Source organism: Misgurnus anguillicaudatus, chromosome 12 (assembly GCF_027580225.2).
Source record: "Misgurnus anguillicaudatus chromosome 12, ASM2758022v2, whole genome shotgun sequence".
NCBI classification, from domain to species: Eukaryota; Metazoa; Chordata; class Actinopteri; order Cypriniformes; family Cobitidae; genus Misgurnus; species Misgurnus anguillicaudatus.
Window position 1 is genome coordinate 18,836,009 of NC_073348.2, and position 138,121 is coordinate 18,974,129.

The 138,121-nt window shown below is 37.0% G+C and overlaps 2 protein-coding genes and 1 long non-coding RNA gene across 9 annotated transcripts; 2 read left to right on the top strand and 1 right to left on the bottom strand.

The window, feature by feature from the left end:
* The first annotated feature begins 1,178 nt into the window (after positions 1 to 1,178).
* Positions 1,179 to 85,032, top strand: ptbp3 (polypyrimidine tract binding protein 3). 7 transcript variants are annotated; one of them, XR_008645433.2, is made up of 15 exons: positions 1,179 to 1,380; positions 36,695 to 36,770; positions 50,851 to 51,020; positions 55,107 to 55,253; positions 60,041 to 60,208; positions 60,278 to 60,388; positions 63,563 to 63,737; positions 69,364 to 69,438; positions 70,456 to 70,595; positions 72,605 to 72,638; positions 73,030 to 73,122; positions 73,483 to 73,699; positions 75,806 to 75,883; positions 76,634 to 77,577; positions 77,658 to 85,032. XR_008645433.2 is itself a non-coding variant. In XM_055208947.2 (15 exons), exons 3-15 carry the CDS (start codon positions 36,746 to 36,748, stop codon positions 76,764 to 76,766), a joined length of 1,566 nt encoding a protein of 521 aa, XP_055064922.2. In that variant the 5' UTR covers positions 1,241 to 1,380; positions 8,410 to 8,620; positions 36,695 to 36,745; the 3' UTR covers positions 76,767 to 85,032. The 7 variants fall into 7 exon arrangements, 6 of the variants coding, with proteins under 6 accessions (XP_055064918.2, XP_055064919.2, XP_055064922.2 ...); XM_055208947.2 differs by adding an exon at positions 8,410 to 8,620 and having other exon boundaries at positions 1,241 to 1,380; positions 76,634 to 85,032; XM_055208948.2 differs by adding an exon at positions 8,410 to 8,620 and having other exon boundaries at positions 1,257 to 1,384; positions 76,634 to 85,032.
* A 6,304-nt stretch (positions 85,033 to 91,336) lies between these two features.
* LOC129446315 (uncharacterized) lies at positions 91,337 to 96,917 on the top strand. Its single transcript, XR_008645156.2, has 3 exons — positions 91,337 to 92,249; positions 95,538 to 95,774; positions 95,956 to 96,917. It is a non-coding gene; the product is annotated as an uncharacterized lncRNA (long non-coding RNA).
* Positions 96,918 to 101,898: 4,981 nt separating this feature from the next.
* ugcg (UDP-glucose ceramide glucosyltransferase) lies at positions 101,899 to 132,402 on the bottom strand. Its single transcript, XM_055208933.2, has 9 exons — positions 132,189 to 132,402; positions 120,574 to 120,715; positions 110,756 to 110,858; positions 108,842 to 108,943; positions 108,225 to 108,337; positions 107,799 to 107,977; positions 107,324 to 107,410; positions 106,975 to 107,161; positions 101,899 to 105,537 (listed from the first exon to the last, which is right to left on the bottom strand). The coding sequence occupies exons 1-9, from the start codon at positions 132,284 to 132,286 to the stop codon at positions 105,367 to 105,369; spliced, it is 1,182 nt and encodes a 393-aa protein (XP_055064908.1). The 5' UTR covers positions 132,287 to 132,402; the 3' UTR covers positions 101,899 to 105,366.
* Between the last annotated feature and the right edge of the window lie 5,719 nt (positions 132,403 to 138,121).

Consider the following 138,121-nt stretch of genomic DNA (forward strand, 5'->3'; position numbering starts at 1 on the left):
TTAAATTTTATTAATATAAAATGTAGTTAGGTAATATTATTGGGGAAACGCATCCGTTTAATATAAAAATTATTTGTTACAAAAAAATTATATGTAACGTATAATACATTCTTCTAACGTAGACCAAATCATGGAATTCATTATCGGGAAACATAACTGTTTTATTTACAGTAATATTTAAAAGGTTCTTATAAGTTTAACGTTTATATTTATTGTTTATTCAAAAAAATAATAATAACATATTTAACAGCAAATGAGGAAGTACAGCGATCTCTTTTTCGCCGTGTGCGCGCGTGTGTGTAACATTTGCTAATTTACTCTACATCGCCATCTAGTGTGTAGGAGGGCCTTGTGCCCAGCTTCTTGTTGCATCAATTAGTTTTAGCATTTTATTATATTGTTTATTTATAATTGTCTGTAGTTGTTGGTTTAATGTTCTTGTTTGTTTTCTATATTGATAAATCAACCTGTTTTTGATCACAAAAATAAATGGTTGCAGTTTTACAATTACGTTACCATGGCGACCAGCTACCTAGATGACCTGCGCGGTTTCTTCAGAGGAAAAAAAATAAAACGTACAGTAAACACACAGCTGCCAAATTCGACGTACCAATCCGATCACGTGTATTAGTGTTTGATTACACAACACTTTGGGTGACATACACATCTCAAACACATTTCATGTAAGCACAAGACTGCAGTGTAGCTGGTCCAACAAGTGTAACAAGTTTTTACACGCCTCAGGCATCATTACATGGATTTAAAAAGAGTCACCGCTGACACAAACGCTCAAAGGCATGAATTGGCGAACATTATTAATAAGACCAATGAATAATTATCATAACTATCATTATCATAAAGTGTATGGTAGTTTAGTTTTCATTTTCAAGCAAGTGTTTGATTTTATTCAAATAAATGAGAAGGATGCCAAAATGAGCATTTATTGGAAACGCGGGCACTTTAAAGCTTTCACCAAGGCCTATTCACTTAATACATATATTCCTGGAACACGATAAATCTCTATATATCATCATCAAGCTCGTGCTTTAAAAAAACGCTGAACTTATTACTGTTGCGCCTGATTTCAACGCTTCAATTTTCGGAGCTTGCAACAAACAACTCGTTTAGAAATCCTCCAAAGGTGTGTCTGCTAAAAAAGGGGAGGCCATTTTGTACAGAGAATCGTCTGTACATGTCTGTGTGTGTATGCGTGTGTTCACGTCAGGAGCAGGAAGTGTGTGCGCGCGCGAGTCTTTGTGCCCGAGAGAGAGCGAAATTGTGTTGGGTCGAGCTGTAGTAAAAGCAGCACCCGTTTCTTCATTTTCCTGTGCTTGCATTGTTATTTCACCTCGCCTCGCCTTTCCTCTGTGCAATGGATGGGTATGTGAGTTTCCAGTGTCTTGTTTTATTTATTACGCGCTTGTTGAGTTGTTTATTGCAGCGTTTGCATTATTGTTTGCCATTATAATAATAAATGTCATAAATAGCACGTCAGAATATGGGAAGGAAAAGTGGGGGAGGGAGGAAACCTCTATAAAGTGCTGGAGATGTGACCGTAGGGAGCTTGTTTTTAATGCAAATGTCGTGGAAATTCCAAGTGTCAGTCTTCACTTCGCCGTCCTCGGCTTGAATTAAACTTATGGTACACATGTCCACCATAATTACATTAGCAGATAATCGGGTGCGATGATGTTAAAATGCGAAATCTGGGCGTATAGCAGTGTGATTATGCCACGATCAAAGTTAAATTCAAGGAAGTGGGCTTGTTTTGAATTACATGGCGTAATGAAATCATTGCTTTTAGCTTTTCCTATGCGATTATACTTCCAATTTGCTCTCGAATCTGGTCATTCTATACGCCCTGAATATAAAAACGCGGTGATATGTGTTTTTAAAGTAGTGAGAAAATAAAAGCTCCTCATGGGCTACTGCCATTTTAAAGCCACGAAGGGGCGTTTCTGAAGCGATACAATCCAGAAAACAGCATTTCCTGACGTTCACGCTTTATACACCGACGCGAACAAGTCCATTTTATACGAGTATTGTAAAATAATAACGTGATGTACGCGTGTGTATCGCGATATACCACACTGCATCGGACATATTACTTTTAACGCCATGCACTGCAAAGCGGCGCGATGCATCAACACAGAACGATCGCGTTTACAAACAGCGATGTCGCGCGTTTTTCAGCACATTAAACTTGATTATAATGGCAACGCTAGGTTTGTCCCATCACGCTTGCGATATTGTGGTTGATATGCTGAAACTGTAGCATTGTTTACACTCGTGTGAGTGGGCAGAGCTGTGGGCGGGAGGCTGCGTGGCGCACATATTATATTTTACCCAGTTATTGTTGCGTCACGTGGGGTTTCTACAAATTCAACTAGTCTGTGTCATTGTGTGGAGTCAGTTTCATTTATACATGTCGAAAATCAAATTGAAAGTATATAACAGTTTATTTTTTATATAACAAAACACGGTCCTGCAAAAAAAAAAAAATATATATCAAAATATTTGGGAAAAAATCATTGAAATGTACTGAAAATGTTGTTCAATAAACAAAACTTTTTAAACACATTGTTTGCAAACTAAAAAATATGCATTACATCCATAAAAAAATTTAAAAAACAAAATATTTTATTATTATTATTATTATATATTTTTAAAGGATGTAATGCATTTTTTTAGTTGGTAAACAACTAAGTTTTGTTTATTGAACAACATTTTCAGTACATTTCAATGATTTTTTTCCACTATATTTTTATATTGATTATTTACCGTTAAAAAAATGCCAGGTGGTATTGCAATCAAACATTGTTTATTTACCAGACAAGTTTTAATGCGCTCACCTTGTAATTCAGATTGATTTATTGTTTGTTTATTTTATACATGCCAGTTAAATTATAATCCTTATAATAGTTTCAAAGTGTAAAACAACTATATCACAAAACTAACATTTGAGAAGTATACATTACATTTTTTTTAGTATAATAACAATTATAGACAACCTTAGTTTGCATTTATTAAAACTAAGATTATTAGCTACATTTTTAGCTTATTAAAATTATTTTTAGTTAGTAGCATTTATCATCACAGTTGCACCCTTTGACTGTCTGGTTGCACCACCTGGTTGCACCAGCATTTTTTTCTAGCTTTACATTGGTTGTACCACCTGACACAGAAATTGTATCAGCCTGCCCATAACATTAAAGTGGCTATTAAAGTACACTTTTCATTCAGGCATTAAGACCATCTGGGCTAAACTGGATGATGTGATATCATGTTTACTTCATTAAAGGCCCATGATTGTGGTTGACTTTCTTGACATTTGAGAACATCCAAATTGTAAGCGATCCAAATAGTTTTTCAATTATGCGAACAGCCCAACAACTACTGATATTTGTGTAATTTGTTATAGGTAAGTTCCCAAACATAAAATAATGTCTTTATTTTGAATTTGTAATAATTTAAACACTATTTTTAAAAGTGTTTGTACAGACAATTTCCCCACCTGCCATTTTACAAGTTTAAAATAGTAAAAAAAAAATATTTATTGTTAAAAAATACAGAAAATATATTTAAATAATATTTCATTAGGTTTTATAGAATAAAATACATGTCTTTTTATAATACATAATGCCTCAGACACAAAAATATACATGTCATGCCATTGAGCCATACGTTGGTTATGGTTTCGTTTGGTAAACATAGAAGTTGGTGACTCGTGCGTGGGCTTATGAAAACTTGTGTCACAGTGTCCACGCAGAACAAAGAACAGCAGCAGTTTCTTATTATAACATGTCACACCTCTCTGCTTTTTTAGCAACCTAGTTATATTGCCCACAATCGTTGTCATCTTCTTAAATGGTTTCATATTGCACTATACCATATTTACTAATGCATATAACCCACGGATGTATCAGTGCTAAAGGGAAAGCATTAGACAATTGCATTTACACACTCCCGGGAGATTTCCGCCATCAAACAACTCCCACAATTCCCTGGTGTGTGCATTACAGTCTCCTTCTAAAAGACTGAATACCAATTTTTCCATTTAAAGACATGCATACATATGCACACACACATATGCATATGCATATAATGTGATCTGTTATGCATTCAGAATTCGTAGCATCTGTGTGAATGTCTCTCATTGGCTTTTAATAACTGAAAGATAGTGGTGACCACCTGGAAGGTGGTAGTACTGTGTGGTTGGGATTATGTTACTCTATAACGTTCGGTGGGGTCGCATAGGCTTCTGGTAATGCTGAGTGATGATATCAACCACTTGTTATGCAATGGAGGTTATTTTGTTATGTAGAGATATTGGTCTTTGACATAAAGTAAGCAAGAGCCATACAGCTTTGACTGTATTTTAAAAAGCCAATCACAAACCTTTTCTTCTTAGACGTAGATAAAGGAGAGAAAACAAGGTAGTTGTTGAACTTTCACTTTCGACACTTGAGCGGTTATAATAGGTTAAGTGCTGTAGTGGAGATTGTGCGTCATACTCTATGTGTGTCATGATGCCAGTAGGTTAACCATGCTTTTGGATATATTGTGATGTTAATTGGTAAAACAAATTGTTTTTTGCTTAAAAAGTAATTGGCAAGAACTTAAATGCATTTCCTCTGTTTCTGAAAATGTCTTGCACTTTGCCCAGAATTCTCATTGTGCCCACATCTCGAAATGGTCACCTTCAAGCGTACCCTTCAACCTTGTGTAACTTTGAAAGACTTTGTACTGTGGGCTGTAAACTGGTTCAACTGGTCCTTCGCAGACCTAATACCCTTTTTAGAAAAATGTGTTTTACTGAAAACTGGGTTTTGAATGTGAATGTTTCATGTTGTACAAAAGTGATTAAAACTGTATGATAATTGCTAATCTTATATTAGTAATCATCATATTTCATCCCACAATATAAAAAAATAATACTGTGGATAAAGTAAATGAATTATGCAATTTTTTCCATCCACCAAATTTTCAGTAATGTAAGCTTAATATTTTATATGCAAAATCCTCCAAATTCTTGTGTGCAAATACCTAAAATAATGCATCTCAAAAAAAGCTTTTCTAAATTCTGTCCCACGTAAATTATAAATGATGGCATTCCCATTGCATTTTAATGTGTTGTAACCCAATGACAACGGCTCCAAAATGGAAACGGTTTAATGAGCACTTTGCTGCCTGACGTGGATTATTAATTTAAAACATTTCACTCTTAGTCTAATGTTGCCTTCATAAGAAAATACTTAATCATGACAACGTATCCTCCTGAGTTAGTCTGAGTGCAGGAATAACTGGCGGTGTGATAGCTAGATGACCCTCAAAACTTTGAGATGTTGAGGAAGTTCCCTTTGCTAGACTATGGTGGATTACATCACAAGCTTTATATACCCACACTTCCTGCATACTAGTCAGAGCAAAAAAAAAACATGCACCCTTTCACCCAAACTTTACTTTTGTTCTCGCTCTCTGTTGTATATCTGCAGTTTTTCCAAAATCTTGTATTTTTGTAAACGTGTCACACCATATGATTTAGTAATCAAAAACGATTTAAGTCACTCGCAGATCCTGTTTACGAAACAAGAGGTTTGTTCATGACGAAAACTTAGTTGAGGATGTCAACCGTGGCACGGAAGGGTACAGAAAAACCACGCTAGGTTTACTTGTGCAAATCGAGCAAGATATGGGTTTTACTGTGTTAAGATCAAAGCCATACAGTTTCATAATCATCATCATTATTATGATGATGCTGAGTGGTTGGTTCCCAAGGTGTTGCTATGCAGTTGCTAAGGTGCATTGTGTGGATTTTAGCACTTTGCTATGCTGTCTTTTTTAGGGTAGGGACACACCAAACCGATACCAATAAAGTAGCGCAGACTGTCAGGTCAGCTCACAATTCCTGCGTGCTGACTGCATCTGGGCTCGGAGTTGCCCTGACACACCAAATAGCTGGTGGCCAATGTTTGTTCTGCACCTACGTGAAATTAGATCACTTTTGGTACAACCAGCATGTGGCTGTGATATATCCGTAATGTCTTGTAAGTCGCATCCTTTTAAAGGGGCACTCCACTTTTTTGGAAAATAGGCTAATTTTCTAGTTCCCCTTTAAACATTTGATTTTCACCGTTTTGGAATCCATTCAGTCGATTTTCGGGTCTGGCAGTACCACTTTTAGCATAGCTTAGCATAATCCATCGAATCCGATTAGACCATTAGCATCGCGTTAAAAAATAACCAAAGAGTTTTGATGACTCCATGGCTGCAGCAGGCGCAATGATATTACGCAGTGCCGGAAAATCATTGCGCCTGCTGCAGCCATGGTAGAGTATAGACGGTTTTAGCAGTAACAACATAAACAAGCAGCTGTCGCGGTCCGCACGTAATTTCCGGTAAACTTAATAAATAACAACAAAGTTCTTTAAACGTAGTTTATTTATATAACAAGCAAAAAAACAACACATGGATTACCTAGGAAACCAAAACATTTGTTATTTTCAATGAGCCATTTGTTCAAGAGATTAGTTTAGCATCTAGTCACACCATTAAAAAAACAAAACCGGAAGTAAAGTTCGGATCCAGACGTGTATCGCGTCAGTGCACGTGTGTCCGATGAAACCGCCTATAGTGCCTAGAAAATCTCAACTTTTAATTTTCTGTCGCTCTTAGTACACATTGAAACTACAGAAGAGTCAAGTTTTAAATAGGAAAAATATCCAAACTCTTTGGCCATTTTTTAGCGCGATGCTAATGGTCTAATCAGATTCAATTGATTATGCTAAGCAATGCTAAAAGTGGTACCGCCAGACCCAGAGATCAGCTAAATGGATTCCAAAATGGTAAAATCAAATGTTTCACTCCAGGGGAGCTGGAAAATGAGCATATTTTCCAAAAAAGTGGAGTGTCCCTTTAAAGTACACTTTTGGTGAATATCAAGTTTATATTGTTGTTTATATGTCTCTGAACGTTCTGAGCATTTTACGTAAATTTTTTCGTCAGTTTTTCTTCTTGTGCACTGGTTTGCCATGTTAAACAGCCAATCAGAATTTTTTACATTTTAGATGAGCGGCATGCTGAATTGGCCAAAAAAGGCGTCAGAGATGTACGCTAGCTGAAAGTGTAGAACCGAAAAACTAAGTCAGACGATGCTCAAAACCTGACTGACTGCTGACTGTCGGCCTGGTGTGTAACAAGCTTAATATTTGCTCCTTCAAGTGTACGTCTACGTGCAACTGCAGTAATAGGAAAATAACAGCTGACCTCTGCTTAATAAGCCACATGATCTGAGGTATTGTTCATTTCAGTATCACAGCAGGTGACTTTGCAACAAGTTTGTTTCTTAAAGGGATAGTTCACCCAAAAATAAAGTGAACAGATTTTTTTAAATGAAAAGTGGGGACTTTTTTTATTCAATTATAAAAATATAATTGCAATCATATTTATTATTATCTATAAATGTAAAAAAAAACATAGACAAAAACTTTTTAAATGTTTTCGTCTTTTTATTGTTGTGGGTTTGTGGAGACCACCAAAACATTTTTTTTTCCGTTTAACACAAAAGAAGATTTTTGGATAAACATGCTAAGCACACAGTTTACGGTACCCATATTTGTTTTTCCTACTATGGAGGTCATTGAGTACAGTCAACTGTGTACTTGCCATTGTTTATCAAAATATCTTCTTTTGTTTTCAACAGAATAAAGCAACTCATACAACATCAGGGTGAGTAAATAATGACCCAAATTCTCATTTTCGGACGAGCTATCCGTTTAATCTTTGTTCAAATCACTAAACCAAAGCAGGAGCCCTAGCAGGCATCACTTATCAGAATTTTTATCCACACATAGACAATAACAACTGAGTCACAGATCGTAGCCCATGTGCATAAAAAGCATGTCAGGAAATAAGGACTTATCAAGGATCAGCTCTGCCTTGTCTGAATAATCAAAGTCTTTTGGATGTGGAAGCCTCAAACTGATCCCAGATGAGTGCTTTTATTGCAGGGAGGATTTATGTATGCTGAATGTTAAGAAATACTGCTGCGGACGCAGGGTCACAAGTATAGAAGGTTAAAGGAGTGAAACGTACAGTCAGATCTGACATAAGAACAAAGAATGCTCTTTTCTTCAGTCTTGTTTTATTAAAGCCTAGGGCAAAAAGAGGAAAACACGGTCATGTGAAGGCTGCCTGAAAGACTGTGAAGATAATTTTTTATGAAACGGCTATTTTTGGTTATGCGAAAATGATGATAAACTTTATTGCACTTTTTTTAATGGCATGGCGTACAAATTCACATCCTGTGTTGTTTGATTGTCTTTTAGTGCTTGCTAAGCAGACATCACTGTTTCTGTTGCTTAAACCTCTAAACATCAGATTATTAAATGATTACTTTTCTATGTCTAGGTTTCTATGATCTAATCTAAGATTATGTGCCTGGTGGAGAGAATATAACAACCAAAACATCCCAAATACTTGCATTGAATGAAGGACCACAGCCATATCTAAGGACCGGAGAATAGAGACTTAGGGTTGGCTATTTTGGCTTAGGTCAATAGGCAGCGTGACTCAAAACACCCTAGAAACTGCATAGCGACTCTATCAAAGCATCATAGTGGTGAGTTTGTACAACTTTGCAGATGTTCACACTTGCTTATCCAAAATGATCACCTCTCTATTTTGGCAGTTTTTTGTGGGATTACCTTCCATCAATGACGTGACAGTAATTATTTTGGGTCCGTATGGATAAATTAAATGTAAAAGGGTTAAAATTTCAAAATAAATTTGCAGATTACTTGGATACATTTTTTTTTTTGAGGACCAAGTGTAAAATTTCTGGTTTTATTTTAGTTTGAAAAAATATTTGGGGGATAATTGCAAAAATGTCAATGTGGTGTAACCGGTCTGTGTCAATTGGTGTAACTAGTATTTTTTAAAATTAAAATATTAATATATTCATAAAAAAGTGGAATAGAATATAATGATCTAGTTTAGTGTAATATGATTTTTTTAACATACATTTTTACATAATTTGTCAATGATTATTTAGAAAACAGAGCTGTTTTCAGCATATGTCAGGACAATATTAAAAAAACACATTAAGCTTACATTTAGAAATAACTAATAAAATGATATTTTTTTTAATTATTATTATTTATGATGATTACCCTTAGATGCCATCAAGTTGGATAAAATATTTAATATTTCTTATTCTTTGGCACAATTGGCGGTTACACCGTTTGACATTTTCAGGTCAATTCAGTATTAACTTTCATAATAATGATGCACATGTAATTTTTTTATTGCATAAAATTAACATAAATACACTGTGCATTAAAGGTGCAGTGTGTAATTTTTAAAAGGATCTCTTGACAGAAATGCAAAATAATATACAAAACTATGTATATTATCAGGGGTGTATAAAGAGCTCTTTATAACGAACCGTTATGTTTTTATCACCTTAGAATGAGACGTTTTTATCTACATACACAGAGGGTCCCCTTATGTTGAAATTGCCATTTTGTGCAGCTATGTTTCTACAGAAGCCCTTAACGGACAAACTTTTTTACTAAGTTGTCTCCGACGATGACATCTTTCTGGTGGCAGTTATCGTAGCTTCTCTATGCGTTTCAAAAGCGATGGGTGAGCAGTGGACTGAGATGTCAACCTCACCACTAGATGCCTCTAAAATTTACACACTGACTGCACATTTAAAATAAACCTGATGCATGCTTTTAAAACAAGTAAAAAAAATCGAATTTCTCATCTTGCCAAACCGTTTTTGTCACAGACCTTTACATAGTATTGCATTTTAAACAAGGTTTTTGCACATTAAGTAGATAAGAGTAATGATTGGTTTAGGTCTAATATATACCTTGCGTAATGTCACAAGATGCTACACTGTCAGAAAAATGCTTCCTATAGGTACCCTTTCCAAAAGTACACATTTGTGTCTAAAGAGCTCGTATATGCATTAGTACATCAAAGTACATCATATTAGTGTATGTACCTAAATGATAAATGTTAGGACCTTTTTAAAGGGTACTGCCCCAGTCACAGCTTGGGAACATTATGCATTAGGCAGTAAATTTATTTTACATTTACACACAAATAAAAAACAAAAGTAAAATATAAAAAGTCTTTTCAGATTCGCAAATGCTGTGCCAGTTTAACTCGGCTGTTTAGGATATCAGATGCGCTCGCATTTTCTGAAGTCCTGCTGAAAAGCGACATATTTCACCCACTCACATGTCTGCCATATGGACACTGTCCTCATGCCCAGACATACTCGGTTCTTTTCCTTTATAAACTCTGCTGTGCGAGTACATGCAAACTGTTCTGTTTCTTGGAATCAGGGATTCCCAAAAAATGCTCTACCACGGAGCTTTTCATTTAAGGACCCACCCAGACCGGAATAGGGTTTATTTACATTCGCATTCACATTTTATGCATTTGGAAGATGCTTTTATCCAAAGCTACTTGCAGTACATTACAAAGTATACATTTTTGTCAATATGTGTGGTTTCTGGGTTTGCACCCATGATCTTCTGTGATGCTAACGCAATCTACCACCGAGTTATGCACCCACCGAAATTTTTTTTTAAGGGAACAATAAGTAGGATTTACCCCCATCTAGTGGCGAAGTTGTATTTTGCATTCAAACGAATAGTGCTCTCTAGCGCCTCGCTTTTCCAAATGCGTGTTGCAACTACGGTAGCCGTTATGTACTCACTGATCTCCTTGTCCGTTTTGGCTGTTTCATGTGTTCTGAACGAAAACGCCTTGTGGTAATGCGTTGGTAGGCTAGTGCTTTTTGTCCCTCTCTGCTATTATAGTTTATCAATATGGCGGAACGACATGGAAGCCTTCTTGGACTTACCCGTTCAATGTAAGTAAAGAGAGTCAGATCACTGGCAGAGGTCATTTGACACCAACGAGGACATATTTATGAATAAAGAAATTGATTTTTGATTAATAAAACACTTAAAACCCTACTTACTGTCCCTTTAATGCAGTGCTTCTCAAATAGTGGGGCGGGACCCCCAGGGGGGGCTTGAAGCGGCACCAGGGGGGGCGCGCAAGACCCCGGAAAAAAATGCTTTTTCAGAAAGTGATTTTTTTTGCACTGTCACTTAAAGACATTACACCCCAATCACGCTGATAAGCCGCTTGAGTTTTTTACTATTATTTATTGATTATATTTAATTTAATTTTTCATTATCAAATGGTCAAAAAATATTATACTTTAAATAAGGATTGATTTTTTTTATTTACTTTCGTGACAGAAAGTAAGAAAGTTGAGAAGCACTGCTTTAATGGAATTTTGAGGGGATATATATATATATATATATATATATATATATATATATATATTTTTTTTTTTTTTTTACTTATTTATTTATTTTATTTATTATTTTTTTCTTAAAGTAGAAAGTAGTTTTAATTTCCTTGTTCTTGTAAGTTTAATTTATGCCAAAATGCCCTTTGATAAGCAATCATTGCTAGTCATTAATTGTACTAAACAGTTTTTGTGTCATTCACCACAACAGCCGAGTGACTTTACGTGACCCACCGGATCAGTATGCAAAGCTGATGTAACACTTCTTAACAGTTTATCTTTTCTAAGATCTTTGTTTGCATTTGATCGAATCCGTCTGAGCTTTTATGCGATTTTTAAAGTTGGAAGGATGTCTTTCATGTTTAGCTTAAGGAGATGTTTAATAAGAGCTTCTGTGATCTTGACGAAGAGCTTTATGAGGTCTGAGTTTCGTTAGGCAGGCACAGGAGTCAGGAAGACACATCACTGTTGTCAAGGTTTCATAATAATTAGCACTATTTGCTAGGGCAAGCATCCATATCCCTATTAGCATCGCTCTGCTAAGCACCCTAGCTAGCATTGTGGCAACAGGTTTCGCATGGATAAGCGCGGCGCCACACACATTTATCTCTGAAAATGTAAAACTCTGGTTTATAATGCTGCTGTTGTTAAGAAGTGTTCACGTAGTCAGGTTGTCCAGTGTCAGAGGAAACCGTTCACTACTTCCTTGTTTTCACACCACACTTCCTGCTGTACCCTACAGGATGAGAAGAGCGAATACGAAATGCATCTAAACAACAAAGTCTTTCTCTGCACTTTCCTGACATTTCTGTCAATGTTAATCGTTCATCCTTAACTTTACATCCGAGTTTGTTTGTTTTCATTTAACATAAGCTTGCTAATGCGTTTAACATGCTCTTGTGTTTACTTGCATGCAGACTGTAAATTGTTTATGCATTAAAGAATGTATTGCTTTCAATCTAGTCGTAAGATCAAAGCAGATGTTCTTAAAGTTCTGTGAAAGTCGGGCTTCCTGTCATTTATCACTTTCCTTCATTACATATTCACTAAGCTCGGCTCTCTCTATGAAGTATACAGATTGTACTCTTGCCTGTTTAAGTTCATTTTATCTTTTAGCCTAGGGAGATTAAACAATTCGGCATCACATGACTACGCATTTAGCATTTGCAGAGTGAGTTGAAAGCCGAAGCACTTTACATTATCCAAACAGCTAATGTATGATGGATGTGTAAGTGTGTTTGCTTTATTAGGCTTAGCAGAGCTGTTTAATATATTATGAATCAAATAAATTGTAGTGGAAAATACCGCCTATTTATTCATTCAGTGTTAAGGATAGGGAGATGTTTTCAGCTAGCCGACACGTTTAAAGGAGTAGCTCATTCATAAATAAATTCATAAACCACTTTTTTTACAGGTATACGTACGCTCAAACAACCTTGCAAAGTGTAGTTTATTTGGCTTATACGTGTACACAAATAGTCAAAACTTGCGCATTGCGACAAACTGCAATTTCATTATGCACTCCTGGCCTACATACTACATAATCCTGTACGCACATGTGCGACCTACGTGCACGATGTATGTGCGGTTATAAAAATAAAAAAATATATAAACCATACTACAGGTTTTACTGTTTGGCGTTCTAAACCAGCATGCTGTTATTTTTCATACATTATGTATATTTAAGCAATATCGCACAAGTAGGAGTGTGATATAGCTCCAAATCATCACGGATGTGATTATGCCAGCAGCAATAGTCATGAAGAATATGAAACTCGTTCATCAACTCGCACACTATAGACGGTTTCATCGTACGCACATGCGGTGATGCGATTACGCGTCTGGTGGGAACTTCCAGTATCTGTTTGTTTAAAGGAGGTCGCACACCGGACACACAGCTCAGCAGCTCAGCGCCGCGTCGACTCGCGTCTTGGACAACTCGGAGGTATCGTAAACCGGAAGTGCACATTAAACAGCGCAAGCTTAGTCAGACGGCGTCTACTTCAAAATGCTAAATATACGTTAGCAGCCAATGTTAATCATTAATGATTTGGGACAAATATGATGTTATTTAATGTTTAACTATGTGTGTGGCGCGACAGGGATTTGAGCAACTTCCTGAGTCAAGGCTGGGCACCGCGGACAGCCACCCACCTATCTGCGCCGGTGTGCATATACTCATAGAAAACAATGTGTTCGTTTTTTTGTTTGTTTTTTTTGAACGGCGCTGTGCGTCCGGTGTGCGACCCCCTTAATGGTCTGACTAGTTGCTGAAACTGCACTCTTGAACAAATACCTCGTTGAAAATAACAAATGTTTTGGTTTTCTAGCTAATCTACGTGTTGTTTATTTAGCTTGTTATCAGAAACAAACTAGATTTTAAAGGACTTTGGTGTTATTTATTCTTGGCAGAGTTTACCGGAAGTTACGTGTTTCCACGAAAGCCGCTTGTTTATGTTGTTACTGCTGAAACCGTCTATATTCATTCAAATGTTAATATCCATTTAAATGTTTAGTTTACTTGAAAATCGTATTTTCCTCAAACACAGAAGAGAGTTTAGTCTTGAAGTTTCATTTTCAATAAAGCTCATGCTAAGAACGCACCAATGAGCAAAACAGTGTAATAGGATTTACTGTATACAAAAATCTGATCTGCTTGTGTTTTATGAGTAAGGGCCCTGTGCAGTACATAGTGTGTGAAAAAGTGTTATGTAAAAACATACTAAAAATAGTATGTGTAACAATGGTCGCATTGCATTGTGGGATACAGTATTCAACAATGTATGCTCTTTTGTATGCTGCACCTTTTAGCAAATATATTTGTTCACATGCATACAGTAAATTTGAATACTGCACACAGTTCACATACTGCAGAAACTGTACATAGCATGACAGTATGGTGATCTGAACACGATCAGCTGCCAAGTTGTCTCTTCTCTCCGAAGGGATGTTTGGGAATAAAGCGGGAGTAAAGAATGTAGCGAACATAACCTCAATGTAAATTACAGGGACTTGATTTAGAGGGGTCAGCCACACCCCTCATCTCCCCCTCCGTGCAAATCCTTACAAGCCTGGCGAAGTCTAGCAAAACAGATGCTGTTTGGTTAACCAGTGTATAACGTACCGTATGAAGAACAGGTACGCCCAAATCGACGAGAGCTTTGACTTACTTTTTATTACTCTTCTCTCTTATTATGTCAATATCTAATTATTCCCAAGCAGCCAATATGAAAAAGTAAGCTTGCGTTGTCGAATCATGACTTGGCCACAAAACAACACATTGCAAAAAAATGATTTTTAATGTTTTTCCAAATATTAAACTCTCTTGAATGATGGTGGGAAAATCCCAAATGCCAATTTTTTTCTTCATTTTTGGCAGCACTGTAGAAGAGTTGCTGCCCTCTTTTCTATCGTGCCAACACTGTGTGCCATTAATGGAGAGAGATGCTGTCCCTGGGAAGTCTTTTAAAGCGCCGCCCAAAAAACACTGTGGGTACATCGCATTTTCTCAGACGCAACTGACACAACAAAGTGGGTGTCATCTTGAGTTAAAGGCGTGTAAGATATCATATCAGTGATCACATAAACCTACATTGAATGAGGGATCCGAGCCTTGTTTAGGGAACAGAATATTGGGAGTGGGAACTGTCAACTTTGGCAATTAAACAAGCACGTAGCAACCCATGACCCTTAGCACGTTAACAACCACTTAGCGACACTGCTAGTAACCACCTAGCAATGTCCTGCAACACTCCTAGTTTTGTGGTGGAGACCCCCAACTAGGGCTGTCACGATTATGAAATTTGTCTGACGGTTAATTGTCTAATAAATTGTGATGATTATGGGAATTAATCACCTTTTTTAGGGCTTTGACAATTATGCCGATTAATTGCCTATTTTATTGCTTTGACATTTAATTCTCATAAAAAAAATTCTTTGTTTATAAAATAATTTTCACATATTGTGGTGATTATTTAAATTAAAGCTTTTGTGAGGTTTACCTGGCAGTAAATATTAATACATAACACACATTTAAAACTAATCTGATATGGTCTCGTTTATACAGGCGCTGCAGCTCCCCCTTGTGTTTTTTAGAGAGATGTGCAATCATTGCGGTTGTTAACATTACACATTGTGCAAATGTACTAAACATACATAAGGTTTCCAAAGTACCATCTACATTAATATTTAGCATTCTACACGCACGGGTAGCACGAGGCTCCGCCATTATATATATATAACGGGCCACTACATGCGACAAAATTATCAAAGTGCATTAACGTAACATTAGCGTAACATTATTGTGATGACAAACATCAGTATTACTTACTGGTAGTTGCACGCACACATTACTAGAACTGGTAAGTACAGCAACACGTTATTATATAATTTATTAACTGCACAGTCTTCAGCATCAGCGCTCTCTTTCGAGCTTTCGAAACTGAAACTTAACCTGTCCGCTTCCGCTGGTCGCAGAGCGCAATGACGCTCCTGATTGGCTGATTCCCACGCAGACAGGTCTCTCTGCCTGAAAGGGGTCGTCCTTCGTCACAGCGGTGATAATGTTGGGCTAATTCTACCAAAATCATATGTTATCATATTAACCTTCTCTTCCATTAGAGCTTTGTTTTTCACAGACCAAACTCTTTCAATCTCCTGAGTTTTCTTTGTGCAGTTCATAGTGCCTTTGATAACTGCGGACTCAGACTTTGACGATTGTATGAAACAATCCTCACTACTTCATTGATCCAGTTGAGTTGAGTAAATTCGCCTGCCTCAGAGACATTTTTGCCATTTCAGCAGAAAGTCAATCTTCCCTTTCAGCAGTTAAAAGGAGTACATAGGCTTTTTGTTGGTCCAGTCGTGGAAGTTGTTTAAAAACAGTTGGATTTTGGACATTTTTCCTGACATTTTGCCACTGCGAAACTTATCGCCACTATAGTGAGAGTCTCGGGTGGTTGCCAGATTGTGAAATGGTTGCTTATGTATTGTGAGTGGTTGCTATGGTGTGCTTAGTGCATGGTTTTATTATAGTAAAAGTGTAGGCATTTTATTTTTTGCAAATTGATCACAATTCATAAAATTTACAACCATGGATTTCCTACAAATAACTGATTTGTAGTTATAATGCTTTAAATATAGCAACCATGTTTTTTATTTGTAGTAAAACCATGGTTCCTTTTTTAAGGGTAGGCTGTTGCTTACTGAACAGAACAGCTCACACCCAATTTTCAAGTTTTTTTACAGGTATTAAAATTGTGGAAATATATGAAAGTTGCATTTTCCATGTCATTGAAATTGCCTAAATAAATATACATTAATCTAGTTATGGTCTGCTGACTAATACTATGCCTGTGTAAAATAAGCGTTGCTTACATACTACATTAATTTGTGACTCATGAACTGTCAACTATTTTTAATAAATTGAACTAGTTCGCAAAATCGTAAAAAAAATCAGATTTTACTTTTAATTGCCCTTATCCCGTAATCACAAATTGCTGACTCAGTAATAGGATATATATATATATATATATATATATATATATATATATATATATATATATATATATATATATATATATATATATATATATATATATATATATATATATATATATATATATATATATATATATATATATATATATATATATATATATATTTATTTGGTAGGATATTTCCCACACATTTTTCGTCCATAGATAATATTGTACAAAGTAATTACGGCTGTCACGGTTATGAAATTTGGCTGACGGTTACTTGCCTAATAAATTGTGATGATTAATTTCCTGTTTTAGGGCTTTGGAGACTATGGCGATAAATTGTCTGTTTTATTGCTTTAGTATCTTAGTATCTTTCAATAGCAGGGGACTATTTTCGGGCACTGTGTAATATCATTGCGCCTGCTGCAGCCATGTTACGGCAGCAAATCCTTGATTACTTCGCCAGAATGAGAGTATAGTTCCTAGCCATATTTACCTATAAAATCCCAACTTTGAAATTTTGTCGGTCTTAGTACACGATGTAACTACAGAAGAGTCGATTTTTAAATAGGAAAAATGTCCAAACTCTTTGATTATTTTTGAGCGCGATGCTAATGGTCTAATCAGATTCAATGGATTGTGCTAATCTATGCTAAAAGTGGTACCGCCAGACCCGGACATCAGCTGAATAGATTTCAAAACGGTAAGAATCAAATGTTTAACTCTAGGGAAGCTGGAAAATTAGCCTATTTTCAAAAAAAGTAGAGTGTCCCTTTAAGGAGTGCCTTCTGATACGGTCTCATTTATACAGGCTTTGCAGCTCCCCCTCGTGTTTTTTAAAGAGATGTGCAATCATCACGGTGACCTGAGATCATCGCGATGAGGTCAAACAATTGTGATAAGATGATTATTTAATCGTTGTGACAGCCCCAAAAGTAATGGTGCATCTTTTCTCAATCCGCACAATTAAACATCAATTATACAAGTGTCTTTATTTTCTTTGCACACTTACAACCTCCACTTTTCCATTATTTCAATTGAACGTGTTTGTCCACCGTGTTGCCTTGTGTTACCGTCGAGCCTTCAGTATTTTGACTGCTCAGCATTGTTAGCCTCACTCTGGCATTCTCGTCTCTGCCGGCGGCCCGTGTTTTGGCTAGCAGGGCTGAGAGTCTTGCTGAGAAGGCTATTGTTCGACTTTACTCCTGTATTTCACCCAAAGTTCTCCCCCTTTCTCCTCACCTCGCTTTTCATCTGTGAGGAATGAAAACTATGCGGTGCCCCGGATGCACCCAACTCCCACATCGATTCGCCCTGTTTCTCTCGACCTGTGAGGGAGTGGAGATTTGTCTCTTACTTTCACTGTGTTGGTCCACTGGAAATGTACTGTGTGACTCGAGTTTTCTAGAATACTTTTTTTTTGTTGTTGACTGATAAGTTTCTTTTATGTTGTTAGCAAGTGAATAGCACCTGTTAGCTTGTAGCAGTTTGCTGGTGTTATAATGTATTACTCAACTAGCAAGGATACTTTGCGTTTGCAGAACTATTAGGGGATTTCTTTTGAGAAATACAGTAAAACAATTGTAAAAAAAACCATAGCTAACTCTGTATACATTTAGTTTCATATTGTGTGTCGGATATATCATTTTATATACATAGCTTTAATCAATATAATTGCTTTGGCAAACACTGTTTAAAAGTATTATGGAAGAATGTAGGCAGGAAGACATTGTTATTTTTAGTGGCACTTCTTGTAAACCTGCCCAGACAGACATAGGCTTTATTCTAAAGATAAAATAAATGACAGCTTTATGTTTGTGTGTTTTTGTTTGCTCAGTAGTTTGCTTAAAGGAAATGCAACTTTCAGTTCAACATTACAGCATTTGACAATCCAGAACGATATTTATCCAAACTAGCCTCTCACGTATAACATGGGTTGGTTATCTAGTTACAGTGAATTCATGTTGACATGTGCTCCGGCATCACGGTCGGTACTGACAGGCAGCACATCTCATCCATCTACGTACCGGTTTCTGCGTTTTACCCCACAGACACTGCAGCTCAGGTGAAAGCCATGCTGGGTTTGATGGGATCATATGGCGGCTCCTATCTGGCCTCACAGTCAGCTGGGCTGGTTTCAGTTCTCTCCTCTTTATTACCTCCTTACAATATTAAAGGGAAATGGACACCGGTCTGGCCCTCCCCACAGTAACATGAGTTTGCAGTTCCTCTTTCTTCTTTGTCTTGCTTGTTGACTGATTTTATCGACTCTGTAGGGGCATCATTGTTTTCATGACAACTTTTTCATCAATCCTCAAATTCTCAATAACATCATGTGGCATTTTGTGTTTCTTCTCGTTAGATTGTCGTTACCGTGATACTTTATAAACCAGCACAAAGTAAAATAGGTCCAAGTACTTCCATGCCTACGGAATCACACCTGTGCCAATAAAACTGAAAGCAAACTTTTAAGAAACAAATGAAAATATTGTATTAAGAAAGAAAATGACAATAACTCAATGGCAATACAGATCACTTTTCCAAATCTGCTCCACTGAAGTGTAGACTTCCTAGTCAGGAAGCTGTCAATCCAAATCTCAGTAGCCAATGAGAGTAAAGCCTACTTGAGATAATTTACGAAAAATGTGAACACAAATTATAACAATTAAGAAAGACTGTGGTTTATTTGAAAATTATTTGCCTTTTTTTTGAGTGTTTTTCTTTTTATTATATATTTTTTATGAAAGTTTGTTCATTTTATTGACAATTTTTAATACATATAAGTGTTTAATAAAACTACTCTTTTATGACTCTTTACATATTTTTTGTAAATGTTTCATACATTTTTTTTTTACGTTTTTCTTATTCGTATACAATGTTTTGACCACTAAAATTGTCTCAATAAACATTAGAAACTAGGGAATAGCTGTAAACAAATGCATGGCTGGCTATTTAAAAAAATAAGATGAACCCTGTGATATGTAAGGGTTAATGTAAAGGCAGCCGGTTGTTATGACAAATATAAGCCCAGACAGTAAGATCAGGACCCAATGCGACGCCAAGGGTCTTGTATCAGACTAAAAGGGCTTATTTCACGATAACAATCGGCCTCCTGTACATCATCCCACTTATTACACAGCAATTTATCTTATAAGTAAGGAACATTAAAGAAGACATATCATAAAAATCTGACTTTTTTCATGTTTAAGTGCTATAATTGGGTCCCCAGTGCTTCTATCAACCTAGAAAATGTGAAAAAGATCAACTCAGTAACTTAGTTTTGGTAAACCATCCTCTGCAAGCAAAAAATAGGTCATTGAAATGTGGCTCCCCTTGTGATGTCAGAAGGGGATAATACCGCCCCTTAATCTGCACTATCCAACCATGGCACTGCCATTTAGTGCAGAGATCAGCTCATTTGCATTTTAAAGGGTACACCCAAAACGGCACGTTTTTGCTCACATCTACAAAGTGGCAATTTTAACATGATATAATAAAATATCTGTTTAATACTTTTAACTTCTCATACGTACTCTGAGGACACCGAACATTTGTTTTACATCTTAAAAAAGTCTTGTGAAATGTCCCCTTTAAATATTGATATGAAAATATTTTAGCTAATTTCTAACAAATGCAGATCTTCCGTGAGGATAACCTGTTTATTTTCTGTTTTAAGATAAGACAAGACGTTCATATGTCACAAACACACTATTTGGTTAATCATTTTTAAATATAATGTTATAAATGGTATTAAAAGACATTTATATTTAATTTATGTCTAATATTAAACTGTACCTGTCAATGATTTGCAGCATCTGGGTATCCATGTGTTATTAGTTTGAACTAAGCAGTTGTTTTCTGGGAATAAGAATAACTGCAAATGCTGCGACTGGCCAATCAGAATCAAGCACTCCAACAAGCCATGTAATAAGACCTAATATACCATCATATGAATAATTGTGCTTATTATCATGCCATTTCACAAGGTGTTTATTTGGCATTCAATAAAAACACAATGCAAAATATCTTAATGGTCCAAAAATATCCCTAATTTCTGTAGGTTGTTTCTTACTACTTTTGTTATTAGCAGCAAAAATAAAAAAATATGTTGAATTTTAAGTAGGAACGGTGTACTCATTAGCTGGTGTTAATTAACTTTCACATCTGAGGTGTGAATGTAGTCTGGATCACTCCCTAATCTATACACACAACCTTTGTCAGTCTGCTTGTGATGTTTGTGCGTGATATTGGGTAAAAATACGGGATCTTGGTCCTTTTGGCACTCTTTCGTTGTCCCCCTGAGGGCAGCAGTGGACAGATTTTGGGGTGTAGAAGCACATAAAACACCAAAACAGGTTTTTCTTATCTGTGTAAGAAATAAAAAGGATGCAATGCTCGTGTCAACCTGATATGTTTTTCTTTTGTTTGTTTTGTTTTTTGAAGTAAGGGGGATTGTGGGTAATGGGAGGGCTAAACACAAAAGCACAATAATTGAATCATGAGTTTTGTGGGTTTTTATGGGAATGTGAAAATTAGCTGTGAGGTTAACGTGAGATCCGTCAGACTCAACGTGTTGTGACACATGCTAACGTTGAGACGTTTGTCTTTAACAAGTGTAAAATTATCATCGCCTTACAAAAATTCACCATGGTTACGATAATTTCCACATAGTTACTAGTTATTTTTAAACGATAATAAATTATGATTCCTAAAATGTAAGGCTTTATGATACCATGGCATTTTGATGTATATATTATATATGTATATTAGTTTCAGCAGCAACAACTTAAACAAACGGCTTTTGTGGACTAAACGTAACTTCTGGTAAACTTCCACATACAATCAATAACAACAAAGAGTCTTTTTACAGTATTTTATTTTTTAAATAAATGACAAATAAATTACATTCGTTCAATTATCATATCTAACTGATATGACAACTTTTACACTATGTTAATGTTACTGTGTAAAAGCAACAAAACATTTTATTTTTTGGCAAATTATTTGTTTTAGAGATCAGTTTAGCCACTAGCCAGACCGATAAATAAATACAGACCAAAAGTTCACTTCGGTTCACGCGTGTAACCGCGACAACGTGTGTGTGTGTGTCCAATGAAACATCTATACCATCTATTGAATAATAAGTGTAAGTTACCATTTTTTATTATTGTTATTTTTTATTTTTTTTGATGACAACAAAGGCTTTAAACAAAAGTTTTACTGTAGTATATGGTTACTGTAGTTGCCATAATAACTTGTTTTATTAGGCTGAGGGTCAGCTGTAAGTTGTCCTGTACTTTAATGCTAAAAAGAGTGACTGATATGCTCACACAAAAATCGCTGCAAAAGATGCTTTCCAACAAGTGTTTTAGCATTCGTTGAACTTGTAAACTTGTGGGCCTATTTTTCCAAACGCCTCACATCCGTACATTCTTCCGTTGAGAGCTTGAATAATAGACACTCCAGGCCAGTTGGTGGCGATAATCCGCCTTTGCCAATTGCAAGAATACAAACAACGTTCCCAGCGCGGAGTAATACCGTACATCACAGCACATCTAATACAAGTCAATGGAGTTGGATAAACTACGATAAAACCTGTTGGAATGCGTCTTTTGCAGCGATTTTGTGTGAGCATATCAGTGAACACCCCTGACCACTCGGTGAGTTTCACGTCTTTGTAAACAAAAGTTTAATGCATTTTAAAAAGGATTGTTCTAGTGCACCTATACAGCCATTGTAGAGGTGGGGGCTGATACAACAAACACCCAAAAATTCTCGGGGCAGCCACATATGTCAAAATTTCAGTCAAAACCGTTCTATTTCATCATAAACAATCTGAAAACAGGGCTTTAAGTGTAAAATACCGAACTTGTCTTTTAATTGCATTTATAGAGAAACACAGTCGTATGTTATAAATATGTTATAAATTATAACACACGTGACGTTATAAAACTTCTCTTTTCAACTATCTTTTCCTTTTTATTATGTGCTGTTTGCATTTACCCAGTCTCCGTGGCTCTTTCAACAGTGCTAGTTAATTGGTATCTTCTGTTTGTCCAGTGGTATCCGGTTACTGATGCAGGGGGCATCTCAATAATAGATATCATAGACAATATGGCACACACACACACTGGCCTTCGTCTAACACGTCAGATTTTTTTCACTTGACAAGTCAATAAAAAGCATTGAACGCGAACAATTCAGCAACATAATAAGAAACGCATGTGGAAATACACGTATCTGTTTATGTGGGAGTGTGGGCCATACCATGTTATAATGATAAAGTATCACTTCCGAATTGCTAAATTTGAAGTGCCAAGAATATACACAGCTTAGGATTGTTTACTTTTTAAACATAGACACATCTATGTTTCTATGTCTTTGTTTTGCACTACGAAATTTACGAATAAACTGTAGAATAACACTGGGTTTTTTATGACATAAAAGATAAATGCAGTTTAAGTAATTCTGAATAACTTTTGCTTGCGGCATGGATTACAATTTTTACAATTTCTTTGCTAGCCCTGCATTTGAATGTGTCTGCTTCCCTACTTATAGTATGAAGAATGTATACTTCACACTTACACGAATCGTATATACTGTATCGACAAACACTGCATTAACACTATACAGGGTTCCCACGGTTCCTTGAAAGTTTGTAAATCTGGGGAAAAAATTCAAGGCCCTGGGAAGTTTTTGAAAATATACATACATAGATACAGGTCATTGAAAGTGCTTGAATCTGGAAGTTTTCTGGAAAAAAATCCATATTAATCCCTGTGTAGTGTAGGATAATATCATTAAAATTGTAGACGTTTAAGTACACATGCAAAACTGTTCGCTTTAAATGCTTATATCTTCTGTATGCGAATGTTGATTCATACCAAAATGTTTTTTACATAGTTGTGTTTGACACATGAAAACGTCTCGGGTTACGTATGTAACTGTTGTTACCTAAAAAGGGAACGAGACGCTGCGTCTCCCTTGCCATACTTCCTGCGTGCCTGTAACGTCATCTTTGACAATATTTCAGATAGCGATATACTTCCTGGCTCCCGCGTCACCCTGTCTTGGTCGTTAAGCCTCACCATTGGTCGAATTTGATATACACATTCAGACGCACTTAACCCTGGAGGCATCCCCAAAGTGTCAACGCAGTGACGCAGTGCGAGTTCCCTCGAAAGGGAATTGTAACAATGTATCTTAAAAGGTAACACGATGTTATCTTGCTCTCACTTGAAATGTGTCCCCACATTTAGTCCTTGAATTTAAGAGGTATTGGACCTGGAAAGTCCTTGAAAGGTCCTTGAATTTGAAGTTAACTAAGGTGTGGGAGCCCTGACTATAGTTTTCTGTTTTTAAAGCATGATAACATTGACAAACATGATTTTTTTAAATTCCTTATGACAATAAATAGTATGATAAGTTATTAAAAAAGATGCACATTTGTAGACATTTAAACATCTCTATAAGAGAAATTGTTTGCAGTGTGTCATGCATTCAGGAAGCGAACTCGAGATGATAGGACAGCTGTTTCCCGTGTGCTACAGTCCACTCCCTCTGTTTCTAGGGAGACTCCTCAACCTGTTGCTCTCCATTGTTCCCTAATTTCTTTCTCTCTTTCCACCCAAGATGCTAGCACCTTCTCATACATAAACTGCATTTATTGATGATCACTTGTTTGTCATCAGTTAATATGTGCATACACGTCACATTTTCCTCTATTCTTACCGTGCCGATCTGTCCACGGCACGCAGACAGCATCCTGTTAACAATAATGTATGTGTGTGCGCATGTCCTGTCTCTCTCTCTCTGTCGATCTCTCACCCATTAAACACCCCCTCCCTTCATGTGGTTCATCTTTCCCTCTGTCCTCTCCTGTCTCCTGAAGCGTCACTATTTTCTGAGCTCCGTCTGTTTCACTTTTCTCTTCATCCTACACGTACTTCTGTCACTCTCCTCCTCCTCCTGTCTCCCTCTCTTTCTGTCACTCTTTTATTTTTCCTCTCTTGCCTTCAGTCGCTTGTAAACACAGAGGATTAATCTGAGATGCTGGAGTTGAGCTTAAGGTACTGTTTTGCATGGGTTGTTTTTAATTCTAATTTGAGAAACTACCATTAATGTCTTCAGATATATGAAAGTGTGAAAGTTGAGGTGTAAAGTTTACCAGCTTTGTGTCTTGGGCATGCGTTGTCAGTTTGCTTTGGAGAAGGATTTTGTATGTTATATTGGCTATGATGTGTATGTGTGTGTGTGTTTGTGTATAAATATTATATATATATGACACTGGACCAGAAAATCAGTCATAAGTCGCACGTATTAATAGCCAACAATACATGTGTATGTGTCAAAATTATTGACAAAATTATTTGAATTATTTACATTTTATGCCAAAAATCATTAGGATATTATTTAAAGATCACGTTTCATAAAGATATTTTGTTTATTTCCTACCATCAATATATTAGAACTTTATTCTTGTGAATAGATGCAGTTGCCAAGGACTTGAATTGGACTACTTTTTGTCAAAGATTTATATATTTTTTGCTTCCTCAGATTCCAGATTTTAAAATAGTTGTATCTAGGCCAAATATTTTCCTATCCTAACAAACTGTACATCAATGGAAAGTTTATTTATTAATTTTCAAATGAAATATCAAATAAATAAATAAATGACCCTTATGACTTGTTTTGTGGTCCATGGTTACATATACAGTATTCACACAAACAATTAACATACAATGGTATTTACATTTGATTAGTTGAGAATAAATATCTTTAGATAATCTTAGGATAGTTTACTCTAGTTAAAGCTATTGTAACGTGCATTTACACATTTTTTATATGCATTTTTTATTCATTTTAATTTTGATTAATGTTGGCTTTTTATAAAAGCATCCAATAAAATTGTATATAATAATAATTATTATAAGGATTATAAAACATGAGTACTTAATTTTGGGGGATTTAAAGTGAATTAGGTATGAGTCAGCTACTCAACTGCACAATTCTCAAGCTTGTAATGAGACTATTATTTATAAAGTCTAAATAAATGAGCAGTTTATTCTGTATTTTTTTCTGCTTTGTTGCACTATGACATCCATCTGTTGTTGAAATCCCTGTTGACACCTGGCTTACTGGTGCATGTGCTTTAAATATTCAGTGTTTACCGTGCAGCAAGATTATAGTATTGATTATAATGTTGTTTATTATTTTCAGTATAACAAACGATTACTTTCAGTGTAATGCATAAATCTTTAACAAACTGGTTACAAAAGTGTTTTAGCTTGATTCTGGTTTAAAAATTATCAGAATATTCACAGTTATTAACTTTTAAATCTATGCGTAATGCACATTAATGCTATTTGGAGGATCTGGTTTAAGAGTCTGAGAGAGAAAGAGTTAAATAAGCTCTTCTCACATGTTCACACACTCGACGTGCACCGCGGGGTCTACTGAAAATAAAAGCAGCCGCAGAGAATTAATTCTTCTTTGCAGTTTGAGGGAGTGAATCGGATGAAATAATTGGATGTGTTAAGATGGCAGAAAGAAGATGATCAAAGTGATTTAACTGACTTAAGTTACTCTTCAAAATAAAAAAATAATCATTTTTAAAATATACACCTAAATATCTTTTTAAAAAAAAGATACATTTCCCTGAAAAAATTTACGAAATTGTGTAATAATTCTTGTTTTGGATGTAATTTTGAATCAGTTTGAATAAAAAATGATGAATTGAGTCAATACAGGTTAATAAAATTATAAACTTTAAAGGAACACATCACCGTTTTTTAATTTTTTATTATGTTCTTACCTCAACTTAGACAAATAAATACATACATATTGTTATTCAATGCATGCACTTAATCTTTGTACAGCGTGCCGTGAATGTATTAGCATCCAGCCCAGCCCCACCCATTCCCCAGGATCCAAACAGGGATAGATTTAGAAGCCACCAAACACTTCCATGTTTTCTCTAGTTAAAGACTGTTACATAAGTAGTTACACAAGTAAGTATGGTGGCACAAAATGATACATGATTTTTTTAAGCAGATAAAAATAAGAACTATATTGAAAAATGAAAATATTGAAAAACGGTGGTGTTTTCCATTAACAAAAATGTTGCTATTGAAAGTTAAATCAGAGTCGTTATTTAACTTTCACTGCTGTACTCGTGAGTCACAGAAGTCTTAAGGGAAACTTAATGGTCAAATATAAAAGTACATTATGAATAATATTCGAGAATATTCAACCTGATCTCTCGGAAAACTTAACTATTTTATGAGATGGCAAATTCTTATGTCGTATGATGTAAATCCTACAAAATATTTTTTACAAAAATCATACAGATAGTCGAAGCCACTTTCGGCGACCCAAGTTCTAGTCCCTATTCAACGTCCTTTTCCAGTCCCATTCCCATCTCTCCACCCTGTTTTCTTGTCCTCTCCTTACAAAACTGTCTGTTAATTAAAGCTGAAAATGCCTTAAAAATAACTTAAAAAAAAAATAAATCTTGCAGGTTAAAAGTAAGAATAAAGTTCCATTCCCTAACCCCACCCTTAAAGGGATAGTTCATCATTTACTCAATCTGATGTTGTTACAAACCCGCATTTTGAACTTTTTTGTTCTGATGAACACAAAGGAAGATATTTTAAGAAATATTTGTAACTAAACCGTTCGTGGACCCCATTCACTTCCATAGTAGCAAAAAAGAATACTGTGTAAGTAAATGGGGTCCACAAACGGTTACAAACATTTCTCAAAATATCTTCCTTTGTGTTCATCAGAACAAAGAAATTTATACAGGTTTATAACAACATGTGAGTGAGTAAAATATTTACAAAATTGTCATTTTTGAGTGAACTATCCCTTTAACTCCAGTGTCAATTGGGCAAAAGCAGATCATACTAAAACGTCTCGTACAATAGTTATAAATTGCCATGAGATTGTATGACAGTATCTTAAAAACAGAGCATGATGATGTTAATAAGAATGCCTTTATGTTTTGCTGAACGTTTTGCTATCGCCTGTCCTGCCAACACTAGTAATTCAGGGATATTATTGCGCAAATTTGTATGCTTGCCCCTGCATGCATGCATGATACGTAAATCCAGTAAACTCAGTAACCACCAGGCTGTCAAAAAACATGAAATGGTGTTGTTTTTCACTCATTGCATAATATCTCCAACAGGAAGTAGATGGTCTGATGTCTGTCTAGCTCTAATATTTACTTCAAAATCGCTCGCTCCGCAGGACAAGATCACCCCTCCTAAGTTTCCCTTTAAACCCAAGCTGAGAGGCAAAGCACTAGGACTTGTTTGTTTTAAATCTGCTGCATGGGGCGCTTGATAAAACTAAATATCATTTCAGCCTGGCGTATATCCAGCAGGCCTATTCCCTCCTCCAGCCGAGAGCTCTCGGCCACAAATTCACTCTTCAGTTCCTCAATTTTGTCTGATGGAAAATGTTATTGTCCACTGATGCCTGTTTGTAACAGGGCAATTTGGCACAGCGACATGTTGTGGTCAAGACAAGGGAAACAGATGGCTTGAGTCTCAGGGATATTGATTTGTTTGCTGTCAATTTTTTTTATATTTGTGCCTTTCCAGGGATGTTGTAGTTTTCCTTTCACCAGCCGAAACAGGCGGGTACCTACTGTTGTTTACAGGATCTGTTGCATGGAAATGCGTGCAAAAATCAACTGTTGAATGGTGGACTCATTGTTTAGTTTTTAGATTTGTGTTGAGAATATTAGCTGTGGGTCACGCCAATTTGGTGTGGCCAGCTTGTCCCAGTATATTCTTTGGTGGCACCATACTGAATATTACATAAGAGGAAATCTCTCTTTGAACTCCCCTCCCCACTGTTTCCATGGTTATTTTGCTTGCTGCTTTCAACATCAAAAACTATGGTCTGAGCATCCCACAGTGCCTATACGATCAAGAGCTCCATCAAGTTTCGTGTTCAACGCACAATGTTTCATGTTGCTGCACGTCCGTACAACTTTATTTCACTTTAAGCAATTTGGTCGCGGCCCGTGCTGCTTTTTTCCACATGATGAAAGTGAATGAGACTTTGAGAGTGAATGAGATGAAAAAACAACACTATTGAAGGAGTCATTACAAGTACATTTCGAGTTTTTCTTCTGCACTATTGGCCTTTGCGTGTCTTGTAACCGAAACACAAGTATGAAGCGAAAGTAAATGACGACACGGTTTACAATTGTGCATGTACTGTACCTTTAAGGAAACGACCTAACTTTCATTTTTAATCACAACCATTCTGTTGCCGCATGTCAAAACAATAACTAGCCTGCACTTTAGAAATAAGAAATCGGTATATAACCTCCAGCGATGCGCTCTCCTGAATAATGATTGGTGAAAATTGCGCTTTTGCATTATTAACATCTGTGTCCCTGACAACCTGATTTCATTTTCTCTGCCCGTTAATTACAGAATCCCAGCCAGCCTATTAAATGATCAAACCATTATTAAACATTTTTAAAGCCTCTTCTCTTCCAATCAGTTTTAAAACGACCAAAGAAAAATTATACGTTTTGCTTTCCATCTTTGCAACTGCAACACGTCTTATAAATAGCATTCAGCAACAAGTAGCAGCAGATTTCTGTTTGCTGTTGCGGAAATAACATCTCCCCTCTCAAGAAAACCTGTCACACCTGTGTAATCGCATTTTTATTTGCAGTGACACACAATAAACCTTTTATTATATATTGTGCTCAGAATGAAATTACATTTAATGTAGATTTTTTTATATACACACATGCACACACGCATAGTGTGTAGCATGTATATGTGTATAATTATATAGTTCAGATGCAAAACCCTTTAAGTGCGTCTGACATGTTTTCTTGTAAATTATTTGTCTTTTTTTATCAGAATTTTTGGTTTAGGTTAAATATCACTTCATTGTCATTTCATTTTACAAAACAAATTTAACAACATTGACTGTCTTTTGTTAGCCTGGGTGCCAGACGATCTTAGCCCCGCCCACAAGAATTTGAAAACGGGAAGATCGGTCTGGCGTTTCTCCATTGAGGAGCTACTATGCTAAGACAAATGCTGGTCGAACCAATCAAATTGTCAGGGCGGGCTTTATACGATAATGGACAGATAATCAACAGTAACGTAATGAACCACGTCACCAAAGAGCGCGTGTGTTGAATGGCTGCCGCTGTAGAGTTCAGATGTGTGGATTCTGACATTGAGTCTGTTCTAAAAGATATCGACAGAGCATTGATTTTAAAAGAGGAACAGAGAAACGCGAGCAGGGCATTTGTTGATGTTTTTGCCATCCTACCTATTCGGCAAAAGTTGGTCGCAACTGAAATGGCTAACGTTATCACGGCGCAACTCAGCGTGCACGACGAGATGGATATAATTAGCGGTCATTGCCAGCTTCTTTTCGGAAGCCCGGAATCGTGGTTGCTGAATAAGTGGAGGGACATGCTAGGCTCCAATATTTTCAAGCCAACGTAATGGGTAAGTTATTGTTGTGGATGAAGTTCACCAAACGTACAAATGGTAAGAGATAGTCTTACTCACTTAGTAAATACTTCATGTTGTGATATAAACAAAATGTTGTAAACATAATAGGTGGTGATGTACATTCGCTAACTCAGTATAATCACAATGTTAGTGTCATTGTAGCGAAATAACTAGCAGTTCGGTCAGGCTGCAAAGACGTAATTTCAACATACGTCACACACTCCGTTGCTCTGATTGGTCGTAGGTCTATCCAATTGAGTGCAGAGGCATTTTTTGGTTGAGACACGCCTCATAATTATAGCTCAATGGAGCGGTATCAGACTCAAATTCTGACTAGAATTGAGTATGACAACGTCAGGCTAGTCTTTTGTTGCAAAACCCTCTAAATACATGCAGAAATCTCCACTTTTAAAATGACTCTAAGAATATATATTTTGTAAACCTCCTTTAACCGGCTAAAACATTTGCACCTTGACTTACGCATGCCATCGTTCATCCAATTCTCTTTCTGTGCACTTACAGGACTTTGCTGAAAAATTATGCTATTTTATTTTGCCCGACCATCGGCTAAACCAGTTTAATTCGCTTACCCGCCTCCTATCCCTACCGTATCTATCTATATATATAAATATATATTAATTCCTCCCAAGGGTTTTTGTCCTTTTAGGAGTTTTTCTCATTGGGTTTTTTCCTAGGGGGTTTTTTCGTCCCAGGGAGAGTCAGCCAACTTTGGCTTAACTTAGCACTTTACTGTATACGTTACATTATTAATATGCTCGCTTGTACGGTTTAACCACTATCTCTACTTATTATATTATCTATTGATTTTCTGTGTTCTCCTCTACATCTTCTCATGTAAAGCTGCTTTGCAACAATTAACACTTGTGAAAAGCGCTTAATTGAATTGAATTAACAGATTCTGCCAACAAAGCCGTATTTTTAAATGGCATGAGGCTTATTTTTGAATGGCATGAGGCAAATTAAGAGGATTTGGTATTTGATAAACAAGTGATGGGTGCCAAGAGTATTCAGTAAATATATTATTATCTCACTTTGGACAGATGTGGCGCTTAGCGGGTTTTTGCATTTGAGCTCCTCAAATATTTTATATGTAATACAGTAGCAGTTTTTTATCTTATCGTATTATATAAAACCAAATTTAATGACATTTTAAGCATGCTCAGAGCCTTAAATACACCTGCATGTAATATAAACTATTTCCATGCCAGCATTTTTAAAAAAGTTGACAGCCAGTGGCTGCATTTTTTATGATTTTCACAAAACTTTAATGCCATCCAGAAAATGTTCTTCTTTAAATATATAAACATAAATATACATAAACAATAACAAAAATCAAATGAAAGAACAGACTCTCTGCTTTCAATCAACAAAAAATTAATCAAATTAATCCTATTTGTTCTCTTTTTATCACCTCTCAAATATGGGTAGGTTTCTTCGAATATACCAAATTTTTATCAATTTTGGATTGCTAGAAAAACTTGTTGGCAGGAAAGCGTTTTCTCTTAATTGACAAGTTAACTCGTCAATGGCGGTGAAAGAGCTAAAGTTTGACAGGTTGCCATGGCAACACTTTTCAAGATATTATCCTCCTCCATCTCTCTAAATTTTCTGACCATGTCTGGATCGACTTGGGTAGATATATGTGGACTTTTAAAATCTGTTTAAGAGACACACTTCCTGTTGCCAGTTGGTGGCGCTATGCCTGTGACTTACACTAACTACATCAATATGATCCGACCCCATAACCAAACATATTTCTCAGATGTGATTGAAATCACTCAATGTGTGCAGCAGAAATGAGACACTTCCTGTTTCCTTGATTTTTTTCCATATATTTGTCACCTCGCCATGTCAACAGCTTTCGAGATATTTTTTAAAATCTGTTCACAATTTAGCATCTCCAATGTCTTGGCATCATGTTCATCACATTTGGTGTCAATCGAATGAATTCCCTAAGAGGAGTATTTAAAAGATCCCTGCATGCACTTATCAAACAATCTAAAATGGCCCACTTCCTGTTGGGTGGGGCTCATAGGGTGTCAGCGTGAAAGTTGTTCGAGTCAATGAGATCTACGTGTATGCACGTACAAAGTTTTGCTAACAGGTTTTGAAAAGACCATCGAACTACTCACTCTCTCTTTGCTCCTCCACTTAATGTATACAGGAACTCATTTTAAACGTATTAAGTAAATATTGTGACTGTTTCTAAAATATCTCTCCTAAATTGTGCGCATAAAATATTTAGAGAATCCAGCCGTTATGATTTTAAGCTGTTTTTTTGATGGTGCTGAAGTTAAAGTAGCTGAGCTATTTCTATAAAGAGAATTGTTTTAATGTAGAGGCTTTAGAGGGAATAGCTGTGAATGAATGGGTTTAATTGCTCTCTCTCTCTCTCTCTCTCTCTCTCTCTCTCTCTCTCTCTCTCACACTCATTCAATCACTCGCTCTCTTCCCTCTACTAATTAAATGCACTCAACAGTAATGGCAGAGCGGGAAAACGGCATGGTTGAGCTGGTGACCAGTCCTGACGTATGCAGTCATGAAATCGTGGCGGCTTGACCTGCCCCGGCCCTTTAAGGGCGTGTCCAGAGATACAGCAATTACGATGCTGCCGTTAAGCATCAGCGTAGCGTTTCATCAGCCTCAGCTCATCTCCGCACTCTAAATGTCACAGGCATTACAGAAAGGCTTAGCTGTAAAGGGTAAAAAGATCCTATCTTTTGTTTTCTTTCCTTTTTTGCATATTCATACTCCACCTGGGCTCATTTGAATTTGGTCTAAAAAAGGAGAAGATAAGCTTTGTGTTCTTTCCTGTTAGGCTGAGGTGACAATAACGCACCAATAGGGAAACAGTGTGACCGTAGCTCCACCTGAAGTGAGCTTTCCCTTCCAACAACACCTGGCTGACATGAATAACACAAAATGCGGAGCGGGTCTCTGCGCTCGATTCAGACCGGCTGTGTCGACCTCTCTGATCTCATTATTAATAAGAGCTACCGACCGCCTGTTCCTGTTTATAAAGACTGCTCTCTTCATTTCATTTTAACCCTGGCAGAGCCAGAATATATGCTTGAGTGCTGGTTATATGCTTTACGACTGGATTACAAAACTGACTAGTCGTTTAACATTAGATGAGTTATTTTGGGAACTGATAGGTTGATCTACAATTTTCTTATATATAGTGTGTCTATATATGCACATACAAACACACATATGTATGTATGTGTATATGTATATATAGGCACACAGCGAGTCAGAGTGAGAGTTTTTAATGGAAGTGCTTTGCGGGTTTGACACAGCTTGCTGTGCTTGAGCGGTTTGCATGATTAAATCTTTCTTGCTCTTAAATTCATCCACTTTAAAGCATTGTTGCTATAGATATATGCACTCACACAAGCATTTCCGACCATCTTGTTTCAAGAGCAATTGGGCGACATCATAAAAAATGGCTCAAGCTGGGTTTGAGCTGTGGTTCACCATATACAAGTACGACTGTGCACGGCGTCACAGCACATGCACTATCCACCACTTCATGATGTTAGTCAAGGAAGATTTATTGTACAAAGAACAGTCATAAATTTGTTACAGTTGTAATGATGTTCCACTCTCCATTGCCACTTTTCAACTGGGGCTGGCACAAGAGCTCACACCTAATTTGGAACCGTGCTGAGCTTTTCCACACAAAAAAGCCCTGGTGCCCTGATCCTGGTTCAGAACGGCCGTCAAATCTTGCTCGTCTCTAATCAGGGAACATGTGATATCAGCGGGTGGAGCATCTACTATTGACCGCAGTTTTAAAAGGCATAAACCACGAAGTAATATAATATGACACGTAACAATATTATATAAAGCGAATATAACATGTAATGTGCAATTTATGGTCTCGTGTACGTTCTACAATGTAGCTACGGTGTAGGCTGTGCTCAGCCTGATGTGCTGGGGCGTCCATTCTACGTGAAATGCAAGCGCTGTCTCAGGTCAAAAAAATCTGCGTCGCATTTCCTCCTATGGATTTCCGCTTACAATGGTAAAATCAAATCTGGGTTGAAGTGATAAACTTGAGTTGCAACAATAGTCGCTTCCATTTGCCTCTATCACAGTGCTGCGTCTGAAACCGCCTACTTCCATACAATATAGTAGGCGAAAAGCAGTAGGCGAGTAGTATGTCCGAATACGTATTATTCCAAAAACAGTATGCGAAAAGTACCCAGATGACCTACTATTTCCGGTTAGATTTCGAAGCGGGCATACGATGGATGGACACTTCTCTATCCCATGATGCCCCAGGAGCAGAGTTATGCAACGAAGAAGAAAGGCGAAAGCAGCCATAGATATATATACACTAGATGTCGCCTTGGGGTTCTAAGCATGCGTCAAAACCGCCGCCATCTTGAAACAGGGGTCTTGTCATAGGAAGTAGCTAGGTAACGCTGCTATCTCCATCTGTACTTTGAATTCATAGACGATGCCAGACTTTTGTGCTGTGTATGGATGTTAGGGCTACTAGCACTATGCATTATAGTTAGAAAAAGTAGATTTTCAAAATATCAAAACTTTTTTTTTCTGGACTAAATGCGAAATACATGTCTAACTATTAATACGAACCAAAAGAAAACAAAAAAAATCACGTTCATGACGATTTATAGTGATTTTATTTCCGTCGCATCATTGCCTACAATGACGCTGATGCGGGGTTCCCCTGTTTCAAGATGGCGGCTCTATTTGACACATTCGGTCCAAGGCGACATCTATTGTATATTTCTATATCGCGCTGGTATGACCAAGGTCTTGGTCTTCTCAAATACATTCACACAAGCTGCTGCTTCTTTTGTGGGTTATTAAGTTTCTTCTTCTTTGGCTGTTGCTCTGCTACTGTGAGTTACACGTGTGGATACTGCCTACTAGCGGCATGCATGTGTAATTGCACGTCGACACAAACTAAGACACAAAGGTATGAATGAAAACCATCGCGTAGCGCCGTAGATCCTACGCACAACCAAAATGAGAGCTTAACTGTATAATAATATTGAGCTCCCTGTTTTATTGAAACGTGAGCCGGTCCTGAGGTCTGGATGAGTGTTCGATCAAGCTTTGGTGCTTTCACGGAGCCAGCCTGGTGGAAAAGGGGGATATCTAGCCTTTAAAATGATCATGTTCTTATCAACAAATAGTTATATGGCTTTTATGTTATGAGCATTGATTTATTTCATTATCTCTCCTTATACTGTATGAAATATTTTTTTCAGTTAAATCAATCCATGGGAATTTATCAATCCAAGTCTACACATTCACATTACTTTAATGTACATTTATGCATTTGGCAAATGCTTTTATCCAAAGTGACTTACAGTACATAGTCCTTAGGGATATAACCTTTGACCTATGAGAACACAATCTTGATTATCTAGCTGTCTAGTCCCCCCCCCAAAAAAAAGCTTCTAAAATCAGAAACCAATGAGAAAGACAATTACAAAGGTATTCCCCAAGCAGTAAGAGTCTCGCTGAGGAAATAAAGCACAAATGGAGTCATTTCCTCTAGAGTCTTACTGTCCAAGGACCGGATCACGTGCCAGCAATCTTGTAGCTGTATTCCTGATACACCCACCTAACAAACAATTTGCTGTTAATGGATGCATTTGTGTGCTTGTTAGACACTGTCCTGAAGGAATTGAGTTGAATTGCTAAAATTGCCCTCCCAGGACGAAAGCAGTCCTTTAATGTGGCACAGGGGCTTTTGATTGCATTGTGCATAGTCGCCCTAGCGGTCCATTACATTTTAATAGCAAACGGAAAATTTCACATCGAATGATGATCAACAAAGGAGTTGTTTAGTGATAATGTTGGGATTCATTTGAATTGGTCTTGGTTTTTATAAGAAAATCATAATTTTCATTTAAATGTATTTAGGTTTGTAGTCGATATCTCGCCATCTTTACACAGCTGATCTGTAATAGATTGAATATAATAGTGGATTTGTGAGAGAGAGGCATAAACATGATATCATGCATGGTTGCCAGGGCGTTGCTTTGCAGTTGCTAAGTTGCTGTGAGTGGTTCTTGGGTTAAATGAGTTTTCTATATTCAATCTCTATATATACACAATACAGAATGATATGCACCAGTAGTTTAATAGTTGTTTAAGGGTAATAGTACTGCTTACTATCATCAACAGATAAACACATTTTCACACTCAACTGGTGTACATTTACATATACAGAGTTCCTCATGGCCTCTGTACAAACAGGAAGTCATCTGGTTTTCAAGGTGAACTCCGAAATGTGCATATTTTAGTTGACACTTTGTAAAAAGTAAGATTCTCATTCATCTCTTATCTTTGTGTTTTAGTGGGCATCTGGAGAGCCTCCTGTTTCCGCCTCCTCGTGTTGCCAAACTACAATGAGCAGTTCTACTCCATCCACAGGTACTCTTTGTTCCTTAAAATTACTTTCATTGTCACACTAGATGCGTAACACTAAACTAAATGTATGCAACATATTTTCAATGCATAAAACTGTTCTTATGTTGCCTGGTGTTTGATCTTTGTCTTTATACACTCACAATCAGTGTTCGTTTATGGACAACACACTAAATACATTGTGCCAGAATACACACATCTATGTGTTAGTATTGGAAAAATAATTACTTTTAACACAATTTGTGTTTTATCAAAATTGACACAAAATGACACATAATGGTTTAAAAGCATAGCACAAAAAATGTGGAAAAAATGAACACATCCTTTCTTAGAGGCTGTTTACACTTGGCATTAACATGCGTTTTCATCGATCGGATCACAAGTGGACGACGTTAATGGCAGGTGTAAACGGTGTTCAAAAAGTTTTGAGCTCGTCCACTTTCGACCACTTTCAACAACATTCAGAGGTAGCCGGAACTTCTTTCGATTCGGATTGCTTTTGTAGTGTAAACGCACATATGGTTGAATGTGTTTGAACAGCCACACACGACCACCTTCTCTCTGCCCATTTATCTAATCTGAGGGACTGAAAACAATGTTTTACGTCTTTTCTGACTTCTGGTGCGAACGGTGTGCACCGCTATTTTTATCCTTTTATTGATAAAACAAAAGCGACTGATCCCCGCAGTTTCATTTTGCAAGCAGGGAAAGTTGCGCAATCCTATTTCATCATTTGCGCTGAAATATCAGAGACTTACTACACAAGCAGTGGACTCCGACATAATATTAGTTTGCGTCCATATAAACTCATCATAACTGAAATTACAGCGGAGAGACTCGCCCACCGTCTCGATAGACTGCCCCCTCACAGTATTCAGGACAGATGTGGCCGAAAGTGGACAAAAGAGACGGATTTAAATACCAGGTGTAAACATGATGTGTCTCTCTCGTCCACTTGTGATCCGATCGATGAAAACACATCTTAATACCAAGTGTAAACAGCCCCTTACAGTGTATGCGCACTGGCCGATTTTTATCACTGCGTATACTTTGTATGCACAGGTCGCGCATGTTCGTACAGGGGTTTGTAGGCCAGAAGAGGTATTGCAATTTGTTGTATACCTGGACCTTTAGCAATGCAGTCTTACCAATAGTTTCCTTGGTAGCTTAATGCTGATGACCATTAAAGCCGCAATTCGTAACTTTCCCATCTATTTTTTTTTACATAAAATTGCAAGTTATTATTTTCCTATCGCTGACTGAAACACAGATAATAGATATTAACAAGATGCCGCAGTTTTGTTACTATGAAGGGGGATATGCAACACTCAAAAATACAGATCCAATCAAAAGAGCCAATTATCTACTGTATCTACTGCCTCTGGGCGTGACCGCATTAGAGATAATGAGCTCAGCCAGGAAAAACTGTACTGTTTTTACTTCAATGTAGAATATAAAAACAGGCAATATTTGTTTTTGATTATAATTAGCTTGTTTAAAAGTAGTCATTTCAGGCTTTCTTTGGATATGTGTATCATGTTTGTGTGACGAGTATTCGCGGAGTTTCAATTGATTTTTGTAACGTGTTTTGAGAGATAGCTGGCGGAGACAGAAATGTCTGAATGCTCACCCTGTTAATTTTCTTTTTTTGACAAAAACACAAAGATTTGTTGTTATTGTGAATGTACACAAATTAAAGAAGACCCTTCACAGTTTTAAATGATGTCAAACACGTAAGTGTATGATTATTAATAATGGAGTATTTTAAGTTGATTCTGCCATGATAAGGAGAAAACACGTCAAAACGCTGCGCTGCGTTTTTGGACCCCAGGGGGTTAAAGAGTGATGTATTTGCGCGGGGCAACTTGGAAAATTTTGTTGGATTTTTTAAATTTAATCTTAAGAAACACTACTGTTTATGTCGGGTTAAATTGTTTGTGGGAAATGTGTTGATTTATGATGACATTAGCTAGAGTTTTTCTCCATTCAATGTGATCGGATTTGATCTTATATGTGTGAAGTCTCAAATGAAGTCAAACTGCGAAAATCATACCCAACAGCTCCAATTATAAGTCATTGTTCTAAGATCGAAGTTGCTGATCTGTGTAGGATTAAAAAAAAATTTTTTTAGGGATGCACCAAAATGAAAATTCTTGGCCGAAACCGAAAACAAAAAAAGAGGAAACCAAGGCCGAAAACCGGAACACCGAAAGAAATTATGCCATTTATCAGTACCATTGCATTTATGGCTATGACTGTGTACTAAGTTTTTTTTAGGGGTGTGACGGATCACAAAACTCACAGTTCGAATCACATTACAGTTTTTGAGGCACGGATTGGATTATTTTTTGGATCAGCAAAAAAAGGGTGGGAAAATCTAATAACAAATAAAGAGATTACAAAAACTTATAAAAAGAACAAAGTTGCACATTAAGTAAGGTCTGAAATTAGCATTAGGTACAGAAATTACCTATTACGAAAATTAAAAGAATCATAACGCTGTCTTTATTATAAATTGAGGGCGAACGGCGCAGCATAAACAGTTATCAGTGCCCAAACCTGCTTTCACGATATACTGAGCTAGGAAACAAATTGAGACAGGGATATAGAAATACATCCGCACCACAGACATGTTGCTTCAGACAAGCATGTGCTGGTCGCGGTTTGTGTTTGCGTCATCACAGTATTTTGGCCGTATTGTTTCTGTGATAAAAGTCTTTCGGCTGAATTTTCGGTGGCTGAATATTCGGTGCATCCCTATTTTTTTTTTACTAATTTGTTTTTATGTACTTACTAAATTATTATTATTTTTTACTTATTTTTAGCCAATAAAAGTTACAGATTGCAACTTTAATGTAATAGGTTACACAATAATAGCTAGAAATTTTATAAAAGCAAGATGCTACTTTCCCAAGTCACAGTGGATAAAATCAACTTTCTCTCTGAAAATGAGCTGCAAATGGCATTTAATATTAACTTATAAGAATAAACCTGTATTTTTGAAAGTAAATAAAGGTAATTTGTAAGAGCAATTTTCAAAGTCTCACGAACAATTGAGTTTTGTTTTTATTTGCACAAAAATCTTTTGGAAAAGCATTCGGATACTAAATGCATCTTACAAAAAAAACTTTCATTGCTTTGTTTATTAACCTTTTTAGTAGCACTTGAAATGCAACGATCAGTAAGGGATGTGTGATAGCGAGATGGTTGGCCAATGTGTTGGCTGTCATTTGAGCGGTTGAATGGGCAGTCTGCTGGAGCTAAAATGAAGGGGTGGAGTGAAATGACCCCATCATCTGCTCACCATCTTCTCTTCCCCCCTTGTCTTTTATTTTATTTTCTCTTATCCTCTCCATTGTATATAATAATCCTTAATATGTTGTTGTGCTTTTGAGGGGGAAACAATGTCTGTCTGTTATTTTCAGAGTTTAAAGTGGAATGACCAGACGGAGCATGCGGGCAGCTTACATACGTTGATGTTTTCTGCTTCTCGTGAAGGCTTCACTCTTGAAATCTTGTGGTGTTTTATCAATCTTGCAAAATGATCGCAAAATGTTCATTTTAATGCAAAAATGCCAGTGTGTTTGTAGTCAAATTATGTGCTGCGTTTGATTGGAGCTGCGCTAGTTTTGCTCAGAAGATCAAGGTTTGCTTGTATCTATGCAAAGTGTTGCTTTTCTTGCCATTTTTTTTATGAATCATTGCAGTCTGACATTTCTGTGCAGTAAGTCAGTATTTGTTTATTTATTTCTGAGATAAAGGTAGAGACTTTATTAGATTTTAGCTAGTAAGATTTTAGCTAGCATTTGAGCTAGCAAGCCAACATTTTTATCCATTTATATAATTTTGGACATGCGACTACATTAGCTCATTTGCTGACTATGTAGGCAGTAGACGGCAAGGTAGCTTACTAGATTTTTGAGCAACTGGTCTGTATGAACATTAATTCTAGCTCTGCCACTGAAATATATTTTACCTTGAATTTGACCTCAGACTTATATTTCTCTGTTATGGAGTCAGATGTATCATTGTTTGGGTTAACTGACGTGAGATGTCCTTCACAGCAGTGGCCTGGGAGTACATGGTTGTCGCTACACAACAAGTTATCTATTTTTTACAACGATAAGGAAGTCATAACAAAGCTGACCCTGAGACTGTGCTGATAACCCAATAAAGCGTTTTTCCATTGCATATCTGTAATTGAACATGCAAACATTGAATGTGAGGCCAGTTATTATTGTTATGCAGTAGTTATTTTAACCTCTAGTGTTTTGGTGCTATGAAACAATTGGTGCTTTTACGCATGCAGTCTTTACACTAAAAGTGTAAACAGGACCTTTTAAAAACTACTGGTAAATCGGTTCTTGGCAAAGAGAAGTTGTAAGATTATCTGTAATCTACTGGTATGATGCTATGTGTAAACAGAGAATTACCTGAGCATGGATGACGTCAGAACATTCATAACATTCTGACACAGATGATGCATTTACCTCTAAATTATTAACGAAAGTTTCTCTTCACATGCTGCTTGAAGAACACACCTAAAGTTATCAGCCACAGCTTTGTTTAAAACAGTTGATCATTTGTTTGCAAAATTGCTCACATCCTTTGCACACACTCGGTGAAGCCTTATATTTAGACAGCACTGCTGTTTTGCGACTCAATTCCCCTACAGTTCGATTTGAAGTCATCTATACAACATTGTTTGGTCAAAGGCAAATGCACAACTGTCAGCGTTTGCCACAGAAGTAAGAACAACAAAAATGTGAGCCACGGATGTGAGTTTGGTAAAAAGAAATTAATGTTAAAGATGCCCATTTTTTTATTGTATTGTATGCTGTGTATAAAATATACATACATAAATTTATATATTTATTCATTTAAATGTATTACAATCTAAATATTGTTCTAGATCTTGGCAGCAAAACAGAAGACGAAATAAGTAGTTGAATTAGTTGCCCACCAATATATATTGTGCGCTTAATCCAAAAGCGTTTATCTATTTTGAGATTATCATTCAATAACTGCCCAAATTCTACCCCAAATGTTTCCAAGTATTTTAGAGTGAGTTTTAAAATATTGTGTGAAGCAAATATTCAGCAATTTTTTTATTTTGTATCATGTAAACGTAATCTGCCGTAAAGTCTTAGTAACACACGTATAATGTACACCATTAAGACTGGCCACTTTAATATCAGTATCAGGTAAAAAAAAAACTCAACCTTATTTTTGTCCACATTCTGTTGTGAAGCGCATGCATGAAACTGATGTCACGTGACTGCAGTGACGCGGATGACGTGTTATTCTCAGACATGTTTGCAACGTTTTTTTTGTTCAAACCTCAGGGTTTCCCGCAGCACTTTGCAGTTCGGGTGGCCCGCCTAAGCTGGGAAACCCTACCACCTTAACTAGGTTGTCCAAAAAAAACAATTTGCTGCACAAAAGGCCGTCAAGTGCCTCAAGGAGAATAGCGCCGGCGCGCTTTACACCACGAGCGGGCATGCGCGCCACAGGGCCAAATGAGAGAAAGACGTGGTCCGTCACTGTCTGGAGGATAACTAGTAGCCAGTTGTTAAAACATCTGGGAGAATAGCACGGACGCGCCACACGGCCGATATGGTCCGTCAACTGTCTGGAGGATAGCCAGTTGATAAAACGCGTGTCCGTGAGAACTGTAAGTGGACTTATGTTTTGTGTTTATTTAAGCCTGTAATTGTATTTGATTGCCACACCCACCCGCCAACCCTACCACCTTAAATAACACATTTTCTGCGGAAAACCCTGAACTTACAGCGTGCATCTCCCTCAGACTGTAAACGAAGCTCGGGCGCACAAAAAAAAGCTGGGGGCGCACCATATAACACGTCAGTCGTGTCGTATGTCAAAACTGAACCGGAAGAGAAGACAATGCCGAATAAAGTCATAATTTTTGTTATTTTTGGACCAAAATGTATTATAGATGCTTTAACACATTCTAACTGACCCACTGATGTCAAATGGACCGTATGCCGTACATAGATTTTCAATCGAGGGTCAGCAAGCTCTATGACTAAATCTAAAACATCTTGAACTGTGTTCCGAAGATGAACGGAGGTCTTCTGAGTTTGGGTGAACTATCCCTTTAACTTAAAATTTAATTCACAAATTACATGTGAATTACATCACAAACACCCATATCCAGAGCACGGGATCTTTTGCAATGCCCAAATGTGCGAAACGGACACTTACAACTCTGAAATATCCTGTGAATTTTAGTCCTGTCTGCATCGGTATATAAAATCACAGACATAATGGGGGACACATTGAAACTTAAACAACGTTTGGAAAACGAATCCCATCTTGAATAGTGCTTATCATTCCCTCTTCTCTGTACACTGTAAAAATTCCAGGTTGCACTTAAACATTTAAGTTTAATCAATTTGAAAATGACAATTAATTTCAACTTTCTTGACTTGTGAGGAGTTTCTATAAATTACGTAAAATAAAGTTAAAATAAAAATTGACTTTATTTTTATCATTTATAGCAACTCTTCACTGGTCAAGGAAGTGCAACAAGGAATTTTTTATAGTGTAGATACCGGCAGTGGTTATTAAAAAAACACTTCTGAAGGCCACATGCATATAATAAGACATTTTTGGTACTTTAAGGCTGAAAAGCTTGAAGGACCCGTTTCTTTTTCCCATGTGAAACAAATCTTGTGTTTCACCACATCAAGCAGATGAGAGCCCAAAGGCTCAGCGTCGTTCCACCTTTGTGAATGCATGCACACTTGATTGCTGTCTACAGAGACCTCTCTGCCAGAAACAATACAAACGCATTTCTGGCCCATCAAACCTGACAAACTCTTCCCCCAAGCAAAGGTGACAGTACACCCCATAACCACGAGTTATAGCTGATCAAACATGTCTCACTCTGCTGTGTGTTAGGCAGCCTTGGTCTGATCAAACCGGAGCCTACTCTGTTTTAACCCTCGTAAAAGACGAATCTTTACTGTTCTGAGGCGTTTCATTGGATTTGGTTGTTTGTGAGAGGACGATTGTAAGGCTAGCAGGTGGAGGTAATAATTGCAGTGAAGGAAGGTATTCCAGGAATCTCAGATATGGAAATCGTTGACAGGAAGTTCCGGCGTTCCGAGAAGTCTGAGGTGTCCTAGCAACAGTTTTACTGTAGCAAGATTTCACGGCGCATCCCTGAATAAACAGAATAAACCAATTCTTCAGTTGTCTCTTGGGTGATGCTTAGACAAATAGCACGGAAAACAGAAGCTTGGATAATGGATAATGCTGCTTCAGTGGTACAGAAATCCTGTGAAGATTTTTGTTGTGGCTGAAACTTATGTTCAGTATTTGCCCACTGTATTAAAGTCCTTGGTATAGTGTTGTGGCAAATCTTTTATTATAATGAAGACAAAATTTATATATACTCAACTAGCTCTAGATTTGGGATTTATGTTTTATAAAATATGCCTATAAAAATGTTATAAGATTAGTTCAGGTCTGTCTTGCAACATTTCTGAATACTGGTCTTCATGGTTTTTGAACTGAACTGTCACTAAGCCTTGTATTTATTTTGGAAATTTTTTGTTAGGTCATAAAATAGTTTAAACATGGTTTATATATGTTTAACGGATCAGCACAGGGATGTTCGCATCTGATTGGAGTTGGACCGGACACATTTAACCGCATGTGCTTCTGTGCATACAGAAAACTGCTCACTTTAGCGCCGTTTTGTGATTCAAATGTTTAAAATCACTTGCGTATTAACATTTGCAAGCCTTTGAATCAAGTGCAAATTATAAAATTTCCCCATTTAAGTTTGCGTATTAGGGGCCGTTCACATGTCGCGCCTAAAACGTGTGGAAAACGCTAGGCGCGTAGGTTCTTGTCACGAGACCTGTGGTGCGCTTGCAGCATTCTGAAAAGTTGGAATGTTTTTAACTCAATGCGGTGTGGACGCGCCTGAAAAACGAGCGTGTCGTACCGTGTGCGCGACGCGACCACATTGCTTCCATTATGAGCGCACATACAGCCTGCCTACATTTTAAATAATGAACTTGAGTGCGCACCCCCTAATCTGCGAATCGCATGTGAGCCGAACCGTAAAGTCGCATTCACATTAGCACTAGCAGTAGCAGAACTATGAGATCTCATTGATTTCAATGGAAGATTGGCGACTTCCGGCGACACGAGCGACAGTGACTGTTGGTGAGTGGATGGGGTGTGTCCAGTCACACAACAAAGTTGAGAAGTATTTAACTTTATGCAAATTATGAGCGCCTTTCGGGAGCAACTACCAATGAGAACGAAGCAGTGAAGTTCACGTCATCCGTCTCTCGTCGGTTACTGGAATGGATGGTACTCATTTGTTTATGACAACCAGATTTAGAAATGCCTCTTTTGCAAGAGACGAGCGACACACAGCGACAAAGTCGCTTATAATGTGAATGTACCTTTAGTCGTGATCCATACAAATCACGGATCAACTGCGATTCGTCACACCCCTAATGCTGTGTTTACACCAACCGCGTTTCAGGCGTCAAAATCGCGTCTACCGCACCTAGTTTGCCGCTTGAACTGTTTGAATGCATTTGAAAAAGCAAGCATTTGACACGCGTCAGAGGCAAAATCCACTTCTTGTGGGAGGGGCAAGTGCTATGCGGTTGTCAGTTTGCAGGATTGCTGATGTTGGTTGTGCATTTATCAAGAGAGTTACCGGTTTGTATTTAGTCACCTTACTATAGGGGGAAATAAACGGCGCGGGTCGATAAACATCACGTGACTCAAAAGCAAAATGTGTATTTACAACTTACCAGGTTGCCCAATGTCCTCACTGAAACTCTCCCAAGCGAGGTCCTTTTTATACCCGTCTCAATAGAAATAAGAACTTGTGTCGTATAGCTCCGGGTGACTGCTCACGGACAATATCAAGCCTTCAAGGCTCCTGATTGGTTAACGTGGCGTGAAAATCCGCAAAAGTTAAAATTTTTCAACTTCGCGTCAAACGCAAAATGCACAAAAAGCACCATTCGCGTGTACCGTGCCATACGCTCAATTCACGTCATTCAAATGAGGTGGAATTGCATCTAACGCTGCCGCGCCAAACGCCTCATCCGCGCCGCGAGACCTCCAGACGCGCGTCAACGTGTCTTCACATTAACTTAACATTGAAATCACTCGCGCTTGACGCCTCTACCGCGGCTGGTGTAAACGCAGCATAAGAAGTAGCGATTGTCTTATTTTCCAAGTGAAACGGTTTCTGAAATGAAAAAAGGTAGGGCTGGACTTGAATTTGTCCATCGATAATTGATTGGATCTTTAGAAGCTGGATCATGTTGCTATATGCTAATCCCTGCAATCTTTTCCTGGGACCCGCCCACCTGCCATACCCCGTGACTGGAAGTAAAGAGAGATTGTTTTAAGTTGCATTTTTAATGAAAGATTATAAGGGCACATGAATAAAAAAAGCTCACAGATAAGTAATTTGTAAAAAACCACAATATTCTTCAAAAAGGTTTTAATTTCAGATTCAGTGTGACTTTAAACAAATGCCCCCTGGGCAATTACTGTATATTTGTTAGATTTTGTGTAAGTATATATAGCTAATTATTAGGGGTGTAACAATACATCGATATGGATCGATACATCGATTTTATTTCTAACGATCCGATGCATTGATGCCACACACAAAAAATCGATTTGAGGTATCTTTATGAGTATTTTTGTTGGTTTGTTGTTGTAAATGCTCCAATTGTGACAGAGATTGTGCCATTTTCAAAGAGTTTATTAACATTTTCATGTTATATATTTTGGTTGCATTTGTAAGTAAAAATGTAACTGCTAAACTAGGCACATAATATAAAAATATTGATAAATTAACCAAATCGGAATGAATCGTAATCGCAATGAAAAAGTGTTTGATGTATCTGCAAAAAAAAATCACATTGCTGGTGGAGAAAATTGATTTTGTATCAAATCGTAATGAACTCTCCTATTTAGACCACTACTAATTCTCAATATATATATTACATTATTTTTGTTATAAATGCCAGTTATTACCTAACCAGGTGTTACCTACGAAACACAAAGCTGTAGCACAGATTGCAAAGAGGAAGTATTTATAAACCCTTCATATGCCCTGTTTTTAGGAAATACATTGTTTTGCAGACACAAGCTCTTTTATAGCTTGGGTTCGGATATGGCCGGTCAGTTTCAAAGGTCTTTTTTACTCATTTCCTCTTGGAAAGCCTGTGGCACATTTGATTCAGGGATGGTTCCTCTAATCGCATTAAACACACAATAAGATTTGTTAACAGCACAATGAGATGAATCGCCGTGGCGGAGCCAGATGCCTTGATAGGTCATGAGTGTGGTCACCATGGTAACACAGGGTCATTGGAATACTGGGCCAATCATCTTCCTGTTCTCCTGTTAGCTGTAACATGGTAAGATTCCTGTCTCCAGGACACGTAAGGGTCTCCTGTATGCGTCATAAAACAAATTCACTGGCTGCTTTCAGCAATATGACAGTTAAAGGTTACACATATGTGGGCCATTTTTAGAATCTGCTAGCTTTTGTGTATACCTGGGCTTATTATAACGTGCACATTTTGAATTCAAAATGAGCCTTTTACCTGTAAGAATTTCATACACGGCTATACAAAAGCAACAGGCATTCATTTTTTTTTTTTTAATCAGCATTTATGTCTTTGATCCATGTGTTTATGCAAACTAGGAGTATAACATGAATCCTTTTTGCATATACTGTAAAGGGATAATCTAGTTTCGCTTCTCAGCTTGTTAGATCTCTGCATGTGGTGGGCTTCTTCCCCAGCCTGCATCGAGTTATTTCACTGGTTTTGTTTTGTTGCCTATTTAATCTGCCTTGTGCTCTGTGCGTCAACCTTAGATGCCTTGCAGATGCAAGCTTGTTTCTCTTTATCCATTGATTTCTATTGAGTCTGGATGCAGGGTCTGGACAAAGCAGACATCATTAGTATTAAATGAGGATTTGGATCTTTAGCAGTCAGACTGAGTCAGAATAAAGAGCATTGTCATATTTTTAGCTTTATTTGTCTGTGCATCAGACAGGTAGCTTTAAGTGTGTGTATATATGGTTAAAACTACAAAACACACATAGTTTCTTGTTTTTTTTTTTTTTTTTTTAAGTGGTACTGCCCTATATGGTGCACTTCATTGATGTCATGGAAGAATCCATGGGGAAGGGCCTTCGTGTCAATTTGCATGCTTAAGACAATTTTCCTGTTTGCTGAAACCAGCTTACATTTGAGCACCACCTACAGCCATCCTACTGCACAGTAACAGAAGGTGGTTGCTCATTATTGTCACCCTCACAGGATGCATTGTTGGTTGTTGCCTGTTGATCGGGTTTGTGTTTTTTAGGTGAACTGCACATGAATTGCTTTTGGCATGGATTCGTTTTGACAGCTAATGCAAAACTACAATCATGAGACTCTCTCTGGTTGTCTGGTCACATTAGTGCTTTCTTTCTTGGTGTTTTCATTGCATTTTACATGGGATCAATGTGAAAGAAAGGATGGGATCAGTGTCCTTAACTGTGAAGGGGGGTCTCTAAAATCGCTGTGATTTGTGGTAAGAGGAAGGGATAGGATCTCTCTACTAGTATGTAAGGGGAAGGATGCATCTATGTGCTGGGCTGTGAGGGAAGATATATAATCTATGTGCTGGCCTATAAGGGAAGGTAGTCTGCACTAGGATGTTAGGAAAGGGCTGTGAGGGGGAGAAATGCATCTCTGTGCTGGGCTGTGAGGGAAGGGATGGTTCTCTGTGCTGGGCTGTGAGGGGAGAGATTGGATCTCTGTGCTGGGCTATAAGGGGAAGTATGGGGGTTTCTGTGCTGGGCTGTGAGGGGAGAGATTGGATCTCTGTGCTGGGCTGTGAGGGAAGAGATAGGATCTATGTGCTGGTCTAAAAGGGAATGTAGTCTGCAATGGGATGTAAGGGGAGGAATGCATCTCGGTGCTGGGCTGTGAGGGAACAGATAGGATCTCTGTTATGGGCTATAAGGGAAGTATTTGGGGTCTCTGTGCTGGGCTGTGGGGGGAGGAATGCATCTCTGTGCTGGGCTGTAAGGGAAGAGATAGGATCTATGTTTTGGGCTATAAGGGGAAGTATTTGGGGTCTCTGTGCTGGGCTGTGAGGGAAGGAGTGGTTCTTTGTGCTGGGCTGTGAGGTATGGTTTCTTGTGCTGGGGTGTGAGGGAAGGATTACATTTATGTGCTGGGCTGTAAGGTAAGAGATATGATGTATGTGCTGGTCTATACGGAAAGGTAGTCTGTATTAAGATGTAAGGGGAGAAATGCACCTCTGTGCTGGTCTCTGAGGGAACAGATATAATCTATATTATGAGCTATAAGGGGAAGTATTTGGGGTCTCTGTGCTGGGCTGTGGGGGAGGAATGCATCTCTGTGCTGGGCTGTGAGTGAAGGGGTGGTTCTTTGTGCTGGGCTGTGAGGGATGGTTTCCTGTGCTGGGCTGTAAGGGAAGAGATAGGTTCTATGTGATGGTCTAAAAGGGAATGTAGTCTGTATTAGGATGTAAGGGGAGTAATGCATCTCTGTGCTGGGCTGTGAGGGAAGAGATAGGATCTATGTTTTGGGCTATATGGGGAAGTATTTGGGGTCTCTGTGCTGGGCTGTGAGGGCAGGAATGCACCTCTGTGCTGGGCTGTAAGGGAAGAGATAGGATCTATGTTTTGGGCTATAAGGGGAAGTATTTGGGGTCTCTGTGCTGGGCTGTGAGGGCAGGAATGCATCTCTGTGCTGGGATGTGACGGAAGGGATAATTCTTTGGGCTGGGCTGGGAAGGGAAGAAATACATATCTGTGCTGAGTTGTGAGGAAAAGTATTGGGGGTCTCTGTGACGTGAATGCAGGCATGCATATATGTGCTGGGCTGTGAGGAAACGGATGGGATCTATGTGCTGGGCTTTAAAGGGATGTGTTTGTGGGTCTCTGTGATGTGAGGGAATAGATGGATCTCTGTTCTGAGCTTTGAGGGCAGGCATGGATCTCTGTGATGAGATTTGAGGGGAGAGATGAGAGGAATGTGCTGGGATGTAAAGGGAGGGTTTGCCCATTTGCTATGGCTGGTCGTTTTGCTTATGGCAGCACTTTTCTTTTGTGGACCCCTGTTTCTTTGCGCCTCCACTCATCGGCTTATCGGCTCATCAACTTAGAGACTGTGTATCAGTGCGAAAGAAAAATAGATTTCATAGTTTCTAGTTCTTGCTTACACACTGCTGTGTTCATAATAGAGAAAGTGGTACCACTTTACCTCACTTTCACACACAAAACAAGAAACATTTGACCCATATTGTAATAATATTCCCTTTATTTTAGTAATACAGCTCGTAAGGTCGTTGCTCATGCATAACCCGTCAGTGATTTAGACGAGTGCAGATACAATTAGATACAATCGGCACAGTAATTTTCACAGCTTAAGTCTCACCCACTCATCGGTTTCACTCTTAAAAATAACTGTGTAAAGTGTGTGATTTGTTCATAGCTAAAATAACTTGAGTTTAATGATAAGAGACATCTGTAAGCTTATAGAAGGTTGACTTCCTGAAGAGTATAAAACTATTTCCGTTTAAAGCAATATGTCGTTAAACGATTTGTTCACCTAATGGCAGTTTGGTGAGTTTGCTACAAGGCTACTTGTTTAACCAGCAGATGGGGTGAGGCGGTAGGTATTAATGGGAATTTTTTTTTGTTTTGTTTTTGCATAACTGCAGATACACATCACACAGTTCACCCTTAAATTAGTGGTTCTCAAACTGGGGAGTGGGTCCCCCTTGGGGGGCGTGAGATGATGCAAGGGGGGTCCCAGTTTTCTGATTTTTTTAAAAAATACAATAATTAAATTATTTTGCTCACGACTGTCTGTCTGCTGTCTGTTTCTTTCGGTGTCTTTATTGAATTGTAGCAAAATATTTCTAACAGTTTCCGTTTTGGTGTCAGATTATGTGCCGTCACATCACTGCCAGTTTTGGCATTTCGGAAACTACAAGAAAGAATAATTGTGTCTTTTTATGTCCTTTTTGGCAGCTAATGGCAACGACAGTAAACCTTATAAAGGAGAACGATCTCAATGTGCCCCCTCCCGCGTGCTCCACGTCCGCAGAGTTCCCATCGAAGTGTCCGAGGCAGAGGTCATCTCACTAGGAGTTCCTTTCGGCAAAGTCACCAATCTATTGATGCTTAAAGGGAAAAATCAAGTAGGTGCCCTGTTAACTACACTTGATTTTTTAGGTTTGTAAGTATTCAGGCATTAGAAAAATCTAAAGCTGTCACTGGACTTTTAAAAAAGTTGGACAGCTCTATTGAAGGCTTACGTACCTTTTTTCTGAGTGTATGGTATTTTTAAGGGAGTGAGAACTATTAAATATTTTAATGTCCTGCTATTTAACATGAAATTAGCATGAAAGTGATCTTGTTTTAAATGCATTACTTCTGTTCATTTTGGAAATATTTATCTAAAATTGGATTCTGTTTTTAGGCCTTATTTTTATTACCCAGAACATGCCACAGAGATCTTCTGAGTTCATGTTGGTTTAGCTCTGGAATTTTGGGATTATATCGCATGAATTAGATTGGAGGATGTGTGTGTATTCCCTAACCTCTTGTGTGATTCATCATGGTGTAACTAACATGATCACTCATGTCAGCATGTGTTCATGGTTACTGTAGAATTAATAAACAGCAGTACAACAACTAGTCACATCTGACCCTCCAATATCACATTCAAAACACATTTCAAATAGAAAGAGTAATTATATTTAGCTTAATGAAAGCGCCTTAAGCTTCATTTATTGAATAAAGCTTTCAGCATTTGTATTTACATATTTTTAATTACTGTATTACTGTAATGAGAATATAATGGAAATCACCTTTGAATAATGAGGAAAGAAAATAAATGGAGAAAATAAATGGTCGAATTTTCATTATTGATGAGGATAATCACAACATTACAACATTTTATTTAAAGCAAAAAAAATGTAATGCTGGACAATTTTTTTAAAGCAGTGCAAACTGTGTTGTTTTGTGTCGTCTGTACTAAGCAAGCCATTTTGCGTTCAAACAATGTTGAATAGCCATCCAAACACAGACATCTAGGCTAAAACAAGGCAACAATTGAAATGTCAGTCAAAATAAATGAAATAAAATAAATAAATAAATGAAGCCAAACACCTTGTCATCACTGTTGACTTTGCTTACATCTTGCAAGATATTTTGGCAAGAAGTTGGTTACTCATAGCCAGACTACACTCGCCTAAAGGATTATTAGGAACACCTGTTAAATTTCTCTTTAATGCAATAATCTAATCAACCAGTTGCTTCAATGCATTTAGGGGTGTGGTCCTGGTCAAGACAATCTCCTGAACTCCAAACTGAATGTCAGAATGGGAAAGAAAGGTGAATTGATTTAAGCAATTTTGAGCGTCGCATGGTTGTTGGTGCCAGACGGGCCGGTCTGAGTATTTCACAATCTGCTCAGTTAATGGGATTTTCACGCGCAACCATTTCTAGGGTTTACAAAGAATGTTGTAAAAAGGGAAAAACATCCAGTATGCTGCAGTCCTGTGGGCGAACATGCCTTGTTGATGCTAGAGGTCAGAGTAGAATGGGCCGACTGATTCAAGCTGATAGAAGAGCAACTCTGACTGAAATAACCACTCGTTACAACCGAGGTATGCAGCAAAGCATTTGTGAAGCCACAACACACACAACCTTGAGGCAGATGGGCTACAACAGCAGAAGACCCCACCTACAAATAGGAAAAAGAGACTACAATTTGCATGAGCTCACCAAAATTGAACAGTTGAAGACTGGAAAAATGTTGCCTGGTCTGATTAGTCTCGATTTCTGTTGAGACATTCAGATGGTAGAGTCAGAATTTGGCATGAACAGAATGAGAACATGGATCCATCATGCCTTGTTACCACTGTGCAGGCTGGTGATGGTGGTGTAATGGTGTGGGGGATGTTTTTTTGGCACACTTTAAACAACATCGTTTAAATGCCACGGCCTACCTGAGCATTATTTCTGACCATGTCCATCCCTTTATCACCACCATGTACACATCCTATGATGGCTACTTCCAGCAGGATAAAGCACCATGTCACAAAGCTCAAATCATTTCAAATTGGTTTCTTGAACATGACAATAAGTTCACTGTACTAAAATGTCCCCCACAGTCACCAGATCTCAACCCAATAGAGCATCTTTGGGATGTGGTGGAACGGGAGCTTCGTGCCCTGGATGTGCATCCCACAAATCTCCATTAACTGCAAGATGTTATCCTATCAATATGGACCAACATTTCTAAAGAATGCTTTCAGCACCTTATTGAACCAATGCCACGTAGAATTAAGGCAGTTCTGAAGGCGAAAGGGGGTCAAACACAGTATTAGTATGGTGCTCCTAATAATCCTTTAGGTGAGTGTATATCGGGTCTATAGTTAACCTAGACAGTGAAATGACAGCTACTGCTTGCTGGGTAATCTGTCCAATGAAAAGTGATGTGACCATCACATTAAAATCAATGACAAAAATACAAAACTACTGATTTAAATTCGATTTTCGGTATCTAATAATATTTTTCTTATATTTAAAGTTAAATAAGTAAAGAGTTAAATAATACATTTTTATATAGGAAATAAAGCTCTCATTTGATATGGCAGTGAAGGAAAGCTACTAACAAAAATAATGTTTTTATAAGAGGTGGTAAAAGACAATCCAAATTTAATTTCACTTCATTAGAAACTGAAGTGTGTTCTTTCAAACACATCAAGGTTTAGCTAATAACGGAGACTGATAAGATGCCCTGCACAAACATAGCAGTCTCTCGCTTTTACTCGAGTGTCTTTTCATATTTAAATAGAAACTGGCATATTTAGACAAGAAAAGACAGGCACATTTCTAAATGGCTGTGTTGCATAATTTGTTGTGTGCTGCTTGGTTTGATTGGGGCATCAAAAGATTTAATTTATTGCCTGTTTCTGAATTTTTAAGTCTCTGCTGATCATTAGGATAATTATTAGAGGTCTCTGTTAGGACGAACGTTATCACTTCTTCACAAATTCAAACCTGTAATCCACAGTATTATACCTCAGCATGTTCCCACGCTGTTTGTGCTATATATGTAAATCAATGTACAGTATATATCCAGTTTGATTCCTTTCAGAACAAAAGTTAACCCTGTAAAACCCTCGGTTGCAATATTACAACATCAGTTTAAAATCGAATAAAGTATACATGTACATGTTTTTTTCCTTTAAAGCCACATTTACACAACTTAAAAAGTCCTAGTGTTTGACCCTGCAATGATTTTGAATGGTAGACTTTGTAAATAGGTTTGCATTGCTGGCCGTGAACTTACAAAACCTGCAAAACTGCCTTGAGGAACAACTTTATTGAGGAATACTTTCATACAGCGTAATAAAATCCACCGAGATGTTTTTTTTTGATACATAAATTCGGTGTTTATTTGCTTTAAATGTGGTGTGATAGAACAAATTAATGTGGCACATTGGTGTAATGAGATAAATGATATGGTTATCAAAGCCGAGCATTTACTATATATAAGGAGCTCAGATGCAAAAGCTGATAAACGCCACCTCTGTAAAAAATGTGATTATGATATTAACCGAATGCTCTTGGCACATATTATACATTCATCAAATACTTTTGCTTGAAATAAGCTTAGTCGCATCCTCTCGTCATTCAGAAATACTGTTTTGTTGGCAGAATCCATGAACTCTTTCCCAGCCAGCGGTTTAAAAAAAAGTTGCCATCCAACGCCAGCATTTTTTATGATTTTCACAAAAGTTTAATGCCTTCCAGAAATTGTTCTTTTTTAAATATGTAAACATAAATAAATCAATTGAAACAAAAACTTTCAAACTAAAAAGGTTTCATCCTACCTTTATTTGTTTTCTTTTATCACCTCTCAAATATGGGTAGGTTTCTTCAAAAGTACAAAAAGATAATTGCGTTTTTGTAAAGGACTTTTGATAGAGATCAGATTTAGAGAGATCCTCAAAACATACACAGAGTTTGAAGTGTTTGCCCTAAGGAGATACTTCCAGGTTTTATAAGTTGGGTAAGAGCTCCACCTTGTGGATAATAGCGGAAATACGGTTTGCCGGATAAACTCGTCATTGGCAGGGAAGCGTTTTCTCTTAATTGGCGGGGAAAGAGTTAAGAGTCTGATAAAAAATGCTTATTTACAAGAAAACATGTCAGATGCATTGAGAGGTTTTTGCATCTGAGCTCTTCATTTGTTCATCTTTCCACTCCAGGCTTTTATAGAAATGGCTTCTGAAGAAGCAGCCATGACCATGGTCAACTACTACACCACAGCCACACCCCACGTCCGTAACCAGCCTGTCTACATCCAATACTCCAACCACCGTGAGCTGAAGACTGACAACCTGCCCAACCAAGGGGTGAGAATTACAGACTGTAACCTTCTGTACATGCTGTCTAACATACCGTAGTAGAGTCAATAACATTAAAATGAAAATATGTTAAAATCCTTTCGAACTACTTAATTATTTGTGACCTTGCTTGTGAAAACCCACTTAAGTTATTTCTGTGATTTACTGTTTTGTACATGAAAAATCCTTCTACATAATGTAAAGAACATTCTGTAAAAATACAACCTTGATATATTTAGTATTGGCTGAGTAAGGACATGTCAAAGATTGAAATCAGTGAGTGAAATCAAATGTCACTTATTGTTAACTACTTTATGAAGACTTTTTCATAAGAATTTCTGCGAACAAAGAGACTAGTTAAACGCTTTTGATCGGATTTTTAATTTAGAAATATGTTATCAAAAACACGTTTTTCATAGAAAAGGCATACCAAAGCTATGAACTGCATTTTTAATGTATTTTTGAATCTTATAGCAACCCTACAATTATTTTTACAATTAGTATTTCTTATACATGTTTTATAAAAAAATGATATGCATATTAACTTAAAGAGAGTAAACATTAGATTTTTCCTGTTTTTGAATCCATTTAGGTGATCTCCGGGTCTGGCGGTATCACTTTTAGCATAGCTTAGCATAATCTATTAAATCTGATTGAACCATCTAGAATAGTGTCAAAAATAACCAAAGAGTTGACTCTTCTGTAGTTACAGTGGCCCTCATTTATCAAAAGTACGTACACCAAATTTTCAGTGTACACCTGGCGTACACCCAAAACCACGGTGACTTTGAGATTTATCAATATGGACGTTGGCGTACGGCACGCTCAAATCCTACGCCAGCTCAGGAGGTGGTGTACGCACGTTGTGAGTTAGGAAATGCACGGAAAAAAAATCCTAACACAACAAAACGCACTGACAAACTAAAATAGTATATGATATATTATGACCCTCTGTAAAAAAAACAACAACTTAAGTGTTTTTTTTTTGGCAACATGAACTTCAATGTTTAATTTGTGTGACTTTACCAAAGCATTTGATTTGTATGCATATGTATTCCTTAAGTTGCGAGCCGTTTCAGGGCAGAGCACGTGAGCGGATCAGAGCGTTGAGCGGTGCGGTAATACCATCAGAGCGCCTTTTTCCGAAAATTCCGCTCACTCAGCACCGCTCGTTGAACCCAGAATGCCCTTTGATAATTTGCTAGTTCGAGAATCTGTAAAAGCGTCTAGCAATAAGTTATGGAATTCAAGCCATAAATGTAAAGTAAAAATCAAAGTTAAGATTTGACCGGAAGAAAACATTGAAAGGGAGTGCGGAGAGACTGTAAAAGTTAGCAAATATTCATCCTGGAATCTGAAGAGGCACATTGCAAGAAAGCACAAGGATGTGCTACGAAAACATGGTAATGCATCTAAAGGTAAGCTAGTTACATACCATTCGATGATAAATAAATAGCTACACATGAATAGGTAAGGTAAGATGCTTGTGTTGAATGGAGCCATAAATCCGACCATGATGACATGCGGACAAAATCATGGCCACAAATTATCTTTTATGCTACATTATGGACACTTCTTTTTCTTATTTAGTCTAAAGTATGGCCATAAATTTAGAATTCGTTCTCAATATTCAACAGTTTGTTCCTTGGAATTAATTATTATAATATTTCGTAATTACTATTACAATTATTATTACTTCAAATTATGAATTGGCTTAGTAAAACAGTTGGATGTCGTGGAAACAAATTGTTAATTTGAATTATATCCGGAGCTCTGTATCAAACTGGATCTTAGCTAACAAACAACTGTATGTAAATACAGAAAAACACACTACAAAAGTTACTTCATCATTTTAAAATATTATTTAAAAAAAAAAATTAACCGAACCATTAAGCAGACATAGAATTTAGATGTAGACAACAGTAAATAATAATAATACTAGATAATTATTCTTCTAAATATCAATAAGCGTCATTAATAATAAAAATAATAATACAAATATTACAATTTGTCATGCAATTATTAATGTGTCTTTAATCCCACTCTTTAAACTCCCAAATAAAATATTTTGTTTCTTTCCACTTCCCCGGTTTCTCTTCTTTGCCGTCTTCCGTGTGTCAATGTAGTAAAATCAGGGCGTGGGGGAGTTGGAGACTTTAATTTATATGGGCGTATTATTCTAATGACGATCGTTTTCAGCCGCGGCATTTATGAAGGGCAGATATTGCTTACACCTGAATTTCAAAGGTACACACATCTTCATAAATCTGGCGGTGAGATGAGTGTAAGCATAATCTTACGCCAACATATACGCCCATTTCTATGCAAGAATGATAAATGAGGGCCATTGTGTGTACTATGAACGATGGAAAATTAAAAGTTGCAATTCCCCCCCCAAAAAATAGTCCTCTGCTATTGAAAGTCACCAAGGGCACTATTTTCGGGTGCTGCGTAATATCATTGCGCCTGCTGCAGCCATGTTACGTCAGCAAATTCCTTTATTATTACGCCGGAATGAGAGTATAGTTCCTAGCCATATTGGCCTAGAAAATCGCAACTTTTTATTTTACGTTGGCCTTAGTACACAATGTAACTACAGAAGAGTAAAGAAAAATTATGGGAACTCATTGGTTTATTTTTGAGCGCGATGCTAAATGATCTAGTGTCTAGTCATATTCAATGGATTATGCTAAGCTATGCTAAAAGTGGTACCACCAGACCCGGAGATCACCTGAATGGATTCCAAAACGGTAAAATCACAAATCACATGTTTAACTCTAGGGGAGCTGGAACAAAAAAGTGGAGTGTCCCTTTAAAGGTGCATTGTGTAACTCTTGAAGCATCTCTTGACAGAAATACAATATAAAACACATAACTATATTATCAATGGTGTATAAAGACCTTACATAATGAACTGTATTGTTTTTATTACTTTCGAATGCACTGTTCTTATCTACATATAGACGGTTTCATCGGACGCACGTGCGCTGACACGATACACGTCTGGATCCGAACTTTACTTCTGGTTTCGTTTTTTTTAATGGCCTGACTATTTGCTAAACTGATCTCTTGAACAAATGTCTCGTCGAAAATAACAAATGTTTTGGTTTCCTAGGTAATCTATGTGTTGTTTTTTTGCTTGTTATATATATATAAACTACTAGGGGTGTAACGATTAATCGTGCAAATGCGCGTTTTCTCAATGAATGAATTTGAATGAATTACGGTGAAATCCAGGCACATCCGAACCCCAGGGGGGCGCTCCCGTGCAGAAACTCCCTTTGTGCCACACAAGAAGTAGCATTACAAACGCTATTCCAGGAAATGTCTACACATGAATATTTATACGCTGTTCTTCAAATTGTTTCAGGTATTTTCATGATAATAAAGAATATTTTGAATGATTTTGTTTAACGAGTGTTGCTTTTTTAAATGCACATTATAAACGACACCGACTCATAAGGATTTTAGATTGATAAGGACTTCCTACTGACCAAATGCCGTAATACAGGCACAAGCTGTGCATAAAACAAAGAATCGCAGCCTTGCGATTCAGAATCGATTTCAGACAGGCATTTTTAATGAGGACCGCGATTGAATCGTGATTGAATCGTTACATCCCTATAAACTACGTTTAAAGAACTTTGTTGTTATTTATTCTTAGCGGAGTTTACCGGAAGTTACGTGCGGACCACGACAGCCGCCTGTTTATGTTGTTACTGCTGAAACCGTCTATACCGTGAGTCCCCTTACATGAAAGTCCCCATTTTGCGCCACCATGTTTCTAAAGTAGCCCTAAACGGACGAACTGTTGTATAGAGCGCGTTTCGTCACTGTTATCTCCGACGATTGCGTTTGTGGCGGCTATCGTAGCTTCTCTATGCGTTTCGAGGGGTGGTGAGCTGTAGACTGAGCCCTTGGTTGCGTTGGATTCACAATCTCACCGCTAGATGCCACTAAAAATCTACACAGTGGACCTTTAATAGCACTATGATTATAATGGTCCGATCACCTAAAGACAATTATTTATTATTTTCACAGTTATCACTAATGTACTTTAGTGGCCAAGATGTCAAACTATTTGCTCTTTATTGAAATATTTTATTGCATTAAAAATTGTGTATGCATGTTGTGTTGGTGTGTTTGGAGTGTAGCTCAGCTTCAAAAAGAATTTTAAGAAAGCTTGGCAAAAAAGTACAAACAACACATGGGAAAAGTTTATAAAGACAACAGGACAATGCCTACTAATCAATAACAGATAGAAGTGTAGTCAAAACCCAGATTCCCTAATATGCTGTGGTTTGCCTTTTTCCAAATAATTGTCCATTGAATAGCTTAAAAGTGTCCATATTATACATCTCATGTTTTGATGATTTAATACAGGGGTGGGCATTGCTGGTCCTGGAGGGCCACTGTTTTGCAAAGTTTAGCTCCAACCTCAAAAGCTGTTTTGCAACAAATTGTGAAGGCACTATAAAAATATAACTTGAATTAAATTCATTAAAACATTAATGTATTCTGTTAGCAAAATACAATGCTGACTATATTTGCATGTAAGTGTGTCAGTGTGAAAAACAATGAAGCTGAATGGATGCAACTCGATGCATATGTAGAGACACCTTTGTGTGTTTGTATAAAACCTGATAATTACAGAGTACTCTGTTGACTAGGGCATTACTCGCAAGTGTAGCGCGATGGGAACCAGGTGTACTTGCTAAACACAAAAGCGTGTCTGTGTGTATTTACAGTTTTTGAAGAGTTCGGTTAAATGATAACCCCGTGTGTCTTGTTTGCAGAGGGCTCAGGCTGCACTGCAAGCTGTAAGTGCAATGCATTCTGGGAACATGAGTCTCTCTGGTTCTGCCACGGGTAGTGACGGTGGCATGATGCCTGGACAAAGTCCTGTACTTCGCATCATTGTGGAGAATCTCTTCTATCCAGTGTCTCTTGAAGTGCTACACGTGGTAGGATTTCACCTACTTGTATTTATAATTGCAACACCAACTCGATATTATTTTGTGGTTTTCTGACAGATCTTCTCCAAATTTGGAACAGTCCTGAAGATCATCACTTTTACCAAGAACAACCAGTTTCAGGCCTTGCTACAATATGCAGATCCAATGAACGCACATCACGCCAAAGTGGTCAGTACCAAAACATAACTCATCTTATGATCCTTTCGTTTTAGTTTTTGATAGCATGACGGATACAATAAAAATGCAGCATCCAGTTAGCTGGCAATTATTCCGGTCCACCCGGATCCTCAGGCTGTTTATGGAGACAAATGATTTAGTTATAGTCATCCCTCAAAAACACTTCCCCGGGATCACTCGCCCATCCCCTATAATCAGAGCTTCACTATCAATCACAAATATATACGCTCCATTTGGCTGGTTTACTAGCCGGGACTTGCCCGACATCCCCATCTTCTCTTGTGTTTTTCGGGTGCACGACCAAAAATGAGTCAAAGCGACAGGAAAACCAGTTCTCAGTAGGCCGCACAAATCAAACGCCCCCTGTAATTAATATGTCACCGTTGAGGTTATCTAATGAATGCCAATGCAGCTCGCTAAGAAAAAAAAGCAAGCAAGTAATTACTCTTCTGGTCTGAGGGTGTTATCTATTGTGCGGCTGCCATGTTGCATTGCCTCGCTGCACAAAGAGAGTATTTGTTAGTGTTACGGAGGGTGGTGAAGACGAGGGTCTTTTTTGGAAGAAGCCCCCCGCTCCTGTATCCTCCATTTTTTAAATTGGTGCAAAATGAAAAGCCATTGTGCAGATGCATCTTATTTTTTCCGGCAAGTGATTATTATTGTAACTCAAAGACATGCAGATGGGACACAACAACTATTTATTAAGTAAATGTTAGTGGTCTTTGTGATGGGTATTATGGGTAGGTGGTGCCAGGGAGTTGTCACGAAGTTGCTAAGGTGTTTGAATGTTTTGCAATGTTACTAGGGATGCTCGATTTTTATGGGGATGGATGATAATTTCTGGCTCAAGTCAATATAGCCACCAATATGTTTAGATGATTTTCTTTTTTATTCACCGATTTCTGCTTTCTCTGACTTGTTTACTTCAAAGACTCAGTCTTGACTTGGTCTCGGACCACAGTGGGTGGAGAAGGACACGTAATTTCAGACAACGCATTTTTTAACAATAATAATAAAATGTAATGTTGACGGGCATTATTTGAAAATGACATCCCATGGTGCAATGCAAAGATACTGCCATCAGAGCCGTTTATTTATCTCTAGAAAAATAGGCAGAAGATTATGCATGTGGTAGGGATAAAAGCTAGGGATGCATCGAAATTAAAATTCTTGGCCAAAAACCGAAAAAGAAGAAACCAAGGCCGAAAAACCAAAACACCAAAATAGTTGTTATGCCAATTATTAGTACAAATGCATTTGTGGCTATCACTGTGTACTAACTTTACTAGGGAAGTGCGACGGATCACAAAACTCACGGTTTGGATCACATTACAGTTTTTGAGGCACGGATCTGATTATTTTTCAGATCAGCAAAAAGGGGGTGTGGAAAATCTAATGACAAATAAAGAAATTGAAAACATTTATAAAAAAGAACAAAGTTGCACATTAATAAGGGCTAACATTAGCATTAAGTACATAAATCGAATTCAATGAGTCATAACACTGTCTTTATTGTATAAATTAAATAAATTATTATTTTTAGAGCTACAGAAGTGATTTTCTCTTTCTCTTGGGTTGTTTGATTAACATTAATGACACACACTTAAGTAGGTTAATTGAGGTTACTGTCCCTTTAAATAAGCAGAGACTGGTTTCTGACTGTAATCTATACATACACTTAAGACATAAACAAATGTTTTTATTAGAAAAAGAATACTTTAGAGATATTTTTGTTTATATGTGCCCTGTCAATAACAGAAAGATTTTACGTTCGCTTGTTTGCGTCTCACTCGTGTGTACACAATTGAGGGCACTTAAACGCGCGCACACAGAGACCGAGGGCGAATCCTAAACAGCGCAGCATAAAAACGTTACGTTGTTTTTCATTGCTTTATTCGGCAAATGTATGTTAATGGACTACAGTATGAGACATATTTGCGCGACTCTCTCTAAAGTTTACACATCAAGAGTTCTGATCTTTGAAGGGCATACTGTGACGATCACGTCTGGACCGCATGTGCCTCTGTGCGACAACTGCTTACTTTAGCGCCTTTTTGCGGTTAAATACATCCACACCGCATACATGTTGCTTCAGACAAGCACGTGCAGGTCGCGGTTTCTGTTTGCGTCATCACAACATTTCGGCCGTATTGTTTCGGTGATAAAAGTCTTTCGGCCGGAAACCGAAAGTGCTCTTTTGGGCCATTTTGGGCCAAAGATTTTCGGTGGCCGAATATTCGGTGCATCCCTAGTAAAAGCATAGTCCATATTAAGATGTTAAGACTGCTCCTGTAGTCTGTAGGCCTAACTGTTGATTATTAACTGGGTTAATATTAAATCATGAATATGAAAACTGACATGTTTGTATGGTCTTGGTCTCGACTCTGTCTCGACTCCTCAAAGACTCGGTCTTGACTCGGACTCGACTGTATTTGAAAACCAATAGACTCGGTCTCGACCCTTCAAAGACTTGGTCTTGACTCGGCATAGGTGGTCTCTTCCTCATCACTAAACCTGGAAGTATCCCCTTAGGGCAAACAGTTCAAACTCCGTGTATATTTTGAAAATCATAAAAATGCTGTCGCTGGCTGGCAATTTTTTTTTAATTGCTGGCAGGGAAAGAGTTAATGTAAATGCTTTCATTTTCATTTCAATTTTGTTTTTTCCCAACACAACCTCATGGCTATTCATATCAATTTTTTTGAGTTTGCTAATGGTGGTATGAATTGTGCAAACTCATTTGCGCATTTTACTATGATCTGCTTATGCACCAGTGATGGTGGGTTTAGTGGTGGGGTTTTTATGATTGTTTTTTTTTATGTTTTAAATAAATAGGTAACATAGTTTTGAATTCCTGTTAGATCAGATTGTTTTTGACCTTACAAATCCCATGACTGCTGCTCCATTTGCATTTGTTTAGTGTTTGGCTCTCATTTGCTTGAGATATTAAGTAACAGAAAGCACAACTGTGATGAGATGCTCAGGCCTCATTAAACCAACATATAATAATGTAAAGCAAGTGCTGGAATAATTCGCTGTTTATTTGCAATGTGTAAATATAGCAGTTTGTATTAATGACCAGCAACAGTACAGAAAGGGCATTAGAAATAGAAAGTTTGTGAGATTTTAATATCGTGATAAACCTTTTGTTGTTCTATTTGTCAGACTTTGGATGGGCAGAACATCTACAATGGCTGCTGCACCTTGCGTGTGGAGTTCTCCAAACTGACCAGTCTGAATGTGAAATATAACAACGACAAGAGCAGGGATTTCACACGTCTGGACCTTCCCTCAGGTGACGGACAGCCCGCGATGGACCCCACCATGCAGACGGCTTTTGGTAAGTATTTGAAAAAGATGTAAAAAGGAATTAAACACACAAACATGTACATGTGACTTCTTGCTTGTGTGGTAATACGGAAATGGAAAGTGGCATTCATACACACACATACATGAACACACGCACACCATCTGCTTGTAGCCTGTTCCTCTAGCTCTAAGGAAGACCTCATCCCAAGATTAACTATGTCAGATTTATTTTTAATGGATAAACATGCATAATAAATGGCATAAAGATTTTTGTTAGCAGTATGCAGTTTGTTCTTCAGCACAAGGTAGCCTTGTACTATTTACTTCACATTATACCATGGGCCTGTTGAAAGCTTGATTCTGATTGGTTAAGAAATGTTCTATGGGTATGCATTATTTTTCGATAAAGGCACACATGACCTGTCAATGTCTTAAAATAACCACCAGAGCAATGTTTGTGGTAACCGTGGTATAAGCAGAATAATTTAAGACGGGCCATTGAATAATTCAAAAATAATGCACACCCGCTGTGAAACGACACTTCCTGTCGCATAACCACCTTGGGTGTGCATTGGCCCGTCGTCAATTATTCCTTACTTGATTTACGTCTGCACAAATTATTCACCATAACATTCTTAAAAATAAAGGTGCTACGAAAGGTTATTCACAGCGATGCCATAGATGGGTTCCCCAAAAAAGCATTCAGTCTAAGGGCATTTTCACATTAGCACTTTTGGTGCGCACCCGGGTTCGTTTGGCGCAGAGTTCGGTACATCTGGATGATGTGAACGCTGTCTTCCGAACTCCGGTGCGAACCCGCGAAACGAACTCGAGTCCGCTTAAAAAGGGTGGTCTGGGGTCAGGTTCATGTGAACTCCAGAACGGTTCGCTGCTGATGTGAGCGCAATCGTACCAAATCGCGGAAGTGAACCGCTGTTAATTACGTATTATGTGGAACGTCCCCACTAAGATAACAGATGTGTGTGTGCGTGCACTTACCTGGACAACAAAATGCATAGAATGCTTGCTTGACTTTTGTTCTTAAAACCTTTGGTTTTGTTTTCAAAGAAATAATACAGAAAGCACTTGCGTCTGTTTGCCGCAAATATACTAAAGTCGTTTCGACGACAACGGGCTGTCCGCCGGCGTAAATTTTTGCGGAGGCATTCAGAAATCATCTCTCTGCTTGCAGTTCGTCAATCACGCTTGTCGTCTTATTGTTTACAGCAGTTGCCAAGCAACATGAGTATGCGCCGGCTGCAGCTTGATGATGCAAGCATACCGCGGTTCGGATGCAAAAATAATATGTGAACACAGTCCATGGGGGGCATGGGGAGGGGGGAGCAATCGAACTCTGGTTCGGACCAGGCAATCGCACCAAATGTGAAACCGCCCTAAGTCATCATAAAACGGAGGTAGCGATTGTCGTCTTTTCTGTATCGTGACGTATATCCAAGTGAAACGGCTTCTAAAACATGCAAAAAATGTAGCTGGATTTCAACCATCGAGAACTGATTGGATCGTTGGACATTTGGCCAAGTTGCTAACCACTGCAATCATTTCCCAAGTATCCGATAGCCATTCCTTGTGACAGGAAGTGAAGAGAGGTTGTTTTGATGGGGAGGCAGTGTTTCCCACAGGATTTTAAGAGACTGTGGCAGTGATGACCTCACGCGCTATTTAACATATATGTGATGTCATCACGTGTTTGCGTTTCATCAAGTGTTGGCACCTGAAATATGTTTCACTTCTACTTTTTGATCTGTCACATTATATTGCATTATATTAACACAACTGAATGCTATTTTTAAATATGATGTTCTGTTGTCAGACATAAAACGAGTAGACTATAAAGTAGTGACTAAACACGACCCAGTTACACCTCGTGTTTAATCCAACCAGTTGTTTCTTTAACTGCTGCTAAAATCCTGATTTATAAACGCGACATCGACTGACAAAATCACCATACATTTACATTGAAGAGAAAAAGCTCTCACATCAAGAAAACGTGTCTGTGTGTGTGGGAAAGACTAATGCTAACCTTTCGTTAAGTCATGATAAACTAGATCATCCGTGACTGATGCCGTTTACGCGAAAAGAAAGTATACAGAAGAATGGACATTAAAGCACCGCCACCTTTTCAATGTCATGTGAGAGCGAGACGCGCGCTGCCGAAGCGCTGCACGCAACATGAATTAAGCCGTTTTAAACAGTAAAATATACATGTAAATGGGAATCATGAAAAATCTATTCGTGGCGGCCAGTGTTGATTCCGTGGCGGTGTGCCAAGAGTGAATCAATGTATGGGAAACACTGGGAGGAGGTTAACATTTTTGATTAAAGATTACGAGGGCACATGAATTTAAAAAAATAATAAAGCACACAGATAAATATTTTATAAAAACTACAGTATTCCATAAAAAAAAATTTAGTTTCATGGTGAACAATTTCTTTCTTACCTTTTAATAGTCTTTAAAGCATATTGTCACTACAATGAACCTTTTGCGAATCAGATGTGAAGGGTTTTTTACATAACCATACAGCCAAACTGTTTTTCTATGGCATCATTTAGCACCTTTATTTTGAAGAGTGTACCATCGAAAATAATTTAACATGGGGACATTTTGTATTTTTTTTAATTTTAGCTGCCCAAATAGTAGCTGCTATTCAAATTCAAACTTATTTACTTTATTGATATACAAACACGATTTATAGATCGTTGCTTCGTGTTTTACAATTTTTCATTACTCCGCTAAATGCATTTTTATATAAATACATTCAAACAGCAGCGTAACAACAGATAAACAGTAAACGATATTTACTTCACGTGCTCTTTCCCCAGACCAATCTGCATGTGTTTTATTATATCGCTATCGGTTTCTTGCAAACACGTTATGAAAGGGCACACCTTATCGCACATGCACACAAAGTTATGTGGGCTGGACAACATTTGGCAGTAGATTTATCTGTCCGGGTTTGTAAGCGTGTATGTGAGTTAGACGTGATTGTTTGGGGCTGGAAGATAACTGCGACTGCTCATCCCCACATCTCGCCGTCTCAGATTCTGTAAATCACTCGCGCTGTCTAAAGCAAGAAGCAATGTGGATACAGATAAGCCGAGTGTGTATTCTTGTGTGTGTGTGTGTGTGTCTGTAAATCAGGACTGATTAATTGGTCTCATGGGCGGTCCCTGTGTCACCAGACGCCCGCTAAAACAATAAAAGCTGTTGAAATGGCAGCTTTTATGAGACCGTTGCCATTTTGTCTTCTTTACCAATGGCTTGCATGAAAATGTTGTACTCGATGTGTGTCGATGTGAGTGTTTTGATATGTACACCACTGTACCAGATCTCCAATTAATTTTAAACACATCACAATTAACTATTTACATTCATGTATTCGACAGATACTTATTCAAAGTATACATTTTATCAGTTTATGTCTTACCTAAGAATCGAACCCATGACTGTTTGCACTGCTAACAAAATGCTTTACCAAATGAGGGACAGGAGCACTCAACCTACTACAAATTTTCAATAACTTACGATATCAGAAAGATATTAAAGACCAAATTATGAAAAAGCCTAAATATTACACAATAGAAATTACACCTTGAATTGTGCTGCATATTAAAGCAAACATTTTGCAGTCCCACAGCATCCACCCATAACATTTAGCTGCCACAGAGCACTATGCTAACATCTTAGCATTGTGTCAATGAGTGTTGCAAGCACCACCCTGCTGAAAAAAACAATAAAACCATTACAGAAAATTCTAATTTCCATTAAAATACCAGTAGGAACCATTAGCTTTTACCATTAAAACCACTACACTGTAGTGTGTTTTGGGCCATATTTCATTAGAACCAATACATACCATTACAGACCAACAAAAACCAATATACTGTAGTGTGTTTTGGGCCATATTCCATTAGAACCAATAAAATTCCCAATAAAACCAATAAAACCATTAGAATTTTCTGTAATGGTTTTATTGTTTTTTTCAGCAGGGCAGTCACTTTTGGACAGTTTCTCTGACAAGTTTTAGATTAATCCCAGGACTAGCGTATCAAAAACTACAATAAGCTAATGTTATTGTGTAAAATGAATGTATACAATGTCAAACCTAACAGCATCTAATAACCTAACAGCTAATGGTATCGTTGACCAGTGATGTGCGGGTCAATGCACAAACAACCCACACCCGACCGACGTTTTCAACCAACCCGCCTGCAACTAGGGCCGCAAAAAAAAATGTACCCGACACGCTTCCTGGCCCGCATTTTTAAAACTAGTAAATGCTTATCGTAGCGTCATTGGGCCATAGACGTAGGACTAGTTGCTATAGTGTGTTCTTTATATTATTGTAAACTATATAAATTACAAAGGTTTATTTGGCATTTTTATTTCAAACGACCCGACCGACCGTGACCCGAATATCATTAAATATATATTTGGATGACTCGAAACCGTAAATCATTTTGGATCAACCCGCACATCACTGTTAACTACGTTTACATGCATCCTCATAATGCGATTATAATGGAATTTTGGCAATTTTTACCTTACTTCATGTAAACAAAATAGTTCAATGAAAATAATGCGATTAAGCGAAACGCGTTTTTAATCACAGTATGCATCCATGTAAACACTTTAATGGGCTTTATGCCCAGCTGCACAACTTCCTGAACTTCAGCCAGCTCCTTGTTTCCTGTCTGCCATTATTGGACAAACTGATTAATCCAGGTGTGCCTGACCTCAGTAGTCACAACAACAATAATCAGACACACCTGGATTAATCAGTTTGTCCAATAATGGCAAACAGGAAACAAGGAGCTGGCTGAAGTTCAGGAAGTAGTGCAGCTGGGCATAAAGCCTATTGCATCTATAACGCACTAACTGAAGTGCGCGTGTTTTTTCACGCATCTTAAGTGAAAATTTCATTTTAAACGTAACATTAGGAAGTTTTCCCTGAACACTGTCAACACGACTCACTGTCAGCAGTCTGCCTTCATCCAGAAACCTAAAATCGTTACAGGCGTCTTTATCACGGCATAGAATAACGTAATACTTTCATAAAACCGTGTTTGTCATTTTAACTTACAGGTCCCGTTCTTTCTGTGTTTTTGAAGCTTTGATTGTTTTTACAGTGCGCAATATAACGTGTTCATGTTTCACGTGTAAAAACTGTATTTTTCACACAATTTACTTATCTGTATAGCGCTGTTTTCACTGTCCTCAAAACAGGCTGATGTCTGTCTTGTTCTATGAAGTCCCTCCTTCAGAAATATGTAACGAGTTCTGATTGTGTAGTTTGTTTAGTGTGTTGTGATTCGATAGCAGTTTAGCTTGCCGTTAGCTTAGCTGGCGACTGACGTATTCCTGAGGGCGGAGTTTAGTCAATTAAAGCAGGAAGTAAAGGGCTGTAGTCCAAACGGGCCGTTCGCTGTAGGCTTTGAAAGGCAAATTCTGTGAAAGAAAATATATCGCTTAATAGCTCCAGTCATGTAAACATCTTACTGCGATTAAGTCCGTACTCTGATTATTGGAAATAATTGCATTATTTGTGTACATGTAAACATAGTCAATGTTGACTGGTTAATAATTGTGGCTGGTTTTACAATCACAGGCCATGACCTTATGTATGTGTGTGTGTAGGGGCTCCTGGGATAATTTCCACTCCATACCCCGGGGCGGCTGGATTCGCACCCGCTATTGGTTTTCATCAGGCAGGTAAGATTTCACCGTCATTCAGCTCAGTAATGGAGTCAATGCTGTGTGGCTCACGGCAGTGTTCAGACTTAATAATTGGAGGTATTACAGTATAATCACACGAGTCACATTGCCATCACATGTCCCTGTCACAGCTTTAGATTGACATCATATATATATATATATATTTATACACACACACACACACACAGTGATATTGACCTTGTTTTAAAATAGATCAATACATAAACGTAAGCTTTGTATTTTCTTTGTATGGCTATAGATTAGTCTGCACACTTTGCTTTGATTTGTATGATCAATAAATTGAGTTGGTTTGATCCTGGTATTGCATTGCATTTCAATGACTTGTTTTGTCATCATAGATTCACATTTAAAGCAATAAGAGTCTATTTGTATGACTATGGTGCATTTTGCCCCAAAGACAACATGAAATTGAAATTTCAGCTATGTATGTAGAAATAGCTAGATATTCGAGAAATTAGTTTGAAGAGAGGCATTATTTTTGCCCCAATTTCATTTTGGGTTGTTATTGCCACAGAAATTGTCCAATGCACATTAAAATATTTTTTTGGTCATATTGAGCCTTACATTTAATAATTTGTGTTGTAGACAATCAATCAAATCTTGTAAACCACCCCCTACATTACATCCTTGCAATATTTAGTTGCCCTATGTCATATTATAGAGCTTTGTGAATTTAATTTCATGTTGTCTTTCATTTCCAAATACCAGTTCCATTTTCACACTCCAACCCCTAACCTGTGCTGAATTCATTTTAACCAACCACCTCGAGCATCCAGTTCAGTATTAATTTGAACTCAAACATCCCAGCATGCCCGGAGCATGTGTTGATTTAATACAGCATTACAACAGTACAAGGCCTTGTGTTGTTTATCTGGTAACAAAAGCAGCAACAGGTGGTGAAAATGGACGAGTGTTTTCGAATGTTCCCCTCCTCTCTCCTAAGTTACCCCTCCACCTTCTCTCCCCCTCTCTCCTGGGCTACAACCTGTAAAGGTCTGTCCATGCAGACGATGCCTGGTGCTTTGGGACCTCTGACCATCCCTTCATCCGCAATGACAGGAAGGATGGCCATCCACGGCATGGCCCCTACCGCCATCCACTCTGTGCTTCTCGTCTCCAACCTCAACCCTGATGTGAGTTTCTGTCCCCATCCCAACACTACCTTCCTGTAAAGGCCAGGCCGTCCATTTCACAACATAATTGACGTATTGATGTCAACATATTTCATTCTAACCCTTCTCTGTGTGCCCTTTTACCAGAAAGATTTGATTTCTATGGCATGGAATTGATTTTAAGCATTTAGAGGACTGACATGTGATGATCTTTCGGGAATAGTTTACAAAATATTTACATATTTATGCTTAAACATTTAGTAAACACACTGCATACAGTGCATCCAAAGTGTACATTTGAATGGTTTCGTGAGTGACCTTTGAACCCCTAACCTAACTGCAAGACCTTAGTGGGTTTTGGTTAGATTTATTTGTGGGGCTTTAAATTGATACTTAAATCAAGTTGTGTAATTATATAGATATTTACTGGCCTTACAGATATATCAGTCTATCACTAGCAAGACGCATAATCAACTAACTTTACTGTATTGCTTTAACTGTTAAATCGGTGATGCCTTTTTTTCTCGTATTATTAATTTTTTCCCATAGTTTTGACTTCATTTTTAAAAATATTATGACTTAGTTTTCATAATTTTATCTTTATTTTTTAAATATTATGACTTTATTCTCTAAATATTACGGCTATATTCTCGTAATTTATACTTAATTTTCAAAATATTTTGACTTATAATTTATTCTCAAAAAATTGTGACTTAATTGACGTTATTTTGACTTTTTAAAAATATTATGACTTAATTTTCATAATTTTAACATTTTATTTTTTAAATATTATGGCTTTATTCTCGAAATATTATGACTTTATTCTTGTAATTTATACTTTACTCTCATAATAATTTGTGACACTTTATTCTCAAACTATTGTGACTTAATTGTCGTAATTTTAACTTTATTTTTAAAATATTATGACTTAATTTTCATAATATTTAAAAAATAAAGTTAAAATTATGACTTCATTCTGGAAATATTACGACTTTATTCAAAAAATATTGTGACTTAATTGCTGTAATTTTTATTTAATTTTTAAAATATTATGACTTAATTTTCATAATTTTTACTTTATTTAAAATATTATGACGTTATTCTCTAAATATTACGACTTTATTCTCGTTATTTATACTTAATTCTCAAAATATTGTGACTTAATTGCCGTTATTTTGACTTTTTAAAAATATTATGACTTAATTTAAATAATTTTAACATTTTATTTTTTAAATATTATGACTTTATTGTCTAAATATTATGACTTTATTCTTGTAATTTATACTTTACTCTCATAATAATTTGTGACACTTTATTCTCAAACTATTGTGACTTAATTGTTGTAATTTTAACTTTATTTTTAAAATATTATGACTTAATTTTCATAACTTTAACTTTATTTTTTAAATATGACTTTATTCTCAAAATATTATGACTTTATTCTTGTAATTTATACTTTACTCTCATAATAATTTGTGACACTTTATTCTCAAACTATTGTGACTTAATTGTCGTAATTTTTACTTTTTTAAAATATTATGACTTAATTTTTATCATTTAATTTTATTTTTTAAATATTATGACTTTATTCTTGAAATATTCTGACTTATTACTCGTAATTTATACTTTATTCTCAACATATTATGACGACTTTTTCGTAATTTTGATTTATTTTTGAAATTTTATGACTTAAGTCTTGTAATTTTGACTTCATCCTTGAAATTTTACGACTATTCTCTGGCTTTAATACCTGTATAGCTTTATAAAGCCCTAATCCCCATTTAATTTCATTATACGGTAAAAGCAGTTCATCATAAAATTTACCTTTTGTGTTTTAATATTAAAGAAATGCAATCATACAGGTTTGGAATAACATGATGAAATGGGTGATGAAATAATGCAGTTTTTTATGTTTGCATGAACATAAAACATAATAAATATTTAAACATTTATATGCTAATGTTTTCAGTTCCTTCTAATGCTTATTACATTTCAGTATTATGTCATTTATAATGCTCTATCTTTTGCAGAGTATATCCCCCCATGGCCTCTTCATTTTATTTGGTAAGAAGAAACATATTATTCTTCAAGATTAGAAGGATGTTTATATGAAGAAAGCAGATGGCAGCCGGCAAGCATTGTGACCATTTCCTTACAAACACACCGTCGGGAGATTATTTGCAGATAGCATGTTGCGTCTCCCATTATATGAATGTTTGAAATATACCGCACACACGCACACTCGAAGAGCCATTATTATTGTCCGTGAAATTTAATAACCGTCAACATCAGAGACGGACCTCGGTGAGGCCGATATCCTTTAAAACTGCCCTCCTGTCGCCCTCTGCCTTCAATAATAAAATACTGAGATCAGCAGATAGCTTGTTGTTTACTGTAAATAATGTTGACATTGTGTTTGCACAAAAAAAAAACTGATTCTTTGTCATCCCTGTAGGAGTCTACGGAGATGTTCATAGGGTGAAGATTCTGTTTAACAAGAAAGAAAATGCTTTAATACAGATGGCAGACGTCACACAAGCTCAGCTTGGTACGTCAAGCAGACCAGTTTTTCATGTTTTCTTCTTTTATCTGTCATCTTTATTGTTGTAATCTTCGAGCTACAAAGCAGTGTGCATGTTGCTGGTAGATGTAGTTTGTACAGTGAAGGAAATATTTATAAAGATTATGTCTTTCACCTACTTGATTCCTTCTGTAGATTCATTTTAATGCAATTTTTGATTCATGTTGAATTCCCAAAACAGGAGTGGCATCTAAATTCACATGCAGTGTGAACATGGCCAAAATGTTGTTTTTATAAGCACTTATTTTGTTTTTCTAATGTTTTGCATCAGAGTTTAACTTGATACTTTGGTTTAACCCATTTCCTAATTGTTTGTCTGCTTTAAAGCGATGAGCCATCTGAACGGTCAGCGTCTGTACGGTAAGGTGATCCGTGTGACCGTCTCAAAGCACCAGACGGTGCAGCTCCCCAGAGAGGGTCAGGAGGATCAGGGCCTGACCAAAGACTTTAGCGGTAGTCCACTGCACCGCTTCAAAAAGCCCGGCTCCAAAAACTTCCAGAACATCTTTCCTCCCTCCGCTACTCTACACCTCTCAAACATCCCGTGAGTGGCTCCCTTATATCTCATGTACACACACACACACACACACACGTGACCCTGGACCACAAAATCAGTCATAAATAGCACATTGTATGGGTCAAAATTATAGATTGTTCTTTTATGCCAAAAATCATTTGGATATTAAGTAAAGATCATGATTCATGAAGATATGTTGTAAATTTCTTACCGTAAATATATCAAAACTTTATTTAGGATGCAGTTTTTAAAGAAAACACCAGTTTTTCAATATTTTACTGTGTTCTTACCTCAAATTAGATGAATTAATACATACCTATATTTTATCAATGCGGACACTTAATCTTTGTACAGCGCGTGGTGAATGTGTTAGCATTTAGCTTAGCCCCATTCATTCCTTAGGATCCCAACAGGGATGAATTTAGAAGCCACCAAACACCTCCATGTTTTCCCTATTTAAAGACTCTTACATGAGTAGTTACACGAGTAAGTATGGTGGCACAAAATAAAATGTGACGTTTTTTTAAGCTGTTTGCCGTGACTTCGTTTAATATTACTTTGCCTGAGGTCGAAGTGCTGCAAACTAAGGCTACGTTTACATGGAAACGATCTGAAAAGAAACCGCAAAAGTGGCGTTGCGTTATCACTTTTTATACGAGCGTTTTGAGGGGGAAATCTGCGTGTATATGGTGACGCAAAAGTGTGTGATATTCGATGTAGTATGCACTCCAGGCGGCTAGGTGGCAATGTGAAGCACTGACACACAACAACACCAGGTCCGTGTGCTGGGGACAACCTTCTTCCTGGTTCTCCCAAGGCTCGTCCAAAGCCGTCTGGTTTGCCTCCGACAAATTGGCGCATCAACAGTTTCACTGAAGTAATTAATGCGCCTTCTCTGATCAGTAATACTAGCTGTGAATATTTCGTACAACTGCTGGAAAGACTCTTGTATATTTATCAGAACTGCTATGGCAACTTGAAGGTCTGACGTATGGAAATAATCCGACATGTTTGTTGTTATTTTCCTGAACTGGCGCATGCCTGTGACGTAAATGGTACACGACGAGAGCCACCGTGAGCAGACTTTTGCGTTTTTACTCTTTAGAACGCGACGGTAGATCGTTTTTAAGATTTTCACTCTGGAGGGTGATTTCACTTTTTTGCGTTTTTAACCCCCCAAAACGCCGTCGCCGTGTAAACGAAAGGCACATCCGATAAAATATTTTTACGTTTTCACCCTCGAGCGTCATGTAACTACTCATGTAACAGTCTTTAAATATGGAAAACATGGAAGTGTTTGGTGGCTTCTAAATTCATCCCTGTTTGGATCCTAAGGAATGAATGGGGCTAGGCCAAACGCCAACACATTCACAACACGCTGCACAAAGATTAAGTGCATGCATTGAAGAAAGATAGACAAATTAATACATACCTAAGTTGGGGGAAGAACATAGTAAAATATTGAAAACGGTGATGTTTTCCTTTAAGGACTTCCTTTGGACAACCATAAAGGCGATTTTCTCAATATTTTGATTTATTTGCACCCTCAGATACCAGATTTTCAAATAGTTGCATATCGACCAAATATAGTCCTATCCTAACAAACCATACACCATGGAAAGCTTATTTACGCAGCTTTCAGATGATGTATAAATCTCAGTTGGTCCAGGGTCACCACAAGAGGGAAGATGTTTTGACAGAAATATCTACAGTACAGTAAATAAGCATTTTTACATTTTGTTTTACATTTTGTCATTTCACTGTATTTTAAATGTCAATCATACCCTGAAAAAAGTGTTTTTTGTGACTCTGTCTTTGAAATAAAAAGCATCAAAGTATGGTTTTACGATGATAATAATCTTTGATATGACCTTACTCGGTCAATATTAATAAAGACATCACGGTTATATTTTTACACAATGATCTTTACATAACATAGGATGATTTTATGTAAAAAAAAAAAGACTGGGTCACAAATGATTGGAACCCCATTTAAATTGTAAATCTAGGTCTTTATTACACTCTTTAGTAGTGCTATGGTAAAATTTCATATCACATGTGGCCGCTGTGTATTCAGAGAAAATGATTATCTCAAATATGCTTATCATCAGGTGTTATTTCTTTTCTTTCCAGTCCCTCCACCACGGATGATTTTCTGAAAGACCTATTTGCCAGTTCTGGATACACGGTCAAGGCCTTCAAGTTTTTCCAGTAAGTCTAACATATATCTTTAATTTTGTTTTTGTCCTCAACGTTTATTTACCTGGTCAATGTTGATAAAAAGAGATGCTTTTGTTTACATACTGTGTGTGAAGGGTGTCCTTGTACCCTTTAATCTAAGACAACATGATAACGAGAAGCTGTTTTGTAAGTACTGCCTCCAGGAACAATGCTCAGGCATCTTAAAGCAACAGTTCACCCAGAAAAGATTGTTGCTATTCACCCTCACATTTATCCAAATCTGAATGACCTTCTTTTGTGCATTGAACGCAAAAAGTTCAGTATGTTAGATACAAGCTTCTTTATTTAATACAATACATGTGAATATGACCACAGCTGTTCCTAGTCGCCATTCACTTTCATTATATAAATAAGAGCAACATTTCACTAATTCGTGTTATTTATTTATTTATTTTTAAAGAAAATTCTGGAATTGGTTTGAAATACGGAGTAAATGATAATAACTCGATTTTAATTTTTGTGTTACTGTCCCTTTAAGAAGTAGTGGCATTACTTTGCCACCAGAGGGAGTTGTAGTAGTTGTTGTTTTAATTGCTTGTATAATTTATTGCATTGTTGTTTTGCTTGTGAAGCACTTTGATCAACCTTCATGTTGTTTAAAGGTGCTATATAAATAAACCTTGACCTTGTAGTTCATTTTAATGGCCCGTTTTATCTAGTCTATTGCAAAGTGTCTTATTCACTGCCACAATGACTCACTTCACCGTTTATGATTGACAGGAAGGACCGCAAGATGGCATTGATCCAGCTGGGTTCGGTGGAGGAAGCCATCCAGGCTCTCATCGACCTTCACAACCACGACCTGGGAGAAAACCATCACCTGCGAGTGTCCTTCTCCAAGTCCACCATCTAGCAGCTCCTTCACTACAAACAAACCCTCTCCCCGTTTCTCCCCAGTCCAGCCCTTTGAACCTCAGTTTGACTGTTTCCTTCAGAGAAACTACAACCGGCTGAGGACCTCTCACAAACGTTACAAATATTAATGGGGTAGTTTTAGAGATTTTTCCAAAAAAGTAAAAATGAAACAAAAAATGAAATGACAGACTACTACAGAGCGTCAAGTCTTGAGAATAAATTACTTTTACTCTCACGACACAACCAGGGCTGGAGACACACGGGACGTCCACAAGCAAACGCGATGTTCCTGGGAGGAAGTAGACTCTCTATATAGTCAATTGCAGGTAAAGACTTCGACGGACACGCCGTGACCGTTCAGCGCTGAGGAAGGTTCTTCGGTTTCTTGTTCCAAAAGCATTGGAGACTGACAGCTCCTGTAGCCCAATAGCCTTGTGACCCCCTGACCTACGCAAGAACCGGAGTCTCATCTTCTGTGCATCCCCCAAAATCCGACACCTTCACTCTCATTGGCCGTTCATCGCAATTTCAGAATTTCCTGTGGAATGTGTTGGATGCAAAAGAGGTCACCGTATGAATGTCGATGACAAGGTGCTGCTGGAAAACAAAATCTGTAGCGACGGGCTCGTCCTTTTCCTTCGAGTAGCATTAAAAACGAGTGCTATGGATTCGAGAACGAGTTCATTTCAAATTCGCAAAACAAACCTTTTGTTGTTTCTTGGCACTTTGCTTGATTCGAATTGTAGACAGGCACCACGGGGAATGTTGTCGTCGTATCTGTTTACCGTGCAAAGATGCATAGCCAGATGGTAAGCGTCTGTGAATAGATAGTGAATGGTGTGATTTGTTCTTTTTCTCTCTTGTATAATGGAAATTTTATATCGGACAGAACGGCCGTTCATGGGCTTCTGCACCTGCGACGCTGTCAGAGTACATCTGCGCACAATGATGATGCCTGATGTCAACCGTCAGTCCAGTCGATCGGTTTCCGGAGAGACCTTTCGCGTAACGCGCGGGATCGTTCCGGAAATTTACGGCCAGCTGTCAGTCTTACTGGGACGCTCCAATCAGCAACGCCAGCCTGACGGAGGCCCCGCCTCCTCCCACGTGAAATTCTGAATGTGAATGGTGTAGCCCGTGATCTAGATGACGTGAAATTCATGATTTCCTACATATTCTGTTTTCCCTTTTTCTTTTCGTTCATTTCTCTTCTCACCACATGGGGGCAGATGAAGTTCTGCTCTATTTCCTCTGTTCTTTATCTCATTGGCTCTGTGTGAGAGTTTGCAGCCATATGGGCTTTGTAGAAACCATCGAAACACAGGACACTCTCTTTTGCCTTGCAGTCCCACACTATATGCCGCCGCATCCGAGTAAACCAAATATTCCACAAACGTATAAGAGATTTACTTTGTTTAAAACCTAGTGAGCTGACTGCTGTCTATAGCATCCTAACCTCCATTGAACCTCTATAAAGTCACTGATTTAGAAGATTTGGGCAACTCATGAACAAAAGTCACTTCTGTCCTCAGCTACTGTTGCTTGCTCGAAAAGCTTTAGGAAGACATGGGTGTTTTACAGTATTTTTACTACGGTACTGTGAACTCTTGAGTTACTGTTGCATCTGCTACTGATATGATGTGAATTGAGTATTTAGCACTACATTTTTAACATTATTTTAATTTATCTGGGTGTAATGTAGGCTTTAATAAATACAATTCTATTTTTTACTATATTTTTGCATGCACTGTAAAAAGTGAAAGCTGGTACACTGAAAAAAAATGATTCATTTAATTTACTCAATTTTTTAAGGTAAGTGTTGCAATCAGTTTATTTAAGCTACATTTAAACAAAAAAAGTAAAATAAAGTAAAAAAAATTTGTTTAAATGTAGCTTAAATGAATTGATTGCAACCACTTAGCTTAAAAAATGTATAATTTTTTTCAGTGTATACTTAAAAAAACTTACTTCAATTGGTAACTTCAAAAAAAAGAATAAGTTTTATAAACTTAAATATTTTTACTTTTAAGTAAAAAAGTAATGTTGGTGACACCTAAAATATTTAAACATTTTCAACTTAAAATTTACTTAAATGCTTCAAATTTTTAGGCGTTACCAATTGAATAATTTTGTAATTTGATCCAACTTTTACTTTTTGCAGATTCCACATAAAAGGTTTTTATAGCCTAATATTAAATGGCAAGGCAAGTTTATTTGTATAGCACATTTAAAGTGCTTTACATAAAAATTATTATCAAAGAAAAAAAGATACATAGTAAATAAATGTAACAGTAAAAATAAGATATTATTAATTATTAAAAATTAAATCGCAGTTCAAACCAAAGATGCATAAAAATAAAAAATCCTCTGACTGTATAAAAAAAATTATATGCTCTAAAAATGCTAATTTATTTTCAACCCAGCGTTGGGGCAACCTTAAAGATCCACCGATATATCGGCCAATATCGGTACCGATTGATAGTTTAAAAACAGCCGATGGTCATGGCCAATATATCCTGCCAATCAAAGGAAACAGAAAAATGCAATGAATTAATGGTCATTATATGAATGAATAACATTTTAGAAAACGAAATCTTCAGAATATTACTGACTAATTGGCTATTGGTGGAAATATTTATACTACTCAACATTTGAAGTGGATCAAAACCCTTCCTAAAAGTTGTCTTAAAACCAATACCCAATACCCGTTCTTGTCTTAGGACAACTTTGATAAAAGTTTTTGATCCACTTCGAATGTTGACTAGTATATTTATATGGGTGCGTCTCTAGTCAAGAAGATGGAAAAGGGATTTGCACACTGTTATGTTCCATTTATTTCCAAAAGTTAAAAATCAGCAACGATTCGGTCAAAAATGTTGCTTTTGCTTTTTTAACTTTTTGAATAAAGGGATCAGAACAGTGTGCAGATCTTTTTTCTATTTTTTGATTCGTCCTTTGATCTTGCTCCTGGTCAAGACTGTTTTGGATGTGCTTATGTATCTCTAGTCAACCCAGAATTTAAATTAACCTAGAAAATGTTTATATTTAACCCAATGACCCAGCATGGGTTAAATTACAGCCCAATGAATTGGGTTCATCCTTTTTTGAAAAATTGTATTTCTATATTTAAAATATATTTTTTTAGTGTAAGTACAGAAATGAAAGTGCAGTCACTGTGACTGTGCCTGACTGTGACAGGCATTGTGTAATTGCACAGCTAAACAGATGCAAAAAATCCACATAATATGCAGGATAGCAACAGTTGCTAAGGCAGGATGGTGAGTGATGTTTATAAGGCGGGGCTTAGCAAAGTTTGACCATACAGAGATCTTTTGGATCGCATGTGCCTCAAACAGCTGTCATTTAAAGACCTATTATAAACATATATTTATAATAATTTCTCTGCCATCCTTGATGAATTAGATCAAGCCTATCGCAGTGCATTCTGGGATTGCCTTCTTTTACAAAAGATACATGCGATGTTGCCTTAGATTTTGGCCAAAACGAGGTATCTTAGGAGCGCAGTATGAAGTGACTGCCTATTGTTTGGAATGCACAGTGATGCCTTAATGCGCTGTTTAGGTAGGCAGCTCACTAGGTTTGGGAACAAGCTATAGCGTCCACATACAGAAACTTACATGCGTGTTTATGTGCAGGACTCCCTGATATATGTGGGTACAAGCCTTGTTTGTGATGATCAGGCCTTAACATTCCATACGAGTGTGAAGTAGCATGTAAAGGGATCATCTTTTGTGCCTGTGCGCCGTAGCCTCGGTCAGTGTATGTTTAAACTGCGGCCCATCGGCATAACGGTCATGTGAATGCAAGGCAAGCGACAGTGTCTTTATTTAGTTTCGGACGGTTTCACCCGAAGCGTTTCGAAACATCGCTTTCACTTCTCAAAAGAAATTGAATTTTGTTGACGTTTACAGTCTTAAAGCAAAACTATTCAGGTCTGTATATCTTAAGGATTGTCAAGATTTTTTGCAAACAAAAAGAAGTTACTTATTTTTGGTAATTTGTTCTTTTTTATGGAAGAGGAAAAATCAAATTTGAAACCTCATCGGGTTTTTGTACCACTATAATCATTCAAGAAATCATGGTGAAAAAAAATCATATTTACTGTGTATTTACCTAATTTCTTATTCTGTGCCTTATTATGTGTTTCATAATCAAATAGGTTTTAGAAATTTTACCTGAAATATCTTATGTACTATTATTGTGGGATTGGTGAAAGGGTTGATTTTATCTTTATTTTATTTTATTGTCGTGTAGCTCTTATAGATGTGTATTTTGTGGGGACTCAGTACCATGTGGTCTTAAAATGATATGCGATGTAAGTTATGATGTATGGTGCTGTGAATGCTCTTTTCATTTTTCTCTGTTAGAAAAATGAAGGGTGAACTCAATGGTCAGAGTATGCTGTGGGTCTCTATTCTCCTTACATTTATGAACGTGTGAAGTGTACATATATGTGCTTGCATATTATACGCAGCCTTTATGGTCTAGAAAAATGTTTTTCCTCCAACCGCGATAGAAATATTTATTGATCTGAGATTACGGAGGTCGCTGTAGATGTTGTTATTATGCTGTGATATGAGCACATCTGTGAAGTTTCGTGCAGATTAAACAATCCACAAGCTTTTAAACACATTGATAAACAATCTTTGATGATTCATAATTCATCCATAACTGAATGTCTTGTCCACAAGCATGCAGAATACTTTTGTAGTTATTAGAGATGCACCGATACTAAATTTCTCTACTGATAACATAACCGATTATTAGGTGTAATGTCTCCTGGTACCGATTATAAATACCAGTAATTTGGTGGTTTGATCTTCAATACTTTCATTTAAATTAATAATAATAATAATAATGACACAGTTTTGCAAGATATGCAAATTAAAACTTGATTCTTTTCGTTCCATTAAGTTGTTTCAAAGTAACTGGTCTTGGATATAAAACAAAACTGTTACTCAAATTGACATTCTAACTAACATAAATTCTGAATATTAATATATTATTTCCTAATTTTTATGAATTAGTAACATTTAGTTTATTACTATCAACACTAAACATCTAGCCGGTAATGTGATGTGTGTAAAGGAAGTGTTAAGAAACAGTGTGATGCTTTTACTGCAAAGGAATAATTGGCCGATTATTGTAAAACTTTCAGACAATGGTGTGGGGAAAAAAATGCTTTTACCATCCGATACCGATTATTTCCCGATATACATCAAGTTGGTGATTTTTCTTAACACTACCTTTACAGACAGCACAATTCTATTCATTTCCTGCCCCCTTTTAATGGACAGAAATAATCGGCCGATTATTTTAAAACTGGTGTGAAAATAATTTTTTACCATCCGATAACGATTATTGCCCGATATATACATCAAGCTGGTGATTTTTCTTAACACTTCCTTTACACAGCACATTTCAATTTGGTTCCTGCCCCCCTTTAAATGCACAGGAATAATCGGCCGATTATTGTAAAACTTTCGGTTGATGGTGTGGAAAAAATGCCTTTTACCATCTGATACCGATTATTGCCCGATATATACATCAAGATGGTGATATTTCTTAACACTTCCTTTACACACAGCACAATTCGATTCATTTCCTGCCCCCCTTTAAATGCACAGGAATAATCGGACGATTATTGTAAAACTTCTGGACGATGGTGTGGAAAACTTTGCTTTTACCATCCGATACCGATTATTGCCCGATATATACATCAAGCTGGTGATTTTTCATAACACTTCCTTAACACAAATCGCATTTTGATTTGGTTCCTGCCCCCTTTAAATGGACAGGAATAATCAGGCGATTATTGTTATACTTTCTGCCGATGGTGCGAAAATTTGCTTTTAACATCTGATACCGATTATTGTCCGATATATCGGTGCATCTCTAGTAGTTATTAAATAGCACTGAAGGTTTCACATCAGTCCAAGAAAATTGCAAATTAAATGTGCTACGACTAGAAAGGTCATCAAAATTCATAGATTAAAAAGGAGGAACAAACACTGTTCTGTTTCTCAAACCTGATTACTTCTCTGGTATCTAAATGTGTCCCTGAATGCAAAATTGATAAAGAATCCACGGAGACCCAGAAGCCCACAGCATCCACTCAGACAGTTCAGGTCTGCCTTCCATTTTGCTTTCGAGTGACAATGATACACCTGAGATCTCCAGCTGTGTGTTTTGGAGTTGATATCTTATTTACTGTATCTTATAGATTAATTTTAAGGGGTTTCGTTCTTGCTGTGGCGATACTTATCTGTTTAGTTCCTTATTTTGGGTTGTTTGTGGTTTTTCTTATTTGGAGTGTGAAAACTGGTTCAAGATGGTTGTCTGTCACTCTGTTCAGTTCTGAGTCTGTAGTCTCCATTGATGTACGAGCAGGGGAGCGAGAGAAAAAAAACGACGTGCTTGCTCCAAATACTAAAAGGTCATGTTCATCGAAAGTGTCGGGAAGTTTTAATATACTGTATGCAGCAAGTCGGCCACAATCTGCTGCCGGCTGGAACGCTTTTTATTTATGAACAGGAGAAAAGCCAGACTCCGTAAAACGTGTCACAGAAGTCAGATGATGCCTCATAACGCTCAATATTTTCCAACCATGTCTTGACTCAGGCAAACAACTATGTTTTCTCGTCAATATCCACGGTCACTGAAACGGTTACATGTATATGGTTTTTCCAGGTTTTTTACTACACAAAAGTCACAAATAATGCAGGACCAAAGTTTATGTGCCTTTCATCGAGCTTATTTGTAACTTATTTCCTGGCTGTATATCAGAAACCAACGTCTTGTAGTCTTCACTTTCGATCATTGTTACAAGTCTGAGAAACGCATGCGTGTCCCGCAGTACGTTCGCAGTTTGTTTTATTTAAAACTCAGAAGGTCAAGCCATATCCTTTCCCTTGCAAACCAGGCTCATGTACGATACTGAATGTGTTACACGGCCCTTGGCGATTCATTTAAACAGCCTTTCAGTATTTCATGAACGGCCTCAGTCTGTCCTTGGTAGATTATCAAAGATTATCTTGACAAAAAACTTAACTTTTGTAAAATTTCTTCATAAATTCCATATTTAAAGCTTTACTTTAAAATGTACAATAAACCAACCTCAAAAAAACAAAAACCAAAGGACTTGAATCGAATTGGAAACAGTGCAGCACTATTTAGGTGCGACTGAAATATTTTAATATTATTACGTTATGTAAAGTTGACCCTTACAATCAAATCTAGTACAAATTGCAGCCATAACGCTTTCTATTTTCTTCTCATTTATAAAAATTTATGGGCTATCGTTTATGCTAACTGATCTGTATGATTTGCATAAATGGGAGGAGTTACGTTTAATTCGCTAAACCAACGCAATCTCGTGGCAATGCGTACGTAGTTTACGAGGTGGCTAATTCATATGACCACATTCGTACGTTTTTGTACGATTTGCTTTCGCCCATGTGACGCATGGGGTTTCGTTATCGTTTTATTATACGACAAGCGTATGTTTTTGTACGATTCACTTTGTACGAATTAGCCAACTCGTAAAATACATACGAATTCCCGCGAGATCAGGCTGGCTAAACTGAGGTGTCACTCAAACGAAAGGGGCGTACAAAAACGCCCGAGTTGACCTCAGGACGTCTGACACGCAATGAAATATCTAATTTATAGTTTTTATGAATGTTTCACTACCAAAACGAAACTAATGCTGTAAATATGTGTTCCCTTTTAGTGTTTTTTTAACCTGGCCAAAAAAAAGAAAATGGTTTCGGGGAACAAGATATACCAACACAACGCAAATATGAACTGGTTTTATATTTATGAAAATGAACAGAAATACACACTTTGTCTTCTGTATTTTGATATCATACCAGTACCAGCTTTCATTTGTAAAGCAGTTCATGTGATGTGTGTGTGAGAACTGGGGTGAGACACGAGTGTATCCGGTTTATGGGTTTGATGTAATAAATGCAAATAGAAGATAAACTATTAAAGATACATATTTTCTAATTTTTGCAGTGCATGATTGAGTGAAGATTTTATTTGTACTTTTTGTAGAAAGCAATTTTTTGTTTGTATATGAATGGCTTATTATGATTATTACTACTATTATTATTATGCATAATCATTATTAGAATTATTATTATTAATAATAATATTAATACCCACCCAGAGTCTCTGCTGACGTTTTCCTAATCGACTTTAATTGTAGCATGCCTTGAATAAATGTCATGACACCTGTACCTTGCTTTGTCCTCTGCGTCTTCGTGTCTTTCCTTTCAGATGTGATTCCTAAAACAGACCTCCTTCCAGGTTCAGCAGTCAGTAATCAGAGTTACTCCTCTATTATAGTCTTGAGGAGTAAGATTGAATCTTTGTAGGAACAGAGGTCTGGCTCTTACCTTTGCTCTTCCTCTAACCCAGTGCTTCCCAGTCCTGGTCCTCGGGTGCCCCCTTCCAGAAATTTTAAGATGTCTCCTTATTTAAAACACCTGAACCAATTTATCAGCCTCGTTCCAGAGTTAAATAAGGAGACATCTAGAATATTCTGGGAGGGGGTACTCGAGACCAGGATTGGGAATCACTGCTCTAACCTATGCTGCCTCTGACTAACTATCTGTTTATTCTGCTATCTGCTCTCTATGTAATCCTGCTCTGTCTGATAGAACAGTACATGACCCTGACCCATAACCTTAACCCTAAACCCGTTTCCTTCCTTTCTTATCTTGAAGGACAGGTATTTTATTTTGAAATATAACACTGTAAAAAAATCTTCGCTGCCATAAATGTTTAAGTTTAAGTCATTTTAACTTAATTAACTATTTTAAATTTTGACTACACTTTAACTTCTCAGATTGGGTTAATCTGTTTCGACTTGTTTTGATTAGTTACAGCAACTCATGAAAACAAGTTGAAATTCCTAAACTTAATCTGACAAGTTAAATTTAAAATAGGAAGTTAAAATGACTTACGCAGTCCAAACCAAACCAAAAATTTGCAACACTGTAAAAAAATGCAGCATGAAGTTAAAACAACTTGGTTTTGCTAGTCAATTCAACCTACTATTTTAAGTTTTGGCTTGTGAACTTATAAAATCATGTTAAAATTATTAACTTATATTTTTGTTACTTTAACTTAAAAAATCAACCTGATCAGATCTCGCGAATTTCCGTGGGATGGTCACAGGGTTTTTTGCTCCTTTTTTCGTGGCATTCTCACGGATCTTCGCATTGACTTTCTTTTCCTCAACTGTTCCGTCCTATTTTCTTACCATTGTCGCTTCGGTTTAGGGTTAGATTTACATAAAATTACATCCCTATCCAAACCCAACTCCAACGCCAGGCGACAATTGTTTAAAGTTTAGAAAATATAAAAAAATAAATCAGAAAAAATAGTATAAACCAATAGTTAAAGTGACATAGGGTTGGGGTAACCCTGGACCGAGGCGACAGTGGTTTGAGAGTGGGAAGAAGCAGTTGAGTAACCGATCCGTGAAAATGTCACAGAAAAGAAAGTCCGTGGCAGGGCCACGGAAAAATGCGGAGATCCGTGAGAATCCCGCGGAAGGATTAGCGGGGAGTTCTGTGACAATCCCACGGAACTTTGTGAGATCATGTTGTAAAAAATTATGTTGGTTTGACAAAAATGCTGCAGATTTTTTACAGTGCAAGATTTATTTACACTGAAGATTTTAATGTTTGCATAAAAATTATGAATATTTTTATATATTGCATAAAATGTAAGTATTACACTAGTCAACATTTGTAGTGGATCAAAAAAGTTCATCAAAGTTGTCCTAAGACAATAACGGGAATTGTTCAAAATTTTAAGACAACTTTAATGAAAGGTTTGGATCCACTTCAAATGTTGACTGTAATGACTATTCTGTAGTACAGGGGTCTCCAACATCGACTATTCTATTAATAGCCTCAATTGTGATATTTATTTATTACATATTTTTATATTAGATGGGCTTACGTATGTGAACATTTCAAACAATACTAAAAAATATCAAACAAATAAAATCAACAAAACAGTTTTGAGTATATCAAAAACTATATCAAACTATATCAAAATGACTATATCAAAAAGTAGCCCTCCAGATTGTTTTATCCATTGTGGTAGCCCTTGCTCACAAAAAGGTTGGAGACCCCTGCTGTAGTATACTTCAGTATATAGTAATTGTTGTAAATTGTAGTAACTAGTAGTTACTGTAGTATTTAATGCACTATTCTATATTATTCTATACTATTACACAAAATAATAAAAAAATAATTAAAATGTTGGGTTTTTTCAACCCAGTGTTGGAACAAAAAATGGACAAACCCAACAGTTGTGTTAAATTAACTAAAATAACCCATCCTAGATTAAAGTACAACCCGGGTTGTGTTTGTCCCGACCCAATGCTGGGTTGAAAATAATTATAGTGAATTGAGCAGTTGTAAATACTGTAATATTTATGTTGAAATTCAAAAACACTCTAGAAATTTTACTACGATTTACTAAATGCTGAAGTATGGTAGGATGGAAAAATAGGCCTACTAGAATATTTTTCGTGTATGTGTGGTTTCACATCTTGAAATTCTGACCCCAGATCAGCTGTAAAAAACACATTCACACAGTTATTATTAACGACCCAAACAACAGCAATAATGATTAAGCATTTATGAATCTGAATTGTTTTTTTATCCTGTATGCAGAGTTATACTGTCTCGATCTTCAACGACACAATCCATTTTCTATATCTACATTTATTTATGGGGCGGTGTCCCGTACGGGGATTAGACTAGTCCTAGACTAAAAAAAATTTAACAGCTGCCCAAACTGAAAACAACTTTCACTGACATATCTTAAAATACATCAGTACTCTTTGTTTTGGCTCAAAATGCACAGAAGTAATGTTTTTAGTAAGGCATGTTTGTTACAACTAGTTATTCATAATTAAACTAAGGCCTATTCCTGGCTTAAACTAATCTTTGTCTGGGAAACCGCCCCTAAATCTATGATTTTCTATATTTAGATTGGCAGCCTACTGTAGGCTGCCAATCGGCGATATTCTGTTTCAAATATATCCGCTTCTATTTCATTGTTGTTTTTTAGAATTATTAAGAAATAAATACATAATATATTTTATTATTTTTTAGAATATACGTTTAGTTTTTGTATCTTTAATACAAATCTGTCATGCTTCGAAATTTTTCACAGATTTGTTTGTTGTTAATCATCTGGCCACCAGAGGGCAGCAGCCCACACACAAAATCACTGAAGCACAAATCATTTGAATTAATAAATCAAGGATCATCGTGTTTCATAAATCTGTTTTGTGTTTTAATTGGAGTTTGCAGAGCTCCAACAATATATTGAAAATATATAATGTGAAACATATAAACCTACTCTCCACCTGTTTCCCATCTGGATGACCTGCAAATCTATTTAATACATTTTGGGGTGGTTTCCCGCCCGGACAGGGATTAATTTAAGACAGGACTAGACCTTCCTTTAATTAGGAAATATAACTAGTTTTAACAAACTTGCCTTACTAAAAACATTACTTGTGTGCATTTTGAGGCAAAACAAAGGACACTGGTGTATTTTAAGATATGTCAGTGCAAGTTGTTTAGAGCAATACTTTAAATCAATACTTATAAGACCCGTATATTACACTTAAAGGAAAGGAAAATGTGAATAAACAAAATGTGGTTTTAATCAATTAAAAGAATATTTATGTTAGTTAGGCATTAAAGACACTGGCATCAATAGCAATAATATATATTATAATAAATCTATATGAATAAATATTTAAGATTTGTTTTCTCCAAATTGCTATGCTCCATCTGTACAGAGTGAAAACAGTGTATGAAATATTGCCAGACCTGTTAGTCACGTGATAACAGGTTCCTGATGTTAAACTGTGTTTCTGGTAATTGGATCATTTAGGGGGATGGGCGGGCATTGAAGTGGTTTGTGTCTATGGAGACTACGAGTCATGTGTCTAAATGCATACAACCACAAGCTGCATTCGGGTTAGAGGTGATAAAGCTTTACATGGACGCTTTTAACATCAGTCATCTCAGACATGCGAGACAATATGGTACTATGTAGTTCATACATTAGCTGTGGAATGGAAAACATGCTTGCTTCCCATATGGCAAAAATATATTTCAAAACACAAAAATCATGTTTTTGTATATTTTGAAATGTATATATACTTTTTCAATTGAATTTTATTTATATAGCGCTTTTAACAATTGTTAATTGTTTCAAAGCAGCTTTACATTAATAGATGCAGGAGAAAACACATTGATGGACAACATACATATACATTTATATTAATTTATATTTACGTCACATTAAAGGAAAGACGTTGTATGTAACAGGTTTTAAAAGGTTAAAATTAAATATTTTTTAGTGCTGGGCAAAGATTAATCGCGATTAATCGCATAAAAAATAAAAGTTAATTTTTGCATAATAAATGTAAACACACTCACATACATATACATTTCAGAACATTTTTATTTATATTTTTTTTTTTACATTTATATATAATATAGAATATATAAAAATATAAATAAATATATATACACATGTAAATGTTTCTTAAATACATGTGTATTTATATATACATAATAATTACACACAGCACACACTTGTATATTATGCTAAAAATCACTTTTATTTTGTATGCGATTAATTATTGCCCAGCAGCAAAATATATACTTATAATTTTATACTTATACTTTATAAATTTTGTAAAGTGTAATGGTATTGTTAATAAAGGTTAAAATAAAATATATTTTTTTATTGTAAAATATATTTAAGTTTAAAGGTGCAGTGTGTAAATTTTAGTGGCATCTAGTGGTGAGATGCTGGTGAATTGCAACCAATGGCGCAGTTCACTGCTTACCCCTCATTTTTTAATCACATAGAGAAGCTACGGTAGCCACCACCGGACAAACATGTCATCGGAGACAACGTAGTAAAAAATTGTTCATTAAGGGGTTCTGTAGAAACATGCCGGCACAAAATGGCGACTTCCATGTAAGGGGACCCTCTGTGTAGATAAAAACTTTTAGGTAATAAACACATAACGGTTCATTATAAAAAGGTCTTTATACACCACTGATAACATAGTTTTGTTTATTATTTTGCATTTCCGTATTTAGCATATATTTAAAACATATTTTTGGCCAAAGAAATTTATTTTTTGCCATATGGGTTGCAACCTATATACTGTAACATCTGGTGGCTAGGGACCCATGTTCAAATCTGGAATTACATTAACATTTACATTTATGCATTTGGCAGACGCTTTTATCCAAAGTGACTTAAAGTGCATTACATGATATAATACATTTTACCAGTTTGAAGATTGTTAATGGACGTTTCTGAGTAATAAGTTTGTGGTTTTTTTCATTAAGGACCAGCCAAATGTAACTGTAACGTCAAGAACTTCAGCCTAAACGCTAGCATAAAGCATTAACTAGCATATAGCCCAAACTCAGCAGTCACAACTCTGTTTTTTAGCATTTTAACAACTTTATAATTTATTAAATGTGTAATTGAATGTTGGGGGCGTACATCTCGACTGTGACATCACAGTCGGTGTTATGTTGAGATTGGCCTGTTTTCCAGCAGTCTTTTATTTACAGAAAACTGAGGAAACAAACGCGTTTGAGGCTCACAATATGTCGTTACCATGTACAGAGCTCGTATTATTTATCTAAGCCTAGACAAATACAGTTTTTATTTAATGGCACATTTGAAGTTAAATTGTTATTTTGGCAAGGCTCAGGGGTGACTGACGCACTCAAATCAATAATAAATATATAGGCAATAATCAAGATATATTTAATCTGGCCTGCAATGAGATCCTTCACCGGCTGCCAGACGACTCCTTTGTTCAGTCTGTAGTGGCTGCAGCTGGAGACACAGACTGTAAAAGAGCAGCTCTATGTGACACAAGTCATCCATCCCTAATAACAGTGACACATTGCTACAGCAGATGGCTCAGTGGGACTGCCAGTATCCAACACGAGCACACACACATGCCAGCTCAAATTTCTCACTCCCCAATGGAGGCGAGTCGCTAGATAAGACAGATACGTCTCTGTGCGTCTGAGTGTGATATGGACATTATGCACGAGATACAAGAGACGCGCCACGCCCAAATAACATTACCTCTGCGTCCATCTGAGGAGGGCTTGCTTTGGGGTTGCCAGATTCTCGGGGAAATTAAACGAATAACAAATTATTTTGTAGCATGTTTTTAATGTACTTAATACATTTTTTATTTTTTTTTTGCATTAAAAGCACATTTAAGGGAAAAGGGAGGAGCGTGCTTTTGTGAGTTTATGTACTGTATCTTTTGGAAGGAGTTGGGGAAGGATTAAAAAAAGACTGGGGACAGAGGAAACAAATTATGGTGTTTACACGAAAACACTGTAATAAAATATACGGACAACAAAGTTGTCAAAATAAGTTTATTAAAAAAAAAACTGACAATATACGTTTAACGCAATACGCATGAAATCACCACTTTCACAAATTGTTTTGTTGTGTCTCTGTATCAGTAAACAAGTCTTGAAAAATAAAAATAAGTATCTGATAATCCAAGAAAGAGACAACAATAAATAATATTCTGGATCTTAATAATAGCTCAATAAGATCCTATTCACTGTAAATGTACTGCAAGTATAGTAAACGTAGTAAATGTAGTATGGCAAATGTGGTTCTTGTTGTGTAACCATGCTGAAGAAACAGGATTAATCCTCATACCAGTGTGATATTAGTGTGACATGTGAGCGGCTTGTAGCCCAGATTCCTAGCATTTTTGTGTCAGATAAAGGCAGGAAGTGACTGGGTCATATCCCATGACCAACACAAGCTCTGAGGCATCATGTGAAAGTCATCTAAAGTCGTGCCAGCATCAGCCGAGACCCAAAATCTCATTCATTCACATTACATGAAGTCTTAATCTGTCATCACATGGGTCATTCTCCAAAAAAGGTGGAAATGCTTGTCCCTTGCTTTTGCAGACCCCTTAATCATTTAATTTGGCCTAATAATTCCATAATGATATATATTTAATAAATATAGACTGTCCTTAAAATGATGAGAGAGTTTATTTATTTCATTTTCTTTTTTTCCTTTTTTAAAACTTTTTTTTAAATGTCTGGTCCTGAAAAATGGCCCTGTCCCTTTGACCATACATGGTTTTAAATAAGAAGTACACAGTTCAACTTCCATGGTTTTTTATAAAACAAATCTAATTTATATTTACCTTTAACCCTGTATGAATTTACTAAAACACTGAAATAGTAAAAATACACTATTACAATGAATAATATCAAATAAACATTTGTCCCCCAAAGCACTTTAATTTTGAAACAATGCATCAGCTCTTTGAAGTTTTCATGGGTCAAGAGGTCAGTGGAAGAAGTGCAGTGGAGGAAGGCAAAAGGTTTGTGAGATGTCTTACCTTATTTGTCTAAAATATCATGATATATCTAAGAATTTTGATTTTTTGGATGTCATTAGTGTTACTCTTTTTTTATAGCTGGGAGTGTTAAGATCTTTACATAAAAATACATTATACTGAATAAGTATGTGATTGTTACATCTCTGATAAAAGAGCACATGGCTAATGGCAGCCATTTTGTTAAAATGTTCGTTTTTTCTGTAAATTGTCATTGGTGTTACCGTCATTGGTGTTACATGAGTACTTCCTAAGCACTATTCCTTTACATGATCAACATAAAAGCATTAAAAACAAACAAGATGGAAAAATTCTTAAGTTTATAAGTTTTAAAATATTCATTATCTTTTATTATATTCTCATTTTGTCAGGTATTGAAGATACAATGTCATAGATTCTTTATTAAAATGTATTTAAAAGGTTAAACCTAGATTAAGCTCCCCGTTTTGTGGATTCGAAGATTTGACAAGTTAATTAATGCTATTAAAGAAGTTTATTTAAGCAGATTTCCATCACCCGATTTCCACCTTTTCTGTAGAATGACCCACATGTGTATGTTCATACTGCAAGTTGTGTTCAGTCTGGTGTATTATTGCTATTTGAAGGCTTTCACACAAATCTTATATGTCAAATAATCTTTAGGACTGTGTATGTGACCCTGTCTGTGAAATGCAAGCTTAAATCTTATTTACATTTATGCATTTGGCAGACATGCATTTCATCCAAAGCGACTTAAAGGGATAGTTCACCCAGAACTGAATGATGACATCATTTTTATTTTTGGGTGAACTGTCCCTTTAAGTGCGTGAGTTACCTGGAATCGAACCATGAACTTTGTCACATAATGTTTTACTACAAGAACACTTTGTAATTCGCTTATTTTAATGAAAAATAATTTTAGCTGCCTGTCTAAACCTTTAAAAAAACGAGTAATGCATATAAACAGGCTACTTAAGGCGCATTACAGATCTCTGAAGTGTCTGACTCTCGAAGTGGAAAGTAAATTCCTTTGTAACACATCTATGCTGTAGTAAGTCACGAGTAGCTCTTGAATGTGGAGTGTTTATGCTGGCAGTGATGTTGCATTAGTGCGCCACTAATACACTGCCGCTAATTGGTTGGTCTGTATGTGAAGGGTGTGGGGTGAGATTGGATTGAAATGAGACCTGACCCTACACAAGAGCCTCACGTGAAAACTGATCTCGCCTTCAGCAAAAAATAATTGAACCCACTGACTCGTGAGTTGTCGTGATAGTCTTTTAAGTCTTGGAACACTTGCTGCTTTCATGGAAAATGAACTCTTTGTCACATTTATACCTACAATACAACCAGCCCACATGAAAACAGACATACTTTAGTATTTACAGTAAACTTTACACAGCAAATTACTGGTGTACAGCGTGGGACTTACCAGCGGTGTACATTTAACACCAGTGATTTTGCATAAATAGCACAGGTGTATTTGTAGCAATGGCCAACAATATTTGTATGGGTCAAAATTACAGATTTTTCTATTATAGCAAATATTAAGATCATGATTCGTGAAGATATTTTGTAAATTTCCTACCGTAAATATATCAAAACTAAATCAATGTAGTTGCTAAGGACTTAATTTAGACAACAGGTGATTTTTTCAATATTTAGATTTTTTTGCACCCTCAGATTCCAGATTTTCAAATAGTTGTATCTCTGCCAATACCGTCCTATCCTAAAAAAACCATACAAGCTTATTTATTCATCTTAAAAAAGACCTTTATGACTGGTTTTGTGGTCCAGGGTCGCATATAAGGTTCAATATTTATAGTATTTGCAGTTTACTATAGCAGTTTTCCAACTTTTGGGCAGCCGAACCCTCTTGACCTAAATTATTTACTTGAAGTACCCCTTGATTTTAAGTAAATATTTCATTAATTCAATAGCAAACTCACATTTTCAACTTCAAAAACATTTATTTTTTTATCTGTTTAAAGGAACAGTATGTAGGATTGTGGTCAAAACTGGTATTGCAGTCACAAAACTTGTGGCTAAAACTGGTACTGCAATCTCACAACTGGTGGCTAATACACAAACATAAGTCGAGGGCTGCAACTCCACTTTTTAAATGACAATATCCTGGCCGGACCACTGTTGTCAGTGATATAAATATTTGAAATGAAAATGATGTCTTAATGTCTAGTTTAATTGATATAGATTTCTTACATTCTGTTCCTTTAAAAGTTTTTATCAGTTGTAGATCTATAAACACATTTTTCATTTTGCATGAGTTCTAATTTTTTTGTTATATTGTAGTGTCGTGCATGGTCACATGACATTAAAATTAAACACATAAAATATATATTCTTTGTTAGTAATTGTTTTATTTAGATAATTTAAACTATTCATTTACATTTTATGATTTAATTGTAATTAATTCATTGTTTTTTATTGTCGCAGGAACTCCCTGCAATTTCCTCGCGAACCAGCGGTTGGCGAACCTCCATTTGTGAAATTCTGTAGGCGGTTTCACCCATGGCCTGGGGCCTCATTTATAAAGCGTGCGTACGCACAAATTTGATCGTAAAGAGTGCGTATGCAAAAATCCACGGCAAAGTCCATATTTATAAAAACTGTCTTTGACGTGGAAAAGTGCTTAGCGCTACGTCAGGGTCTGAGCAGACGTACGCACTTTTGCTTGTCTCATTGCCGCCGGTTTTTGAAAATAAAAATAAATAAATACATAAAAATATATATAATCTTGTGCTCGAAAAGGGTTTAAACATTGCCAAGTGCTATTTTATATGTCAATGACATGAATTGTGCATCGTTTAAAGGCAAAGATCTGAACCTGCTACACTGCGCACAAGTTCAAGATCATTTGTGATTTATAGACTTTACGTCTGAATGAAAGGGGTAGCGCGTTTATGAATTACACATACGCATTTTTGATAAATGATCATTAGATCAAATGTAGGGTGGTTTCTACGCAGCATTTTATAAATGAGGCCCCTGAAGTTAAAGGGACACTACACTTTTTAAAGAATATGCTCATTTTCCAGCTCCCCTAGAGTTAAATATTTGATTTTTACCGTTTTGGAGGTCATTCAGCTGATCTCTGAGTCTGGCGCTACCACTTTTAGCATAGCTTAGCATAATCCACTGAATCGCATTAGACCATTAGCATTGCGCTAAAAATGCCAAAGAGTTTCAATATTTTTCTTATTTAAAATTTGACTCTTCTGTAGTTACATTGTGTACTAAGACAGACGGAAAATTAAAATTTTTGTGATTTTCTAGGCAGATATGTCTAGGAACTATTCTCTCATTCTGGCGTAATAATCAAGAACTTTGCTGCCGTAACATGGCTGCAGCAGGCGCAAGATATTGCACAAACCCCGAAAATCCCCATGGTAACTTTCAATAGCAGGAAAGTCTCCCGGAAGTTGGGTAGCTGTTGCTGCATATTTTATCTGGCAGAGGTCTAAATGTGTTCGGCTAAAGAGAGAAAGTCACGTACACCTAGGATGGCATTAGGTGAGTAAATTATGTCATTTTTATTATTTTCTGTTCAACTGTTTTTTTAGGAGTGTTGTACTTTCAGCTTCATTAAACAAACTTTACCATGTTTAAATCTGTTTTGCTCAGTTCTGCGCATTTTCCCACAAAAATGCGAAAAAGTTAACATATGGGCCTGTCTATAACTCGTGTGTTACAGCAAGTAGACAGACAAGCAGACGGAGAGACAGATCGAGCAGCTGAAGGTTTCTGGATTGTGCCCCTAAGAGTGTGCTGATTGAAAGATGGGACAAATCCAACAAAGAGAAGTATTCACGGGGAGAGAAAGCTGTCGAGCAGGCAGCAGTCCAGGCTGACGTACTGGAGCACTCGAGTTTCACCAGCGCTGCTTTGTTCGCTGGCACTCATCTTGAGTCCCTGCCAACTGAAAGGAAACAGTGCTGTTTGTGTGACACTGTAACAAATGATAATCCATATGTACATTGTCTACTATTACTAAAGACAGTTTTTGGCTTTACATAAAACAGCTGTACTGCATTGCAGTAGCTGTGACTGAAGTGTACATCAACCGAACCTACTACTACATTTGTCCTTGTTGTTACTGTATATTTGACAGATTGTTGTAGATTATGCAATAACCCATTTAGTAAACACTAACACACCCTCAGATACATTAGTGAGTAATTATGGGAGAAAATTCTGATGTTGTTTTAATTCACTTACTGACAATATTAACAGTGTAAGATGCACTTTGCAGGCTCTTAACAGAGTGGACTGCAGTTATATAGAGAGCTGTGAGAGTGTCCAGAAATCTTAATCTTAAAAAATATCCTGGCCCCTGCGTGATTGGAGGGTGTTACTGTGATTGTTGACCTTGAGAGTGGATGAAATATAGACAAACCCAACAGTTGGTTTAAATGAACATGGAAAATTTCTATATTTGACCCAACCATGCACTGAAACAACACAGCAAGAATTATGTAAACCCAACGGTTGGATTTGTTCGTATTTTTCCCAACCATGGGTTAAAACAACTTAGCATTATACAATCACAAATGCAAAAGTCTCAAAAATGATTATTTGCTAGTAACGGAAAATCTATTATTTTCTAGTGTCGATTATTTGTTGGTGGCGGTAAATCAATTATTTACTACTGTACATTTTTTTTTGTGCAGATTATTGGATATTTGCTATATTGCCTATTATTCACTAGCAAATAATTGATTATTTACTAATGACAGTAAATCGATTATTTGCTACTGTGAATTTTTTTTTTCATAAAATTATTAGATTATTTGACATTGTTAATAAATTTATTATTTGCTAGTGTCGGTTATTTATTGGTGACGATAAATCAATTATTTACTAATGTAAAAATTCTTTTTTTCTAGTGCAGATTATTAGTTATTTGCTATAGTGTCAAAAAATGTATTATTTGAGTATCGATTATTCGATTATTTCCTAGTTACAGTAAATCGATTATTTGCTACTGGGAATTTTTTTCCTGAGGATTATTAGATTATTTGCTATTGTTAATTAATTAATTATTTGCTAGTGTCGGTTATTTATTGGTGACGATAAATCAATTATTTACTAATGTAAAAAATCTTTTTTTCTAGTGCAGATTATTGGTTATTTGCTATAGTGTCAAAATTATTTATTATTTGTAGTATCGATTATTTGCTAGTGACAGTAAATTGATTATTTGCTACTGTGAAAACAAATTTTTCTGAGGATTATTAGGTTATTTTTATTGATGATGCACACCGGTAGTGTTTTTTGTGAGGCGTGTTTGTAAAAACTTTTTAAATGACCTAATATAAATAAGGCCTAGTCCTGAATAAGCCTAAACCCTGTCTGGGAAACTGCCCCTTAGTGTCAAAAAATGTATTATTTGTAGTATCGATTATTCGATTATTTGTTGGTGCTAATTAGTCGACTTAAAATGATTTGCTAGTTTTGATTAATCGATTATTTGCTTGTGTCGATTAATCAAATTATTTCTAGAATGTTACAGCAAGTATATGCGCCCCAGTGCTTACCTATTTGAATATACAAAAAAGTTGCCAAATTTTTACATGTTGTTTAGTTTCAGCATTTAGGAGAAAAACTAACATGTTCATCACTGAAACAAATAAAATGGTAACATGAAAATTATGCTTTTTGTATATTTAAAGGTGCCGTAGAATAAAAAACTGTATTTATTTAACATAGATGAATAATAAGAGTTCTGTACATAGTACATATCATATCATCATATTACATATCATGAGCCTCAAACGCGTTTGTTTTCCTCATTTTTATGTAAATCTTGTGCAAGCAAAAAACTGCTGGAAAACCGGCCAATCTCAACATAACACTGACTGTGATGTCACAGTCGAGATGTGCGCCCTCAACATTAAATTACACATTAAATTAATTACAATGTTGTTAAAATGCTAAAAACAAAACAAGTTTTGACTGCTGAGTTAGCGCTATATGCTAGTTTTTGCTATGCTAACATTTAGGCAGAAGTTCTACTATTGATGTTACAGTTATGTTTTGCAGGTCCATACTGAAAAACACAAACTTACCACTCCGAAACGTCCATTAACAATCGTCAAACAATTAGTTATTTTCCTCTGATGCAGGCTCAAAAATATACTGTAGAAGCGGACAGGGATTAGTTTAAACCAGGACTTGGCCTTAGTTAAATTAGGATTATTAAGTCATTTTTAAAAGCATAATTTATTAATAAACATTACTTGCGTGCATCTTCAGACACAACACTCACACTAATATATTTTAACGCTTCCCGTGTTAACTTGTTAATTAAGAGAAAACGTTTCCCTGCCAATGACAAGTTTTTCCGGCAACACGTAAAACCGCTATTCTCCACCAGGTGGATACCCAACATTTAAAATTTGAAAGTATTCCCTTAGGGCAAACAATTCAAACTCTGTGTATGTTTTGATTATTGCTCTGAATCTGATCTCTATCAAAAGTCCTTCAAATCTTAGCTTTTTCTCAAAATTTGGCATTTTTAAAGAAACCTACTTATCCATATTTAAAAGGTGATAAAAAGAGAACAAATAAAGGTAGGATAAAACTTTTTTTTTTAAAGGCAGAGGGTCTGTTCTTTCATTTGATATATTGCATGTTTATATATTTAAAGAGGAACATTTTCTGGAAGGCATTCAACTTTTTGTGAAAATCATAAAAAATGCTGGCACTGGCTAGCAACTTTTTTTAAATGCTGGCGGGGAAAGAGTTAATATATGTCAGAGCAAGTTGTTTTCAGTCAAGAGAACACCAACATTTCAATTAGTCTGGGATTAGTTTTAAGTTCTGTCAGGGAATGCCCCTTTAGGTCTGTTTACTAATGTGAGCTACTGGCATGAGCCTCAGAGCAGAGCAGAGCTCAATATTATTATTCATGACTCTTACATATAGGGCAAAAAAATACAATTTCATTCAAAGGACAAATCCTAGGGTTTTAAATGTAATGCACTAAATAAAGTTACATACCTTCTATGTAAATATCAAAGAACAATTTAACATATTTTTTTAATGCATTCTTTGGCACCTTTAAACATTGACAAGTCTGTGCAGGCAAATTTAAATGATTTATGCATATAATGATGCACATTACACTGCCAATTAGATAGACACTAGGCAACGTGGCAGTCTTTTCTTGCGTCGCCTTTTCTCAGTCCAGGTCCTGTTCACCTAAAAATGGCCTTCTGAGATAAGCACCGACTTGCCTCCTGCGGGGATGAACAGAGCCCAGCTAATTCAACAGATAACACAGAGAGCTGTACTGAATAAACAACAGCAGAGCCGCATGAGCCATGGTGATATTTAGGCATAGAGAATTATAGCACGTTACGGTTGGTAATATTCAAGTAGCAGTATTGTGAGAGTTTAAATAATCCTGAAAGGTTGACTTTAAAGGTACAGTTCACCCAAAAATAACATCTCTGTCATTATTTGTTTAACCTCCAGTATGTAAACAAAGGTTCGTACACATAACCTGGAGCACATCACACTCCTAGAAACTCAGAGCAATGACCTACAGCACAGTGACATCCCGTCCCTTTACTTGTCACTGCTGTAATTCAGTTGTTTACGTAGATACACAGAGAAACTGTGGAGCAACATGAAATAATAACCTGTGACGAGGTCTGAATGGTTCAGTAAGAAACACTGTAGTTCAAACAAACCAACCAAACATCAAGGATTACATCATCACAACACTGATCCAAAAAACCGGTTTAGCAAACCGACCAACAAATTTCAGTAATAACACTAACCAACCTCATTATCATGTTTAAATAGCAATGTTTTAAAACATATTAATCAGTATTTATATGCTTGTATTATATGTTATGTACACTCACCTAAAGGATTATTAGGAGCACCATACTAATACTGTGTTTGACCCCCTTTCGCCTTTAGAACTGCCTTAATTCTACCTGGCATTGATTCAACAAGGTGCCGAAAGCATTCTTTAGAAATGTTGGCCCATATTGATAGGATAGCATCTTGCAGTTGATGGAGATTTGTGGGATGCACATCCAGGGCACGAAGCTCCTGTTCCACCACATCCCAAAGATGCTCTATTGAGTTGAGATCTGGTGACTGTGGGGGCCATTTTAGTACAGTGAACTCATTGTCATGTTCAAGAAACCAATTTGAAATGATGCGAGCTTTGTGACATGGTGCATTATCCTGCTGGAAGTAGCTATCAGATGATGGGTACATGGTGGTCATAAAGGGATGGACATGGTTAGAAACAATGCTCAGGTAGGCCGTGGCATTTAAACGATGCCAAATTGGCACTAAGGTGCCTAAAGTGTGTCAAAAAAACATCCTCCACATCATTACACCACCACTACCAGCCTGCACAGTGGTAACAAGGCATGATGGATCCATGTTCTCATTCTGTTTACGCCAAATTCTGAATCTACCATCTGAAGGTCTCAACAGAAATCGAGACTCATCAGACCAGGCAACATTTTTTCAGTCTTCAACTGTCCAATTTTGGTGAGCTTGTGCAAATTGTAGCCTCTTTTTCCTTTTTGTAGTGGAGATGAGTGGTACCCGGTGGGGTCTTCTGCTGTTGTAGCCCATCCGCCTCAAGTTTGTGCGTGTTGTGGCTTCACAAATGCTTTGCTGCATACCTCGGTTGTAACGAGTGGTTATTTCAGTCAAAGTTGCTCTTCTATCAGCTTGAATCAGTCTGTGCATTCTCCTCTGACCTCTAGCATCAACAAGGCATTTTCACCCACAGGACTTCCGCACTCTGGATGTTTTTCCCTTTTCACACCAATCTTTATAAACCCTAGAAATGGTTGTGTGTGAAAATCCCAGTAACTGAGCAGATTCCCATTCTGTCATTCAGTTTGGAGTTTGGGAGATTGTCTTGACCAGGACCACACCCCTAAATGCATTGAAGCAACTGCCATGTGATTGGTTGATGAGATAATTGCATTAATGAGAAATTGAACAGGTGTTCCTAAAAATCCTTTAGGTGAGTGTATAACCTTATGCAAACAATACTATGCTCTTTAACACAGTTTATTTTTAAAGGAAGCGTGGGTGACGCATACCCATGCAAAACGTGTTGCCCGATAATAGGATGTTCTGGGTGGTTGCTAGGGTGTTATGAATGCTTTTGATGCATTGTCATAAAAAATGGTCCCAAGCATCACTGGGGCAGTGACCTTTAAAAAGATTTCCTAATAGGTACAGATTTGTATACAGTTGAGGTCCTAATATGAAGTCTAGATACTTATTGCATTTTCTCAAGTGGGATCACAGAGCACAACGTTTGTTTCGAGGTCTTACTCATGTCTGTAGCACAAATGGTGCAAGAAAAGTTTAAGATTTTAACATGCATCTCTATTGTCGATACACCAAAGTAGGGTCATGACCACTTCCTCCACGTGTGATTTTGTGTGTCGTCTACATAGACTGTGCATGACTGGTATCGTGCTAACGTTAACCCAAAGGAAGTCACACACAGCCCACTGTTGTATAGCTATTGTACTTAAAATTCTTCCAGCTACAATAAACCGCTCAAACCAAACACATCGTGAAACGACTTTCAGCACCAAAAAGAAGCAGATAAAAATGTTTTTTTAAAAACATGAAAGAAACATTTTCAATTGCTTGATAAAGCTTTAATTTATCTGTAGTAACACAGTTCCCAGCTGTGGTTACGCATTCTTCATCAACATTGTACATACACAACATCTACAAAATAAACACAAATATCCCAAAACTGACGTCTTTTCATCCTTCCTACTGCCGAAATAGAAACTAAAATCGTTGATAAAAACAACCACTTGATAAATTAAGCTACACAACGCAGCGTATGTAATAATGGTTTCCAACCAAACTTCATAAATAAACTGTACATTTTCTTTAAAAAAAAATTTTTTTCAACTTACAGCACATAAAATATAAGCAGTGGATCACAACCAGACTTTTTTTCGTCATCTGTGACTGGTGACTGTATGGGAAACGTCTAGCAGTATGGCCATGATAAATGAGCGAAATCTTTTACACACAGCATATGACACTTAAAACTTATTTTGGCTCAAAGTCTCGACGAGCCGCCCGCCTATAGACAGCACTGTCGTGCGTCACGGGTGGATTTAAGCGTCCAGTGTTCGAAAATATGCTCATGGCCAGAATTGGCGAACGTTTTCTTACTTCACACACCACACCACGTGGGTCACCAGCCATCTATAAAACATGTTCGACAAAGATACAGCTGTACACATATAGAAAAAAAGTCTAACTCCCCACAGTTTTGATAATACAATCCCTGGAGAACCGTAATATCAATAAAGGTCATAAGCAGAAGTCAGCATGGTCCGCAGAGGAGAAAAGTCTAAATAGGAAATTTACAGTGCATTGTAGACTTTTCATAAATGAGGTCAATTTACAAGTTTCTTATTGACACCTTTGTACAAACACAAAATAAGAACCAGCAGATATGCAGAGGAACTGTCGAAAAGTCCGGGCTTCCTCTTCTCTAACCAAATTGTTTTTTTTCTATTGTGGTCTATAAAGTGTTAGTTGGTACTGATAAACAATAGAAAAACAAAACTAGGTAGGTAGTCTTGTGTAAATGCAGTAAAATAGTACATTTAGTGATGGCAAGCAACAAAACTTTGGGCCTCATTCATAAAAACATTAATTAAAAACGTTAATTTCTTCGTAAAAATAATTTCTTGGTTAAATCGCTGCAATGAATGTCATATACACTACGTTAATGCCGTAGTCAAAGCATAAACTTGCGCAATTAACGCTTTTACGAATTAATGTAATTTGATGCAAAAATGTACTAAACATTTCTTACGGACAATTTAGCGAATATTTCTCCAGTTAGTCAAAGCATAAACTTGCGCAATTAATGCTTTTACGAATTAATTTAATTTGATGCAAAAATGTACTAAACATTTCTTACGGACAATTTAGCCAATATTTCTCCAGTTAGTCAAAGCATAAACTTGCGCAATTAACGCTTTTACGAATTAATTTAATTTGATGAAAAAATTTACTAAACATTTCTTACGGACAATTTAGCGAATATTTCTCCAGTTAGTCAAAGCATAAACTTGCGCAATTAATGCTTTTACGAATTAATTTAATTTGATGCAAAAATGTACTAAACATTTCTTACGGACAATTTAGCGAATATTTCTCCAGTTCGTGTTTTACGAACAAGGCCCGCTATTAACGATAAACAAAATCTGAAATGTTTATTGTACTGAACCTAAATAAAACAGAAAGAAATGAGTTTGGAAGCTAACAGCTTTTGATTCACAGCCTTAATGTAGTATTACTCGCTTTTATTGCTAAATTATCTATCCCCCCCAAACTGTTAGTCGAATGGTATATATTTCCCGGCCTTGTGCACAAAACGTAAGTTCATTTTCGAATGGTGAAGCCCAAAGTTTTCACAAAAACAAATTCATTTGAATTAAAAAAAGTTTTTATAAAAACATTCTGGCATTTGGGAGAAAAAGACTTCTTAAAATGGCAGCTATGATGGAATCAATGGACAAACACATTGCTCATGCCACATGTTCATAGTCATACACCATGGTTTGTGAATCACGACGAGAGTTAAGGAGTGGATGATCTTTGTAACAATACTGCCAGTGTTGGCACTGGTTCTTAGCGATAAAAGCCATGAATCCGAAACCTGTAGCGAGAGTTAAAGGAATGAAGAAAAAGTGGTTTGTCCACAATAGCGCAAGCAAGCTTCTTGGAACCAAACAAGCAGTTCTTAAAATAATGACTTTGAGGGGTAAACAAAGGTGAAGAGGAGAATGAAGAGTGTTTTGTGAATGTAGCTCGACTATCTGCGACGCTAAATGAGTTCACGTAAACTTTAAGGAACAAGGAAATGATCAAATATCGCACTATACCAGATTGATTGAAATGAATCAGATTGTAAACCATGTCACCATATATCTGCCATTTCAGTCATCATGTCAGTCGACTAATGCCGAATTTTTAACTAAAAAAAAAACATGTTCAAGCGTTTGCGTTATGGGTTAAACAGGCTAAATGAAATGTTTGGACAATTTAAGTGATTATGCAAATCTGTGCACCTAAATCTGGTAAAAATATTCACAGGAAATACTGACAGAGCGAAAGCGTTGCGGGGAAAAATGCCCTGATATGTGTTAAGCAAACCCTGGTCCTGGAACGAGAGCGACGAGCGCGTTTACACGAAAGAGCAAGTAAGGTAAAGATCTAGAGAAAATATTAACATCTCAAATGGCACTAAGTTGTCGATTAAATCGGAAAATATGGTAACTTAAGCTCAAACTTATTCTTTATACCTCGTGTTTGAATACTGTTCTACTTTTCCTTGAGCATTTACAAGCCTAGTGACGTCTGAGGATAGATCAATGGTGCCTGTACACGATCCGCTGTCACTGTTCCCCCTCACGGACAACTTCGTCCTATATAGAAGGTATTGCTCTGTAAGTAAACATAAAATGGACCCGAACGGATCCGATTTGAGCATTCAGAAGTCCACGCAATTATAAAATATGGCAAGAGTGCTTTACATGTGAGTAAACACTGTGATTAAGCAAGTGATTCATTCATGCACTAATGCCGCTTTTAAACGCTTCAGTCGTTCGATTTTCATCTGACGTCACTTTTGTGCTAATGTTATGGTTAAAAGCTGTAGCGTTGATACGATAAAACGGTTCTACATGTTACCAGGACATTTAAAAACAAAACAAACAAAACAAAAAAGATGCGTTTTCGTTAAAATTGCGATGTCCGTTGAAGTGCGGTAAAGTGCGGCCACATCACAGAGTACCATTTCCATTGTTAGTTCTTCCGCACCCCTTCACAACTTTTGGCTCATCTAGAACGAGGCCTCAAACCGTCAGAGACCTCGCAAGAAAAACTTAAGCACCCAGAACATAAATAATCTATTCAAGCTCTTGCTAAAGTCACAGGTTAAAAACTATCAGAAGTTGGAATAAAACTCAGTTTTCAGTTCTCAATTGTCCATCTGCGCTCACGTCTTCACAGTCCTGTGTTTTTTCTTGTCAGAACCGGCGCATTAGTCCTTGGCACCCGGTGCTGGTTAAACATCCAAGATTTCCTCCGCCGTACCTCCGCAGCGCAAGCGGTAGCGGCCCGCCCTCCAGCTGATCGTGGGGTCCCAAAGAGCGGACAGAAAGATCTGAATCGTCATGGACTCCCTGATGAACCAGGCTACTGCGTAGTCCAGCTTGGAGAAAGATGGAGGACCGCCCTTTGAAAATAATGGTCGAGAAAGAGGAAAGAAGAGGATTACCAAAAGGTACTGGATGTGAACTAGCTGGATCACAAAAAGTGCATCATCATGTATTATTACTAGGGCTGTCAAAAGATTAATCGCGATTAATCGCATACATAAATAAAAGTTTGTGTTTGCATGATATATTTGTGTGTGTATTGTGTTTAATTATTATGTATAATAAATAATAATAATATATTATTTATGTATAAAATATATATAAATCTAATAGAAAATATATAAAAATCTAATATTATATATATTATATAATTTTTATATGTAAAATATGTATTGTTTTTTATATATACAGAATATAGATTTTTATATATTTTATATTAGATTTTTATTATAATTGTTTTATTTACATATCATATAAAATACATAAAAATCTAATATTATATATATATATATATATATATATATATATATATATATATATATATATATATATATATATATATATATATATATATATATATATATATATATATATATATATTATTATCAACAATATTAGATTTTTATATATTTTATATTAGATTTTTATGACACTTTTTTATTTCTATATCCTGTAAAATATATACAAATCTATATATAATATAATTTTTTATATGTAATATATGTATTGTTTTTTATATATACAGACTAATTACACACAGTGCACACACATATATTATGCAAAAACAAACTTTTATTTTGTATGCGATTAATGGCCATTAATCTTTTGCCAGTCCTATTACATGGCTTGTTGGAATGCTTGATTCTGATTGGCCAGTCGTGATATATACCACTCAAAACTAATAACACACGGTAACCCGGATGCTGCAAATCATTTTGACAGGAATAGTTTAATATTACACAAAAATAAAATATTTATTTTAATGACATAATTTTCATTATATTTACAAATGATTAAAGGCGGATGCACAATGTTTGAAAGCCAATGTTGACATTTGAAATCACCTAAACATACACACCTCTACCCCAATAGAATCTGGACCTTCTTTTGATAGACCCGCCCCACACATACACAACCCCGACAAGAATGTTGGTTGGTACTCCGCCATTAAACCAAATAGTGTGTTTGTGACATTTGTAACGAAAGTTAAGTTGTCTGCATTTGTTAAAAATTAGCAAATAAAATATTTCAATCAATATTTAATGTTCCTTACCTTCCCTATAAGGTAAATAGCTGTGTAATAAGCGGGATTATGTACGGGCAGACATTTGTTATCATGAAATAAGCCTTAACAGTGCGATACAAGACCCTCTGCTTCGGGTCTTATTTCTGCGATAATCATTTCTGTTAATCTTAACTAGCATTAATACTTTAAGATAAAATCATTTCTAAATAGCTATTCAGTAACATATTTTGCATGACCAAGGGGTGTAACAAGGGGTGCATGGTCTTACCTGTACTCCTCTGAGCTGAATGTAATCTGAAATGAACCAGGCCAGGCAATGGCACAGGAAAAAGACCATAATGTCCCATCGGAAAACGTGATGGGCAGCCCAGCCAATGATGAGGCTTGCCACAAAGCACTCCGAGATGGGCTCGACGATGGTGCCTGGCAACATGTTGATTCTCAGCTTGGCCCATCTGAAAAGTTAAATAAGCACAAGTGTTTATATTCCTAAGCTGTGATTTTTGCACCACAAAACCTTTTATCAAGCCACCATGCAATTGAAAGCTGCAAGAAGCAGAAAAACTAACCCGTGCAACCTACATAAAAAAAAAATGCTGAGTGAGCGAGCGTCGTACCTGATCATGCGCGACTGGAATTGCGCAATGGAGTACGAGCCCGAATTCTGCATGGCTACCTGTGTTGCCATGGAAAATTTCCATCCTCTGAAAGAGAGAAAACACATGATCACTGTATGCCACAGATGAAAACAGAAGCTGCGACTGCAGCTTAAAACAACACGGATGTGGTTAGTTAAAAATATATATAAAATAGGATGTGATACTGAACCCACATTAAGACGACAGGTCACAAAAAAATTTTTGTTCCTCATATGTTTATTGTTTTTTTTAAAACCACCATCTTTTATAGCTATACATTAAATAAGTATGTGCATACTCTGTTTAAATACAGTTTTTAATCCAATAACAACTGAATGCAAGAAAAAATTATTAATGCTCTACAATAAAAAGCAATAAAACATGAGTGTTACTGTAAGCCTTAAGCACTCTGTACTGATATTTTGACGTAGGACACACTATGCAAGGGACAAACCTGTCTGCGATGGCCTTGGCCATGAAATAATCTTCAGCGATGTACTGTGCGAAGGCGAACAGACCGCCGGCCTGATCCAGGACGTCCTTCCTCATGAGACACGACATTCCCGTGACGCATTTGATTCCCGCCACATTGGCTGAGATGTAGGAACGTGGATGCGATGTCCCAAAATACACCTGCAGGATATTACATAGGATGCGTACGATTTAAAAATTGCATTGATTTGGCAAACTAACTACAAAGTCCCGAGGCACAAGGCCACTTCCCCATATGGTGTCCTATTTCAGTTTGGAAGTTTCTACCAGCAACAGAGCCACAACTCAACAAGACACTGTGTTACAATAAACAACGGCGTCTCTAATTTCTTTAAAGTTATAACACGAAGAGTTATCCGATGAAGAAGTCAACATGAAAGATTCTGACCTGCTCCAACGTAGCGGCGAATCCTTGTCTGTCTGCTACGTAAGGAAGTCCATGAACCAATCCAACCTTCTCGGTCATGTGACTGGCCATATCAGTCAGTGTGTCTGGCTTTACTGTTGAATATTAGATCATGATTATTAGCACAGTCTTATATTTGTCGGTGTTCAAGGGTCAATCTCATGAAAACACGTCACTTTAAATTAAAGGGGAAAATACTCTTTAACCTATTTTTTTTGCTGATTATTTGCTCTGTGATGTAATACTGTTCATGACAAAAGGCCCAGATATGTTATAGAGAGATTTTGTCACATAAACCTTAGGTCATTTTACAATGGCAGTGACAATTTATTAAACAGCGGCCTTGAAACATATCTGGCCATATTTAAGCCACACTAAAGAAAAAGCATTACATTTTAAATGCATTAATTTGAAAGAAATACTAATTAAATTAAATGAAATATACATTTATATTAGTATGTGTATTCCCTGGATTTGAACCCATGACCTTTGCGTTGCTAACACATGTTTTACCACTGAGCAATGTATTATATAGGAATGGTTTTGTTGCATAATCTAAATTCGCATAATCTTACATTTAACAAGGTTAGGCAACTTACCCCGAATGCCACTGTCACATATCCAGACAAGTTCATACTTTGCTCCTTCATAAGCCGGCATGAGGTTATTTATTTTGGGGTTGATTCCCACCTTCTTTCCTCCTGAAATAACAATTTAAAATTTATGCATTTGGAAGATGCTTTTACACATGATGCCACGATTATTTTGGTTAAAATCATAATGATGTGTCAAACGTGATTACTCTGACTCTGAAAACATGCATTTATTTAAACTTTTTATTGAAGGATTAGTCCATTTTCTTAAAAGAAAAATCCAGATAATTTACTCACCACCATGTCATCCAAAATGTTGATGTCTTTCTTTGTTCAGTCGAGAAGAAATTATATTTTTTGAGGAAAACATTGCAGGATTTTTCTCATTTTAATGGACTTTAATAGAACCCAACATTTAATACTTAACTCAACACTTAACAGAGTTTCAAAGGACTATAAACAATCCCAAACGAGGCATAAGGGTCTAATCTAGTGAAACGATTGTCATTTTTGACAAGAAAAATAAAAATATACACTTTTAAACCACAACTTTTCATCTTGGTCCGGTCCAGCACGACCTAACGTAAATGCGTAGTGACGTAGGGAGGTCACGTGTTACATATATAAAACGCACATTTGCGGACCATTTTAAACAATAAACTGACACAAAGACATTAATTAGTATCAGTTGACACACAACAACGTCGGAACGGTCCTCTTTCTCAACACTTGTAAACACTGGGGCGGAGTTTCGCGTTCGTCCTCTGTGACCTCTTGACGTGATGACGTATTGCGTCGGGTCACGCTAGCACATCACGACCAGATCTAGACGAGAAGTTGTGCCCCAAAAGTGTATATTTGTCATTTTTATTGTCAAAAACGACAATCGTTTTGCTAGATAAGACCCTTATGCCTCGTGTTATGTGTTAAGTATTAAATGTTGGGCTCTACCAAAGTCCATCAAAACCAGAAAAACCCTGCAATGCCTTCCTCAAAAAACACAACCTCCTCTCGACTGAACAAAGAAAGACATCAACATCCTGGACGACATGGTGGTGAGTAAACCATCTGGATCTTTCTTTTAAGAAAATGGACCAGTTCTTTGGTTATTTTGGAAGTGTTATTCGACTTTGTACTGCAAAGTTTTCTCACTGCTGAATGAGACATGAGATGTGGACGTCTGATCTGTGCGTGTTCATGTGTTTTGAAAGAGGCGTGACTTTGGATGGCGATTTGACTTGAGGGTGGGATCGGGATTTCATTGCTAGGCGGCTACCGTTAGCATTTTTCAAAATGTGTTACCCTACCTTTAACCTTTCTTTATTTGTGTTCCTTAAAATCAACCCAGCAACCTTTGTGCTGCTAACGCAATGCTCCACTAACTGAGCTACAGGAACACCAATTCTAGCTCACCGATATCACTTAACATTTATTAAAAAAGCCTATTTGCATAAAACATTACTGCATATACTAAATGATGCTTTGGGTATCCATGATGCTGGTTAAGACAAGCATGGTAAACGCCTTTGAGATGTTAAACGCAAAACAACCTTCACTGACATCGTGTTTTCTAGGAAGACTTCAGTGGTTGATGTCCCCAGCGCAAACTGAGCGTTTTGGAGGCAGCGGGGCGGATAACAGGACCCCTGAGAGACACCAGCCAGAAAGCACCAGCTGTTCCTAATGAACAAGAATCAATATCCACTCCAGCATCTACATTTACATTTACACAGATGAGTTGCTGTAGACACTCGTGGGTTGACAAATGTCTCTGAAGAAGCTCCTCGGAGCTCGAGGTTTTCCCTGCACGCCGACTAAAATAACTAGCGGATGAATCCGTGTGGAACAAGGGAAGGATGTGGAGGCTGCTTCGCGTTGGAATTATTCAAAACGAAAGAAGGTTTAATTTCAGATACTCACCTATAAATAGCCTTGCATCGACGTTCGGATATTTGCCCAGCAATTTTTTGCATACATCGATGGCTGGATCATCATGGTCTTGGACGCAGAGTAAAATTTCATACTGTGGAAAAAATGCACATTTTGATCCGGTCAAAGTGTGAATGTGATAAGAATGATTATAGTACAACGACATCAGTCAAAGTCTGAGATAAACTGACCTACATTAGTTGGTTAATAAACACGATTTAATTAAAAGTACTATTAAATGACCCATAGCTAGCGTAAATACACTATACATGTTTATGACAGCATATAGCACTGCAATAAACAGCAGTAAATATGGCATATAATTTGGCTTATCTTTAGAAGGAAGTAAAATATGCATCCCATATCGTATGTCATATGCTATGTTTTTACAAATGTATCTGTCAGTTTTTGGAAGCTGGTCAAAGATGCCAATAAAGACTGGTTATGTGACATGCCTTTCTTCTTAAAAACAACCAGAAGACTATGCAAAAACTCTGTTTTCTGTTTTATTGACGGCTCGGTGCAAAAAATTATCACATTTGCAAACAGCAATGTCATGTTACAAAGTTTGCATATTGAAAAATAAGTCACTTATGTTATGTTAGCACCAAGATGGTTTATGGTACAGTGTTTGCTCATAGCACGCATACATTATTATAAACACCACAGTGCAAATCGAACAGCAAACTGTATGAATTTGCAATAGAGCACAAACAACATCTGCTAAAAATAAGATGCCACCGTGATGCATCAGAAAAAACGCCTCTAAAATAGTCTCTTTCGATTCTACATTGATCTTGCTATTTCCTCATCTACAAAAAGGCTCAGTGCTTCGTGCTCGAGACACAGCACGGCTCAAAGTCTATTAAATGTATCGGTAAAGAAAGAGAGAAAATTATAAATCGAAAGCTTTTAGGTTCGTCAAACTAGAAACTCATATGGTGAATATTTACGATAACTTTACATTGGTGCATTTGGCAGACGCTTTTATCCAAAGCGACCTATAGTCCATTCAAAATAGATTTTTATCAGTACATTGGTGATTCTCACGAAACCATTGAAACACCACGGCACTAATGATTTTAGCTTTAAAATGTGTAATATAGTAACATTAAAAAGCATCAGAATTAACACAATACTGTGTTCTACCTTGCACAATGTGTGATTTCAACATAAGAATTTATAATTGTAAATTTTATCTCATTTTCTGCTGAAATTCTCATTACCGCAATGTGTCCGGCTGTGTTTGAAAATGCGTTATGTTGTAATTTAATCAAATTAACACAAAAATATTAAGAAAAATAAATAAATGGATGTTTAGCTAGACTACTTTAGATGACAGAAAAAATATTTACTGAATATTCATGTATAATAATAATGAAGAAAAATTAGGAAAATGATGTGTCCATGCCTGATGTTCTCATCCTCCGCAACACTTTTTGAGAACAGTTTAAGCACACATACAGAATTTTAATAAAGTTTGATTTTGAGTGACCAAGCACATGGACCAGTTACTTCAAGATGGCTACCAGGTAAGATCATTTTTTTACAGTTAATTTGAAATATTGTCTTGTCAGAATGCTTACACGACATTTTGATTATCATTACCGCAACAGATGCTTATTAAATGTTAATTTAATTAATAGAAGCATAATACTTTGATTTTAAATGCATGTGCAGAATCTCCAAATTATGTTCTTTCAGGTTTGTCATGTCATTTTGAAAATATGCCAGTGTTGATGTTTTCTGACTGTTGCGGTAATGAGATTTTTTAGGACTAATTTTTTAAATTATGTTACAAAAAGTGTTAAATGATAAGTAAAAGTTTTTAAATTAATGTTCCCATTTACTCCAGACTTTTTTTTTCAATGTCTGGTGGGAAAAAAAGTAAATTTAAGCAATTTTTACATTTTCATGCTTGACATTTTTAAAACCAAGTTTTCGTGAGAATCACCCACATGCGTATCCTGTGATCGAAAACACACGACCTTTGCGCTGATGACGCAACGCTCTCCCGAATGAGATACACAAATTCAAATTCATATGCAAAGAAAACAAAGTGACAAGTAAACGTGTTGATCGCCTTAGGCTGCTGGGACTTTAACAAATGCCTTCACGTACATGACACAGTGGAATGCAATCTTGATTTGCGAGGATTTCATGGGCGCCAGATCTTCAGCTGTTAAGTGTGTCGCGGTATGCACTCTCGTGGTTTGTCCCTGACGCTTTCCATTTATCTCATTTAAAATCGGTTTCTCCTTAAGGCATTCATTTGTTGAAATTGAGCTACAGTAAACTCTAGCTGATCCCATCGCAGTCAATCATTTTGCCCCTGATAAACTTAAAACAACAGGACGATAAAGTATGACAATGTACAAAATCTGAATATATACAGTAGTGTGCAAAAGTCTTGAGCCAACACCAGCTTTGTAAATTTAAAATTTCTTTTTAATGACCAAATTTATATATTTTAAACTCTTTATTAAGATACAAACAGAAAATACAGGAGACATATACATAAAATTCTGAACAAATTGGCTTAAAAGTGACCTCTTTTGGAACTAAACACATCTTGAATTATTTTAAGGAGAATAAAGTTGTGAAGTCATTAGATCTAATGGTGGCAATATGTTAATAATATTCAGGAAAACTTTAAAGTCCCCCTGTGGTGAAAATCAAGTTTCTATTGTTGTTTGTGTGTCTATGTATGTGGTGTTTTTAATAGCTTTAAGGCAAACCATATGCAAATTCATTATTCAACACCATTGCTGAGTATTTAAAAATAGAAGACAGTCTCATTCCCACAGTTTGAAATCACATCAGTTTCTTACATCAAACCCACATCAGGCATAAATAAAAATTTGTTTGGTTCCAGTTTCCGACCGACCCTGCCAATTTATGTGCGACCCAAATTTATTTTATGAGCTTTATTTTAAGAAATAATACACATTAAATAAATACACAAATAAAAAAAACGTAAAATTGACCTTTACGTACAGCACCGTTTTGTAAAGCACGCGATGCAACGTCCTCCAGCGATGCTAACAAACAAGGACGCTACACGGATGTTAACACAATCGTTCACACATCGTCGTGTCCCTTACAAAGGCACTGGTAACTTTTGGTGTGCATTCGAGATGCTGTTTCGTGCACAGCAACGTAATCTTTCGCCCCCGCCGAAAGTTGTGACTTACAGACCAAAAAAAGACGAGCTGAACAACGATATGCAAGTGGGCTTTTCTCTTCTAGAGAGCACAAACCCAGGCTCAATTTTGCTGACAGTAAGTGAATTATAATATTTGAATTTATGGTATTATGACCAGGGCTTGACATTAACACCCGCCAAATGTGGGTAGATTTCAGCTGTGGCGGGTAAGACATACCCAATCCCACTAGCCACTTTGGCAGGTTGAATATAATTTTTTAATTGTAGTTTTCTTAAAAGTTATGCGAAATGATAAACAATGCGCAATGCGACACTGAGAAACTACAACTCCCATGAGCACTCTGCACCCAGCACAACGCACAGAGACCGTTTATTGAGAGACGCGCACGCGATCAGCGGGGCGTTGCAGACCAAAGCGTCACCTTCCAGAGAGCCCGCGAGAGCTGATGGATTTGCGAATGCATAAGATGACGCAGTCTGAGCGCATACACACTTCGGGAAAGATAAAACAATTGCATGAAAGTAGATGAGGAAACTAATTTGCATATTCATAGATCTGCATATACTTAATTTAAAGCTGTTTGAAAGCATAAGGAAATTACTGTAGCAGAAAAAAACTATTTCATATGTTATTATGATGCTCAAAGAATAGTTTTAAATAAAAAAAATTATCGACTACAGGGGGACTTTAAATTGGTTCATGTATGTCCCCTGCCGAACATGGTGTGGCTATCTAACATCAATAAAGAAACTCCCAAGTTTTTTTTACATGTTATCAATATTCAAACATTAAACACAATCCCTACCAATGGCAATGTTTATGGAGGGCTGGACAAGTCAAGTTAGGTGTTTGGCTTAGATAAATGCTTCTCAGGAAACCGCTGAATGCTAAAAGTTGTTCTCTTTATGTCAAGACAATTACGAGTCATTAAGGCAAGAACAAATATTTGCAATAATGTTGTCATCTGATGTGCTTCACAGATACGTTTGTTCACGAACTGCAATGTGTGGCATTACTGTGTGCCATGGTTGGTTTGCCTAATACAAGTTTGTTTGCCTTCAGAGTTCTCTAAAGGACACACCTAACCTATATTGTTGTCTGCCTTGATGCATCCATCCAACCAATCCGCTCTCAGTTCGACACAGTTCACTTTGATAACAGGCAACAACACAGAGTTCTTTGCAAATCAAGTTTCTTGGAATAGACACCAATACATTTAAATGAATAATGCGTGGGAGAGACATCAGCTTAAGGTGGGTTAAGAATGTGAGTTGCAAATAAGACACATTGTGTCCTAGGGAATTGTAAAACCCTTTTTTGGTGTATACTGCATTAAGAAAACTTTATTCTGCTTACTTAGTTTGTCTCACATGAATCCCACATTCGTGCATCTCTGGGCACACAGAAAAGACCCTTTGTCTCTCTGCTCCCAGGTCCGGTGTCATCGTCATGGCAACGTGGTGGCTATGAAGTATTATGGAGTGACAGGAGGGGGAGTGGCTTCTTCAGTCAAAAACAAGGCCTGTTGTTTAACTTTCTGATACAACAAGTCTTCGCACAATTCCACAAACAGCCATTCCTGGAAGCTTCGATCAGTCATGTGGCTTTTTGGCATTCTTAACTGTTACATTCAACAGAGTTCGAGCCATGTTGTGTCTGTTGAGCCAAGCACTGTGCCATTTTTGAGGATGAAGCTATTTATAGAGTTCCGAGTGACTCAATAGTTTCCTTCTGAGGGTTACGTGGTTCGTATACTGCCGCTTTGTCGCATTTTATTTTTGGCAATTGCTATTTGCATAGCATGTAAATACACAGACTGGTTGTCCATTGTAGCTACTAAGGATAATCAGACATTGTCTTTTATGCACGTCAAAGCCAGAAGCTATTTAATCAACTTTGAGGAACAAAGATTGTGCAGTTTTGTATGTGTAAAAATCTGATCTCAACGATGATGACTTCCACCTTAAAGATCTTCTGTATCTGGACATCTCCTTGAGTAATGGTGTATAATAGGGTAGTGGTGATGATAGACAATACTATCCATACTTTAAATTATTATCATCATAGTTTCACATTAAAGGATTAGTCAATTTTCTTAAAAGAAAAATCCAGATAATTTACTCACCACCATGTCATCCAAAATGTTGATGTCTTTCTTTGTTCAGTCAAGAAGAAATTATGTTTTTTGAGGAAAACATTGCAGGATTTTTCTAATTTTAATGGACTTCAATAGAACCCAACATTTAATACTTAACTCAACACTTAACAGTTTTTTTCAACGGAGTTTAAAAGGACTACAAACAATCCCAAACGAGGCACAAGGGTCCTATCCAGCGAAACGACTGTCATTTTCTACAAGAAAAATAAAAAATATGTACCTTTAAACCACAACTTTTCGTCTTGGTCCGGTCCAGTGCGACCTAATGTAAATGCGTAGTGACGTAGGGAGGTCACGTGTTACATATTCGCGTTCGTCCTCTGTGACCTCTTGACGTGATGACGCATTGCGTCGGGTCACGCTAGCAAATCACGACCAGATCTAGACGAGAAGTTGTGCTTCAAAAGCGCACATTTGTCACCTTTATTGCCAAAAACGACAATCGTTCCGCTAAACAAGACCCTTATGCCTCGTTTGGGGTTGTTTGTAGTCCTTTGAAACTCCGTTGAAAAAAACTGTTATGTGTTAAGTATTAAATGTTGGGTTCTATTAAAGTCCATTAAAATGAGAAAAATCCTGCAATGTTTTCCTCAAAAAACATAATTTCTTCTCGACTGAACAAAGAAAGACATCAACATTTTGGATGACATGGTGGTGAGTAAATTATCTGGATTTTTCTTTTAAGAAAATTGACTAATCCTTTAACATGCGCATTGTGTGCTTTTCCTCTAATAAGAGGGTTTGTGGGCTTTACTTTCGTAAAAGAGCTTGTAACGCTAGCGGCATGAACTCCTTCTCGCTCCTGAACTTGTAATGCGCGCGTGTTGGACTCTTGCTCGGACCTAAACGAGCACGACATGGACTCCTCCTAGCACCTGAACTTGGACTCTTGCTTAGACCTGAACGTGAGCGGCATGGACTTGTAATGTGCGCGTCTTGTACTCTTGCTCGGCCTGAACACGTGCGGCATGGACTCCTTCTAGCACCTGAACATGCGCACATGGACTCCTATTAGCACCTGAATTTGTAATGTACGCGTCCTGTACTCTTCCTCGAACCTGAACAAGCACGGCATGGACTCCTTCTAGCACTTTAACTTGTAACGTGCGCATCTTGGACTCTTGCTCGGACCTGAACAGCACTTTAACTTGTAATGTGCGCGTCTTGGAGTCTTGCTCGGACCTGAATGCGCCGCATGAACTCCTATAAGCACCTGAACTTGAAATGTGCGCATCTTGGACTCTTGATCAGACCTGAACGCGCGCGGCATGGACTCCTTCTAGCACCTGAAGTTGTTATGTGCACGTCTTGGACTCTTGCTCGGACCTGAACACGTGCGGCATGGACTCCTTCTAGCACCTGAACTTGTAATGTGCGCATCTTGTACTCTTGCTCGGACCTGAACGAGCGCGACATGGACTCCTCCAAGCAAATTAACTTGTAATGTGGGCATCTTGGACTCTTGTGTGGACCTGAACACGGCCATGGACTCCTCCTTACACCTAAACTTGTAAATTGACACAAATCCCATAAAAATCATTATAATCATGTACTTGGTGGATTTTATCCGCAGCGTCTTAATTTTGCTTATTATCCGTGATTTCTTTCTCGAAAAACTCTGCGTGTGCATTTATTTTCCTGATTTAATCATGAACGTGATCAGATTAGGGTATGACTTGCTGTTCTATTGTGCTGGCGAACAGTTTCGGCGCAGATAGTGACGAGCTCTCAGATATCTGCTCCACTCCAGTTTGCAGACATTTTTGTTGCACACGCGCCCTCACAAGGCCCCCCCTCCTTTTCGGTGCCTTTTGTTCACACAGTACGCATTCCGTTAATGTTACGGCAATGTTACTAGGTCCCCTTTACAGCAGCGATTCATGAATCGATTACGGGATGTGTTTGCGTTCAAAAAGAAGGCACGTTGGCAATTTTATGAGACGTTTCCGGGATCAGGTGCTGTGTGAATGAGGTTACACTGATAAATGTAGAGTTGTATGAACTGTAAGTCACTTTAGATAAAATGTATAACTGACCCATGTCCTCTTTAGAAGAGATGTATAACTTTACAAGCAGTTGAACTGATTAACTTGAAGCCTCATATAAAATTTCACCTGCATAACATTCCTTCACTACTTCCTTGACAGATACGGCATGACAAGACGATTATCCTGACATTTTTCTCGCCACTGACGTGCCCAAGGGGGATGTTTAAAATAACATATTTCCAAATCAAGCAGCTTTTTGCTGTCTTAAAGCTCCATCTGCCCACATTGATGAATGCTTTCGATATATAGGGGACTCGAGATAAGTTTTTACAAGTTGAACTTCATATGCGTCTTAACCTGTTCGGCAGATTTCAAATTTTCTGATTCTACCTCTCTGAACGAGGTTTACTGTGCAAGTTGTTCAACACCGGACATACGGCACCTTTGCAAACAACATGCAAAAATAAAATAAAAATGTAGTCAACAAGCACTCACTATTGACCTAGTTGGACCACCAGTCGACCCTCATGAACCATTCCTAGCTCCACTAAATAAAGTACTGCAATATTATCAAATCACACCAATATCACATCAATAACATAGTGTCACCGGGTCACTGATGATTCCTATCCCTAATTTTCAGCATCACCAACTGAGAGCCAGTATTATGAAATGTGTTTTTCTGTGTTATTCAACCTCAGAAAAATAAGGCTACTAACCAACATCACTATATTGTATAATTTAATATTTTAATTCAAATTGGGGGGGGGCAATAACAAGAAACACTGACCTAAATGCTACCCAACACTGGAGACAGGAGTTAACACTAAGGAGACGCATCAATGGAAATCAAAATCAGTCTGCTCAAACAGTTTCCTGATGAGCGGAAAATGGAACAGAACGTCCCATCTGCGATACAGCACGTCTGAATGCGCTACTGCAGAAATAATGCGCCCTGTCAGCTCACTTTATACACAATCCAGACCCCTTACGTGGTGGATGGGAAAGAAGGTTTTCTTTCTCTGTCAATATTAAACCTGCTGAACATAACAATCTCCAACCTGTTTAACCTGCATTCATGTGTGACTTATCGAGATTGTGTCCAAATGCGAATGAACATTACGTTCCTGAAGACAGTTAACATTTTCTAACCCTAATGAACGGATCCCTAGCTTGGTTTTGAATAGCATACTACGGTTTTTTTTTTTAAATAAATGCATTTAACAAATGCATTACTGATAATATTTCTACATTATCTCATTTTAAGAGATTGAAGGGTCTGTGGTTTATGGTATGACGCATTTTGAATACAAATCCGTTTTAATTGAAGAGTTCTTGCAAATGCATCACTCTGACGCAGGTCGTCCAATGGGAGCTCTCGATTCAGAGAGCCGGCCTACCTGGAAGAGATGCTCATCCGAAAAGCTTTAATGATTTATCCAAAGCAAATCAGGATGCGAAATAGAAACACTGTAATTAGATGGTGCCAGCGCTCTGCAACAAAGATAAGTATGTATTATCAGGAGACACATCCTGCGCCTTTCTGTCGGGTACACGTAACCTCTTCATTAAGAGTGGACACAGCTGCCACAAATCCTGATCGACTTAATGGGTGAATCTTACCGAACGTGTCAAGACTAATGAGGTGAAACACGCAGATCTAATTTTACTTAAAAAGCAAAAATTTGATAATCACTTTTTTATGCTAATTGTTCAACTAGCGCATTCACCAATGTTAACAAATGCAACCTTATTGTAAATTACTACCGAATGCATGAGAAAATGGGCGAGTCAACCATTTTTATGCAAAATATAAAACATCATTTTTGGTCTATTTCAAGTGAAATGCAAACAGTGCAGACAAGTACAACGTAGCAACCAGGCAGCAAACCAGGCAAAAATCACAGTAAATGCTGGGAACTAACAACTGTATGTAACAGATAAATATTGTATTCAAGCCCGGTTAAGGATTCCTTTGCAGTTTTAGTATGTCCATTAACAGGTGGCATGCACCGTTCCAGCAGAAGTCAGTAAGATAACACCATAAACATACTGAGTGAGTGCTTAAGTGCCTTTCCCAGTCAACAGCTTAGGGTCTACATTACTACAAAAGTCATGCATTCTCTTATCCACCGCCTGACATCCACCGTGATAAACACGGTAATAAAAACGTTCTTGACATTCACTGGAAGCATTTTACAATAATTACACCATCGTAAAATAGTAAAAACAAGAAATTGTACATTCACCAAAAAGTAAAGTGTTTATTTACAAGCGAAGTGTTTTTTTTTTTGTGCAGCTTAACAAGTCTGTATCGACTCAGAATTAGGAAATTATTGAGGTTGTGAGAGATGGCAATAAATGATGTTTCTGACAGGAGCGCAGGAAACGGAGAGCATAAAGACATGGAAGATGCTTAATCCAATGTTTGTTTAAATAATATATAACCCAGAACACATCAGTAGTTATTGTATAGTAATAGTAACCGGACGATACCTTCGGATAATCCAGCTCGAAGAACGTCTCTAGGTTGTTTATTAGGTTGGGATCCACACCTTTGAGGGGCTTCAGCAGCGAGACCCCGGCCAGTTTACAGTACGGCTGCTTGTCTGTGGTCTTCTTGTTGAGATGCAGTCGGCTAAAATTAAAACAGAAAGTAATACTATTAAAAAAACACACACAATTAAAGGGATAGTTCACCCCAAAATGAAAATTCTGTCAGCATTTACTCACTCTCGTGTTGTTACAAACCTGTATGAACTTCTTTTTTCTGATGAATATGAAGAAAGACATTTTGAGGAATGTTTGTAACCAAACCGATCCCCATGATCCCCCATGAGCCCCATTTACTTCCACAGTAGGATAAAAGAATACTATGGAAGTGAATGGGGCTCATGAACAGTTTGGTTACAAACATTTGCTCAAAATATCTTCCTTTGTGTTCATCAGAACAAAGAAATCTATACAGGTTTGTAACAACATAAGGGTTTTCTTTTAAATGAGAATGACTTGTAAATGTCTTGTAAATAAGCGTTTAGTTTCTGTAACTTCTCTTTAATGGCAATTAAATGGTTATTATTAGTAATTGAAATTCCTTAGTTTCACAAATGTCACTTTAGTCATTTCATTGGCATTGAACTCATTTGACTGTCTTTCGCTGCAAAACCCTTTAAGTGCATGCAAGCTTTTTTGGCAATAGAATTTGGCAATTCTAAAAATCCATTTCTTTGGACAAGACATAGTAAACAGATGCAAAATCACTAAAGATTGAACTATTAAACTAGTTTTAACCTCATGCTACAGTTTTACAGATAAAATAATGAAATAATGAAGCCAGAATGTAAAAATAAAGCAAACTGAACCAACATTACAGGGTGCTGTTATTCACGTGTTATTCAACTTTCGGTTGTCTAAGTACTCACAAGGGACAGGAAGTTTGAATGTGATCCACGGTCGTTTTGTGCACCTTCATTCATGCAAATATTTTTTGGTGCACTTACCGGTATGCTGCTTTCAGACCAGCCGCGGTAGAGGCATCAAGCAAAAGTGATTTCAATGTTAAGTCGATGTGAAGACACGTTAACGCGCGTCTGGAGGTCTCGCGGCGTGAATGAGCCAATTAGTGTGGCGCGGTAGACGTGATTCCGCCTCATTTGGGTGTCTAGTTCGCACAAATTGAGCGTTGCCGCAGAAAACGCACGAGTTGAAAAATGTGAACTTTGGCGGAAAAACGTGCCGCGTTAACCAATCAGGAGCTTGCTCTAGTAGTGACGTGAGCGGAGTCGCAGAATCCCCTCCCATGACACAAATTTCCACGTGCATGTCTCGATGATTATGCTGCGTTTACACCAGCCGTGGTAGAGGCGCGAAGCGTAAGTGATTTCAATGTTAAGTCAATGTGAAGACACATTGACGCGCGTCTGGGGGCGGATGAGGCGTTTGACGCGGAATTCCGCCTCATTTGCGCGTCTAGTTTGCGCGAATGGAGCACCTGGCGTGGTACGCGCCACTGGTGCTTTTTGTGCATTTTGCGTTTGACGCGAATTTGCGGCTGACCCCGAGTTGAAAAATTTGAACTTTGGCGGAATTTCGCGCCGTGCTTTTTCTGCGCGTCTACTTCGCTCTAGATACGCGAATGCATTCAAACTGTTCAAGCGGCAAACTAGGTGTGGTAGACGCGAATTTGACGCCTCAAATTCAGCTGGTTAGAGGACTTTGCTGAAAAATCAACATGAATAACGGATTTTGTCATCAAACTAGCATTTCAGGATTATGCGGATTTGAAGCTAATTTATTTGATAAACATTATACGTGCCAAGAGCATTCGGTTAATATCATTATCTCATTTTGGATGTAGGTGGCATTTAGCGGCATTAGCATCTGAGCTTCTTAATTTTTCTCTAGTAAAGCCAGTATTCAGCTTGTTTTAATCTGCATAAAATCAAAATATGCCCTCAAAATATATTTACTGTAGCATCCACTATCAAGCGAACAACTAATCAAATGTCATAAACATCCACTCCTAGCAAATCCTTCAAAGATAATTTCTAATAATGTCCTTGAAAAGCAAATGTAATCTGCAATGATTATGACAAGACCCAATCACTCGAAAAACACATTTTTTATTTAAACACGCTTGTCAATTCTGCTGTAAGAGTCTCTCTGGTGAAATGTGGTGAAGCATTTGGCATTTTGAAACAAGATCCCTGCGCTGCACTGCTGACACAGAGGCAAATGCAGGTTAGTCTATTTGCAAGCAGATATCTGCAGTAACCAAATTAAAGCTAACACCAACGGCCAGAGATGGCTTGTTGAGAAAGCCTTAACGTGAAAGCTGACGTATGCATGCAGTAGTCTTTACGGTCCAGTGAATGTACAGATCTGCAGATAAACATGAAGCATGTACGTGTGGGAAAGAGAGATAGGGTGACTGAATGCAAGAACAAACAAGCGCAATACGTGCATTAGCAATGAACAGTGCAATGTGTATAAGTGAGTGGTTTACATAAATATATAACAAACACATTTGTTTTAAAAATCTTTGTCATTTAGCATGCTCAGCAATTTATATTATACATTCGAGTAAACTCTTATTCAGTACATAAGAATGCCATAGACACCACAGCACATTACATCTACATCACGCCATCAGACTGTTTGTCTGTTTATCAAACTGCTGAGTTTGAATGACAGCAGATAAATCATCTCTGATGTGTGATGCATGCTTGCAGCAAAGCAGCTGATCCAACTGGTTTACATTTAAAGGTTACTACAGATTTACAGAAAGGATGTTTTTGCTTTTTTTCCAGTCACTCGACTCAACAAGGAAGTCACAGCAGATAAAGTCCGCAACTGTATTTTTACAGTCACAGTGGTTTGGGTTTATTTTAATTGTGGCTATAAATGGATCTGCATGTGGCCACTGCATAAAAGTCACGTTTGTGTTGTTGGTGCAATCATGCGCGTAATCTCAAGTTAACCGTGTCTGTGTTTATGGCAGTTTTGTAAATCCAGCATCCTCTCGAGCACTTCCTGTCTTCCTGTCACCACAAGAAGGGTCTGGAGTTTCTCTTAACACGCTTGCCAACACTTTACAGAACCAACAGAGTAGCTTCCAGAAGAGCAACATCCACTAAAAACCACACACACACACTCAAAAAAACAGCACATGCACAGATTTTGCTGTACCGGATGCAAGCAGTGCAACCACAGCTGCAGAAATCTAAAGTAGCTGCCAATCTGACTATTGAAGACCAAGCTTGATTGGTTTGCATGGATAAGTTTGTATTTCGTAGTAGGGGTGGGCGATAAATCGCCTGTAATTCTCATTTGTATCTCATTTATGATTTAAATGGAGCAGCATTTATTACACATAGCTGTATTTCACTGAGAAGCTAGGCAAAATCGTGTTCATAATCGTGAACAAATAGCCTCCGATAACGTTTAGGAATTTTGCAGAGCTTCTCGATGAAATACAGCTTTGTGTAGTAAATGCCGCTCCATCTGAAAGCAGGTGATGGGGATTTACTACTAATCATGAAACCGGCTTTAGTGATGAGATGCGCATGAGAATCGCAGGCGATTTATCGCCCACCCCTATTTCGCACCAAAGCATCATTGTTGAAACTGCCTTTGCACTATTTTTACTGATTGTCAAACATTTCATGCAAGCTAGAAAAGCTATAATACTAAAAAATTAAGAAAATTGCTGTGATATTGTAAATTCAATAATTTTGTATAAAAGTACTTCGGCAAGGCTTATTATTCAACCAATATGCGTCTGTTCCTGAAAATATTAATTATTCAAATAGCTGTTTGTTCTTCTAAAGGGGGTCGCACACCGGACGAGAAGCGCAGCACCGCATTGTGTCTAGGACCACTCTGAGGTATCGTTCACAGGAAGTGCACATTAAATAGCGCAAGCTTAGTCAGATAGCATCTACTTAAATGCAAAATATACGTTGGCAGCCAATGTTAATCACTAACAATGTGGGACAAATATGATGTTATTTAATGTTAAACTATGTGAATGACATGACAGGGATTTAAGCAGCGTCCATAGTCACAGCGGACAGCCGCCGACAGTAGCCGCCGGTGCGCGTACATTCATAGAAAACAAATCAGAGTCAGACTGACAATTTGTCGATGGTTGTGTCAAAACATATTGTGCGTTTTCAAATATCCAAAGCAGAATTTAAAAGTCCAAGGTGTAGATTTTTTGCGGCATCTAGAGGTGAGATTGGGTATTGCAACCAACGGCTCAGTCCACAGCTCATCCCTAACATGTAATCGTCTGAGACAACGTAGTAGTGATAAAACGCGCTTTATAGAGCAGTTTGTCCATTTAGGGCTACTGTAGAAACATAGCAACACAAAAGGGCAACTTCCATTTAAGGAGACTCGCAGTGTGTTTAGATAAAGTCTTTATACACCACCGATAATATAGTTATATCTATATTATATAGCATTTCTGTCCATAGATCTTTCTGAAAGTTACACAATGCACCTTTAAGAGAATTTTGCTTGAAAAGTTTGTGTGCAAAACACTATAAAAAGTTGCAGCTATTAAAGTGTATTAGGCTGTATAATATATATATATAAACTCTAGATGAATTTCACAACCTCACACAGTACCCTGCGGGTACTCACACCTGCACATGAATCCATGAGAGAATTGTTAAAGACTATTCATGCGTGACTCCTCATCGCAGCTCTTAGGTGAGATGTTCGTCTCTTAAACGATCTACTAAATTTGCAATACCGCCCCACCGCACAGTCTCGGTCCATTAGTGACATGGGAAAGCGTCCACCTCAGTGCCTTCTTGAATCTCCATGCTCCGAAAATAACAATTGACTGCATTTTTAATAAACCAATGGGAATTAATTTGCTATGATTGCTCATGGTACATTGACACCCTTGGGCTATGAACCTCAGCATTATGAATAAAGCATTATTCTCTTTTAGAGATTTGTACTGCATGGAAGGGCAGCATGACGCTTGGTCATTTTAGCCATTTCAAGCGTGTGACATGCAAAGATGTAATCATTCAAAATTTAAATGGCTTAGAAAATGCCCTAAACATATTATGGGTCAATTTTACAGTTTGTTAACGGTTACTGCTCAAACTTGTGGTCTTCATACCCAAATGTGTATCCAAGTGCTACAACAGTATCAGAATGAGTATCTCACCAGAGTCATTTACAGGACTGTCAGCTTTTCTTTTAGTTCCCGCTTTAACTCTAATGTAAAGCGTCACTTGACATCATGCAACTTCCCGACTTTATGCAAAGAGGAAAGTGTTACACAAAGGAAAATTTACTAAACACATCCCGTCCCTACACGACAAACCGCATTACACAAGAAGAACATATGGAGCTGGAGAACCAGGAAAAGCAGCCCAGTGAGGAAGGATCCCACTCGGGTGTCTTTTCCTCGGGCAGGGATAACACGTTACCCAAACCTGATCATTGAAACTAGGCGTTATCAACGTATAATAAATGAATGAAACTTTCAGTTACATCACTAAACTTGTATTTCCTCACATTAACCCGTGACCCATCCAGTTACTATGCAGGTAGGTAGGGCAATGACTAGCAACTACTGTCATTTATCCACCACCCAATCCTCTCCTTCAAACGATGTGCAAATGTAAGTCTATATAAGGTATGATATTAGAGCTGCAACTATCGATTATTTTTTTTACAGATTAATCTATCGATTTTTTTTTCGAATAGTGGAATAATCTAATTTAATGATTATATATATATATTCTCAATTAAACAAATACACAAACAAAAATTTTCAACATGAAAAATAAAGGGCAGTGCAAAGGAAAATATAACAAATAACATAAAAACAAGTCCAACATAAACAGTGCAAAATGGGCATTATTCAGCTCAAACAATAAAATAGGCATATATTAATAATTTAAATTCAATAAGTAAAATAAAAATAAATCAAACTGAATAAGCATCAACTTTAACATTGAACTTTTCGAAAGTAAAAAAACAAGTTTAGCTAGATCTTCTAATATTTTATATACAGCGTTTATGCTGCTGTTACTTTAAATAAATGCACGCCAAGAATAACTAACAAGACAAGCTTCTGTAATATCTGCGCACATATTCGCAAAAAATAAGTTTGCACTGCCAACTGGCTTTCTGTGCATGCGGGCACATGCCAATCAGCTGAGTGTGACAGTAACGGTTTATTTCATAACTTCTTATTAATATGAAACATATCCTGCTTTTTATTTACCGTTTCAACATACTGCCTAGAGATGCGACGTTGCATCATTCGGGCGTCTCGCAGCTCGTATTAACCAAAGATGTAAACGCACCTGTATTAAGCACAATATATGGCCTGCATTCTATTGTTGTGTAAAAACTTTCGGTAATAGTTCAAATACTTACGCTGCCGTCTTGTCATTTTGAGGTCAGAGAGCCCCAGGATGTTTTTTTTTATTAGATTTTTTGCCATTTCAGTTTTACAGAGTGTGCAGAGCAACATTTTATTTGGTTTCTGCTTAAAGTATTCCGGAGCTAAAACCGGCATCGTTTCAAAATGTAAACAGTGCGAATCGACGTAATTACATAATCGACTAGGTTGATGTGTCGTTCCAGCCCTATGAGATATAAATCACAAAAAAATGTACTTACGTGGAGGCACCGATATATCGGCCAATAATCGGTATTGGTAGAAAAAACATTTACCTTCAACTATCAGACATCGGCTGATCGTTTAAAAACAGCTAAAGGTCTGGTCAGAAAATTGCATCAGAACTCATTCTAGTGTTGTCCAAAATATCGATCACGCGATACTTATCAATGCTGGCAAACTAAAACGATATTTCAATACTTGTGTCCCGCGAAACCGATAATCCGAGACCAGCTGTGCGTTCTCGTTCTCTTTTTTCCTCAAAATGACGCACACACACAGCACATGAGCAGTGTGCTAATGCCATTAGAAAAGCACTTGAAGGACCGACAAGCAGACCTGTTTCAAGAGATTGATAATCATCACCAAGTATTAATTCTAGACTTCCTGAGGAAGCGTTTTAGCTGACAAGAAAAAACTTTGACTCTGGTCAAAAGTAAATGAACCCAGATACTGTTGTTCTTTAAGTTCACAAAAAATATGTCATTTATTAACCTTCATGTCGGTCAGTGAGGTTTATTTTCACATTGGCACTATAATCTGTTTATCACATAAATGTTCATGTATTAACTAACATTAACTAACAAAAGCAATACATTTTTTAAGTACTCATTTATCTTTTTATTGTTACACAACTGTTCATGTTAGATAATATTAAGACACAACTTTTGATTTTAATTAGGACATGTATTAGAAAATGTTGAAACTTTAAATTATTAAAAGCTCTTAGAGTATATATCAGTGTTAATTATTTTAACAAATGGACCAATAACTAGATTAGTTAGATGGATAAGTTTATTTTAAATGCCTAAAGAAAAAAAAACGATAGGCCTATTTCTGTGACAGCATCAGACAGAAGCTTAGTACAACAAATCTGCTATGACCTCATAGTTATGCTCAAAAATGTCAAAAATGTGAAAGTGAAAAAATTTTGCTTTGTTATATTTGTTTCAAAATAAAATAATAAAAATAAAAAAGTTTAAGGCCTTAATGTCGTGGCAGATTTCCCCCGTGGTACCGAAAATGGTACCGAATAACGCTACCCACCCAAGGCATCGAAGTGATAAATTCCAGTATTGCGACAACACTAACTCTTACTGTGCATGTGTGTGGTTATCTTAAATTGGGTAACAATGACAACAGAAATGAAGTTTGTACACTATGTACTTCTAGGATTTCATGACGTTATACTTTTCAACAAGGAGTACAAAGCAAAACTATCAGTAGTATCAATCGGTATCGGTAGACATCATTCCAAGTAATCGATATCGGCACAGAATTTTTGTATCGGTGCATCCCAAGATCACATAAATGAATATTATAGGACAACACCACAAACCGTGTGTTAACTGGTAAGACACACACAATGTCACCTGTAAAGGAATGGTCTACTCATTTTCAATATTAAAATATGTTATTACCTTAACTAAGAATTGTTGATACATCCCTCTATCATCTGTGTGCATGCACGCAAGCGCTGGGACGCCTCGATAGCATCTAGCCCAGCCCCATTCATTCAATGGCACCATCCAGAGACAAAGCCAGAAGTGACCAAACACATCAACGTTTTTCCTATTTAAGACGAGTAGTTATACGAGCAAGTTTGGTGGTACAAAATAAAACATAGCGCTTTTCTAAGCGGATTTAAAAGAGGAACTATATTTTATGGCGTAATAGCACTTTTGGGAGTACTTCGACTCAGCCCAGTAACACCCTCCCTCTCCCTTATGAGAGGGAGAAGGGGAGCGGACTTTTCAGGCGAGTCGAAGTACTCCCAAAAGTGCTTCAGCGCTTACGTGCACGCACACAGATGATAGAGGGATGTATCAACAATTCTTAGTTAAGGTAATAACATATTTTAATATTGAAAATGAGTAGACTATTCCTTTAACAACTACACCTGCTAAAGGGATAGTTCACCCAAAAATGAAAATTCTGCCACCCATCATTACTCACCATCAGGTTGTTACAAACCTGTAGACATGTCTTTGTTCTGATGAACACAAAGGAAGATAATTTGAGGAATGTTTGAAACCAAACAGATCAGAGGCCCCATTGGGTTCCATAGTATTCTTTTATCCTACTATAGAAGTAAGTGGGGCCTCTGATCAGTTCAAACATTCTTCAAAATAATCTTCCTTTGTGTTCATCAGAACAAAGACATTTATACAAGTTTGTGACAACATGAGAAAATTGATGACAGAATTTTCATTTTTGGGTGAACTATTCCTTTAAAGTGACTTTGACATAGGTTCTCAGTCCGACTATTTAATGATGACATACGTTGCATTAGCTTGTTACAGTGACGCTTTTAATCTGACTTTATGTAACAGTTTCAGTCTGTTCTTGTGTGATTGCACAAATTAAAATGAGATGATCAGAAATGATCAGATGATCTTTACCGAAAGTGGAAGTGATGAGAACAGAACGTCTCAGACGCTTATACACTTCCTTTTTCTCTGATGCATATTAAGATCTATAGATTAGTTACACAGATTAAACAAAAGTTTTAAAGTAAAAAGCGCAGACGCATGAATTTGCTGTTGTCCAGTGTTTTTGTATTTAAACGTACGTATCGCTATACTTATTATACTTTAACTTATTCAGTTTGGTTTATCGACACATTATTCCAGAGAGAAAATTACACTTGTGATCTTTCATTAAAATGTAATAACCCGTGATACCTCTGACTCTAAGCCCCCATCATCAGCTAGCTGTCATTTAGAGATCACTTTCAAAAACCAATCAATTCCCAATGGACAAAGTCCCAATTCACACAAAAACAAAAATATATTGTGAAAGCCATTCCCAGATGACTGTGTATCTAAATCATAAAAATTTTGAACTAGAATAAGAAAAACACCAACTACACTCCATCAATGAACAATGCGACACCAGCCAACAGGTGGACCACTGTCAAGTTACAAAGACAAGAAAGCAACCGCCCCCCAAAGCTAAACTTTGATCCATGTAATTCAGTCTTTTCATACCAGTTTGACAGATCAATGTGCATGACCTTGTGGATGACTCGTGGTGCGGACCAGATGTAATGTGGTCAAATGAACATCAATAATAAACTGAAAAAGAAACAGTAGCCCGGGAAAACATGCTTAAGTCATCTCTTACCACTCTGGACACCGACTTGGTTAAAGATAATGTCTCTCGGGTATTGGCAGCATTAAAACAAACTCCAATTTGTAATAAAAAATCCTTCAAAGTACTGACCTGTTTACCTTTTCAAAGCAAACCTCAAAGCCATTGAGCTTGAATGTTGCTCAAAGGAAACAATAAAAGGGCTTCACAAAAGCTTTCAAAGAGAACATGAAGCAGACAGTAAGAAAAGAGGTCACGTACATCTACTAGAGATCAACCATAAGGACCGATGCCCGCTTGATAGGCCCATGCACGGTGCCCACTGGACAATTTGACCTTTTTTTTAAAAAATTGCAAAGATGAATGGTCTTGAAACTTATTTTTTACTTTCAAGCAAAAGTGTGCATGATTAATTCTCATAGCTTTCGCTACATCTCTTAAATTAAGATGTAGAGTTGAGCCCTAATCCACAGAAAAATCTTTCTCATAACACCTCTAGGACCTGAAGTCTTGAAACCTTAAGTTGTACAAACCGTGACAACCTTGTTTAAAACCCATGACATTTTTTTTGCATCAGCAGGTGTACATGCACACATCATTTGGGAGTTTGCAAATGTCTAAACTAAGACAAGCCTCCACGGCCGGTCTACCTATGACCAGGAGATTAAAGCTCGTTTCGGGTTTAGTTTCATCAAGCCATGTGTCTTCTTTTGTAAAATCAGATCGTGACAGACAGAAAGTCAACTCACATGATACATTGTTGGAAACTCCCAAACAACCCTCTGTTCCCTAGTAGTAACCACAGTATAGTCTAGCTTTGGCATTATATGATTTACACTGCCAGACAAGTTTAAACATACTCGACCGAATTGATGACCTTTTAATTTAAAGGTTTACGCTTAAATGACAGTCTTAGTAGAAAGATATAAACAGCTTTTTAGTTCAAGCTTTCTAAAAGAACAGCTGAAGTGAAAAGTGAAGGAAAAGTTAACAAACGTCTTTAAATTGAATACGGTCCTCCAGTACTATTCTGTCAAAAATTCACTAAAAATTAAGTAGGCGTGTCCAAACTTTTCATTGACAGTGTACGAGTATCAAGTATGCACACTAACCTGATCGGATAGTTTTAAATCATACTAGATCTTAAATTGATAGATGAACAACAAATGTCGTGTATATTTCGATCCATATCATTAAAAAAGACAATCACAGTAACGTTATATAGTGTAATTTAAACTAAAGGCTTTTAATGAATTTCGTGACATATATGCAAATATAAGCCGGGTGTATGAGAATGAGTACGTTAGTAAATCTAAAATGAACTGGGACAGATTTCATTTAAACAAACCCATGAGACTCAAACCCGCAGATATTTAATAACCAATTTGCTTTTTGGGGGGTTCGTCAGCTAACGACTGAAATACCGTAACACGGATACTGCGCAGTTGCTATGCTAACTCATCGCTAGCGATATGAAACGAAATGAATACACAGCCAGCTGGGGTGTAACGCTTTTTGGTTAACATATGAATATATATTTTTTTAATTAAATCCAAGTGTTAACATACCTATATAGACGTGTGTGTGTGTGTTTTAACGCTAACATACAAACGCAGTGAAAAAGCGAGGCGGCGAGGAAAAGGAAACCCGTGTTCCTGTTGAACAGACCCTAATACACCCCATCATACACACCCGACGCGGCGCGACAAACTACAACGCTCGCGTTGCTGGCTTCACCGCAAACGTGCGGTCAGCTTTGTTTATTAGCAATCTCACTTTATACGAGCTCTTCCTCTCTCTCTCTGTGTCTATGTCTGATTCAATTGAGTGATGCCACATTGACAGGAAACATCTCACTTACACGTAGATGATGGAGACGATGTGCATGAGCCAGAGGACGATAAACAACACAAATCCGAAGATGGAGAAGCCTTGCAGAGCGAGATCGAGCAGGGCCATGGCTGTCCTGTGTCCGGATGCGCTGACACCACACTGTTCGGCCCTGAGAGCTGAATAGCGCTCACACGCACTCACGCGCTCATTCAGCTGCGGGCGGGTCTGCGGGGAATCAGCGCATAGCAGACGTGGGCGGGGCCTCGCGCATAACTGGGGTGGGGGTGGGTGGGGTCTGCGCCTTTCCCACAATCCTGTAGTTAATTAGTTAAAAAAAATAAAAATAAACGAAAGAATGCCAGATTATAAGAAAAAAATCACGAATAATCCTCATGGGTGTGGACTTAACAAAAACATCTGGAAGAATGAAAAAGGGGTGTAGGCTACTGCAGCACTTGGCAGTGTGTAGTTAAAGTTGAATGTAGTCTTAATCAAAAATATTTGCATTGTATTTAACTGTGATAAATAAAATAATTTATTGATGTATAAATAATTTTAGCATAAATATTATATGAATGTGTGAAGAAGCTGACACACAATAACGCTAGCTAATGCATATTATTTATGCTTTATGGGGAGCACTTTATATGTCACATGAACATACACACAGTGTACATTTCTGCCATTTATACACTTTTGAATTACACATCATAAAACTCAATATTTTTTATTTTCCCAAGTTATCCAGGGACTTCCTCAAGTTTCTCTTCTACTACATTAAATGCTTGAATTGTAATCGGGAATCTGGGGAAACAGGAACAAGATTCAGAAATTGAAAGCCTCTTTTAAACTAAAGTCCATTAAAGATAAGTTGTACCCATTAAAACATCAAACGACCAGCACTATGTAACCGCTTGCTACGGGACTTCCTGTATGTCTGTTCTTATCTCTATGACATTGTAGCTTATGAAAACAAAAACTAGAGACTTAAAAATATCTCTCTTTGAGATCCATGCCTAACCAACACTGACACTTTGTTCTGTAAAAACAATACATTTAACTGTTTAATAAAAATCATGAAATATTTGTTATTTAGACATCTGAAGTGCCACCTGCTACTGCTAAACATACATTCATATCACGGACACTCACAACGTCAGGTGCTGAGTCCATAACCAATGGCTGAGATTGAACTCAGCAGGCTGACTCAGTGGAAATATGCTGTCATAGACACTCCTTGAAAAAGGATAAGGGTTGTAGTGACATCACTATTCACTACCAGGACATAGGAGCTTGGTGAGTTCTTAAAACAAAGGCTGAGGTATAAACACCTAGAAACAATGGCACAAACAAGGAAATGACACAGGAGCAAAACCAGCACTGTCACAAAATGGTTTCTGTTGACTTTATGATGATAATGATGTCATCTCTAAATAGCTGTAGTAACAATTGACACTTTAATGATATTATACGCTTCAGTTCTCATTAATATTTCTTTCATACCATTTTCACCGCAATTAACCTTTTTTGAAACAGAATGGTTCTTTGGATGTTAAAGGTTCTTTTTGGGTCCATGCAGCCAAAAATGGTTCTCTATATGGCATCGTGAAGCACCTTTATTTTAAAGAGTGTAAGTGTTTTAAATCTGGGTTAATTCAGATGAAGGCATACTTTTTGACAGTCATCTCAATATCCCAGTTTACCTAAATTTACCCAAAATAATTTTCAGTAAGTGCTCCACAATCTATTATATGAATGTGAACTGGGTCTAATTCTTTGTTACCCAATAAAGTTTGTCAGGTGACGTTAACCATTACTTTAATAAACAATGATAACTGACCAACATGATAAGGACATGATGGTGCATAAAACATGTTTTGTTCAGGTTTTGTAAAACTAGAAGGCGCCACCTAGTGGATGAATTATGGAGGTGAAGAGTATTTAAGCATATTTAAAGGGATAGTTCACACAAAAATGAAAATTCTGTAATTTTCTCATTCTCATGTTTTTCTTTTTCTGATGAATACAAAAGAAGATATTTTTATAAATGATAGTGAGCACACAGCTGATTGTACACTGTAAAAAAATCCGTAGAAATTGCAGCTGGTTGCTGTAACTTACCGTAGATTTAAATTTATGTTATTTACTGGCAACATTTTGTTCAAAGTGAAATGAACATTATACATTTACAAGTCTTTGTCTTTACAGAGTAAAACTAAAAAGCAGCATCAAGCAAAACATTCTGGGAAACAAAATCTGAAGCAAAAAACTGAAAAAGGTTGATGATGATTTTTGGTTCCCAGAATGCTTTGCATGAGGCTGTTATTGTATAGTTTTATTCTGTAAAGATAAAGACTTGTTAATATTGAACATTTATTTAACTTTGAACAAACTCTTGCCAGTAAATAACATAAATTTAAATCTACGGTAAATTACCGGCAACCCAGCGGCAATAACATTGTAATTTCTACTGTTTTTTTTACAGTGTAACCATTGACTTCCATAGGAGGAAAAACAAATAAGATGGAATTTAATGGATACCATCAACTGTGTGCTTACCACTATTTATCAAAATGTCTTCTTTTGTGTTCATCAGGAAAAAGAAAACTTACAGGTTTAAAAGAAAATGATGACACAGTTTTTGGGTGAACTATCCCTTTAAGCATATTGCATGGGTCTTTAATCTTTTTCATGCCAAAGACCAAGTCCCGCCTGCAATGCCAAAACTTTTCTGAAAGTTTTTTCAACAAAGGTAATAAAAGTAAAATGAACAAAGATTTTTTTAAAGGAAGAGTTTATTATTTTGTGCATAATCAATAAGATTATTCATCAACATGTTACCAACAAAGATTATTTTGTTGACTAGACTCAGACACTCGAGTGTTTTGCCAAACTATTTTACATTCAACAAGTGTTTGAAAGCTCCCAAGATGCATTGTGTATGTACAATTGTGTTTTTACCAATGTGTTTATTTCCTGGGTTCGAACCCATGACTTTTTGCACTGCAAAAGGTTGTGGGTTTGATTCACAGGGAACTCACATTAGGCATAAAGGGCGATTTATAGTCGTGCGTAAAGGGCGATTTATAGTCGTGCGTAAGTTCTACGCCGTAGCTACGGCGTAGGCTATCCGTAGCCTGTGCGTAGCTCTGCGTAGCCTGACGTGCACCTCGCAAAAATTTTAACAGTGCGTCAGTTCTACGCGGACCTCAAGCGCTGTGATTGGTCCACCAGAACGAGCCCTTTAGTCTCATTAAGTGTCTCTTTAAATTAAGTTAATTTATTAAAAAAATATATATAAAAACAGGTTTGGTGGACTTTATTTCCTTATTTTACTGTTTAAAAAATAACTGAGGCAGTATCCTTTAAAGAGGTCCTAGGGGCGTTATGCACCAAATTGTTTAAAGAGGGCACAGTGTACCCTTCATACTGTGATCATTATTAACATCAGATTAACATCAAAACCTTTAACAGACTAAAAGATAAGCATTTATGAATGATTTTTATTGCTTTTTTGCACATTAATAAAAGTTTGCTCAACAGTCAAGTGACGTCTGTGATTAGCTGTAATGATCAACACTGCAAAAACAATAAATAAACAATAAAATTAGGGCTGGGAAAAGATTAATCGCGATTAATCGCATACAAAATAAAAGTTATTTTTTGCATAATATGTGTGTGTTCTGTGTGTAATTATTGTGTATATTTAACCACACACACATATTCATGTCAGATTTTTTTAATTTATATATAATTTTTTTAATTTATAATATAGAATATATAAAAATAAAAATTTATACACATGTAAATGTTTCTTAAATACATACATGAATGTGTGTGTATTTATATGTACATAATAATTACACACAGCACAAACTCATATTATGCCAAAAATCACTTTTATTTTGTATGTGATTAATCGCGATTAATCTTTTCCCAGCCTTAAATAAAATAAAATAAAATAAACATTTCATGCAGCGTAAGCAGATCTAAATGTTGTAGTCCACATTTTCTGTTAGTTTTTATCATTATTTATTTAATTAAAACAAGCTTATAACTTATCGGTAACACTAACACTTTACAATAAGGTCATATTAGTAAACATTGGTAAATGTGTTACACACATATTTATACAAAATTATTATAGGAACACATTTTTGCATCATATTTGACCTTAGAGTCAGAGCACATGATGACTTTAGTGGTAAATCTATAAAACATGAAAAAACTGACTTTGAACTATCATCTTTGTACACAGTTAATCTGTTGCGTCTGGGTTTGTATAATTCATTAATAATTAATTGTGTCCATAATGAAGCATGCACATGATAAAAACAGTAAAACTAGTAGAAAGGTGAAGAACTGATCATATTTTGCCAATGAAACAAAGTGACAGATGAGAAGATGCTAAATAGATTTTGAGGTTGTATGCAAAATCCAACTGGCTTAAAAATCTAAGTGGCCACATGTCCTCTCAGTTTCAATGGGTATGATGCCTCTGGGTACTAATATACCATTCAGGTAAAGATATATAAAGACCAGTACCTTTAATGTACCAATATGTACCTCTGAGGTAGGGGAGAACAGAATAAGTTGTCACACTTTTCACACTGTCTAACATTTACTGAGCACCATACATCACAATGGTTTAAATCTTAAGGAAGTATTGGGCAAATATGTTGTATTCATTACATTTTTATATCTTATCTCATTATGGAGTTGTAAACTGTTGAATAGAGAACGTTCACTTGTGACAATTTGCCCCAATTTCGCCCCCAAGTTGTCACACTAGATTATCTAAAAAGAAGAACAAACCTAAATTGTGATTATTGATTTTAATTTTAAAATTCAAACCAGAACTGGAAATATTAACTACAGGGCTTTTCACACTTCATTCTAAACACTGCTTTTAACCCTAGGTTAAGGATTGTTTCACACTTGTAATTTAGAAGTGGGGTTATCCCTGAAATTAACCCGGGGTTAATAACCCTGCTAGCTCTGGGTTAACCTTGCATTGCGGTGCCAAACGCACACAGTGTGAAAGGAAGCAGGGTTAGAATGTTATGACCCCAATTAAATACAGCTGAAGCAGCTAATCAAGTGCTGTGTCCGAAACCGCCTACTTACTATATAGTACGCGAAAAGCAGTAGGCGAGGCGAGTAATATGTCCGAATACATAGTATTCGAACAACAGTATGCGAAAAGTACCCGGATGACCTACTACTTCCGGTTAGATTTTGCAGTGTGCATACGATGGACACTTCACTCTCCCATGTTCCCCCGGGAGAGGAGTTATCCAACGAAGAAGAAGAGGCATGCGTCTGTTTTCGCGCTGGAATGACATGACATGATGACAACGTATGTCACGTGATGTAGCAACATGGTGGATGTAGTACGTCCGAATCTCATTTATACTACCAAGATTCATACTATACAGTACCTAACGGCAAGTAAGTAGGTACTTATCTTATTCAGTATCTACTGTACAGTATGCAGTTTCAGACGCAACCAAGGTGTTTAGTGTTGCTTGATAATTACAGACAGGTGTGTAGGAGTTAACCATTTCCAGTGTTAAAAGCATGTGACAACTTGCCCCAAAGTCATGAAGACAACTTGCCCCAAACTGACATGTGTGCTAATGTTGGCTAAATCTCAGGGTTAGCTTAACATAGCACGTCAGCAAAAGTATCAAAAGACATGTTATTGTCTCCTCTATTTTCTGCAAAATAATAATTTTTAACATTCATACCTAATAAAATTGCATTGCATAAAATGTAAAGTGCATTTTTTTTACTTTTTAAGCCAAACTTTAGAAAATTGTACTAACGTCAAATTAGAGCGATCTTGACCACATGTGAACACAAAGTTGACTATAAAAGAAGTCGTCCATTTGACACAAAGTGGCCATTTGATTTTTGAGATAGAGCCTCTAGTCATGGAGTTATGAACAGTGTGACAAC

What these genes read in the sequence shown, in the direction of transcription:
- ptbp3 (XM_055208943.2), top strand. Translation starts at nt 1,207, where the DNA reads ATGCGTGTGTTCACGTCAGGAGCAGGAAGTGTGTGCGCGCGCGAGTCT. An exon ending in TTCCTCTGTGCAATGGATGG is followed by an intron (nt 1,381 to 36,694) that starts GTATGTGAGTTT and finishes TTTGTGTTTTAG; the next exon opens with TGGGCATCTGGAGAGCCTCC. An exon ending in TATTGGTTTTCATCAGGCAG is followed by an intron (nt 69,439 to 70,455) that starts GTAAGATTTCAC and finishes CAACCTGTAAAG; the next exon opens with GTCTGTCCATGCAGACGATG.
- ugcg (XM_055208933.2), bottom strand. Translation starts at nt 132,286, where the DNA reads ATGGCCCTGCTCGATCTCGCTCTGCAAGGCTTCTCCATCTTCGGATTT. An exon ending in TCGCCGCTACGTTGGAGCAG is followed by an intron (nt 107,978 to 108,224) that starts GTCAGAATCTTT and finishes AATATCCTGCAG; the next exon opens with GTGTATTTTGGGACATCGCA. An exon ending in GCCAAGGCCATCGCAGACAG is followed by an intron (nt 107,411 to 107,798) that starts GTTTGTCCCTTG and finishes TCTCTCTTTCAG; the next exon opens with AGGATGGAAATTTTCCATGG.